The following is a 144179-nucleotide window of genomic DNA, read 5'->3' as shown; positions in this document are numbered from 1 at the left end:
GGTTTCAGCAATAATGGTATATCGAGCAGTTTCATGAATGAAGGTTTTACGTTGGTTATTCGATTGGTTAGGAGGAAGTGTGTGATTGTGGAGATAGGTGTAGAACTCACCATACCATGGGGATTCAGAACCAACAAGGCAAAATATCATCAAGGATTCAGGGATATCATAAGCGGGAATCCAAAGTTGTTCGACCAAGAACTCATAGCGTGTTGATTTTTTTGGAAGATCTAGGAGAGAAGCAATAGTAGCCATAGCGTCAGCCACTCAATTCTGATCTCTTTGTATCTGTTAAAAGGTGATAGTAGTAAATGATTCCTTTAGATTGTCCACCATTTGCTTGTACGGCATGAGTTTGTCATCTTTAGTCTGATATTCATCGGTTGCTTGTCGAATGACCAGTTGGGAGTCTCCATATACTTGCGGTTCTTGTAACTTCCATTGTATGGCTAGCCTGAGTCCTATAATCAAGGCCTCATATTCAGCTATGTTGTTTTTGCATGGAAATGCGAGCCTGTAAGACTTCGGGATACTGTCACCTTGAGGTGTGATAAATAGAATGCCTGCCCCCGAGCCATGCCTAGTGTATGAACCATCAAAGTATAGTTTCCATTGTTGTGTTGTTGTGATCATGAATATCTCTTCATCTAGAAAATTGGAAATGAGAGGATGATCACCTATGAGTGGTGCATCGGCCAACTAATCTACAATAACTTGTCCTTTGATAGCCTTATGGTCTACATACTCGATATCAAATTCACTGAGAACCATCACCCATTTGGCCAAACGACCAGTCAATGCAGCTTTACTGAGTAAGTACTTGAGTGGATCGATCTTTGCAATGAGTTTTACCTTGTGTGTTAACAGATAGTGCCTCAATTTAGTGTCTTCCAAGATTACTGCTAGGCAAGCTCGCTCAATAGGGGTGTAATTGAGTTCATAGCCAACTAGTGTGCGAGAGATGTAGTAAACAACACACTCTTTCCCTTCTGCATTGTGTTGTGCCAATAGTACTCCCAAAGTTGTATTAGTTGCTGATATATAGAGCAATAGAGGCCTACTTGGATCTGGTGGAATCAGCAAAGGTGTATTCATGAGATAATTTTTAAGCATCTGGAATGCTTGTTGGCATCTAGCATCCCACTGAAAGCGGATGTTTTTGTGTAACAGGTGTGTAAATGGATGACACTTATCTGCCAGTTGTGCAATGAATCTTCGGATGGATTGAAGTTGCCCTTGTAGTGTCCTTAGCTGGTTGATGTTCTTGGGAGGTGGCATGTCCATGATTTCCTTGACCTTTGCTGGATCGACCTCAATACCTTTTCTTGAGACAATGTATCCTATAAGTTTCCCTAAGGTTACTCCAAAGACACATTTCTTTGGGTTGAGTCGAACATGATATTGTTCTAGTCTATTAAAGATTTTTTCTAATATGTCCAAATGACCTTCTCTTGTGAGTAATTTTGCTAGTAAGTCATCAACATAATCTTCCATTATGGTATGCATCATATCATGGAAGATAGTGGTCATTGCTCATTGATAGGTCACTCCTGCATTCTTTAGACCAAAAGGCATGTAAAGGTTGTCTTATGTTGATCCTCTAGTGTGATTTTTATCTGATTGTACCCTGAAAAGCCATCCATGAGTGAAAGCATGGCATGTCCTGCTATTAGGTCTACTATGATGTCGATATTTGGTAGGGGGAGGTCATCCTTAGGACATGCCTTGTTCAGATCTCTGAAGTCAGTACAAATACGGATGCCCCCATTTGGTTTGCCGACAAGCACAATGTTGGATATCCAATCTACATAATCAATTGGTCGAATGAAACCAACATCCAGGAGTTTCTTAAGTTCTGCTTTGACTAGTACCGCAATCTGAGGATGCATCTTGTGAAGCTTCTACTTGACAGGCTTAGCTCCTTCTGCTACTGTGAGGTGATGCATGACTAAATCCAGATCAAGACCAGGCATGTCTGCATATGACCATGCAAAGTTAATGTGACGCTTCTGGAAGAATTTGAGAAACTTGGGTTGTTCCTCTGGAGTCAAAAGAGAGGCCAGATGTATATGGTGAGGAGTTTCAGGAGTCCCTATGTTGTATTCTTTTGTTTCCTTGATGAGAATCGTTGATCGTTCCTGCCATGTACTAGAGGGAAGGATGTCAAACCTTTCATCCTTGGGTGCCTCAAAGAGGTTTTCACCATCGAATACGCTCTTTCTTTTTACTTTTGTGGGATCAAACAGTGCCACAGTGTGGTTTTCACTGGAAGAGCCATGTCTTATTGTTATATTTTTGCAGCTGAAAGGTTTGGCATCTGCCCCAAAGTATGTTGCACTATTAAGTTCTATAGTGAATCCAGCTTTGTGATCCCTGCTCGAGATGTTATCCAGTAATTTCAAGAAGTCAATGATCGCCTCATCGTTTTGGAAATGGTCAAGACATGGGGAATTAGGTTGGTTCCATTCAATGAGTTCAAGATGGATAATGGGCATTACCTCATCGATTAGGTTAAGTTCGTTAGATGTGTCATTGAGGGTTAAGACATTGTGGTGAAGGTCATTTATGGTACTCTCCCTATCAGAATCAGGCATAGGATGCAACGTAGGGTCTATGGAAGAAGTTTCCAACTCAGGAACCCAAGAGGTCTTTATCTGTGCTTCTCCGTAAATAGGGATGTCTTTGCGGGGTGGAGGTAGTGATGTGTCTTCCTCATCTGAAGTGTTAAGCTACACTGAATGGAATTCCCACTCATGTGAGTCAGTTTCTGAGTCACTTTCCAGTAGCCGATTACTGTACCATACTGGGATATCTTTTGAGTTAAATACTGCAGGTGTGATCAGTTGATGTACCTTTGTAGATGAAATGATCAATGTTGCAAGAAGAATTATAGGGATTAGTGAATCTGATACGGGGAGTATTGGTAGTGTTGGATCTACTACTAGACCTGTTGATGTTGTCAATACTACTAGGAATTCAGATATAGTTACTACTGCTAAGGGGACTATTGATGTTATCACTACTACTGACGGTGTTGCTGGTTCGATTGATGGGACGATTGGCGTTGCAGATGGTTTTGCTGGGATTTTTAGCCTCAATGGGGCAGTTGCTATGTTGTTGGGTGATGTGTTTATAATCAAAGGGGGCCTCTTTATAGTAGGTTGATATAGCGGTTTGTAGGGTTTCCCTTTGAATCTGGGCTTAGGAAAGATCTCCTTTTGAAATCTTAAGCCTGTGTTGTCTTTGGGTTTTAATTCTGGCTACAGCGGCTCATATCGCCCTTTCTTACAATGCCCTAAAGCACTCTGACCATCATATCCCATTATTTGCATCATGAGAAGACCTTTGTCATATTGATCTATGGGAAGCTTATCTTGCGGAGTGTCGGTGGTGATACGATCCTTATAGATACATTTTGCTACATCTTCATCTCTGGTTTCCTCTTCTTGACTCTTTCCAAGGATGAAAGGTGTTAATGTACATGTTGGTTTGACCAGTGATTTTTGAAGTACTTGTTGAGGTTTTCCATGTGTTTTTGGAGAAGTGGGCATTTGTCCAACACAAAAGAGTTTGCTTAGATTGTATTCTCCAGGACCTTCCTCTGCAATTTTCATCTTGAGCTTCTCTTTCTTGGGTATAATGGTGTTTGAATAGGAAAGAAAGGTTGGACTTACGTATGACATGGAGGAGATGGCATTGCTCCTGAGTATTTCGTCAAAAATTTTGTTAAAGAGAGGGTTGTGTTGTGCCCTTTCTATTGTCGCAGGAGTAGGAGTACTTGGGTTTTCGTCATTTGTGTTTCCTCCAAGGGCTTCTTGGAATTCATTGATATTTTCCTCCTCTTCTTCTTCCTCAATTTCTCGTTGTCTTGACCGTGATCGAGTATGAGCCATTTTGTTTATAAGTTTGTGTTGAAGTTGGTTGAAAATGATAATGAGTTGTTGATGAAATGAGAGATTTTATGGTTAGTGTGGTGTGTTGCATATGGATCTCTAGCACTTAAAGGTAGATGTGACCAAAGCTCTTTCTTGAATTGCTTGTTGTGTTTGATAAGGTTTAGAGAAATCTGAGATGTGTTACAGACTTTACTACCTAGTAATGAGAGGATTCACTCATAGACTAGTTTTAACCTGCGTAGATATGTCTCTTAGGATGAGCTTATCCTAGATGTAGAGACACTCTAAAAAGTGATGTTTTTGTGTTTGATTCAAGCAATGTCGAAATAGAATTTAGGACAAGAACCTCTTAATGTTTTGAGAGTTTGAAATGGAGTGATGATATGTGAATGTGAGAATGGATGAAATGTTAACTTCAATAGAAACTTTGTATTACAAAAGGAACAAACTCTTCTTCTTCTTGTTCAGAGTTGGTGGTTTTTCCCTAGCTATGTTATATGTGATGAAAATGTCGGGAAAGAAGTTAAGATTGATTTTGCCTTTATTGTTTTTGTGATAACTCAAAGCTTGATATTGCATAAAAGCTCTACGGTTCAATGACTCTTGATCAAATTCGTTTGATTTCCCTTGAAGATATAGACGCATGTGATGTAGGAAGGTTCTATGAGACACAAAGATTTGTCTATTAAGATAGAAGAATTTCCTCCTTTTGATTAAAGCCTTGGAGCTTAATGGTCTTTTTTTGAAGTTGATGTGTTGATGAAGATTCTTCTTTCTCAAGATGTGAAGAATGGTCATATATTTTGATACTCTTGCTCTTTGTTTTTGATCTTTTGTTGGTGTTTGAAAATATTTATGTTGGATGAATACTTGTTCTTGGAATTGATTTTTTGATTTTTCTTTAACAAGAAAACAAAGCAAGCACACAAACACAAGAATGTTTCTTTAAAAGGCACAAATAAGTATGGGTCTAGATCAACCCAATCCTTGGACTTTTTATGACCCTTTTCCTTTAAGTGTATTTTTAGGTGTTTTCCAAAGCCTGAAGTCGGTTCAATTTGCACTGGTCTTGACTCAAAAATGAAAACACTTCAAACACTTTTTATCCCTAAGGTCAAATGGCCAATTGCAATAAATTCAGCCCACATCTTGAAATTTCTTCGACTTTGGTACTACATACCTTATGAATCATGTTGTGGCAGGTAAGGATGTGATATCCTAAGTCTTGCATGAGCATAACAAATAGATGATCCCTATGATGGGGGAGTCACCACTTTCATCAAGCCACAAGTGACTTTTCAAAAAGCTATGTTTCTACTCAAGGAAATATATATGGTGAGTATCTTGGGAGCAAAACCATCTATGCTCTTGCACTCAATTGAATCACAAATATCCTCAATCAATAGAATGGGTGGGCTACTACTTAAAGGTGTTTAGTAATGTTTGATGTTTTTGGACATAAGTTCATTCTGCAGTGACTCACTTAAGAGCCTTGTAACTTGTGGTGGGGCCCATTTGACCTTTCGACAAGTTACACTATAGGAGCAGCTATACCCAAGGCTACAGCTTTCGCTCTCACCTAATTTCTATAGCGGCTTGAAGGATTTACTGCACGAGGTTGTTCCCAAGAGTGATGTGTCTCTTGGCAGGCCTCTCTTAAAAAGATAAAACTTGAGTGTTACTAACACTTTTCTCTTGCACCTAGGACCACGAAAGACAAGGGAGAGGATAGTGTGTGTTAGAAGTAGGACCACTCAACCAACTCTTTTGCACAAGTGTGCCAAACACAAAATACACTTGTTCTTTTTAACTTGTCATTGCAATGATTTTCTTATCTATTTGGAGATGTTGCTCCAACAACCATGATGCTCTTTTTAACTTCAAAGGCAATGTGTTTGAGTAAATTAGAATTTGAAATCCTAGTCAACTGAAATAAGAGAACGTATGCATGAAGTAAATTGTTTTAGAAAAATAAGACAAATTGATTGTTCTTTTTAGTTGCACCAAAAATTTGAAGTGTTGATTGTGAGTTTTGCTTAAGTTTGATGCAATAAAATGAAATTTGTCTTGTCTTGTTTTAAGCACCAAAACTAGAGTGTATCCTAACTTGCAATGAAAGCAAATTTGTGTTGTTGAGTTTTAAAGCACCAAAACAAAATGGACCCTAACTTGCAAGAAATGAAATTTGCTTGTAAGTTTTAGAGCACCAAAAAATGAAGTGAGCCTATTTTGCAAGAAATGGAGATTGTTATTTTTTTTGTTTTTTTTTTCTATTTTTTTTTAAAGCACCAAAAAGAAGTGTTTTTGAGTTTTAAGCTAAAAAAAAGTTATTTTAAAACCTGCACATGAAGCAAACAGTTAGAAACAACCGAAAACATGGTGGGCTTCTACAAGCCTAAGAAAATTTATTTTATCGGTTACATGGCATTTTTTACAACATTTTGTTACAATAGCATTGCTCTATGTGCAAACAGAAGCACTACTTAACATAAACGTGCTAAAAGGAAGACAAAGCGCTAAAGCAAGATATTTGTGCAGCAAGACAAAAGTGCTAAAACCTAAACAAAAGCGCTAATTAAAAGACTAAAGCGCTAGAATATATGTGTAGACACCTAAAAGTTGCATAATTAATTAAGTGAATTTTATTCATTTAATTACTCTTAAATTCTTCTAATTAATTAAATTAAGATTTAATTAATATACCCTTCTTCTATCTAAGCCATTTAATTAAATTTACATTTAATTAAAATTTCCCTTCTAGCCCATTTAATTAAATTTACATTTAATTAAATAGTTTCCCCCCAAATTGAATAAATCTAATTTATTCAAATTACCAAGTTGCAACCAAATTAAAATAAAATAATTTATTTTAATTAAATCCTATTATTCCTCACCCACTTGCCTTTTCCTACATCTCCCACTTGCATCCTAAATTCTTCTAGATTCTTCTAAACCTAATCAATCAACCTAAACCCATCCATTTTCCCTTTTCCCTAAATTTGAGGAGGTCACTTCTCAAATTTGGAGGAAAGTCTTCCAAATGCATTAAAACCTTTATCCATTCAACAAGTAACTTGTTGAATGCCCCCAAATTTGGAAGGACTCTTACAAATTTGTCCCCAAAGTCTTCAAACCATTAATGGTTAACTAACCCTTAGTGGCATGATTAGAGACTTTTTGCCTAACTTAACCTCCATCTAACCCAAGGGTCTCATCAAGCATTTATTGCTTTGACCATGGTTATCCCTTTAACCCTTGCACAAGAGTTTACCCCTTGGGTAAAAATATTATCCAATGGATAACTTTAACCTAACCTTAACCCTTACCTCCTAAGGTAACCTTCATGTCTTCTCAAGCATTTAATGCTTCTTTCATCTCCTCTCAAGCAACCTCTTATTGACAATTGTCACCATTTCATTGGTGAGAATTGTAAACATGGATTGATAACTTTCAATCCTGACCCTCGATTGTCTCTTTCAATCTTGACCATCCATTGCCCTATTTTTGCTATAAATAGAGCTCTCCTTCCTCCATTTTAAGGATCTAGAGATTCAAGTTTCATGCATCTAAGCTATAGTCATTTTTATCTAGCATTTTAACCTCTCTTTGAATAGGAATCATCTTAATAAGCATTTTAAGAAGCATTTCTATTATCATAAGAAATACATGTTAGACTAGCATATCATGTTAGGATAGTATTTATGCTAATCTTGTCATCTTATAATCTATTTTATTGCATCTTGTAGAATCAGGCATAGATAGGAATGCATTCTTGCTAAATCAATCAAAAGCATCCCTCGTTCTTGCATTTGTCATCCCTAAACCACTTTGCTCAGTGATCTGAGAGAAAAGGCATTGGTTTGAGGGACCTTGTGAGATAGAGAACCATGGAACCAACCTTGGGAAGTTGAGTCATCTTTCATGACTCCATAACTTGAACTAAGAAGTCATGTGGGTGTGTGAGCAAGCCTCTTTGAGCTCCACTTTTCACGTTTTGATTTTCATTGACCCACTTTTCCCGCATACATTTCTAGCGCCCACCGTGGGGCTCAACCCCATTAATCAAATTGATTTTCAAAAATAACCACTTTTGCAGGCACGCGGGAAACAGAAATCAACGCGTGAGGAACATCCCTTAGCGCATCTTGCTAACATTATAGCGCATCTTGCTAACATTATAGCGCATCTTGTACACTGTTAAGCGCATGGGGTTTATACTCTAGCACGTGAAGTCCTAAGATTAGCGCATCATCTTTACTAATCTTTTCCTGTAGATCTCGGTGCGGAAGAAAAACAGAGCAACACATCCGGAAAACAGAGCAGCGCATCCGGAAAATAGAGTCGCGCATCGGGTATGTCCGATAGCGCATCAAAGTCATCCTATAGCGCATACAGTTCATTCTGTAGCGCATAACGGACAGAAAACAAAAATCAAATTGTAACCAAACTTAAATTTAGACTTGTAGAAGTCCACCAAAACTCGGATTTTTCTAGCTATTTGATTGGAACTTTTGCAGGACTGACAATTTCTTGTAGGTAGAGCTGGATTTTATTTGTAAAATTAAAATAGTTTTAAATTTTACTTAGTTAAGTTAGTTGAAATTTAGAGTCATTTTAATTTTTGTTAGATAAAAATGAAGTCACCTTACTTTGGGTTGTAAAACGAACCACAACAACAATCATTTCTTGCTTTTTTTTAGGAGAAAAATTCTCAATTTGGGTTCTAAAAAAAACAAATCTTTTATTTTTGCAAGAAAAGGGCTAAAAATAATCTCACCATCCTTTGGTGCATAAAAGGATCAATTTTACATTTTGCAAGAAAAAGGAACCACACTTTAATTTTTTGTTCAAAATCAAAGAGGGAAGGTCTTCCCCTTTGGATCGATTTCTTTTGTTGACCAAACATCGATGTTTTGCTTTGTTGACCCAATTCTTTTCCTAGATTAGAAAATCATTGCTTTGAAGGAAATAAAAGGAACACCATGTTTTCATGGAGCAACAGCTCCATATAGATCTTAGAAAATCATTGACTTGCAAGGTAAAAAGAATCTTATTTGCCCTGTCTCAAAAGTAGGAGGTATATGCTCTCCCCTTAACTGGGTGATCAAAAAGCTAGACTACTCTTACACTTCCCATCATACAGTATTTAAATCCTTTAGCAGGTCTGCCTTCCTGAGGGGTTGAAAAAATCTTAAAGTCATTCTTTGGCCTGTGTGAAGGGAACGACCTAAGTGGGAAATGGATTTGACACCAAGTGTTCCAATCCACTATAATCAAATGTGGAAAGAGATGAAAGTCCTTTTCAACAGTTGCACGCAGCGATTAGCCTTTCCCCAGTATCCTTAAGATATGTAAAAGCTTTTGTTCTAAAGGTTGGGAAGCCTCTTGAGAGAGTTTATCACTGACAGCCAAACAGGAAGCTTGATTATGAACTTTAGCATTAGAAACTTTGAGACGAGTCAGTAACCAGACATTTGTAATATCATAGTGCAAGGGTGGGGAAGAATCCACCCCCAAGATCACTCACCATATATCTCCCAAGATAACTACTCAATTATGAAGCAATTCACTTTGGGTTAATTTCCAGCAAAAGGCAAAAAAATGGGCGCCCTCTAGGGGGTGACACGGTTGTTTGAGCTGACAGAGTATCAAGACTAGTGGGCTATGGTATTACTTATGACCCTTGAATAAAGAGTCTTTTTGAAGTGTATTCTTTGTATCCAAACCTATTGAAACATTGGGGATTTGAACACATCCTAGCAGAACATACACTTACTGTTTAGTTTAAATGAAAATGGTTACTTCTTTGATGTTGTGTTTTCATTTGTTACTTCAGAAAATCATCTATCATCACTGAAAACTCAAAACAGAGTTCCAAAATTGCAGAAAACAAACAAATCAGGGTAGTTTAGCACGTGAGAGCAACATCTTAGCGCATCGCAATCATATTTTAGCGCACCAAACCTTATCTTTAGCGCATAATGTCTTAACAAAAGTGCTTTGCCAATAGCTACAAAAAACAAGTACAATTAGCGCGTTCTGAAAACTGTTTAGCACGTGGAATCATTAGTGTAGCGCGTGACAGTCAAAATTTAACGTGTATGGTATAAACAGTAGCGCGTCAGTGGCTCATATTAGCACATAATCTTTTAAAACCAGAGAAACCAATTAGCGCGTAGCAGGGGGCAGAATAGCGCGTGGAGTATTTTCTATAGCACGTATAGAACATTTGGTAGTGCATAGAGTCTTTGTTTCAACGTGTGGTCAAAACAAGAAAAACAGAGGGCAAAACAAAACTCAAATTGGAAATTTTTGAAAACATTTTTAGAAACCTCCTTTCATCGGCCTGCACTTCGTCAAATCAAAATACCAAAAACAGAGTATCTAAAACTGTTTCCAAGGCAAATTTCTCATCAAACAAAAGTTGTTCACAATCTGAAAACTAGTCACACGATAAGCATATCTATCCTATCAAAATCGGGAAACATTATCACAAGTAGCAAATAGGTCCTTCTTACCTCGCGGATTTTATCCCAAAAAAACACACTTGTTTTAAAAATCCAAGTTGTCAAATCGAGTTTCCATATCAGGAAAGCTCTATTCTATATCATTTGACGCACTTTGTCGTGAGGGGGCATCTAAACCTTCACTTTGATAAGGTAAAACTTAAGTTTCCAAAACAAGATAAGTTGAATCCAAAACAACTCAAAAGGAAACCATTGATCGCTTGTGCATGACTAATCCTCATATTCCGATAAGAAAGAATATTTATCGTAGCACTAAGTTGAAGAAACAACAACCAAGTCCTTCGAAATTGGCCAAAAGAAATAAATTTTTATACATCAATCATCAACTCTTCAAATCTCATCGAACATTCCTTCGTCACGTACGACTCTACATTCAGAACAAATCAAACAAATTTGATAGGGAACCTTTGAAGACTAGAGCATTCTGTCAAAAATTCATGTTCAATCAAAAAATCAATCATGGAGGAAAGATCAATCCAACATTCTTTCCTGACGAGTGCATCACTTACAACATACCTCAATTTGAACCACCAACCCCTGAGCAACGTATTGAAGAGGATTTTATCCCCTTTGTCACATAAATTTTCTACTAGATGTCTACTATTACTCGCTCTCAACAAAACAAACAAAGTGAAGCACCACCAGAATCAAGCATGAATCGAAGGTTATCTAATCCCTTTGAAGGTCCACATCTAAAGGACACTGAAATTTTTGAAGAACTTCTTCAAGAATTTCAAGAAAGCGCTTCATTTCAAAAACTTGTGGAAAGACTCATGGAAAATGAAAAAGAAAAATTTTTGCTCATGCTCACAAGCAAAGGAGTTAAACTTCCAGAAGACCTAGACACAGACATTTTTAGAACTGGCTCTCGACAGTATGAATATCAAGAACGACAAAGGGAAGAAGAAGCATGTGACCCTGAGCAAGATATTCCATAACAAAACATCCCAGAGCAAAACATCCCCGAGCAAAACATACTGTTCCATACACCATTTCAACCTAGGATTAATGCCAGGGACGAACACTTTCCTTGGCAAAATAATGCACCTTTGATTGCTCTTACTCAACAAATGCAAGATATGCAACAAGGGACAACAGTATGGTACTCATTAAATGAAATTTGTCCTTATCCCTTTGACAGAAGATTGAACATGGTTCCTTTTCCTCCAAACTCAGACATTCCCAAATTTGACAAGTACGATGGGAAAAGCGATCCCTGTGATCATGTTTGAGAATTCTGCACAATGAGTCTTGAATTTTCTCATGATGACACCTATTTGATGAGGTTATTCCCAAGAAGCTTGGGGGGACAAATAATGGAATGGTTATCCAAAATCACACCTCCTATCAGATCATTTGATGAACTCATCAACAAGTTCATAACTTAATATTCCTATAATATTCAACATGCTATCACCATGCTAGACGTCTATAACACCAAACAGAAAAATAATGAAACATTCATGGTATTCCTTCAACGTTGGTGACGTATGGTTTCAAGATATCCCTATGACATCCCTGAAAAGGAGAAAATGGAAATTTTCATCGACAACTTGAATGGTCAGATGAGTTATAGGCTCAAACTCCAATGCATACCATCTTTTGCTAAATTGATTGAAAATGGTATTCAAGTAGAAGAAGCATGTGTCAAGAAAGGAACACTAAAATTCTTCAAAGAAGGAACAAATTCATCAAACTACAATAATCAAAACAACAATAATTTGGACAAATCTAGATTCTGGACTAGAAACAAAAACAATGGAAACGAAGGAGGCAATGAATCACATGATCCAAAATCTAAGCAGCTCGTGCTTGCATTATCAGGAAATCCTCAAGCTACAAAGAATCCCAAAGGTGCTAACCTAGATACTAACACTTACACACTAAATACCAATCAAAGTCAACCCACCACCAACAGTGCTCAAAACAATAACACAAATCGAGGGCCTAATAACAATTCATGAAGTAACACCAACCATTTTCAAAAACGTATCTACACACCATTGGGACAATCACTAGAGTCAGCATTCAGAGAACTCCTGGCAAACAAAATTATCTCATTACCAACAATCAGCAACTATGAACAACAAATCAAACCACCTTGGTGGAATGACTCACACTTTTGTGATTTTCATCATAACAAAGGTCATCAAACAAACGATTGCATGAGACTGAAAAACATTGTCCAAGACATGATTGATAGAGGTGATCTAACAGTTGATGGTCTCAAAACAAACAGTGACCATGGAGCTTTTAAAAATCCTCTTCCAAACTACAACAAGGATGGAGCTTCGACCTCAAATGATACACGCGGGGCTCGTATCAACCACATCTACAATAACACTATAAATCACATATCAGTTGTAGACAATCAAGTAAACGTCATCACCATCCAAGATCAACACAAACATAAATCTGTCAACGTAACAACCAGAGCTCAAAAATATGTCTTGAAGGGACATATGTCAACCACGAACGTAGTACCCAAAGTTCAATATGATCTAGTCAGCCAACTGCGCAAAACTCCCACTCAAATATCTATTCTGGAGTTGCTAAAACTTTCGCCAAAGCACAAAGACATATTAGAACAAGCACTACTAGAAACAAATGTACCTCAAGATCTAGATGCTGACAAATTCCAAACCATGATGGCTCATATGACAGGACCTCATAACCTCACTTTTTCTAAGCATGATAATATCTCTTTGAGCCATCCACATAATACTCCTCTTCATATTGAGGTCATAGTCCATAAACACCGAGTAAACGAGTATTAATAGATGGAGGAGCTAGACTTAATATTTGTACCTTAAAACTTATCCATGCATTAGGCTTTTCTAAAGAGTCTATTGATCCACGCAAGAAGATCACCATAAAAGCATATGATGATGAAGAAAGATCATCTAAAGGATTCGTGATGTTCCTATTCAGGTAGGCCCGATACAGAAAGATACTATGTGCCAGGTCTTAGACATAGACCTCACATACAATATCTTATTAGGTCGACCCTGGATACATGAAATGCAAGCAGTGCCTTCTACGTATCACCAGTGTGTCAAATTTCCCTATAACGAGTAGGAGGTTTCCATATCAGCTGATCACAATCCATTTCAACATTGTAATGCAATGGGGGAGCCCAAGATAGCCTGGTCCTGCATAATAGAGAAAAGCAAAATTCCTTAGCATCAGATCTTCAATAGGAAAAGTCTAGAGATTTCAAGCAAAAACTGACAAACAAAGAGCAAGGCATTGGGGAATACTCTTTGGAACCCATGTGTTTGGCTAACTTACCAACATCACCTAAATCTCATGGCTTACCTACAGCATCAACACATCAAGCAACTCGGCCCATCACAAAGTTTGATGGTACATTCATCCAACTCGGCACTCTAGCACATGAATCAGAGGAAAGGGACATCCATAGCTAGTTATACAAAGATGAAGAAGAAGACAGAGAAGCTACTATGGAAGTAGCTATACCAACACATTTGTATGGAAAAGGCTACTTAATCATGCAGCAAATGGGATACAAGGGCAAAGGACCTATTGGTAAACGTCAAGAAGGCATCACAGAACCATTAGATCTTCCTTCACAATTCAGTAAAGACAAAAAGGGATTGGACTTTGAACTCACTCTGCTACCAAGAAGGATACCACGCAAATATCAAAAACCTCAATGGAAAGCAAAGCAGAAGTACAAAGAAGACTCCTGGCAGGAAGCACTATTTGAGTCAGCAGAGACAATCCGTAAGGAACGTGAACATCAAGAAAGGAAGCAACATCAAGGGAAGCCCATCATTCACAAGAAGACAACATCTATAGAAGTAGATCATATTCAAGAACCAATATCCAACAAAGAAGAATCATCTCCTAATAACATCATTTCTCCCCAAGGAGGGATAGTATATGAACAAATACAAAAGGTAGAAGCAGGATCCGACACATAATCAGAGAAAACTATCAAACTTGTATCCATCATTAAAAACCTATTTTCACCATACAACATACCAGTTTGAAGCATTAATAGAATCTGGGATGATACCTCTGAGACTGATTCCAATGAATATGAATGGGGCAGCTGCTCTAATGCTACTGAAGATGTTGTTGAAAATAGCAGCCATACACCCATTTCTCAAGAAGCACACAGCACAGAATATAGAAAACTTGAATTTGGTCCACAAAATATCTATGACGCCAAGGAAAACGAGCAGCGTCATTATGAACAAGTCTACACGGAAAATGATACCATCGAAGACCTCGATGAAATTATTGAACTCTTTAAAACCCAGTCCAATCACAATGAAACCTCCATCCTGACACTTACAGTAGTTGAACTTGATCCACCTAATGACTCCTTACCACTCGTCTTTCCTGACCTCATAGACTGGGATGAACCTGAAATTCATGATATACCAATATTCCCAAATGACGAATCCATCATTCATTACTTGTGTACCATTAACCCAGAAATAGACTCTACCAGTAAACAAAGTAAAGACATCTACAATCCAGGGAGTGCCAAGTCTCTCAGTCCCAAAAATGAATTAGATAAAGGATCTATAGCTGAAAACCAGTTAATGGCGGCAATAGATCACAAAAAAGTAAAAATAAAGGATGCATCTGAGGGTAAAAACCTTTTTAAGGCACCTAAAGATGGGAGAATTGACACTCTTCCAGAACATTACCAGGAGCAATCACCCATATTGATTGAGTCAACTCAATCCATTAACATTGGTACTACAGAAGCAGCTAAAAACATACATCTGGCAGAATCCCTAACAAAGGAAGAAAGAGCAGAATTTGTCAATTTTTTTAAAGAAAAGCAAATCAACTTTGCTTGGTAATATGCCGATATGCCTTGAATTGATCCATAGTTGATCATGCATCATTTATCCATTACTCAAGGAGCTAAACCAGTCAAGCAGAAACTGAGAAAGATGAATCCACAGGTAGCACTCATGGTCAAAACTGAACTAAAGAAACTATTAGATGTCGGATTTATTCGACCCATCGACTATGTTGAATGGATCTCCAACATTGTACCAGTATCAAAGCCCAATAGCAGTATCAGAATATGCACAGATTTTTGAGATGTCAATAAAGCTTGTCCAAAGGATGACTTTCCTTTGCCCAGTATCGACATAATTGTAGACCTCACAACAGACCATGCAATACTATCACTAATGGACGGTTTTTCCGGCTATAATCAAATCAAGATAGCCCCAGAAGATCAAGAGAGAACAGCGTTTACCTGTCCATGGGGAACTTACTGTTGGAATGTTATGCCTTTCGGCTTGAAAAATGCAGGCGCCACTTATCAACGAGCAATGACAACAATCTTTCATGACATGATGCATACCTTCATGGAAGACTATGTGGATGATTTACTAGATAAACACTTCACCAGAGTAGATCATCTTAGCATCTTAGCAAAGATATTTGACAGATTAGAAAAATTCCAAGTCCGGCTCAACCCTATGAAGTGTGTCTTCGGGGTTACATCAGTAAAGTTACTAGGCTACATAGTTTCAGCTAAAGGTATTGAAGTGGATCCAGCAAAGGTACAAGCCATTATGGAAATGCCACCACCAAAGAACATCAGTCAACTCAGATCTCTACAAGGATGACTCCAATCAATCAGGCGATTTATCGCTCAACTAGCAGACAAAAGTTTACCATTCAATCATTTGCTACATAAAAATGTACCATTCAGATGGGAAGCCAAATGTGCAGAATTGTTCTATCAAATCAAGCAGTATCAAATGAACCCACCAGTTCTAGTACCATCAATAGTCGGGAAGCCGCTCATTCTCTACATTTCAAAAATAGATATATCACTAGAGGCATTGTTAGCACAAGAAGATCACCAAGGAAAGGAATGAGCTATATACTATATCAGCAGGACATTAAATGGATATGATTTAAACTATTCATTCATTGAGAAGGTCTGTCTAATAGTGGTCTTCACCTCTCAAAAGTTTTGGCATTACATGCTAGCTCACACAATTAAGCTAGTGGCAAAAATTGATCCTCTAAAATATCTACTCAACAAGGCTGCTCTTACAGGAAGATTGGCTAAATAGGTCATGATTCTCAGTGAATTTGATATCCATTACACAAAACAAAGGGCTATCAAAGGACAAGCAATTGCAGATCAACTGGCTGAAGCACCACTACCTGGAAAACAAACTATGGAGATCGAGTTTCCAAACAGGGTGTACTGGCTATTTCTACCACATAATGGACATTATACTTTGATGGGTCTTACACACAACATGGCTCGGGTGCTGGCATTCTATTCATTACTCCTAAAGGACACACTATACCAAGATCATATAGACTTATGTTTCCTTGCACAAATAATGTGGCTAAATATGAGGCATTGGTTATAGGCATCAAAATGGTTGCAAAATGGAAAATCGCAGAGTTAAAGGTCTACGGAGACTCACAACTAGTTGTCAATCAAATCAATAATGACTATCAGACAAAAGACGACAAGCTGCTACCATACAAGTGAATGGCGAATGACTACAAGCAATATTTTATACACATCACCTTTGAACAAATATCAAGGTTAAACAACAAAGCAGTCGATGCAATGGCTATTATCGCTTCACTACTGCAAATTCCAGAGCAATAGAGTCATTACGAGTTTCTGGTAGAGCAACTGTTCTCCCTAGCCTATGACCACTCTGAATCCCATGTTATCTATGCCTTGACCGGTTCGGATTCTCCACTCTATGGACCAATATATGACTATCTTAAGAATAATATCCTACCCATTGACTTATCCCGAAACCAAAAATGCAACTTCATCCGCCAAGTCGCCCGTTATACCCTCACTGTTGATACTTTTTACCATCGAGGTCTAGATGGTACTCTTCTTTGTTGCCTTGATCATAATAAATCTGACTCTGCTTTACATGAGCTTCACGAAGGTATCTGTGGCACACATTCAAGTGGTACTACTCTTGCTAAAAAGCTTCTGAGAATGGGATATTATTGGCCGACAATGGAAAAAGACTCTTATCACTTTGCAAAAAAATGTCCTAAATGTCAGATCCATGGCAACCTGATACATGCACCAGCACAGGAATTGCAACCTTTCACAACATCCTGGCCCTTTTGCCAGTGGGGACTAGAATTGGTTGGCAAAATTCATCCTTCATCTTCAAATGGACACAAGTTCATTATAACCGCAACGGAATACTTTACCAAATGGATTGAAGCAGTTCCTATGACCACAGTGAATGGGAAACAAATTGCCTCTTTTATCCTTAATTATCTAATCTGCAGATATGGTATTCCAAGTTCCATCATCATAGATAATGGACGACCTTTTAAGAACCAAGATGTACAAGAACTATGTGAAAAATTCAAAATCCAACATCATTTCTCTACACCTTACTACCCACAGGGGAATGGTCAAGCAGAAGAATCCAACAAGACAATATTGAAAATCCTAAAGAAAACAGTAAACGATGCAGCCAAAGATTGGCATGTACAGCTTAATCAATCACTTTGGGCTTACAGGAACAAGCATCCGTACACCTATAGGAGCTAAACCATATTCATTGGTATATGGATCAGAAGTTATTTGATGAATACTAAGAGGGGGGGTGAATTAGTATACCAAAAAACACTGTATTTAAACACTTAAACAATCTAGTGATAAACCGGTAGAACAATTTAACAGACAAACCGGTTAACACACATGCAAACCAAAATGCAAATAAGACATTCACCCATAGGAGCAATAACACCATAACACAAGATATTTGATGTGGAAACCCAAATGGGAAAAACCACGGTGAGATGAAACTCACAAGTAACTATCTGCAGAATAGAAACCAGACCGGTTAAGGTCATACAATGTTCTTTATCAGAACAGATCCTGTTAGGAATCTCAATCTCTGTTAGGAGATAAGTCTGGTTAAAGACTACCTTGCTAGAGGATTTTAGATCCACAAATGTGAACCACCTTGTTAGAGGATTTACAAAAGGCTTTTTGGGCCTACCCGGTTAAGGGCTTCAGACTTGTCGAAGATGTGAGTAATCAACAAGTGAGTGATCTAGCAAATAGCACAGATTGCTTGGTTAGATCCTTGATAGCTCGTTTCTAATACATTCCGGCATTACTTCAGTCTTCAACACATTCACTCTCAGCCTCTTCTCACAGACCTGAACTTCTCTTCTACATTCACACTTACAAAAAATATCAACCACCTTAAACCTTTGCACTCACTAAAACCCTAGACATGATGTCCTTATAAAGGAATCTGATTTCATGTCGGTCCAATAGGATTACATTACAATTTCCTAGGTTCAATGAATCTAGACATTCTTGGTAACACGACACAAAAAGCACCGCCAGAGTGTCGGCACCATCAAACAATCAGTGAATGGTAATTCATCACAAAATATCGATTGGTAACTCATCACAGAGTATTACCGATTCATAAAAAATATCGATTTACACAAAATACCAATTGTCGGTTTGACAAAAATGAAGACTGGGAAATATTTGTTTTTCTGCTTTAATCCCTCATATCGCTTGAGATCCTCAAACCGCTTGGGGTCAACATACCTCTTCAGACCAATAAACACATTCTACAAAACACCGATAGTCTAAAGACTATAATACATCATATCAGTAGGAACAAATTCTGGTTGAGCTTTAACTCATACATATAAAAGTGATCTCAATGCAAATGTGTGTCCATCAATGACAATCACAACATAATCATCAAAGATGCCAACACTATTTTACCCTTAGAGGTAGAAATTCCATCTCTTAGAGTCTCTCTGAAAGGCTTAATTTCGGATGAAGAGTACCGAGTTAACCGACTGCGAGAACTTGAACTATTAGATGAAAGACGTCAGCATTCTTACACTCATCTCAAAGCATATCAGCAATGCATGTGCAGAAGCTACAACCATAAGGTCATTCCTTGAATTTTTTAAGTTGGTGACCTAGCATTCAAGGAAAATACTAAAAATCAGCAAGATCGGGAAAAGAAAGCTAAATTTGAGCCCAACTGGTTAGGTCCTTATGTCATCATATCAGCCTATGGATCAGGTGCTTATCAGCTAACAACTTCAGAAGGAGATATGCTTGATGAACCAACTAACAGCATTCATCTGAAGAAATACTACACTTGAAGAACCTAATGCACGGAAAAATCAAAAAAAGCAAAAAAGCAAGAAAAAGCAAATAAAAGGGTACAATAAAAGCAACTGGTGAAAACCTAACAACAGACACTATTGTGAGAGGACAGCTCGTGTATCTCTATCCATATCATTATATCCACAGTAAAGCACTATCGGCCATCGCCCGTCATTTTTATCCCAAAAATCCATTTAGGACATTCTTAGCATAGTCACTATCCTAGTTTATCCACATAAACCTCCACATCTCACCATGGCTTGGTAATCACTATACATATCCACATCGAGAGATACACTTAGCTAGGGGAAATGCTCGTCAAAACTTACAAGCACGTTCAAACCATCAAAAACTAGAAGTAAATTGAGAACATCATGTGCAACATACAACACTCACACAAATCACACAGCAAAACATTGATCACTCAACAAAATTCATAAGGGTTGATGGATGATTTTCTGAAGTATCAAATGTTGCATCTTGCATAAAGTCTTGACTATTTTGCACTTGAAATTTTTACTTATTAGATCCTCTGCATTTTCTCCACCATGCTTCAAAGCTAGAGAACATCAAGGGACTCCAATATTTTCTTAGTTTTCTGTCTGTGAGGCGATCATCTGTACTGTGTAAATACTTGTCTCAAGATGTGATTCAAAGCATATCATTGAAGACATGAATCCACTTTATGCATACAAATGGTTTAATCTTGTCTGTTTATACGCAATCCGCACTCAGGTCGTCCTGGTTCAATTATACCTTGACGCTTGTGCTATCTTGCAAAATCAAACATCCTAAAAAAAATTCTCAGGTCATTATGGTCCAAATATACCATTATGCTTGTATAAATTTTCAACATATTCCAACCAAATCAATGCTCAATGATGATACATACAACGAAAGCAAACAACATGTGGCTATACCAGGATGACAAATGCAGCATGGGGATGCTCAAAAACAATTCATTGCATATCATTTTACAATTAGTTGCATATCATTTTACAATTAGTTGCATATCATCTTACAATTAGCTACACATCATTATCATATTAATCTTGCATTTAGTTGCACAACATATCATATCATACATCTCATTTTCAAAATATATCTCATAGCATATCATATCATACATCTCATTTTCAAGATATATCTCACAGCATATCATATCATACGTCTCATTTTCAAGATACATCTCGCAACATCTCGCAAATATCACATCACATACATTTATCTAAGCATTTGCATCATCATAGAATAATCAAAAGCATATAGAAAGCATAATCCATAACACATCACATGAGGGTCAAAGAAAAAGGTGTCATATATATATATATATATATATATATATATATCAAAAAATGATCAATATACAAAATATGTCATGTCTGTGCCAAATACAATACAATGGTCAAAATACAAAGGAGACAATGTCTCTCAGGTATGACTATCTCCTGAAGGCGACAGTCTCGCTGCCGATGTCCCAGCACCTGGATCTCCAAGTGGATCTTGTCTATGAGGCCCTGTCACGCCTCTACTCTCTGTCCTCGACCCAGTCTCTCGGGATCGAGTAGATCTCGACTGAGTGAAACTCTGCACCCGGCACTCCCTAGGCACCGCATCCTCGTAATGTATCCTGTAATATTCTGCCTCCTTGGCCCTTAAGGCCAACTCTCTCAAGGTGTCTCTCATCGAACCACCTGCAGTCGTTCTCTCCACCGCCTCTACTTGAGCCTCGGCTCGGCCCAACCGCTCCAAAGCAATATCCCGCTCTGTGGTCAGCTGCGTAATCTAACGTCGCTGCACCAACATCTGTGCCTGCAAATGTTGCAATAACAACTGCAACGATATGATCTGTGCATCCTCCACATGCGTAGGAATCCGCATCTGCAAGGGTGCCTATGAAGGGGTACCCCCTGTCCCCCTACCTGTCCTCGGTGCTGGTGGAGGTAACACATCTGACCTCCTCCTCTGGGCCGGTTGTCGCACATCCTCATAACCTCCCACCGCCGCTATCACCTCCCCAACATGCTCCTCTCCTCCAGCTTTGATCGCCAACCCTCCTCTCCCTCTATCTACTGCCACCGGCCGCACAACTCTCTCTCCCCGTATCCCCCTATCTCCTCTCCTCCCCACCTCCAATCTCCCTCACTCCTCGCTGACCTCGGCCACCTCCTCCACCATCATCGCCTCCCTCATCTATCTCCTCGTCATCATCAAAAGCTGGAATCATCTCAGTTGGATCCGATATCCTAGCCACCGCACGTGCTACGAAGAGTGTTGCAAACTCATGAGTCAACCTTGGATCTATGATCTCTGGGGCATAATCTGAAATCTAACCAGCTAAGTGAAAGAACTCCTCCACTGTTGTCGTGTTGTCTATAGTAGGCCCCCAATCTGGGATGTCTTGTCTCAGTCGAGCATAAAAACATGCTCCCTATGGTATCCCTTGTTGACGACCATACTGCCGCAGCACCCGGCCATGCAAAAACCTCTCTATAACAAAGGGTGTCCGCCCTATCAGATACCTCGAACTGAAAATGTGAGGCATATTCATCCCATCCTCAGCCCATACCTCACACCTTGTATACAGTCGCCAAACAACTGTATCAATGTCATCCAGCACTCTCCTCCAGTGCTCTAGTTTGCCCAGCTTATGCTGGACAACTATCCCCCTGTATCCATATGCATACACGCCTCCGACAAGCCTATCTCTATCTACCAGTGGCCTAGCTGCGGAGATATGCTCCCATGCACATACCTGCAGCAGTGTCACTCCAGCTGATAAACTTCTATATCCCAAGTACACTACCTCGTGCAAATCCCTTTATAAATGAGCCGGCATCGTTGACCCCCATGCAAACCGCCGACCCTACGTCACCATGTCCTCCAACACCAATCTCCATCCCACTGATAGTCCCTTCGACCTCCAATCGGGACATAAGAATCCACCTATAAAACTTGCTAGAACGGAAGCCAGAGGCGCGTAATCCAAATCCAAAAACTCCTGCCACGGGATCTCATACCCGCAAATAGTGTCATCCTGAAATATCCGTTGCAGAGCCTCAGTCCCACCCTCCTCTATCTGCTCGTAGGGTAGTAATGCCCCCACTATAGGAATCCGCAGAATACGATAGCAATCCTCTGGGGTCACTGTCATCTCCCTTGTAGCCAAATGAAAGGTGTTCGTATCACTATGCCACCTCTCTGCCAATGTTGCCAGTAAACCCCGGTTTACGATAAACCAAGGCATGTCTAGCAACGAGATCAAACCACATCTGTCAATAATATCTCGGTCTCTCTGTGTCAATCATGGTATCAAGAACCACGGTCTCGAAAATCGCTCACGCGACTGCAATACTCCAAGATGCTCCTGTTAAAAACAAAGCAAGTCCAATATCAGTTCTCTTATCAATACATAAATATCAAACTCAAAATCATCTCAACAACTTGAAAACTTTGAACAAATCTAAATCAAGTTTCACACCATATTAATCCATCACATCATATCAACTTGTAAAACAACTCAAGTTTCAAATCATATCAACTTGTAAAACAACTCAAGTTCCATATTAGCTTGTAACACAATTCAAGCTCCACAATCCATATCAAACACATTCATATCCAAAACTTGACAACTTTCAACAAATTAAAATCAAGTTCCGCATCATAACACATCAAATCTATATCAACTTGAAACATCGTAAATCAAATCAAGTTATATAAAGCAACTCATATTGGACAACCTATCATATCAGTCACAGCAGCCACAACGACTCGCAAAAACTCCACTTATCCTAGCAAACACGAATTCAACCTACAAATTTTTCTCATTCACAAATCCCACTATACCACATTTTCTTCCTATGCGCTAAACTGCTTCTCATCCGCTACCATATTTTCTCTATGTGCTATCAAATTTTCCCTATGCGCTAGTCTAACTCTACGCGCTACACTTTTCTTCTAAAGCGCCCTCTCCACTGCCCTAAGCGCTACAAAAAACCTATGCGCTATTCTATTGCTCCCACGCGCTACGCATTTATCCCTATGCGCTAGGTCACACCTATGCGCTATCACAACCTACCCATGCGACCCTTTAAAAGTCCTATGCGCTGGATATTTTCTGCGTGCTACCCATTTTACCCTACGCGCTATCGTCTACCCCCGGTGCGCTAGCAAAACTTGACGCGCTACCCTAACCTAGCGATTCGCTAGCCTTCAATTTTCGGATGCTACCCTATTCAACCAACTCTATGCGCTACGAAATTTTTTGTATGCACTACTCTTTCAACTAGACACACTAAAACGTAAAAACCCGCCTAAAAATTTCAAAAAATGACTAAAAACGACAAAACCAAAAATCAAACAGGGGTCAAAAAGGTTGACTTACCGGTGGTCCATATGCAGCAGGCCTCCGATACCTCCTAATGCGCTCAAATCGGTGAGAAGAATATGGAATCGGCATGCTGACTTCTCTCCAAATGTCACTATCTCCAAAGTCAACAAGCACAAATGAGACAAAAGGAATTACCTTTTCCCCTTTTATAGGGTAAATCAAAATTAGGGTTACACGAAGGAACACAAAAATCGTTCGTAGGGCCTCCTACCAACCTGCCCAACATTATTATCGAGAGATGAATCAATTTATGCATTCAACATAGACCAAAATTTACAATGCTATCAAAATTTATCATAATTAAATCAAAACGACACATCTTTTTTTTTAATCAACATGTGCACACACGTCACTTCAAAGAGGGGCAAAATGTAGACACCTAAAAGTTGCATAATTAATTAAGTGAATTTTATTCATTTAATTACTCTTAAATTCTTCTAATTAATTAAATTAAGATTTAATTAATATACCCTTCTTTTATCTAAGTCATTTAATTAAAATTCCCCTTCTAGCCCATTTAATTAAATTTACATTTAATTAAATAGTTTCCCTACAAATTGAATAAATCTAATTTATTCAAATTACCAAATTGCAACCAAATTAAAATAAAATAATTTATTTTAATTAAATCCTATTATTCCTCACCCACTTGCATTTTCCTACATCTCCCACTTGCATCCTAAATTCTTCTAGATTCTTCTAAACCTAATCAATCAACCTAAACCCATCCATTTTCCCTTTTTCCTAAATTTGAGGTGGTCACTTCTGAAATTTGGAGGAAAGTCTTCCAAATGCATTAAAACATTTATCCATTCAAATTTGGAAGGACTCTTACAAATTTGTCCCCAAAGTCTTCAAACCATTAATGGTTAACTAACCCTTAGTGGCATGATTAGAGACTTTTTGCCTAACTTAACCTCCATCTAACCCAAGGGTCTCATCAAGCATTTATTGTTTTGACCATGGTTATCCCTTTAACCCTTGCACATGAGTTTACCCCTTAGGTAAAAGCTTTATCCAATGGATAACTTTAACTTAACCTTAACCCTTACCTCCTAAGGTAACCTTCATGTCTTCTCAAGCATTTAATGTTTCTTTCATCTCCTCTCAAGCAACCTCTTATTGACAATTGTCACCATTTCATTGGTGAGAATTGTAAACATGGATTGATAACTTTCAATCTTGACCCTTGATGTCTCTTTCAATCTTGACCATACATTGTCTTATTTTTGCTATAAATAGAGCTCTCCTTCCTCTATTTTAAGGATCCAGAGATTCAAGTTTCATGCATCTAAGCTATAGTCATTTTTATCTAGCATTTTAACCTCTCTTTGAATAGGAATCATCTTAATAATCATTTTAAGAAGCATTTCTATTATCATAAGAAATACACGTTAGACGAGTATATCATGTTAGGATAGTATTTATGCTAATCTTGTCATCTTATAATCTAGTTTATTGCATCTTGTAGAATCGGGCATAGATAGGAAATGCATTCATGCTAAATCAATCAAAAGCATCCCTCGTTCTTGCATTCTTCATCCCTAAACCACTTTGTTCAGTGATCTGAGAGCAAAGGCATTGGTTTGAGGGACCTTGTGAAATAGAGAACCATGGAACCAACCTTGGGAAGTTGAGTCATCCTTCATGACTCCATAACTTGCACCAAGAAGTCATGTGGGTGTGTGAGTAAGCCTCTTTGAGCTCCATTTTTCACATTTTGAGTTTCATTGACCCGTTTTTCCCGCATACAATATGCAAAAGCGCTAAAATTTGGACAATAGCACTATTGTCCAAACAAAAATGTTAAACTACTAAATGACAAAATGGACAAAGGTTAAACTAGAACCTATGGTCGTATAACACACAAAAACACAAAAAACCGTTAGTGTTAATCAACCAAAAACTAATCTAAACAGGCATATCAAAAGAAACACTAAAAACATGAAGAAATATTTAACTATAAAAGTAAATATAACAAGACATCTTCAAATGCCTTCTAACATAGTCTTAGCTCCTTCTCCTTTGGTCCTCTCCTCTCCAAGTTCCAAATTAGTGTAGCTCTCAACAGTTTTTTGCACTATGGATGCTTATGGAGGTTCAAGATTGAAATGTTAATTCTAAAATGCTATGCAAATGTGAATAAAAACTAATATTATATGTTATTATGCTAAAATGGTTTATTTTAAATCAAAATAACAATATATTAGTGATTTATGTTAAATGTTCTCTAAAATTCGCTATAAATTAAATGCATACAAGTTTTCAGGGTCTGGATTTTGAGGAAATGGGCTCTATTTATAAAGAAAATGGAGCAATGGATGGTTGAGATTGAATAATCTCAACAAAGGTTAAGATTGAATGATATTCAATCCATGTAATGACTTTCAACTCAATCCCAAGATGATAAGTGTCAATGTGAGATAGGTTGAGAGGAGAAGGAATAAGCATTAAATGTTTGACATGACCTTAGAGTTAACTTGGGACTTAAAGTCAAGGTTGGGTTGAGTGAATAAAATCTTTGTTCAAAGAATAAAGCTTTTATCCAATGAATAAACTATTGTGCAAAGACAAAAAGGATAACCATGGTCAAAGCAATAAATGTTTGAAGGACACATGGGTGCAAGTTGAATTAACCATAAATGGTTATGTAAGAGCCATTAATGGTCATGTAAGAATCATTAGTGGTTTGGAAAACTTTATAGGTTAAATTGTTGAACACACAAAGCATTAAATGTTTTTCAAAGACTTTGAAGTATTTGAGAAGTGACTCCAAGTTGCTTAAGAATGTGACAATAATTAGGAGATGGATTAGGTTTATTAGGAAGAGTTTAGAAGAATCTGGAAAAAGGTATAGGAGTGCAAGTGGATTTGGTGGGTGAGAAAAAATAAGATTTTAATTAAAATAACATTAATTTCTTTCAACTTGTGGTTGCAACTTGCATTTGTAGAAAAATGCAAGTGAAGAAAGAGGGTGATTTATGATTTAAATAAATGTTTTATTTAATTTGTTTAAAAGATGAAAAAAGATTAAATTGAATAAATAGAATTTATTCATTTAATTGATTAAAGAATTCGGTAAAATCAATTAATTAAAATAAATTTAATAATTTATTTAATTAATAAGAAAATGTTTGAAGATGATTTAATTAAATATTAATTTAATTAACTGATGGCTAATGGATTTTTAATCAAATAAATAGCAAATGTTCATTAGATTAAATTGGACAGATTTATGTGACTACACGTAATAACACGTAAATTTTGAATGTATACTCATTAACTAAACTAAGATTTTGATGTAAAAGCTCTCGAAAAATCCGAAATCTATAATTTCAATTTCTAATCATTTCATTGACAATCTTTAATGAGTATTATTTGAATCCATTCTCATCAATTTTTGTCTTGATCTAGACAATTCAGACAGTTGTCCCCAAGCTGCAAGTTATTAGTTTATTTGCCCTTAATTTGTGACTTCTGTTCAAAAACCCACTTGTGTTTTCATAAGAGTATTTTGCCCACAAATAACATAATATTATCTGGTCTTAGTTAGCTCTTGTTCAACAAGATGTCGAAGGTATGAACCTGTGACACATTTCCATAATATTTGTTTTTTTCCTTGTGCCTTCACTCTCGATATTCTACGCTAGGCTGCTAGCATTTTTTGTTTTGCTTTTGTTTTATTCGTTATTTACTGCAAGGGCTGAAAAACAAGGTTTTTTTTAATTTAGTGCTATGCTCCAACCTAGTTCGACTTTTTCCTTCTTTTTTCAATTTTGCTCTCGTCTATTTTATTTTTCCCGCAAAAAAAAAGTGGCTCATATCGGCGATGATGCAGCTGTACCACCCTCTCTTTTCTTTTAGCTTTAGTCATGAAAGCACATTTATAAACAATAACATTGAAATTATAATTTGTACCTTCTATTTATATTAAAACTTTAATATAATGCATATTCAGGTTGTTTGGACCATGCTGTGTATTGCAATTAATTTTAATATATGTATTAAAGAAATCTGTAAGGCATTAACTAAATTCAGTAATCAGCATGCTTTCAAAGAATATTTTTTTAATTTGTTTTCAATGTTCGAAAATTTACCTGTCCAAGTTTTCAATAAAAATTGGGTCAGCCAAGTTTTTGCCAGAGTCCATGTTTTTCAGCCATGCAATTTATTCATTTAACATTTTCAAATAGCTTTTTATTTAAGATATCTGACCATATTAATCCATCACAATAGACTTACAAATGTCTGTTCACTAGCCATCCATAATCATCATGGACAGGAAAATAAATTTAGTAGTTTTCGATACAATAGAAGAGAACAATTATAGTAGCAATGCTATTTATTTATATAATATAGTTTCAGTTTACAATCTACAAATAATTTGATATTTTCTACCTTGTATTTTCTATTAGATGTGCTTTTAATACAGTTCAGAAGGGAATATGCCTCTAGTTTATTATACTTTCTCATAAGATAATACATGTATAACTAATAACTATAAAACATGGCCGTAATTTAAAAAACTAGACTGCAACTCTCACCTATGAAAAACCTAAATGTGATGTCTCTGTCCTGTCATCGTTTGTTAACTGACCCTAATTGCGAGAGCTGTAAACTTTAATTCCCACCATCATTAATCACTTTCTTTCATTACAATGTTAATCGGTCAGTGTTGTGATGGTTTTAAGGTTGGCGTAGATAGCTGTACAAGAAGAATTTAGTATTAAAACTACTCCGAGACTCCAGTAAGGAAATCTTGTCTCCTCCACTTCTTTGGTAGTCAGATCATCTTAATATGGTACCAATTCCAACTTGCATATCAAGGAACAAAATAAAATAAAGAGCCCACAAGTTAATCTCTTAATCTCTATTATTATGCTTAAAACAATTAATCAAGATCAGTAAAATATCATAGATGGAATATTCAAGAGGGCAATGCAATAAAATAAAAGCATAGGGAAAAAAGAATAAGCAACTATCTTATAGGTTTAAAGCAAAGGAGATTAAGAAGGCACCATTTTACATGGACTCATTGATGATCACTTTTCTCAAAGAGTTATCATCGTTAAACACAAAGAAGTTCCTTTTCTTCAAACTGATATCAAATAAATGAGCATCTCCTCAACAAAGACATGCTCCAAAGAATGTCGCTTGGCAAATAGAGACAGAGCTAAAGGAAGCATCATTAATAAACGTATGCACAAGCATAGTGATACAAATTATACAACAAGCTCATCTTCAAGATATGCATACTCAAATGTGAATTCTGTCTTTATTCTCTGACACCTGCATCATAAAGAAAATAGCGACAATCAATTTGAGCTTTAGAAATCAGAAAATTAAAGTAGCTGCTTCCATTTTAAGTCTCTGAAATTAATGTACATTTTGATGTAAAGATATGTGTGGTCACATATTTATAAATTATAAGTAAAACTGCTACATTATATAAACTAAAGAGTAATTCTATAAATAGAACTGCTATAAGACTACCATGCAGCCTTGGAACCTACAACAAATATGAGGAGAGAAACTCCACAATTTACACGAAATCAAGAACATAGCACTTCGTACAAGTCACTTGGCCATATTAATGTAATCAACACATGGAGGTGGCAAGGATGTGCCATTGTATGGAAGTTTGGTGGCTACTTGTAATTTCAGATGAAAGCAAGATGCAATAATATTGCAAGAACGTAGCAGTGACTGTTTGTACCCAGAAGGTTGTTGACTCTGATGGTGGTTTATAGTGCTGATAAAGAATATGACATTGGCCCTATGTTTGAAGTTTGATATGCCAAAAACCAAAAACCAACAACCAACACACATTTCAGCATTGATCAGTGATGCATTGAATTGTTAGAACTTTAACAATGTTAAACATTGCCCTTGTTTGCGATCTCACCAGCTCATAGCCCCAGATCAAAAGCATTTACTCCTTTAAAAAAACAAAAAGAACCAAAAAATATTTGCAAACAATTTATTGTATACATAAAAAGTAAGGTCCTGTTGTGACGTATTCATACATCGCCCCATTGCAAATGGGGACCCCCACTCTTTGCTTTTTGGGGTTGGCCCTTTTGGTTTTGTTGTTAGTCGTTTTGGTGTCTTAGCCTTTGCATTGAAGGGATTGAGTCAAGTGGATCTCCTCAAGAGTTCAGGTCAATTGAGTGATTAGGGGTTATTTAGATCATTCCTAGGGTGTTTTTTGTGTACTATCCGATCGCACTTCAAGTTGCTAAATCAAACCTTGGTTGAATGCATAATGCCCTCCTAGGTCCCATCCCTTACATCAAGGACAGAGCAAATTCGTCTTAAGGAGTCTGGAATGTCATCCTGGTCCACAAATGTCCTGAAATTTGGTGCTGTCTGGAATGTCATCCTGATCCTCAAATTTGACAAGTCTGGAAAATTGAAGAATCCTCCAAAAACTAGATTTTGCATTATAGCTCTTGGAGGTCCGAAACCACTCTCAAACATCCTAACAATATATATGGAATATAACTTAAAGTATATCTTTCTTCTTTCTTATACTTAAATGTTATATTCCATATATGAATCCTGACAGAGAGACTAACATGTCAAATTTTGCTCTTGACCCTTCCAAAGGGTCCAAAGCGAATTACAATTTCGCTCCTAACCCTTCCAAAGGGTCTAAAGTGAATTTCCTTATATCTCCCTTTTTGGTCCTAATTTGCCTCATAAACCTTATCCCTATGGCGTGGTTGACAGAGTATTGATGTGTGAAACAAAGTGAAGTGATGAAAAGTGAAGGATTTGAGCATAATTGCCAAATTCGCCCCTGACCCTTCCAAAGGGTCTAGAGCGAAATTTTTCTAAGCTCCTGACCCTTCCAAAGGGTCCAAAGCGAAATCCTCCAAATGACTTATTTCTTCACTAAGGACATCAGATGGTGGACATACATGGCAAGGAAGGGATTAAAAAAAGACAAGTCTAAAGCAAGCTAAGTGAAAAGGGATGAGAATTGATCCAAAAAGAGCAATTTCGCTCCTGACCCTTCCAAAGGGTCCAGAGCGAAATCCTTAGGATAGCTTATTTCCTCACCAAAAGCATTGAGTAGACACCACTTTGAGAGCAAGTTGGCTTGAATATAATAAGATAAAGGGGAATGGGTAGGTCCAAGGCAAATTGGATGTGAATTGAGCCTAGAAATGCAAATTTCGCTCCTGACCCTTCCAAAGGGTCCAGAGCGAAATCCTTAGGAAGAGACTCAATTTCACCTAGTGCACTAAATGAACCTTGTTTTGATAGCAAATTGACTTGATGGTGATGGGAGGAGGTGTAGTAGGTTAAATTGAAAACAAAGAAAGGATGAATGGATGAAGAAATTGGGCCTTGGAAGAATTTCGCTCCTGAGTCTTCCAAAGGGTCCAGAGCAAAACACATATTTCCTCCTTGTTCAAATCAAAGCTTTTGTTCCTAGGACATGGTTGAGGGGGGATTGATATATTCTTGTCTTAAGAAGTGAAGTGAGGTGAAGGCAACTTGAGCCAAGAATGCAAATTTCGCTCCTGACCCTTCCAAAGGGTCTAGAGCGAAATTTCCTAAAACCTCTATTTTGCTCATTGTTGAGATTAAGATCTTGGTTCCTATGGCATAGTTGAGGGAAGATTGATGTATTCTTGCCTTAGAAGTGATTTGAGGCAAAGAGATGATGAAATTTGAGATAAAATGCAAATTTTCTTGAGGCTTGTACCTTGCCCAAGGTCCAAAGCGAAATCCTTCTTTTAGGCCATTTTGGGGGTCAAATAAGTGATGTCTTCATGAGAGAGAGATTGAAAGGTGAAAATCAATGCAAATTGAAGTGAAAGGAAGGAAGAATCCAACCTAAAGGAAGAAATTCGCTCCTGACCCTTCCAAAGGGTCCAAAGCGAATTTCATTATAGGGCTTGTCCTTCTAGAGGGTCCTGAGCGAAATTGATCTTAATGCCTTCTTGTTGATGATTTAAGGTAAGAAATGCTATGTTAGAATGAATATATTATGTATACTTAATCATCTTTTCTTTGTTTTGCAGATCAACAAAATCAAGTTCAAGGGAGATTAGGCCAGGACAAGGGCGACCTCTTCAAGTTTCATCATTATCAAGGACACTTCAAATGCGTGAGGGAGGACTCAAAGTGCTTCTAAAGTGTTGAAGACTTCAAGCGTTCAAAGAGTTGCATATAATAGACCAAGATATCCTCAAGATCTTCATTCTACCAAATGAAGAAGCCACAGGATGTCAAAAGAGGGATCTTACAAACACTTCAAGACAAAGAGAGCTACTAGAGTAGGTGACTTGACAAACACTTCCTATCACCATAATGCAAAATCAAGAAGGAGGCTTCATCAAACACATTAGAGTCAAGGAGAGGTACATCATTCATCAAGCGCATCAAAGACAGAGGAGGATCAACCAAGGTCAATGCAAGGGTACGTTGAAGAAGCAGATAGTTTCAAAAGAGTTAATCAAAGTTAGCTTCTCACCATCACCAAATTAAGTATCAAGAGAGATACGAGCAAGTACCTGACAAGGTGGCATCCCAGTCATTGTTCCTCCAGTGAGATAGGTCCACATCAACATGTCCATATTCAATGTACCTGACTCACCAGTAGTGGCACAAACTTTGAGGCACCTACCCCTGTTTCCTATTGGTTCTCAAATTTTCAATGTAATTTTCTCATTGGCTAAAGGAGTTTGTTGTAACAAACCCTAATTAGGGTTTCCATCTTGTAATCCTAGCCATTCATTCTAAATCAATCAGAGCCATTGAAATGTAAAGAGCTCTCTATATAAAGCTCTGGCTTTTCATTTGTAAAGGTTAATAGTTAGCTAATAGAGAATAGTTAATAGTTAGTTCATAAAGGTTAGAATAGCTAATGATCAATAGTGAATAGAATAGAAGTTAGACTAGATTAGGAAGAAAAGGCAAGAAATTGTTGCCTTGATTGTAAATGAACTCCATTATCATTGAAGTTATGGTGAAATGTGTCGTTTCTTTGCAATATGCATGGTCTCTTGTTGAATCTTCATTTTAGAAGATGGTTAAGCAAGTTATTGAATGCACTCGCGTGGAATCCGCCTAGTCCAAACCACTAGCCTCTTGTTGATTGTAAGGGCGCCCTGCGTGGTCAACTGGCATAGAATGAGCTTAATCTCAAGTCGTTACGCATTTATTGTTCACACATTAACTTGAATGGTGATCAGTGTCTAATGATGTACGATTTGAACATATTCAAAACATCCCTTGAAGATCGCACTGAGTTGGTGTCGGATTGTTCAACCTGATGGTGAGACCCACCCCAACAAGACTCCACCTAGTTGTTCATTTATCTTCTCACATTCTAGGTCTTCACCTTTTGCTATTTCTTTATTCTTCCTGGTGATTAGATAGGACTCAAGTTCCAGCAAATCAGACACTCAGGCATTCGAATGTAAGTCCTCTTGTGATTCCAACATAATCACATCATACCACAAGAGCTTATCTGCACGTAGAGACCCTACATACCAAAACCTTGGAGTTGCCTCGATTGATCCTTAGGCGAAATCTTCAGCATTCAGGGAAATTTTGTTCAAGAGAGGATAAGATACCTTGGTATTTTATTTTGCGTTCGCTTGTGCATAAAAAACACATCAACAGATCCCTTGTTTGTGATCTCACCGGCTCATAGCCCCAGATCAAAAAGCATTTACCCCTTTAAAAAAAACAAAAAGAAGAAAAAAAAATCTGCAAAGAATTTACTGTACACAAAGAAAACAAAACCAAAAAAAACCTGAAACAGCAATCTTCTAGAGGCAGCACATTGCCCTGGAACACTGATTTATATTATTTAAATTAAAAGGAAAAAGAAAATTATTTTCATTTCATTGATTTAGATGTTTTCACTCACGCTAACGAGAAACGGGTTTGTACGAATCATTCATTGGTCATGAACTATGGGTCAATGACTTTGACTGAAAGAACTATGCAGTTGAAACCTAATAAAACCATCATGATTTAGCTATTTGTTTTTTTTGCTGTGATAATAGATTGCATTTTCTTGTCCAAGGGGTTTTGGTGTACTAGAAATTGGGAGACACTCATGAGAGTGTAGCCTAAATTCACATCACCCTGGGACTATAAGGTGGCCCTCAACTCTAGAAGATGAAGCAAGATTGCAACGTGATGACAATGCAGTTCTTTCAAGTATGACCTATGTTTATGAATTATAAAAATGACCCAGTTAGAAAGAGCTCTTCACCTTGACCAAAACCAAGCAAAAGTTTTAAAAATCTATGATAAAAATTGTCAGGAATTAAGGTGTCTCAACCTTAGTATTTTCTAGCATTGATTTATTTAATTAAGGTGTTTATTTAAGCCAATGTTTGCATTTTCTTGCACATCCTATTTAATCTTTTAGTTTTACTTGGCATGGTGAGTTGTCATCATGCTGGGAGGCAATATGGGAGATGACAGGTATTTTTGTCCTCACATGAGGAAGTAGGCATCCCACTTTGTACCAGAGATTCTCCACCATGTGTCAGAATTGTCATCATGCTGGGAGCTGATATGGGAGATGACAGGTATTTTTGTCCTCCCATGAGGAAGTAGGCATCCCACTTTGTAGCAGAGATTCTCCACCATGTGTCAGAATCTTGAGCAGCGTGTAAGAGCTTATGACGACTTATGACAAATGACAAGTTGAAGAGAATCAACTATTAATACTTAGTACAACTGTATGTGCTGTCAACTATGACAGAGTCTATAACAGCTGTAAGGTGTGTAAGAGCATCTGTAATAGCTATTTATGGCAAAAAAAAAAAAGTGGCACCCAAGCTTTAAGGTATGTGTGAGGAATCAAAGAAGCTTGTACAAGTGTCATTTGCATACATGGAGGTGGTTGGAAAATGTGCCACATGGATTTGGATGCCCACCTCTTTTAACTTAGCCTAGAAGTTTCCTGCTTTCTTGCTTTCTCTATATATTGGATTTCTTGGAGAGCATTTTAATATGTAATTTTTTTTCCAAGTAATGTCATGTTGCTCATTGTGGAAGACTCCTATTGAAGAAGCCTAGGATTGGCATTGTATTGTAACTGCTCTGTTTACAAATAATACAAAGTACTATGCTTTTGGACTGTGGGATTTTTCTCTTAAAAGGGTCTTCCCCACGTATATCATGTTTATTGTAGTAATCTTTATGCATATCTTTCTTATGTGTTTGGAAACGTTTTCTGCACCATTACTTCCTTTCATTTGGTATAAAAGCCCGGCCAGTTTTGTTTCGTTGTTGTTTAGCAAGTCTTTTAAACTGATCTCAGTTTGTGTGGGAACTTTTGCAAAAAAAATTAAAATCTTGTTGCAGGAAGATGGCAAGCAAATCCGGAAGAACTGAAGTTGAAAAATTTAACGGCACTAACTTTGACCTGTGGAAGATGAAGATGGAAGATATGCTTGTAGACAGAGATCTATGGATTGCAATATCCACATCCAAGCCAACCAATATGCAACAAGCCAACTGGGTAGTACTAGGTGGATCGAAAAGACAAGGATCTCATTAGACTCTATTTGGTGGACTCCATGAAACTGATGTTCCTGAAGAGAAGACTACAAAACTTCTATTGAAGAAGCTTGGAAATGTTTATCAGGCTAAATCCATGATAAACAAGTTATTCTTGAGGAAGAACTTTTCCCTAAGAATGGAAGATGGAGAATCCATAGCTAATCATCTGAATGCGTTTAATAAGCTAGTTTCCCAATTCACCTTTGTTGGTGTGAAGATGGAGGATTGTTGCATGAATTTGTTGTGTTCTTTGCCAGACCTGTGGGACCACCTTGTGATGGCTATTGGGAGTACCACAACCAAGTTCAAGATGGATGAGGTGGTTGCATTGGTACTTTACAAAGAGATATGAAGAAAAACTTCTAAGTTGGTTAAGGAGGCTCTTGCAATTCATGGTAGATACAAAGAGAAACGCAAGGAAGACGAGAAAAGAAAAAGGTAGATCCAAATCTCATGGGAGATCAAAATCCCATGGAAAGTATAGGACAAAGTGTTGGAATTGCGGCAATACTGATCACTTCCATGAAGAATGAGGAGAAAAAAAAGAGAAAGAAAAAGCCCTCCGATGCAGATTCAGAAAAATCCTCTCAAGATGATGGTGAGGAATTTGTCTCAACCTTGGCAATGCATGCATCAAAAGATGTGTGGTTGATTGATTCAGGTGCATCTTTTCACATGACCTCTCGTTGGGGTTATTTTACATAATATATAGAATATGATGGTGGGAAGGTGTATCTCAGTGATGACTCTCATTTGAAAATTGCTGGTCATGGAAGAGTCAAAGTTACACTCCCTAATGGTAGAGTGAAGGGGATAGATCATGTTCTGCATATCCCTAGTTTGGCACGAAACCTACTTTCAATAGGTAAATTGAATGATGTGGGTATGTTGATTGTTTTCTTGCAAGTAGGATGCAAGATGACTAAAGGAGCTATGGTACTTGCTAAGGATGTTTGAATTGGCACCTTGTATAAGTTGGATGCATGCACAACTTAGTGCAAATAGTTCTTTTGTGGAGCCGAAAAAAAGAGCATTAGATTCTTCATCCTCACTATTAGATCAAGCTATGAAGAAGTTTGTAGCTTCTACATTTGATGGACGTTCTTTTTGGGCATACCTAAAGGTGTCAATGCTTTGGAGATGAAGCTTCCCGCAAAAAAGATAATGTTATGGCACCAAGGACTTGGTCACATTAGTGAGAAAGGTCTCAAAACCCTAGAAAATAAATGCCTCTTTGAGGGGCTTGATTATTGTAATCTTGAGTTTGATTTTGGCAAATGCTACATATATGGAAAGCAAAACCATGTCCAGTTTTACTATAGTTCTCACAAATCTTCTAGGTTGTTGGACTTGATACATTATAATGCTTTTGGTCTTGTTAATATTCCTTCGACTTCTAAATCTATGCATTATGTATCATTTATTTATGACTATAGTAGGACATTTGTTTATTTTCTCAAAAGTATAGTTGAAGTATTTAGACGTCTTAGCTCAAGGAGTTTAAGACTCTTGTTGGAAATCAAAATAATAAATAGATTAAGTGTTTGAGGGCTAACAATGGTGGTGAGTTTTGTTTGAAAACTTGACAAGTTTTGTAAGGACCATGGAATTGAGAGGCATAAGACGACTCCATACACCCCTCAGCAAAATGGAGTTGCAGGGAGGATGAACATGACGTTGATGGAGAGAGATAGAGTCTACTTAGTGGTGTTGGCCTCAAACAAAAAATTTGGGCTGAAGTTGTAGCCATTGCTTGTTATCTAGTAAATAGATCTCCAATATCAGCACTTGTTCATAAGACACCCATGGAGGTGTAATTTGGAAAGAAGCCTTCATTTAGACATCTCAAAGTATTTAGTTGCAAAGCATATGCTCATGTGCTGAATGAGAAGAGATCTAAGTTGAAGAACAAGGTTGCTAAGTGTATCTTTATCGGCTATGGTGTCAATGTGAAAGGGTACACACTTTAGGATCCAATGATCCAAAAGGTTTTCTATAGAAAAAGTGTTATTTTCATAGAGATGAAACCTTCCGTTGTTGAGTTGTAGCCTAAGAGAGGGGAAACAGTTCAAGTTCCACCTACTTTGATGAAAGAAATACGAGCACCTAATAGACCTAACGATGAAGAGAGCTCTAGTAGCTCAAAAAGTTCAAAAGAAGAACTTCAACCTCAACATTTGGGGAGGTCTAGGAGATTCAAGGAGCAATCCGATAGGTTGGTTATTCATTGTTAGATTCGAGTTGCATTTTTTCTTTAATTGCTGACTTTGATGAGCCTAGGACTATTAGAGAGGTTATGAGTATGAGTGATGTAGATTCCTAAATGAAGTCATGGACTAAGAGATGGCTTCTTTGAGGAAGAATCATACATGGGATCTAGTACCTTTGCCTTAAGGACGTAACCCTATGGGATGTAAATGGGTATTCAAGAAAAAGTTTGGTCTTGACAGTAGTGTTGAAAAGCATAAAGCACGGTTGGTCGTGAAAGGGTACTCAGGTGGAGGGAATTGATTATGGTGAAATATTCTCTCTCGTTGCAAAGCTGACATCCATTTGGTTCTTGTTAACACTTGCTACAACCTATGACTACGAAATTCAGCAAATGGATGTGAAGACAACATTCCTGCATGGTGATTTGGAGGAAGAAATCTATATGACACAACCAGAGCATTTTGTGGTAAAGGCAAAGAAAATCTAGTTTGCAAGTTGACAAAGTTTTTGTATGGTTTGAAACAATCTCCTAGGATGTGGTACCAAAAGATTGATACCTACAAGTTGTGTTTGGGATTTTTGTGGTCTAAATTTGATCATTTTGTTTATTTCAAATCTGATAATGGTCGCATTCTAATTATTGCATTATATGTGGATGATATATTACTCTTTAGGAATGGATCTTTGATTTGTGACTTGAAGTCTTAGTTGTCAAACAGTTTGAAATGTAAGATTTAGGTGCAGCTAAGTACATTTTGAGAATGGAGATCAAAAGAGAAAGCTAATAGAAAGCTTTGGTTAAGCCAAAGCAAGTATGTGAATTCAATGTTGGAGAGATTCAATATGACAGCTTGTAGATCCACGATAGTTCTTGTTGCACAGTTGCACAAGGAATGAAATCATCTATGGAGGATTGTCCAAAATTCCCTACTAAGGTGAACATGGCCAATGTACCATATACACGTGTTGTTGGCAGTTTTATGTATGCAATGGTTTGTACTAGATCAAAAATTGCCCAAGCAAAGGGAGTCCTGAGTCAATATAGGCCTAATTTTGGATGGGTACATTCGAATGCAATTAAGAGAGTGTTCAGATATTTGAGAGGTACTTCTGAATATTCCTAGGGTTATCTTATTGGACCTCGACATTTTGTGAGTATTAGTAGATATGTGGATTCAAATTGGGCAAGTAATATTGATAGTAGGAGATCCACCAATGGTTATACTTTTACTATGTTTGGTGGTGCTATTAGTTGGATGAATAAGCGGCAAGTTGTAGTCACTTTGTCCACAACAGAAGCAAAGTATATGGTAGCTACTCATGCTTGTATAGAAGCCATTTGGCTTAGATAGTTATCATCTAATATTGAGTTTGATGCGAAAATAATTACTACATGTTGTGATAATCAGAGTGTCATTTGCTTAGCAAAGGATCCTACTTTCCATGCCAAAACAAAGCATGTTGATGTTGAGTTTCATTTTGTTCATGATATAGTGGAGGAAGGGAAGATATAATTGGAAAAGGTTGACACTTGATGAATATTGTAAATACATTGAAAAAACCTGTGAACACGAAAAAGTTTAGATGATGTTCAAAGTCTATGGACCTCATGGCCCCTAGCAATTAAATCTCGTCTATATTTGTTCTTCTAAGGTGTTCGACAAATGGAAGAATGTTGGTAATTAAGGTGTCTCAACCTTAGCATTTCCTAGTATTGATTTATTTAATTAATGTATTTATTTAAGCCTATGTTTGTATTTTCTTGCACATCCTATTTTGTCTTTTAGTGTAACTTGACACAATGAGTTGTCGTCATGCTAGGAGATGACAAAGATATTTTTGTCCTCACAAGAGGGGGTAGGTGCCCCACTTTGTGGTAGAGATTCTCTGCCATGTGTCGGTATCTTCATCAAGAAAAACTTATGACGACTTATGACAATTGACAAGCTGTAACAGAATCAACTATTTATAGTCAGTTATGATGAATTCTCTTATAGTTGTAAGTGTTGTCAGTAATGATAGGTTCTATGATAGTTGTAAGGTGTGCAAGAGTTTTTGCCATACCTCTTTATGAAAAACATTGAGTGCCCAAGTTTGCACATATGTTTAAGTAGTCAAATAAGCTTGTACAAGTGTCATTTGCATGCTTTGAGGTGGTTCGAAAATGTGCCACATGGACTTGGATACCCACCTCTTTTGGCTTGTCCTAGAAGCTTCCTCCTTTCTTGTTTTTTTCTATATAATGGATGTCTTGAAGAGCATTTTAGTCTGTGAAGTTTTCTGCAAGTAATGTTATGCTGCCCGAATTGATTTTCGGTGTTGGATTGATTGTTGAAGACTCCTGTTGAAGAAGCCTAGTGCTGGTACTTGTTGATTTGTCTTTTGTACACTACCAAACACAAAATAAAATACCTAAAGGTACCTTATCCTCTCTTGATTAAAGTTTCGCCGAATGATCAATCGAGGCAACTCCAAGGTTCTTGTATGTAAGTTCTCTACTTGTGGATAAGCTCTTGCGATATGATGTGATTTTGCTGGAATCACAAGGGGACTTACTTTCGACGACTTGAACGTCTGATTTGCTTTGGATATTACTGGAACGAGGAATTTCACCGGTCCTTGATTTTGAAAAAAGGAAAAAGGATAAGGGTTGGAACAGGGTCTATTTCTAACACTAAGAACGTAAGAGCAATGAATGACCTTTGATGAAATTCTAACTAAGTCTTGCACAAGATTAGTGCGATCTTCTAAGGAAAGCTTTATGATGTTTAGATCACCGCTACAAGCATGGACACCGTCAGGTTGATGCATATCAATGAAGAAGCAATAATTGAAGTTAAGCTTAAGATGAATGATTCCAGTTGACTATGCAAGGCAAATCTGCAATCAACAAACCGCTAGTAGTATGGATATACGAATTTCACCTTTGATCATACAAATTTCTTCCATTCACCTAATAACATGAAATCAAATTTGAGAAGTACAGAGACCATGCAAATTGTTGAATCGACCCATAGAATTCACCATTTCCTCAATGAAGTTTACAAGTCTTTACAACAATATCTTGGCAACAATCTTTGCCTTCTCTTTCTACTCTACTCTAACTATTTCCTACTCTCTGACTATTCACTATTAACTATTCTATGTTAACCCTTACAAATGAGGAGCCAAGGCTTTATATAGAGAACCCTTTACAAACAGACGGCCCTAATTTTCTTAGAATCGATGGCTAGGATTACAGGATAGAAACCCTAATTAGGGTTTGTTACAACAAACTTCCTCTAGACAATGAGAAAATTACATTCCAAGAGTGAGGACCAATAGGAAGCATGGGTAGGTACACTGAAGTTTGTGTTGCCTCCGATAGATTAGATACATTGAATCTGGTCCTGTTGAGGTAGACCAATCCGATCGGGCGAATGATGACTGGGATGCCACCTTGCCTAATGCTTGTGACTTGGTTGATCCTCCTCTATCTTTGATATGATGAATGATGTACTTCCTTTGCTTGACCAGGCTTCCTTATTGTCAAGTCTTCCTTCTCCAGTAGCATATTTCGCCCTAAAGTGCTAGCAAAGCCTTTCTTTGTCATCTTGTGGTAGAATGAAGTCAAGGCTAACTTGAACTCCTTGAGCACCCCTAGTCTTCCAACGCTTCAAAGCACCTTGAGTCCTCCCTTTTTGCATGTGGAACATCCTTGATGATGATGGACTAGAAGAGGTCGTCCTTGCCCTGGCCTGGTCTTCTTCCATCTGCAAAACCAACCAAAAGGTGATTAAGGACACATAATGAATTCATTCTAACATAGCATTTCCTTCCTTAAATCATCAACAAGAAGACATTAAAATGAAGTTTGCTCAAGATTCTCCCCAAGGACAGGCTCTATAAGAATTTTGCTCTGGACCCTTTAGAAGGGTCGAGAGCGAAATTTGCATTCCTGGTCTAAATTCTTCTCACTTTGTGACCATGCTTGCTTAGATGCATGCCTAAGGATCCCTTTAATCTCAACTAATACCAAGTTTGAGGTAAAATTGGAGCAAGATGGAGTCTTTAAGGATTTCGCTCTGGACCCTCTGGAAGGGTCAGGAGCAAAATTCTTGTTTAGGCTCAAGTTCTATCACTTCTCCACTCCAAAATGTCTTCCAAGGCAAGCATACACTAGTCTTCTCTCCACCAAGGACTGAGGAATCCATCTCTTGACCTTCATCATGAGAAAATTAGGTGAAATTGAGAATTTCGATCTGGACCCTTTGGAAGGATCAGGAGCAAAATTCTTGACTTGCTTGTTTTCCTTCACCTAAATCTACACTTTTCACTTTTCATACCTGGACTTCCATTTTTGAATCCCTCCTTCAACATGACAAACCTTGCTTGACCCTCAAAATGGCTAGAAAGGAGAATTTCGCTAAGAATCATGGCCAGGGACAGGACCTATTTAGGATTTCGCCCTGGACCCTTTGGAAGGATTAGGAGCGAAATCCTTGTCCTAGCTCAAAATCTTCATTTTTGGTGGCCATAATCCATTCAAGGGCAATCCTAGGGGCATCTCCCAACTTATCTCACCTTGATCAAGGCTTGTTTTGACACAAATTTTGGAAGATAGAATAGGTTTGAGGATTTTCGCTCGAGACCCTTTGGAAGGGTCAGGAGCGAAATCCTTTCTCCTGAGCTCATTTCTTCATTCTTCCACTTCAATTCACCTCAAAGGTCAAGGAAACGTTACTCCATTCCTATCTAGACCATAAAAACCAAAAATTTGACTTGTTTTGAAGGGAAAATAGGTGTTCTTACGAATTTCGCTTTGGACCCTTTGGAAGGGTCAGGAGCTTAGAAAAATTTCGCTCTGGACTCTTTGGAAGGGTCAGGAGCGAAATTTGCAATTATGCTCAAATCCTTCACTTTTCACCACTTCACTTTGTTTCACACATCAATACTCTGTCAACCACGCCATAGGGATAAGGTTTATGAGGCAAATTAGGACCAAGAAAGGAGATATAAGGAAATTCGCTCTGGACCCTTTGGAAGGGTCAGGAGCGAAATTGAAATTTGCTTTGGACCCTTTGGAAGGGTCAGGAGCGAAATTTGACATTTTGGTCTCTTCATCAGGATTCATATATGGAATATAAGATTTAATTATAAGAAAGAAGAAAGATATTCACTATATATACTGTCAGGGTGTTTGAGAGTGGTTTCGGACCTCCAAGAGTTATAATGCAAAATCTAGTTTTTGGAGGATTCTTAAATTTTCCAAACTTAGTCAAATTTCAAGATCAGGATGACATTCCAGACTTAGCCAAATTTTAGGACATTTGAAGATCATGATGACATTCCAGACTTCATCACTCACCAATTTGACCTAACTCAGATCGTCAAAGATGATATTCACTCACCAAACTTCATTGACCTCCTGAAACTCAAACAAGACACTATTAGCAACAAGAGAAAAACTAGGCCTAAGGGAGACTTTCAAAGAAACTCTCACCTGAAGCACTTGCTGACTCCCCCTGGCTCAAGCAGAGCCTGCCATCTTAGTGATCCCCCTAGCAACACTCGGCATGCAAAGGCTAATAGACAAAACCCTAAAAGCCCTAGAAAAACAAACCCCAGAAAGCAAAAAGTAGGGGTCCCCATTTACAATGGGGCAATGTGTGAATACGTCACAACAATACTGTACTCTAATTGCTTTTTTCATAGATAATACAAAATACTGTGCTTTTGGAGTGTGGGATTTTTCTCCTAAAAATGTTCTCCTTGTACATCATGTGTTTATTGTTGTAATATTCATGCATGCCTTTCTGTATGTGTTTCCACTTAAGATTTGTATGTATTGGTTAACAAATTTATCACCTAACTCTATATTCTCACACCCACAAAAGTGACAAATGTAACCACAGTCAAATCAGTCTAAACCGATTGATTCTCTGCTTATTTTACAAGGTAACAGCTACCTTCATATGATATTCAATGAATAGAGAATTAATTGAAATGCTTTTAACCCGAAAGCAAACAAGGAAAGAGATTTTAACCAGAAAGCTTTGCAAAGGCATGCATAAGATACAAAACACTATTTTTAGATTTTTCAGATTTTGAATCAACCAGATTACCACAAAATATCATTCACAAATAATATTCTTGCAGCAATAGGAAATTTAAACGATTCACCATCTCAAATACAAACTCATCCATTGATAACCATTCAAAAGAACAGAAAGCATCCACACACCATAATTCAAAGATTACGAATATCTGAAAGCCACCAGCAATTTGTCTATATTCAAAACAATGGAACAGAAAAATGCTTAAAGAAGTTTTTATGTTCTTAAGAGAAAAACAAAGTTTGCCCAAAAGATCCCCTAAATCTACTAATCAATTTATTTATAACTATCATCCCCAAGACTTTTCCGTTTCAAGAAACGATTTATTTAAAGATAACGATCTTGAAAGTGACCATTCTCAAAACAGAAAGAGATCCACTAAGCAACAAAATCTAAATCACATCACAAAACCGCAAGCTATAAAGTCACCGGACTCAGGCTCCAGCGTCAAGTGTCGAGTGTTGTTCTACAATCCGTTGGTCAATCTCATCCACTATTTCCTCTTCTTCAATCAGTGTCAGGAGGAGATCTATAAACTCTTCCTCATCCAATATTGTAGCTCAGAAAAAGTTAGTCAAGTTCATGAGGATGTCCTCCCCCAATTCCTCAACATCTGGCTGCACCAGAGGGCCTTTCTTAGCTTTAAGCACCATCTTATTGAACTCAATTATCCGGGTTTCTTCTTGTTGCGAACTCGCCCTACAAGCATTGTTCGTGGTTTTCAGCCTGTTCTGCAATCTTTCCTAATATAGCAACGACCTTCCTATATTCACTGAAATCAGTATGTGCTTTCCATGCAAAAGACAGTAACTGTCGGACTATATTCTCCTGCTCTTTCTCTAGCCAATTCAAATCTGGGTTGTGAAATGGCAACTCACGTCAAGAGGCAAAACCATTATGATGCAAGCAAATCATGACAATCTCCCCTTTTAGCTATCTTGAATGTTTTTTGCAAAAATGGCAGCATCAAATGTAGTAACGCATGCCGCCACCTTTTTCATGTCCTTAATTGTTTAATTGCCATTTATGACGATAGTTCGTAAATCTTCCCTTGATTTGTTTCTTGGAAGCTACGCATGACGTGGCAGTTGATGACGACTGAAGAGTAACGACAAGAAGCAATCATTCTTATCGGCCTGACAGGCTCATTTAATTCTGGCTGCGCACGAGCATGATCTATCTTTACCCCCACTCGTGTAGCCACCCGAGCAGGTTACGGAAATAACTTGAAGTTACATCACCAAAATGTCCTTGCTTTGAAATCGGAGATGTCCTTTGAGACTTCAAAGAAGCCTAGACTTCACACAACATAAAAGATATCGAAGGATCGGAAGATCGGGCAAGTTCACAACCATCGAACTCTTTCAAAGACAACCACAAGTCCAACTTTCTTATGGCGCCGACTTCCTACGGATTCCCCTAAGCATGTTGGGTGGTTGGGTAATTCTAAAACTTAGGAACCCCGCAACAGAGGTTAAGAAACTCAGAAAAACCACAACAAGGGGGAAAAGGAGGGAAGTCAATGAAGATTTAAGACTTACCAAAAGTTTAAAAATTTATAGGTAACAGTATGAAAATTGAACTATCTCCCCCACTAGATTAGTGTTTGGAAACATTTTCCACACCATTGCTTCCTTTCAAAAAATTTACCCACTTCAATTTGAAAATATTGTATGTCTATTATATGAAGCCACTTTCCCATGTCACTTTGGCCAGTTTCAAGACATAACTGGAAGTGATTAAAAAGTCATCATAGTCTGGTGCATGTTTTGGAAGCAACACACACTCACTGGTGATAAATAAGGATATCCTTGTGCAATGCTACCAAGAGAATATAGAAGCAAAACAAGACTTTTGCAACAAGCCAGATTTAAACAGAATAACTCCAACATTTTTAGTCGACCAACTAGATTACTACTTAAGAAAATCATGCCTAATGGTCTTTTATCCTGTAAATATAGTCCTGCAAAGAAGCTAACTGAAAATTTTGCACATCAAGAACCTACATATTATACAAAATAATTCATTGAGAAGTTATGCTAAAGCATAAAACTTTAAAAATATCATACCAGCCATGTTGGTAGTCATCATGCAGTATGTTGAAGTCAAAGTACACATACGTGCCCTGTTCATATTCATCTGTTGTAACTTTTGGTTCCTCGTGTCTCTGGAACCATGTATTATATTTCCTATGGTACCTCCATGACTGTTTCTTCAATTCTCTTGCTGCTAAGTATTGCTGATACGTATTCTGCCATGTTTTCAAGCCAGAATGTGTCTTCACTAGAAAAATAATTTTCAATGTAAAGAACTTTTGCTGATTTAGAAGCATTGAGTAACAATCTTATACCCTACCTGCTGGTAGTAAAAAGCAAAAAAGAGAGCATCCGTGTCCAAGTGCTCCCAAAAGGCAGGATTTTCAAATATAGGCAATTGAACTTGAGGATAGCTTGCAGGTGTTACTGCAGCATGTCTCTGCACATTTCATAGATGATTTAACAACATAATTTAATAATAGACCTAAAATATAAGCATTTCCACCTTCAATATCATGCAGATGAATAACATGTTTAAGCTTTCCTTATTTACTGCAGAGAAAATCTTACGTACTGGCACATAACTCCTCAAGCGTTCTGAATCTTTTGTTTGAGGAAGCTTGTGGTATGCCGCATCGAGCATCTGGAGATTGTAAATGTGATCATGTGCTCCTCCAGAATTACCAATTGAACCAACCAAATTATCACCAATAGCACCAAGGTCAGAATTGCTTCTCCGTCCTATAACACCATGACCAAGCGAAGGCTGCACAGGTTGTACTGGAGTCAGATCTGCATCTCTTGAAAGTTGACTAAACTCTGCCAAAGAACCAGGCCCCGCAACCTGCATAAAACACTTAGATTACTTTTTCACACCTTTGAAAAATATATAAAAATCTAATTACATGTGCATTACTCTAAAACTTTGGAAGCACTATATCTTATTATGATTTACTTTCTCTATTTTTACTCTCAATTTGGACACGGAACAGGAATTGTATACAAGGAATTTATATGCCATTTAAATTTGGATGCCATTTCAAAACAGAACATAGATAAGTGGCAGACTTCACAAGAACATGACATATTATTATATAGTATGTTTATGTAGCCTGTAAATATTAGACTGTATTTTTTATGTAAAACAAACTATTTATGGCCATCTTGAAGATCAAAAGCATTTATATTGTATATACCAGCATTGGTCTTAATCCAGCTAGTGTATACAGTTTTAACAAATTTTCTATCCATGAATTATTTGTCACAGTTTGCAGTAGTAAGAAAAACCATAATGCTTACAAATCAATCAATATCTAACGTAGTCAATAAAACAATGGTGCCGCATGCTTCCACCACTGCAGATGGGCTCACTGATCTTTCTCGCTTCTGCAAATACTTCCATTCTCTCACTTGTTTCCTCAAACATTCTGTATCTTATAGAATCAGATGAGCTATCAGAGCTCAACCAACAAGCATCTACCAGACTTCTTCCATAGTTGCAATTTCAACCATGAAAATATTGTTTTTCACCTAGTCACTAGTTCCCTCATTAAAGTATAAATTTCATATATACATGGTTGCTATCTTAAGAAAATGTTCTTTTGCTTAAGCTTCTTCAACTTATCGTGAACTTGGACAACAGAGCTGCTGATGCTTATGTTGTAAGCCTTTCATAGAATATCTCCAGACTGCTATAACTGATCCCTTCCTACCGTCTTGGCTAGATATTGACTTGTTTGGCTGATTATCCTTGACTCTTTTCTTCACACTATTTACCCCAAATTGCTTTGAACATGTGGTACTTGTCCCATGGCTTGGTATCATGAGCAATGAAACCCATGCAGAAGCAGCTCTACTCTTGTCTTAATCCATGATTTAACTTCAATTTCATTCACTCAAAGTATATTATCATCTCCTTCCATACTAATTTATAGATGGACTGCCAGACCTCCTTGTGCGGTTCCTGAATGGTCCCACATCTTTTATCTACTCATAGGGACACTAGTAGGGCTATTGATTCATTGAACAAAACTTTGTGGCTTCATGTTGAGCTTCAACATGTTCTTCACCAATGTTCCATGGGGATGTGCCCCCCCTGAATAATGGCATTTCCAAAGACAAGGAAATCCCCAAGATGACAAGACACTAGGGAAACATCTCTTTGTCATGCCCCCATCGCCGCCATCATGCAAGAGATGTCCCTAGGATGTCTCCATTGATGAGGAAATATTTCCAAGGTGTTCCCCATAATTAGGTTGCTGAGGGGATGTTGGGACATCACCAAGAACCTTTTGAAACTCAACCACGTATTTCAACGTCTTTAAAATGTAACTTTCTAAAAAACAGGCATATTTTTGAACTTTTGCAGCTAAACCTAATCCTACTAGTCTAATGGGCCCCAACCACTCCTTAAACACCCAAAAAAAGCTATTAAAATTGCATAGCCCTCATCATTTACACTAGTCAGATTCTTCAGCTTCACTATTAATTCTCTTAAGAATGAACATTTGATTAGAAATGCTAAAATAATGAGGACTTGGTGTTGGAGAAAACTTAGTGATAAAACAATGAAAATGGAATGTGCCATGAAGGTCCACATGGCCTCAAAGGTGCTACTCCTCAAGTCCATTAGGGGCTCCACCCACATAACCCACCAATCATCATTCCTTGTCATCCACAAATCGAAGTCCTCAATTCCCAGTCCGAAAACTTGTCCCTTGACCCCCACATTTTGAAACTCTGTGTAACTATGGTGTGCACTCACTTATTCTTGCCATCACATACTTATTTAAGAATAACACTTGGGCAAGATTTCAACTTCTTGGTTGCACCACAACATCTACCCTGTTTATGAACCACACAACAACAAGACCTAAACAATTACAAGATAGTAATGATTGGACACATATTTCCGAAGCTAAATTCAATACAGCTGATAATAGGGTAATGATTTCCAGTAGTGGATGTCCTTAGATTAAGTGAATTTCTCCTCATGAAGCTTTCATTAAATTAAATTTCGACATGTAACTCAAGCTGACCTAGGTGTCATGGATGCCAAGCTAGTGATTTGTTAGAAACCTCACATTAAATAATAGGAATATATAATATAATCAATAGTGATCAAACCCTTAAGATAGGGCAAAACCATGCAATAGCCGAATCAAGGGGGCAAACCCCTATCTCACTTTGAGGGGGCAATCCTCTTATAGCGCATAAACTCCAATTACAATATTCTAGAATAATGTTTTACACTTGATAAGCCCTTAAAATGCATCGTATTGCTAAATACAACTACTATTGTATCCCGTGCATGTGAATAGATATTTTTATTCTAATTAACTAGCGGTGTGACTATCAATACCATACACCCCCACAATTATTTATTACAAGCACATTTATTCAATACTACCTAATACACCATGACACTATGTACTAAGGTATATTACATTTCCTCGCCCTAAACATTTTTTACCCATGAAACATGGATTGAAATGCCTAATAGTCAACTACATAGCATATGACAAAATATGAGCTTTATTAAACAATAGCTCACTTACATTACATAGCAAAATATGTTATCCCCAAATTTTGAAGACCAAATTCAAGCTCCCCCATGCATCTTCTTCTTCTTCCACTTCCTTTTTCTTTGCTTGGAGATGACTCTTGTAAATATGTGAACAAATTATCCGTCACTTATTGAGATGAAGAAAAAAACATTTGCGGAACAACATTGATACTCAATGTAAGATCAAAGAAATTATTATCAATTAAAACAAACTCCTCCTGCACATCATTCATGGGTGACCTCAAACAAAAGAGGGGAATTACCAAACCTTGGCTAACAATAATTTTCTTCAATGTGTAAAGAAGATTCTTTCAAGAGAGACACAAATAAATTACATTCATCCAATCGAAACAAGTCATTACACCATTCTATGCAATTATCCTCCAAATTTAGCCATGCATCTAATTTCTTTCTCACATTCCTCTTCCACATATAAATAAAGAATAGTTGTATGATAATCAACCTTAAATTTATAACAAGCATCCTTAAGTGGATTCAATCCTTCCCCATATGTCTTCATTAATTCCACAACTTTATCTAAACCATCAATGGAATTGCAATGTAAATGAGGGTTTCAAAAAAATCAATAGATCTCATTTTCTACCCAAGATTTGAAAAGAAAATAATACTGGAAGGTATATTTCAATTGTTTTTCACTTGCAAAAAATAGAATTTGATATTCTTAGCTAGATTGCAAGATATCATTTTTTTTCCCAAAAATCACATGTCAACAATTTATGCATAACATAAATTGTATGGCCAACTTCAGATTGCCATGTCCCCCTTGATACTGATCCAAATATTTAATGCAACCACTTTTCTGAAAGCTCTCTAATTCCTCTTTCCAACAAATCCAGAATCATTTTCTTTTAAGAATTATGTCAAACACATTACCTTTTACAATCAATTCAGCACTGAATGGGAAAAAAATCAGAAAAAAAAATTATTTTCACTGCCCAAGCAAGAGCTCTAATACCAGATCTTAGAAATCTCACATGAAAAAATCATAGTTCCACGGAGTTTTCTGAGGGGAGGACGGAGGGATGCAGGGACAGGTTTCAAGGACCGAGGGGCCAAGGGTTTAAATTTGGGGATGATGAGTAGGCAGTAGGGGGACGGCAGTGGTGCAGTGGTGGGGGAGCAGTGTTAATATAAAAAGAGAGCTCTAATAATTTTCTTCAATGTGTAAAGAAGATTCTTTCAAGAGAGACACAAATAAATTACATTCATCCAATCGAAACAAGTCATTACACCATTCTATGCAATTATCCTCCAAATTTAGCCATGCATCTAATTTCTTTCTCACATTCCTCTTCCACATATAAATAAAGAATAGTTGTATGATAATCAACCTTAAATTTATAACAAGCATCCTTAAGTGGATTCAATCCTTCCCCATATGTCTTCATTAATTCCACAACTTTATCTAAACCATCAATGGAATTGCAATGTAAATGAGGGTTTCAAAAAAATCAATAGATCTCATTTTCTACCCAAGATTTGAAAAGAAAATAATACTGGAAGGTATATTTCAATTGTTTTTCACTTGCAAAAAATAGAATTTGATATTCTTAGCTAGATTGCAAGATATCATTTTTTTTCCCAAAAATCACATGTCAACAATTTATGCATAACATAAATTGTATGGCCAACTTCAGATTGCCATGTCCCCCTTGATACTGATCCAAATATTTAATGCAACCACTTTTCTGAAAGCTCTCTAATTCCTCTTTCCAACAAATCCAGAATCATTTTCTTTTAAGAATTATGTCAAACACATTACCTTTTACAATCAATTCAGCACTGAATGGGAAAAAAATCAGAAAAAAAAATTATTTTCACTGCCCAAGCAAGAGCTCTAATACCAGATCTTAGAAATCTCACATGAAAAAATCATAGTTCCACGGAGTTTTCTGAGGGGAGGACGGAGGGATGCAGGGACAGGTTTCAAGGACCGAGGGGCCAAGGGTTTAAATTTGGGGATGATGAGTAGGCAGTAGGGGGACGGCAGTGGTGCAGTGGTGGGGGAGCAGTGTTAATATAAAAAGAGAGCTCTAATAATTTTCTTCAATGTGTAAAGAAGATTCTTTCAAGAGAGACACAAATAAATTACATTCATCCAATCGAAACAAGTCATTACACCATTCTATGCAATTATCCTCCAAATTTAGCCATGCATCTAATTTCTTTCTCACATTCCTCTTCCACATATAAATAAAGAATAGTTGTATGATAATCAACCTTAAATTTATAACAAGCATCCTTAAGTGGATTCAATCCTTCCCCATATGTCTTCATTAATTCCACAACTTTATCTAAACCATCAATGGAATTGCAATGTAAATGAGGGTTTCAAAAAAATCAATAGATCTCATTTTCTACCCAAGATTTGAAAAGAAAATAATACTGGAAGGTATATTTCAATTGTTTTTCACTTGCAAAAAACAGAATTTGATATTCTTAGCTAGATTGCAAGATATCATTTTTTTTCCCAAAAATCACATGTCAACAATTTATGCATAACATAAATTGTATGGCCAACTTCAGATTGCCATGTCCCCCTTGATACTGATCCAAATATTTAATGCAACCACTTTTCTGAAAGCTCTCTAATTCCTCTTTCCAACAAATCCAGAATCATTTTCTTTTAAGAATTATGTCAAACACATTACCTTTTACAATCAATTCAGCACTGAATGGGAAAAAAATCAGAAAAAAAAATTATTTTCACTGCCCAAGCAAGAGCTCTAATACCAGATCTTAGAAATCTCACATGAAAAAATCATAGTTCCACGGAGTTTTCTGAGGGGAGGACGGAGGGATGCAGGGACAGGTTTCAAGGACCGAGGGGCCAAGGGTTTAAATTTGGGGATGATGAGTAGGCAGTAGGGGGACGGCAGTGGTGCAGTGGTGGGGGAGCAGTGTTAATATAAAAAGAGAGGTGAATTGAAATCTTCAAGGCAAAATCTGCAACATAACATCTCTGTGAGTGCCCCATGAAACACCAACTAGTTTTCATGAAGTTAAAGGTTACAGCTAGTTTGTAATTGCATGTGCCATATAGCAAGCGACCCGGCGGTGTCCCCGACAAAGATGGCGAAAGTGGTGGCTATGGGGGGACGTTTCCCCCAAGTCCCCAAGCCTCGAAATTGTCCCCCTACAGGGGGACACGAATTTTTTTTTGGTGGGGGGACGTGTCCTCATGGAACACTGGAAAAAATAGAAATATGCCAATATATTCATAAACAATCAAACCCTTAAGGTAGGGAAAAATCATACAGTAGCTGTTTTGAGGGGGGCTCTATTGACATGCGTTTTGTGACTCCGCCTAACACAGAATAAAATTTCCCAATGGTCACTTTACTCTCTTGATCAAAGTTCAATCGTATACTAAGATCGCAGTGAGTTCAAACAATTGAATCCAAGGTTCCGATTATGCAATGGACATGACTCAGTAGGCTTGATGTGATATGTAGATAATCCAAGGGGTCTTACGTAGACTTCAAGAAGAATAAACAATTTTGCGACTTTCAAGGAATTTGATTGCGAATGATTTGTCTATGAGAAGCTCTTTTTTTAAGGACTTTTGACTTGAAAATGCTGAAAGTAAAATGAGAGAGGGTTTAGGAAAACTACTTATAACTAAAGAACTCAACAAACTGCAATACTTCAAATAGATCAACCACACTTCGCTTCGCCACGTTAAGACAACTACATGAAGTGGGTGCAATCTTCAAGGAGTGTGTTTAGAGGATTTCAAATCATCAGCAAACACCATCAGAGAACAATATCGACACAATGATTTGGATTAAGCGCACACATATAATGCCTAGGACCAACCTTACACAATTAATAACAATCAGCTATTAACAAAAGGTATGAGCAACAATCCACCTTAGAACACTGCAATAAACTTTGTTTACTAAAATGCATAAGACAAATCCACTTTAAGTGAGGAAAGCAAGACCATGCAAGCTACAAAACAGGACAAGTATACACCTTCAAAAGAACAATGTATTAAGTTTACTGCTTCAATAGCTATTCGCAACAATCTTAGACAATCTCTCCTCTCTTTACAAATGAGGGGATCACCCCTTTATATAGACCTCGAGCCATGATTACATGTAAAACCCTAATTAGGGTTTTCCCTAAAATATTCCACACACATGATGCAACAAGGTGGGAATATTCATTAAATGGCCATTATACCCACTAACAATAAATTCTTGCATGCCCAAAATGGTGTCCACTTGTGTATTAAATGCACCATTTTCCATCAAATCTGCCCAATACATCATTAATGCAATAAATATTCTTCCATGCAAAATTGCCCATAATGTCATGAATGCACCATCCTCCCATAAATACAACGACTACATGCAAAAAGATGCTCCACTACCTCGGCAAGCATTGCCCCAGCCGCCACTTGGTCAAATATTCCAGCCATGCATGTGCCATTATGTCAAAAGATTCTCGTCTAGGAATGGATGGCCATTATTTTGCTCATTAATGGCATATGCAGTGAACCTGGCAACGACGACGACCTCCAATTCTCCTACGGAAACACTTGGCATGCTTTCCATCTTGAATTCCATCAAGGCAATTTCTTCCTCGCTCTTGGAGAAAAAGTTCTCCCAATCTGTCGCCAACTCCTGTGTCTTCCACATTGTGCTAGAGAACAAAGAAACATTTTCCAAGTGTGTCGTGGAAAACGAATCCACAAAGAAAAATTCATGCAATCTATCCCTAAGGAAGTCCACCGTCAACTCTTCTTTAGTCATCCTTCTAGAAAATAGTGCCTCGAGTGCCTTACGGTTTCTCCTTGTACTTCCCTGCTGAATCTTTCAAAGAAGCAGACTCCCTGCTGAATCTTTCAAAATATTCTTTTCCAATGTAGACATCACAAAACCACTGCGAGAAATCATAAACATCATTCTCCTGGACAACTTTCCCATCAATCAATGTCTGCTTGGGAATCCTCATTAGCTCTCTTAGTCGCAAAATAGTTAAGTCTTGGTAAATGTGCAAATCATCCCAAGAACTATCCGCAACTTGCAACCTATTCAAGATAGAAAGGATTCTGGAGTGAAGGTGAGCCAAATTCTCAAAAAACCCACCTGCTGAAGTGAAAACACCTTCCACCCACTCCTTAGACTACTGAGCTCTCTTCCTTACTTCTTCAGCGGCATCAATGGATTCTTTAGGAAGAGACGAAGGAAGAACAAAGAATGGGTCTTCCTCTCTGAGTGGATGTTTGAAAGTCCACAAATATTCGCACAACACTCGATTTTCAGTCTTCAACCTCTCACAGTTCTCTTTCATTTTCTTCATTTTCTCCTTCATGGCCAAGGAAGAATCTTCCACTACCTGTGTTGTGGATGCACGCCCCAAATTAACTTCTCTAATCACGTATTCATTAGGCGTGATCTCATTTCTGTCTTTATCTACTGCACGGCCAGCCATGTGCAATGTCCTGGATCCAAATTCATCCCTTGTGATCTTTGAAAATTTCTTGGTTGCCTTCTTCTCTACTGGCTTGTCCATCCTTCTTAGAAGTCTTTCTAACTCTTGTGTTGGATTTATCTCTTCTTCTGAATCCTTTCTCATCCTCTCTCTGAGCCAATCAGTAGCAATTGTCGTCTAATCCCCAACTTCCATGTGTATTTGCTCCTGTGAAACTTCCTCCATGTCTTCGAGAATTGTATTAATGAAAGCATTTTGGTCTCACTGTTCTATGTTGGGAGGCATTTATGGCAGAACATGTCTATGCGAAGTGTTGGCGTTAGCAAATCCTATACTGGAACACCGCCAAGAACATTATCATGAGGCTGACTTCATGGAATCTCTGGTGTAAACATTTCTATTTCCTACACACTAGAGGAACTGGCCGGTGATTATGTCTCTTCCACCCTCGACCTTTTTTGCTAAGGTTCTTCCGGCTGAACTTGTGTTGGATTTCCGACTGGGTATCTTTCCTCTTCCTTGTTTTGGACTTCTTAGAAACATCCATTTCTTTACTATGTCCAGCTCTTTCTTGCTGAACTTCTCCTTCTTCAGCCTGAGCTTGTGATGATCCTTCTGTGGCATCACTATGGGAATCCATATTCCCCATCAACTAGTAAGTAAGACACACATTTCCTTCCCTCAACACCTTGAAGTGCCGATCCACCCAATGTCTACTAAATTTCAGAATTGACCTAGCCAAAACTTCTAAATCATCAACTTCAGGTTCTGACCAATCTGGAGCCTTGACAGGTGTATCCTTCACCATTTCAAATTTCAAGTGCATCACATTCTGATCTTCCTTCACCTAATCTAGCACTTGAATAATTTCACCAATTTGGATCATGTCAAGGGGCAATCTAGAAAACATTCTTTTCCTGATCTCAGGATCATCCTTGTCATTTGCCAAAAAATCTTCCAAGTGAAATTTATGCATGAACTTCATTTTGGCGACATCCGAATTTTGTTATATGGATCATAGAAGGATCTAGACATATGGAATGTCAAGTGATAGAATGCCAATTCTTCTAAGGACTTTTCATCTACCTTCAATGAAGGACACAATTCTACATAGTCGCCTAAGACAATAGGTAATTCAATTGATAGCTTCCTTTTCTTTTTTTGAATCATGTCATAAGCAGTTAATTGCCTAGTGAGCTCCAGTAACACCATTTTGTTTGTAGGATACCTTGGAAGTTTATGCGGCTGAAAGGAAAATTCTTGGGCCCGAATATAAGTAAATTTCGGAAACTGAATGTACAAGGCTCCAAATTTTTGTATGAGTGCCCTGACCTCAGGCGACACTCTCATGTGAAGTTCATTCTACAATAGTCTAGTTAAGTACATGGTGAAAGTGTGTTCATCAATTTGAAAGAATTAGTGTTGTACAAATGCAATTGAGGATAGCATTCATGGACCTTCAGTTGTGCTGGCCCACATCCCATGGGCCCTTTTCCTGGTACGCCGTTGAAGCTGCCTATCCTTGCCAACGAATAAATCAAATACGAGCTCATGTAAAAGGATTGGGTATGCTTCTTCTTCAAATTCTTCGATTGTTCATGCACAGTAGTTTCTCAATCTCACCCAATCCACTATCCCATTGGCATTCATAACTATGCCAATAAAGAAGAACATCTGGATTTAAAAACTAAAAGCATGCAGACATCCCATTACCCTGCTCAGCATCATTACAAGGTTCGCGTACTCTTGCCTAAAGTCAAAACTAGTGATCTATTTAGGCATCTTGGAAATATGCGGTCTTGACTTCTGCATCCAGGGTGTATTGATCAGCTCATCACATCTTTCCACACTAGCTTCATACACTGTTGTTGCACTATCCTTAAGTTTGTAAGTCATGGAATGATACGCCAGAATCCAAAAGTTTCTTCAATCCCAGGAGGTTGGCCAGGAGCTTGCCCTCTGATGTCAAAATCACTCTTCTTTCTTCATCATGGTGCTTTGCACATCCCAAAATTAATTTTGGACATTGAATGACTAGAGGAAAGCCAGAAGCTGAGATAAATTCTGCTCTTAACAAATTTAACAACAGAAGGTGATGGATTGCGTACAGTTGTTCCAAAAATCCTGTCCCTGAAACCATCCATTTGGAAAGTTCCCAGGTTGGTATCGCTGATTTCCTTCCATTTGGAAATAATCTTGGACTCTGAAAGGAATCCCTTCATCTCATTCTTGATTTGCCCCTGTCGGGAAGTAGCCACAGCCTTGTTGGATTCTGCCATTCCTACAAAGTAAAGTAGATTAACATTAAAAATCTGCGTAAAGAGAAGAAATTCCAGCCGACATTCCCAATTAGGAATAAAATCAAACCTCCCTGAACAAGAACTTCTTGAAAAGAAATAAATTCTTCGTTTTTGAATCTTTGCCACCACTCTCAAGCTTCAACTTTCTCCAAAATCGCACATGAGAAATGAATCGAATCCTTCATTTAAATAGAATTTCTCACCAAGTTGCCAAGTTGGTAAGAATTTAATCTTAGCAGTTGCATTAAGAATGTGCCATACTTTCCTTAATAACTCACCTTGCAAACGAGTCCCGCAGTTATCATCTAGTTCAAAAATGGATATTTACATTACTCCTTAAGTCATGCGTCATAGATTTGGAATATTCCTTTGCATGTTGCCAATTCACCAATTGTGAGAATCTTTCCATTTTGAATTTTCAAACGAGATTTTGAAAGATTTTTCTTTTCTTAACGAATTTTGATGATTTATCCACTTGGAAAGAAATTGTGACCATCCGGATTTTTGGGAGAGAGAAAACTTCTAGAGAGAAAATTTTATCCTGGAAGAATTTTTGTGCTTTTTGAGTTCATCTTGTTCCAAGGGAGCTTTTTCATCACTTTATCACATTTCCTATTTTTTAGGAATTTTTCAAATTTGAGTTCTTGAGTTTAGGAGAGAGAAAATTCTCACTTAACCAGTTTTGCAATTGCCTTCAAAATTCCTTCAACTTTTGGACGAATTTCCATCCCTGAGGAGGATTTTTTATTTTCTTTCCTAATGGGATTTTCCTTTCCTCACTTATACTTGGGCGTTGGATTCCTATTGTGAAGGAATTTACCTTTGGAAGGAAATTCCTTCCCTTCCTTGGTTTGGTGCTCCTTGCCCAAACATGGGTATTAATTGCTTGCAGTGAAGGAAAATTTGGGTGTGGAGGAAAATTCCTCCACAACCCCATTCTAGCGCTCCTCACCTAAACATAGGCACCAAAACTACCTCATGGAGGATTTTTCACGCCTTAGGAAATTTTCTTCCTCGCCCCACTTTGGCACCATGCACTTGACTTGGGCACTAATTGCCTTTTGTGGAGGATTTTTGTCTTAGCCTTGCTTTCCTTCATTAACCTCATTCAACACTCTATACCCCTAATTGGGCTCCAATTCCATGCCATGGAGGAATTTCACTTTTATCAACTTTGCCTTCCTGCCTCCATTCTAGCCCCCTACAATGGACGTGGGCGCTAAATTGACCCCCTATAGGATTTTTGCTCAAGGAGGAAAATTCCTCCATAGCCTTGTTTTGGCAGTCTGACTTGGACCTGGGCATGGAAATCATATGTTGCAAGAATTTTGGCCATGAAGGAAAATTCCTCCATGACCCCAATCTAGCCCTCTATACCCCTGCATGAGCGCTAATTCCAATGGGTGCAGGATTCCTTGTCTTGGAGGAAAGACCTCATTTGGCGCCCATCCATCTTTGGTATGATTTCATTGCATTAGGAATTTCACTTTCTTGACTTAGCCACTTTTGATCATTTTCCAGATTTGGGAAGCCCATTTTGGATTGAAGTGATTTTGTGCCTTAGGAGAATTTCAACGCCTTTCCACTTTTCAAATGAATCCCACACTTGGCCATTCTTTTGATCAACCGTCTGTTTTTTTTTTCCAAACCTTCTAGATTTGGATAAGTATGTTCAACAATGTTTAATCTTCAGTGTTGAGAACCCTACCTGTAAAGAACCTACCAAAAATAGACTTCGCTCGAGTATTCATATATGAGCTTACACATGGGGAAGGACCAGCAGGGAGAGGACTTCATTTGTTACTACCCTGGATGCTCTCATCGATGAAATCCAAGGGCATAAGGATGCGGTGCGGCAACAGGTTGTGCAGCTGGCTCAGCTGAGAGATGGCACGAAGATTGTCTGGATGGAGGGGTCGTTGGGGTGGACAGCCTGGATGGATGCCTAGGCTCAAGCTTTGATTTGTTGCTCTTTTTTTATGTTGCGCTTTTGGGCTTCGTAGATGGCCTCATTCGATGATTGACATTCTAATTTTTTTTTGGTGTACATGATGTATCATTTTGTATGGCAGATATAGTTATGCAAACTTGTATAGAAGACATATCCGCTTAAAAACTTAGGGTAGTTGGCAAGCTAGTTTAGCTGCCTATCTCCATGGAACTTTCAGCACTATAAGCATTTTGTAGTTTCTCTCTCTATATTTAATATTAAAAAGAAAATCAAAATTAGGGCAAAAATAGTAAGTTCAATTTTTTGCAAAATAAAGACAATTCGGGAGTTCGTGAAATTCCTAAAAATAGGAACTTTCTAGAAATAGAAAGTTGCTCAAAATTTGCTCAAATTTCACTGGTAGCTTCCTTGAAGGGTCCTGATTCCAATGCCATGTTTAGTTTTCTAAACACCCTAAGGAAAAGATCTCAAATCTACATCTTAAGGGTGAAACCCTAAAATGGACCAAACGAGTTTCAGACTTCAAATTCACTCAAATGGCCTACATTCTTGATCAAATTCACCCCAAAACACCTAAAAATTGAGGAGACCGAAGAGACTGCCATGAAAAGACCCAATGAAGCAAAACCAAAAGACCAAGAGGACCTAAAAATTAGGGGGTCCCCATTTGGAATGGGGTGATGTGTGATTAGGTCACAATAGGCTCCTATGCCACTTTGAGTGAGCAATCCTCTTATAGAGCATAAACTCCAATTACAATATTCTAAATTGATATTATACATTGGGTAAGGCCTTCCATATATAGACTCAAGCTAAAGGCAACTACTATTACCCCATGCATTTGAGATAATATTTGTATTCTAATTAACTAATGGGATGACTTACAAAGCATATGAACACACAACTTTATCGATTACTACCACAATTGACTAATACACCATGATACCAACCTATGTACGTTACACGATCCATGTAGGGGTGTTTTGTAAAAGAGTATTCCTTCTTCTTGGATGTTAAAACAAATAACATAACAAAATTTGAGGCAGTTGTGCAAGGTCTTTACTTGATTGTGTAATTGAAATCAATAAACTCTTGGTATGATTTTCTAACATTAGTGCCCTCCAATGTTTCTTGGAATGTAATAGGGCTACTATTTTATTATAGAAACAGGTTGTGGTTCATGACCCCTTTACAACTTTGATTAACAACAATTAGGCTAAGTTACAAGTTCTGCAATTTTCAGCCTTGTTTTCATACCAGATGGAACAGGTTCAGGATAGACACATCCTGGGTTCAATCAAGGTACATCCCTGCCATTGACATACCCATGTACCCATAGGGTACACAAGATGGCAGGGTGCTTAGTCATTTTCAGAGAACCTACACAAAAATTAAAAAATAAAAGCCAGAATATTTGACCAAAATATTTAGCTTGTGGTACAAAATTACCAAGTCTCTTGTTAAACCACCAAGTAAGAAAATTTATTCAATTATAAATATTATGTCCATGAACGGTTTAGATGTGCTCTAAAATCAAGGTTTGGCCCTAGTAATCAACAATGCTCCCTTTGTTTATTTTAAAAACTTATTTCATTTGGTACTACATTATATATTATCGATTATTATGACTTTTTATTAAATTTATATTAATGTGATTTATTTTGGTTTTATTTCTGGTAAAGCTTTTATATATTATATTATTTATGTTATTATTATATTATATATATTGTGTGTATATGTATATTGTATGTATGTATGTATGTAATGCATGCATGCATGTGTGTGTGTGTGTGTGTGTGTGTGTGTGTGTGCGAATATTGAACTGACATTCCCAACCATACTAGTGCCCTCAAACCCATACCTGACCCCATACCTAAACCGGAAACACATATTGCGATGTGTTGCATTTTAATAATAATGCTTTCAATGTGAGTTTCTTACAATGTCTACTATAAATGCTCTAGTACTTCTGTATATTTTTTTTTAGAACAGAATTCTCTTTTCAGCTACTAGATATTTAATATAGAACTTTAGTGAAAAAAAATTAAATGCAAGGCTAAAGAACAGAAAGGGTTTTCACATTGACACAATGGCAGCAAAAGAATAATTCAGTTAAGATATTATTATCATTTCTATATGTTATATATTTTAAGAACATTTTGTGTGTGTCTGTGTATACATGTATATGGTTTAGACATTAAGATATGTGAAATTTTAATAATATTGTTTTACATGTGAAATTATTACAATGTCTACTATAAATGTTCTAGTACTTTCGTATAATTTTTTTCTAGAACAGAATTCTCTTTTCAGCTACTAGATATTTTATATAGAAATTTAGCGAAATAAAATTAAATGCAAGGCTAAAAACAGAAAAAGTTTGCAAATTAACTCATTAACAGCAAGAGAAAGATTCAATTAAAATATCATTATAACTTTTTGGTCAAATTCTAGGGGCACTGTAAGGGGCCCCAACCAAGATGATTAAAAACCCAAATACCAAAGATAGAAAAATAATATACATAAAGACTTCTTCCCTGAGCTCATGCAAATCTAAAAATCCTAACTTGCACTCTTGTCAACATAATGCTTTGGGATGATGTCAATAGAAATGCCCAGTTTGGTGAAATGAGTGCCCTTCACCCCAGGCGATATGTGAAATTCTTTGCAAACTTCAATTAATGGCAATCAACCTGAAATCAATTCTTGTCAAATTAAACCACGAAATTTTCTAATCATGATAAATTGCAAGTTTGAAAGGGAAATTAGTAAGACAAGATCAAGGTTTTTGTCCCAAAATTAAGAGAACTAGCTGTCTAAAGAATTTTTACCAAATTATACCAATTTTTTCAACCACACCCAGCCTCTCATAAATCCATATATACCAACCAAAGATAAGGAATAGGCCCAATTTTCTAGCACCAAATGATGAAATTTAAAATTTGATTTAGTATTTTTATATTTTTATAATAGTAAATATATATGTATAGCTAGTGTTAAAAAGCACAAACTGATTTGGCCTCCAAGCAATTTTAGACTTGGATGCTTGAATATCTCCACTCCTTCCCATGTGGCATCCTTGCATGGAAGATTTTTCCATTTCACTAAGTACTCGAATGACCTTGTTTTGTAGTCTCTTCTCTCTCATGTCAATGATAGTCTCGAGCTCCAAAATCAATTTCCATTCATCATCAAGTGGTGGTAGCTCTAAATGTGTGACCTACTCTCCAAGAGCCCTCTTCAAGGCATGAATCATGAAAAACATAATGAATTATGTTGTTTTCTGGAAGATCCAGCTCATATACAATATCCCCTATGTTTTGTATGATCCTGTAGGGGCCATAAAATTGTGGTTTGAGATTTTCAGCACTTCCCTTGTGGGAAGATTGTCTATCAGGTTGTAAATTCAAGAAAATTGTCTACCCAACCTCAAAAGTCCTTTCCCAATGTGGCAATAAACTTACATGAGCGTTGTAACTTAAAAGTCCTTTTCAAATGGTGGTGACCAACTTACATCTTTTGCTGATTTTGGGCTTTTAGGTTCTCCTTAATATTGTGCACCATGAAGCTCATCAATCAACTCATCAATTTTAGGAATTGGATACCTATTCTTGATGGTCTTCCTGTTCAACAATCTGTAGTCTATGCACATACGCAATGCTCCATCTTTCTTTTTGACTAAAACTACAGACGAAGCAAAAGGTGACTTACTAGGTCGGATATGTCCCATAGCTATCAACTCCTTCATGGTTTTCTCTATCTCATCCTTGAGCCGTTTGGGAAGTTTGTAGGGAGTGATTATCACTTGCTTAGCCCCTTCCTCCAACTCCTTCATGGTTTTCTCTATCTCATCCTTGATCCATGTTGCTTAAGTGGAGCTAGCTCACAGAAGCTTACCTCAAGGTCCTTTACATCAAATCTGTCAAATAGCTTCTCAATGAACTCAGCATATGTGGTGATTAAGTTATGACCAAGGGTTAGTAACCCGTGGTACCACCACTCATGGGCAGCCCCTTCCAAATGCAAGGTGGCAAACTTAATTGCATCTTCCTCCAGCATAGGTCTTAAGGAAAGATAATTATCAAGCTTCTGCACCCAAGACCTTGCTGTACATTTATTGCTGCCATCAAAATAAGGCATAGGTATCTTACCGAGTGTCTGCTGATAATCATTCCTTGGCAAAGAATGACTACTACTTTAGTATACCCAACACGCCATCTATGTGTTAAATGATCCTTTCATATCTCAAGTACAAATTTCCTCAACTGTAAAACAAATACCTAGTTCATGCATGATTGAAATGTGGCAAGTACATTAGTCAACCCGAATGGCATAACCAAGAATTCATAATTCTCATAATGACACCTAAAAGCTATTTTTGTAATGTCCCCGCTAATTTTTCTGATATGAAATCCTAATATGTTTCACCAAGACATTTCAACAAACACTTGGCTGTCATGGTTTATCATGCTGTTCAAAATTTCAGTCAGACTTAAAGGACATTCTGAAGCAATTTTTCATTGAAGGTTGAGCCACAACAATAATAGAATATCATAGGAATGATTTAGAACAACAACCACAAGGTATTAGGGACAAATAGGACTTATTATCAGTCACATCTTGTTGCTGTCATTTTAACAAATAATTGGCATTCAACATCAGAATACTATCCAAAATAAGATGCAGTCCAAAACTAGTTCAATCCTCTTCAATGATTATTACAAAAAGATTATACAAGACTGAGTCTCAGATGTTCTGAGGACTAGGGACTGATTTACACTCACATATAAATACTGAAACAATGGAATGATATGTTAAAGAACCTGATTTGATGTTCCCAGGTGTAGGCGATGATGTAGCTGATAGAAATCTTCAATTATGATGACTCCTATGTGCAAGATCCATGTCCTCTATATGCTAACCCTGCTGCTGTCAATGGAGGTCTGTAATCAAGAGAAATCTGCTGTCTAATGGTCTAATTCTCCTCCAACTGATCAGACCTTCCTCCTAACTGAAGCGCCTTGTCCAACAAGGGATTGCCAAGCTTTAATATGCACTGAAGGCTCAGATCGAAGGTCATAGAGCCACGAACCTGCCTCAGGTCGGATGCATGAAATAAATTATATAGACACTAAATCGCCTTCCAAATTGTCCCAAAATTATCGCCTCTCCCTCCTATGATTTTTAGAATCAATATGTCAAAATCGATGCAAGTATGGAGGGGTATGAGCAAAGTCGTGGGTCCAAGTTCTGCAACTTGTTTGATGACAGCTCCCAATAATTCGATTTGCCTCCAATAAATGATGATAGATATCACCTATATGCCCAAATGGAATCGCTGTCAAAAATGGTTCAAAGAATGCATTCTCCAAGCCGACGTTCTTTCTCCTCAGGGAGCAAGGTTCCTCGGCCGAGCACAAGTGACCCTGCAGGGTAAGGGGGAATAATAGATCGAACCATCTCTCCATTGACAGGGCAAGGCAATCTCAGCAACCTGCAAGTCTGAAACACTATTATAAACTGATATTAAAACTCCTTATGCTCAATGTGGAAAGCTGAATGCTCTCCACTCTCCTCGCAACCCTTCAGAGGGTCTTTCACCTCCTTAGTTATGCTGACCAATAGGGAGGTATCGTTCCCCAAGATCTTTTGCGAACAACCTGTGTCTCCACAACTCTTCAAGAGATGAAATAAACAACTGATGCCCAACATGTGTTTCCCCAATTCTATTTATTCATTACATAACACGTCACAATCACCTTCTAGAAGATAAGGGTAGGTACACTTTATATTATTAATTAAACATGTTATTTTAATGTACCTTTAATTTATTAATTAAATAAAATTCACACATCTCCTGATACGTGTTATCTCCTTATAACATCAAAATATCAAATAATAAAGAGATGTGAAGTCACCGATCACCGCCATTTTGACCCCCCTAAACAAATCCTTGGCCTACGAGGGTCAAATATAGGCCAACCCCGACACAAGTGCACGTGCTAAGGAGAAGGGGAAATTACAATTTTTGTGTGCATCCTCTTCTTTGACCATAATCGCAGAGCTCTATAATCAATGCACATCCTGAGTATGAAGTGAGGCCCAAATGAGTATGAAATTGTACAAGGATACAATTTACAACATTACAGTACAATCCATTTTCTTGACCAATACCACAGAAGAAGCAAATGGGCTAGATCTAATTTGTATGTTTCCCATGTCCAACAAATCCTTAATCGCCTTCTCAATCTCCTCATGCCTCCTAGGATGATGATAAGGTGAACTGATGACTAGTTTCATTTGAAATTTAATTCTTATATTGTTGTGGGTAGCCCAGCTATCAATCAATATTGTCACTTTGTCCCTGTAGAACTCCTCTAACTAGAAAAGAGTGATACCTAGGAGCTCGTGAAAGTGTACCAATTGTGCCCACCAATGATTCTTCTTCTTCTTTCCTATCATTTCTTGTCTCATCAACCTCGCATTCTAGCTCCTCTATCTCTAAATCCTCATTAGAAACCACCTCTATATGGTGTATATGTCCCTTACCCAAGCATTTGTGTCTTGCTCCCCATGGCTCTCTACAAAAACATATTTATTCATTCAAAGTTCATTCTTGGATTCTTCAACCTTGCTTGCTTTTGGGGTTAGTGCCTTAGGTTGGGAAAGATTCTTATGAAGAGGCTTCTTATGCTGAACTGATGTGACATGCTTGGGGTAGAACTTTCTTTTCGTCACTAAATCCTCGATATTCAAATCTCTCTTTATGGCCTCCTGCAAAGAATTCAGATCAAATGCAATTACCAAACCCTCAAGTGGTTCAGTCAAACCTTCTACAAATAGAACTATGAGCCTCCTCTGTCACATTTTGAACCATCATTGAAAGGCTCTCAAATTCTACGACATTATGCTCAATTGTACCTTCTCACTTCAACTATATCTTCTAGAGTACTAATCAAACCATGTCCTTGAGTCACCAAACCAATGTACCACCACTCATGAGCCACACCCCCTAGCTGAAGGGTTGCGAACTTGATTGCTTCCTCCTCATACATAGCGCTTAATCAGAAGTAGGTCCAACTTTTCCTATAATGCTCTAGCTGTACAACCATTTGATCCATCATAAGTAGGTAATAAGGTATAGTGTTCTTTCCCAACCATTGTTGTATGTCTCTCCATGGCTGATCCCGATATCTGCTACCCCTCCTATGCTCATTCCTTGTTTTTATTGCATTATACTCCATGAAGTACATGTCATGACGGATTGATAGGTTTAGAAATATATTCTATGTGATATTTTGCCATCTCATCTTCCAATCTTGTTGGTACTTGTTGCTCTTCTTCAAATGGATCCTCTTTTTCTCTTTGTAAAAATTTAGCTTGGAATGTCTTGGTTGGTGGATTGATGGAGACTATTCCTAGCTGAGTGACTTCCTTTCACAACATTTGGATCAAATCTCCCACCTGTCCATTATTGATTCATTCCTCTCAAAGTAAATACTAATTCTGCCATAGACTCTCATGGTAAATTGAAATTACTTAGCCAGCTCCATGATTTCATTCCCAATTACCTCCTAGATGTTAACTTGTACATTTCTATCACTTATGGCTCTTTTTCCTGTTTCCATTCACTGATATTTGCTTTCCCAATCACTATTTTGCATGAATTTGGATCACATAATCCCACAGGCTAGCAAAAAAGGTGGCTCTAATACCACTATAAGATTCAACAATATAATTGCAAAAGAAAATTTGTGTTTGTGTATTTCTAAGTTCAATCATAAATCATGCAAACTATGTTGAATGCTGAACAACACCTAAACCCTCCTTGTACTGGAAAATATCTACTGTATTGACTAATAACATTCAGTTCAATTTGACCTAGTTGATCAACATGCAACTGGAACTGTAACTAGATCCAAAAGTAATATCGTTATACATTTAAACCTTGAACATAGCAACATGCAACTAACCTAGGCCTTCACCTTGCTACAGATCTGAGACTGCACTTACATGATAAGTACTTCGATCTATAGTGCCAAGTGAGTTGTAATCAAGCAAAAGTCCTTTGCTATCCAGGTGGATGTGGTTAGGGTTTGTTAGGATCTGGGTCTAGCACCCTTGCTGATACTGTTGTATGGAAATAGGCATTCCAATGTTGATCACCTCCAACAAACAAATGTCACCAACTATAGCCCTCTATATACCTTGATTATTTGTATGAAATCCGATGCAAATCTGAATATGGAACCACTGAATTTGTCCTTGGAATGGCAAGTTTCAGACCCTAAGGTCTCCAATCTTGCTGGTTACTCAATCATTGATTTAACCTTGGTTATTTTTTGGGTCAGCTTCTTCCCAGAGCTCACACAAATTCAAAAATCCTGTCATGCACTCATATCAAATGCCTATTAACATATTGCTTAGAGATGATGCCAATAGAAGTGCCCAGTTTAGCGAAATGAGTGCCCTGCTACCTGGGCAATATGTGAAATTCTCTGCAATGTTCAATTAATGGCAATCAGCTTGAAAACAGTTCTTGTTATATTAAACCACAGAATTTTCCAATTAGAATAAATTGCAAGTTTGAAAGGAAGATTGGTAGGACAAGGTCAAGGTTTTCATCCCAACCTTAGAGAGCAGCTAGGGTTTACATCCCAACCAGCTTTCTTATGGATTTATTCCAAATCATACCAATCATTTTTAGCTACATTCCTAACCCCCTATAGATCCATAATTATCTACCAAAGATAGGGCACATGAGCCCAATTTTCCAACGCCAGAATTTGATTTAATATTCAACAACAGAAAAAGTCTAAACAAAAACACTTGCAAATTTTACACATTGTGGTGCACATCCAAAATGTTCTTTGAGAACCAATAACAATCATCTAGAGAATTCAAGCAAGCAACACCAATAGCCTCCGTTTCTGGTTTAAGCTCCTCATACCACTCCAACTAATTCAAGCGCTTCCACTGACAAATTAAACCAAAACAAGCACCACCTATTGACATACTTCCACAAAAGGGATAGCTCACTCCAACTAAAGTCCTTCATGGTGGATTACCACAACCTTAGCAAACTGTTATCCTCCACAACCTCCAGATCAAGCTATTAACTGAGTTAAGAGAGATAACATCAAGGCCGTGCAAGATTTTCACCAACAATTTCTACATGCCTCATTCCTTGGGCATCTGAGATAGGTTTATTCACATATATTCTCTACATCATCTCATTTACCCAAATGTCTTCTAAGATAGGTTTAGTGACACACTTTCTCTACTTCACCGTTTCATTTAGCCAAGAGGATACTCCAAATGTAGATGAATCCATCTTAGAAAGAAGAATGAGATACTTGCTCTAGAGGTGGACCTTGAAGAGAGAGTGATTAGTATGTTGTTGAAAACACATTCTCAATAAACGAGGCAGACCTTTGAAGAGATAGAGGATGAGAAGTAGACTTTTGAGCAAAAGGGCACTTCTACGAATAAGGAGTTTGCACAAATTTCTAATGGGATGTAAGAGGAAAAGATGGAGATGAAAGAGATGGCGTAGAAGAGACTGGTGAAGCAAAATAAATGACTACTAGGGAGACAAGACATTGATCATCTTCTGCCCCTTGAGATTTTTGTATAACATTAAACTTGCACTTATTTTTTCTCCTTATTAGCTAGCTTATCTATATCTTCTGCTTCTGATGGTTCAATCTAGGAGATTGAATATTAACTCATTGATTAGGGACATCCAACATGCGAGGAACTTTTGGGCAAGATACATGAGAAGAAGAGAAAATTGTGTTCTTACCTTAGGGTAACCCTTTGATGATTTTGATTTCTTGGAGGTTTGCCCTTTGTTTCTTGCATTCTCTATTTTTTCTTTCCACACATGATTGGCTTCTCTGAATGATTTTCTTGCTTTCTCGTCAATTCAATTGAAGGTGCTTAGCTACTGACCATTCTATCCTCAAAATAGATTGCAAGAAAAGTTGGCTTTCATTGTATTCTAGAACAAACACATCACCATCATCTAATACCTCCTTTGCCAGTTTCTTCAAACCAAATGCATAAATCTAGAATGCTGTCATTCTATAATAATTTTTACAATGAACATGTCCATCATCACAATCAGCTAGAAAACCTCTGGTTGGCACATGTCTGTATGTAATACCTAATGTTTTCTCGATGAAGCCCCTTGGATTAAATGCAAGTCTCCTCTCTGAAGAACAGATTGTTACCCTTGATGTCTACATCAACATGCTTTTGCATTTGCAAAGGTTGCACAAGCATATGTGCCAATTGAATGAGGGAAATGAATTCCCAACATGTGCTTGCTTCACACAAACTTTTAAACTTCAAATAGTTAGCTTAAAAGCTCCAACAAGACCCATTTATCACTGACATATTTGAGGAGCATGTATGGGACCCTGTTTGCCGCACTCTGATTTATGTGAAGGTTAGTAAATTAGATGAACTACTTACCCCATTGAACCAGTATTGTCGTTGCTTCTATTAAAAGTTGTTCATTAAAATCATTCTTCAACATCTTTGTGATCTAAAGTATGAAGGTAATGTTGGCATGCCTGAAATGTCTTTGACTTACCTTAAACTCCAATTGTAAGCACAATTAATAAACCTTTTGTTACGCCCATGAATCTCACACTTTCCAAACCCAGGAAAACTACTCCTTTTCGAGTGTAAAAGATATGATATCATATAGAAATGTTTTGTTTGACTCACTTCATAAAGCTGGTTGCACAAATGGTTGCTGATTAATGTACCCCGTTCAATGTGCTACTTATTCTCAATTTTTATTGAGATGAAATGTTACATCCATAGTTGCAATTCTGTTGCAGTTGGGTTCCCCTAAATTCTATTCAATAGGGCAATCATACCACCAACTTTTTCAACAAAATCACTCCTTTTAAGTGTCTTTGGCATTCATTTTACAAGTGTTCAAGGATTTTTCAGCCAATGTTTGTTGAGTACTCTCATACAGCTATCTGGGTCTTTTTCAAAATATTCCTTGGCTGTTTGATAGTTATTTCCACATATAATAATCAAAGATCTCAAGCATGTCGTAATGCATTGTGGCATTATTTGTAACACTGATTCATTTGGTGATTTCAGGATTTGCTTTGTCTCAAGGTTATAATCTTGTACACAAGTCATAATGTTGAAGCAGTTTGAGTAGCCATGCCTACAAGGAATTTGGTTCAAAACAAGAATTTTATATATAGAAGCAAAGAAACAAAATAGGGTGTGAATTGGTGAGTTCAAATAAAGGTTTTGCTAGAGGAAAAATGCAAAAATGGGATTAGCAACAAAAAATAGGGGTTGCAGGGATATAGATTGGTTTTAGCATGCTTGGTAACTAATGAAAGGCTTTTTAGCCTACTCTAGTGGAGATGCGAGGTTAATGAAGTTTTATTAAAAACTACAAATATGCATTAAAGTGCCAAAAGCCAAGTGTAGTTGATGATGAAATCTCCTGTCCAGATATATCTTGATGATGAAATCTCCTGTCCAGATATATAATGCATTGCACAGCAATATCTATACAAATTATAATGACACGAAATATATGGACAGTGACTTCTCTTGCTTTCATTAGGGTATATAATTGTCACAAAAGAGCATACAAGGGCTTGTAGCCAGAAGAGCATTCACATTCCCGTCAAATATCAAGAAATAAAATAAAAACTATCAAAATTAAAAACCATCTTCATCTGAAAGAAACAATCAAACCTCCTTTAGGGTATCTGATTGAAACTATAAATTTAAAAACATTGAGTGTTTTATTATGTTCTTACAGGCACATCAAATGTATAAGAATTCTTTAGGTCGTCTTCGCTTGTAAAACTCCTCCCATATCCACCAGCATTGACTGTTGGTGCTTCATGTGAATCTTCCACTGATTTCTGCTGCTGCTGTGGCGGTGGCTGAAGTTGTTGACTCTCCACCTTGGTAGATGAAACATCTATTTTGAAAAGTATTCAGAAAATCTCAGAAACCAGAATGACGAGGTGAACAACACAAACTTTTATGCTCTTTTCCAACTTGTTCGAATGGAAAAATAATTAACTGCAAATAAGAAAAGAAAAGGGATGACTACCATTTTCTTTTGATGTCAAAGTTGCTGTTAGAACTTGTGCAGCAGACGATTGCACTTGCTGGTGTTGAGATACAGTGTTTGCAGCTGAAATGGATTGTGACTGCAACCCAAGACCTAATCCAACTTGTTGCTGCTGAAGGGAAGGGCTTTGAGAATTTTGAAGTAACGGGCCTTGTTGTTGATGTTGTTGCTGTAATAACTGCAACTGTGCCTGCACATTATGCCCAAAAATAAACACACCATTTAAGATAGCATTTGAGAACAAGGTAAAAATACCTAACAACTTTCATAAGTTGGCATTCAATGAATAGAACATTTACTTTATCCTAGTCCAGCATTGTTTTAAAGACAGATTTTCTAGTTAAGAATATTAGTATAGTTGATTTCGAGGGCACAAGTCTATAATCAGTACAAATTCAGAAACTATTTATCCAAAGACACAGATTTTCTAATTAAGAATATTAGTATAGTTGATTTTAAGGGTGCAAATGTATAATTAGTACAAATTCAGAAACTCTTTAATTGGAAAATAAAGATGCCCAACAAGTTATACAAATATAGATTACAGTCAATTGCATCTACCCTAGATATAAAAGACAATATGCGTGAATCATTGAAAAGAGAAAATATGCAATCAAACCTAATGCTAGTTTTTGCCAAATCAAATAACATAGTAGTCAACCAATAGTTTTGGACGCATAGAAGCTGCTTTGTCTTCTTCACAAATAGTATTCAATTTTGTACATTACACCTAGGTACCCTGGGAACGCATCCCCTGCATATTTTGACTCTTCCCCTATTGGAGATGTTTTGGGAATGCACAGGAAATGTCCACCCCATAACCAATTTCTAAAAAAAACAGAAAACATTTACAGAATGGCAGATTTACAGGAGGAAATGGCAGGCAATGGTTAGTCATCCCCAAGACAATCAAGGGACATGTCCAAGACTATTCCAAGCTGTTTAAAAAGCATTTAAAAAAAAAATCACACGAAATTAAAAAAAGGGGAGGGAAGAGGGGACTACAAACCCCTTCATACTAACCGTAAACCTAAAACAGCCCCAATAACAACAAAAATTAATTAAAAAAAATTCATTTTGCCATTTTCTAATTTGTAAAGAAGATTGTAGAGGCAAAGGTATAGGATGGTTTATTCTCATCTTTTTTCCTTAAGTGGGCAAAGGTTATTTAAAAGGTTGTGAAAAAATATCTCCAGCTGAGAAGGCCAAGGTTGTGTACAAAGAGGGGGAGGCAAGAAATAAGGAAACGCCACTAGAGACTATGCAGCCAAGTTATATGTCTAAGCAAGGATGTTGAGACTGAGAATCAAAGGGGAGAGGGTTCTACCAAACATTCTTCCTACTTCAAACAAATGTTCAAAGATGCAATTGTTGTTAGTCCCTCATTTGCAACCCCAAAGAACATAAACTGCGCACCACCCTCCTTGATAGAGAGTATTCTAAATTAAATGTAGTGATGTAGGAAATTGGACAAGCTTGGCTAAGGGATGTGTACACCAATATTAAACATCACACATTCATCAATATCATTGGCTATGGTATCCTTCTCAAACCCATTAATACTAGAAATGCCAACTATTTACTTTGTTAGAAAAGATGCTTGAGGTAAAGGAGTCTCTACAATTAATGATGGTAAATCTAAAGTGCGGTAGATGGCCAAAGGCAAGCACAACTGAATGAAAATGTTACATCCCTTTTTCCTGACTCTAGAATTATGCTTATTATGATATTATGATTGGATAATCAAGGTTTAATATATTTATTCCTCAAATGGATGAAAACTCTTAATGAGTAGGAATTGATTAAAGAAGTAATTTTGATAATTGATATATTCATCTTTAAAAGTTATTATTGGTTAAGATTTGACTAATCAATTTCCTTTCATCCAACAAGTGGATACAGGATGCGCACTACCCTCAGGAGGGCGGGAGAGTATCATCAAGGAGAGGGTCAAAGATATTAGAAATGAGCATTGCCAGTGAGACCTAGGTCCGATTAATCAAACATACACTCTGAGCACCTCGGCCTTGGTAGAGTAAGGTCCATATCACCTACTAATGTTGACCTTGAGTCAGTTTGTCACCCTTGTACCGTCAGGTAGTCGGATACCTTAGTCTAAGTTTATTCTCTTGATGTGGTGATTATTTTATTAATGTCTCTCTCTTTTGATTATGGCTAAGTGAGGATATATATATATATATATATACACACACACACACACACACATGTATATGTATATATTTCGTACACACACACATATATATAGTTCTAGTTTCCTTTGGGTCTTCAAAGTTCAAAGGCATTATTTGGATTCATAAACTTATGAATATGTTAATACCCACACATGTACGTAGATATTGTACGTGTATGGATATTAATATATCCATTATTGTTGTTTCTATACATAATTGCAAGTGTCGCATTATTCTTTCTTGCATCATATTTAAGACCACCAACCGTGATCATGGTGGCCACCATCTTGGTGGCGGGGTATTCTTGTAACTATTGGACGTCATGATTGAAGAAGTCAGTACTCCCATTAGATTTGATTGCATATTTGCTCACCGAGCTAGCCCGTCATTAGCAAGTTCTATGTTTATTTATTGGGCATTCGAATATGATTTGGGGATCGTTGTCGCATTAATCTTTTGTGATATGGTTATTGTGCTCCGCTATAATCTGCAAGCTCTCTTTATCGAGACTGTTGGGAATTTCGAAGGCATTTGGGGGCGGATCATTGTGTTATTGTTGTGAACGTAGTTTTCTTGGATAGTTTCCTGTTTGTGTGGGATCGAGCCGACTGTATTGAGCTCGTAGGAAGTCCCGTATTATTCTCTTCTCTGTCGTTTCTCAGGCAAGGAAACGCTATTCTGCCTCTGTTAATTTTGAACTGAAGCTTTCTTTTCATTATTTAATGAATAAATCCTTTGAAATGGTAGCTTGCACGATAAGGCGTAAATAGGAACGAATTGATTAGACTTTTCTTCTGATATGCATTATGTTATGAAAGCCATTGCATAGTGATTGAATGGCAGAGTGCTTATCGAGCATACTAATTGATAGTATGATTGATAAGTAAATCTACAGCTCCATTTTAGCCATGATAAAGTTGATTCAGTCTGTCTTTTAATGTTTAATCTGAAGGTGAACTGTAGAGCCCGAATGTTATATCCGTTATTGAGTAATCTGAATTTTGCATTCGTATCTACTTGCTGTGCTGCTTTCTTTCTTTTGAGTAATATTGGACTGCGACAGTCAGTGTTCTTGGATTAAGCTGTTCTGAATGTCAATATGTATATGGGCTAGTCAACCGTAAACTTTGGTCAATCTGTTTTGTACCATTATTGGGTTTGGTAGTAAGCCCAACTTAGATCAGTGTTTAATAACCTTGAGTAATTGTATAATTGGACAGTTAATCATACCTGGCATATTATTGACAGCACCCTTGCTTTAAGAGTATAGGATACTCTCTCCATGTTCGGAGTTAATCAATACCCTTTGGGTTTAAGTCTTTTGAAGGTCAGTTGGATTCTTGAGTTAGTTGCAAGTACGCAACCTTTTCTAAGTAAGCCGACTAAGTGTGGTGAACATGGAGAGCACTCATCATGCTAATTATCAAAACCTTGGCCAAGGTAGCGCAGCAGTTTGCATGCGTCTGTCGGTTCATGAGTCAGATGCACTACTAGCCAGAGTGTCGTACAAGTTAGGAGGCACATTCAGTGTATGAATAAGTGTAGATTCTAAACACCAGGCTCAAAGGCTCATTAGCATTTGTTCCATCTTTAATCTGCTTCGAGCCCTTCCAGTAGGAAGTGGCACAGGGGACTTTGGTCCATGGTTGGGCGTAAAAGCCCTTGATAATGCTCACCCTCTCTCTTATGTTCTATGATAAGTTTCTGGCAACAGAAAGATTAAACTCTGTAATCTCTTAACTCTCCCTCTATTTACTTTAATTTATGAAAATTGAAAGATGTTAGTTATTGTTTCCTTTCTGTCTATATGGTTAAATAATTACAGTTATGTTAGATTGAACGGTTTCAATTTCAGCTAAACATGTATTTATATAAATTTAATTTCTTTGTATAGAAAAGTTAATTCTTTTTCTATTTTAAAAATTTTGTTGTTACAGAAAACGTATGAAACAAAGATCCTTAATGATAATTGGTAATCCATAGTGAGGTGTGGAGTCGCTTGATTATATTATTAAATTATAAAAAGAATTAATTTATTAATGTTTGTCACTCGTTAACTAATTTCATTCTTTGTAAAATCATTCACTCATTAATTTGAGTCTTAATTCTTTTCTTTCTTTTTTGAAAGTTTAATTTTTGTAGCTTGTTAGCAAATATGTTTACTCCTTCATTTCACTTCTTCTGCAGGTCATAAAATATGTCAATACAAAATCTCCTAGCCTTGGAGACATTTGTGAAACATTTGATAACATAATTGGGTAAATGAAGGTAGCCATTCATACAAAGGTCCCTAATTTAGGATTTTATGAGGGGCATATTAGGCAGCTACGAAATCCGTATTCAATATAATAGAGAAAAAGGATATACAAATAATAACTAGCCCCAATGAAAGAGCGGAATAAAGTATATTAGCAAGTAATACTACTCCTATACCGCCAAATATAAGAGTTAGCGTTAGAGGAGCCAAAAGAAGATCATATATCGATTCAGGTCAATTCATTATGTGTACAATAAATTTGAATATTATTTTCTCCCATTCACTAAATAAAAAGTTACCCCATTTACCTATATGCTATACTGGATTTATAATTTCATTTGATATGGGCACTGATTAATTAATCTATAGATCAATAATAGATTCCGATCAATCACACATGTGACATTATTAATGGAATATTATTAATTCCCGATTTGTCAAAAAAAAAATATTTTATTTATCAGATACTCTTTGATCAGACCTCAATCTGAATAATCGTAGAAGTGATTAAAACATAAAATTTGTCCATAGTTTCTTCAGACATACTAAGTTAAGGCCCATTGTGATGCGATGGTGGAACACAATGAACACCCCACTTCATACAGATGCTCTAAATCGAAAATGGTATGTACCTTGGACTAAGAGAGTGTCTTCATCTCTTGAAGAAGTTGAAGAAGGGCACATGAAGGCCCTTCAAAACAAGTATACTAATGAGAAGTTTTCTTTACTTTGCACATGGTGGTTAGCCTTTAGCAATCTCTACGCTCCAACATTCAATGAACCAAAGATATAGAAGAAAATAATTTTAGTAATCTCACTAACAGACTTGATATTTACTGTGTTGCTTTTGGTTCCAAGATTGCCTTTCATAAATCCTACCTAAGTAAGGGGGTAGCCCTATTTGAGCCATGAAAAATACCTCCTCTTGTTATGGAGATCGCCATACTAGATCATCTTAATAAAATTGACTTGAAACTATTCTAAGGCACACAACAGCTACTAGTTGTGGATGGTGTACATGTCCTCATCTCCACAACAAGCAAGTGCTATAAAACAAGCAAGTAGGCATATCTATGTGGGAATCCCTTATGTTCATGATCTCATTTTTTCTTTTGTTCCAGCCAAGTCATCCAGATTTATGCAAATTGTGTTAATGTGGTGCAAATTGATTATTATGAAAAGAAATCCAATCACAAAGGAAAGCAATCGACCCCAACTGTAGCTGCAAGGGGCTCTATTAAATTAGATGGGGAGGCTTTGGAGTGAGTCATCAAAGAACTCACTATTGAAACTCTAGCAGGTGAAACAAAAAGGAGTTGGTAGCTTACTATAAACATATTGGAATCTGTCCAATCTATGAATGGTTGGTAGCTTGCTAAAAACAGAGAACATCCATTAATCATTACTCACTCATACAACCTTAGTACTCAAAGGGGTAGTATGATCAGTAGGAAACATCCTTTTTCCCACAACCCCCTACGAAACTAACTACACTTTTGGAAATATCTATTGAATCATTCTAGGAACAAGGGTTACCCACCAGCCCTAGGAGAATAATATGATTTGGGAATTGCCCTATCCACCTATCCATGAGTAGATAAAGGCCCCTATCCAAATTGTCTATAAATGGTGGCATACAAAACCTATCAAAATAGATCGTATCAATGAAAGTGCCTCCATTGAGCACCAACTCATAATATTATCTCAAATCAAGAGGTTTGTTTAGAAATGAGACTGTGAGTAACAATGATATAGAGTTACACTTACAGTGAACCATAAGAAAGCTTGGCAAGCACAACTAAGTGAGTTATTCCTATCTAGGGCAGAATGAAGACAAATAACAAATGGTAGAAGACAAAATAAAGGTTCCCAACACTCTTATTTTGGTTGGCTCAATTGTATCTCCTTTTAAGAGCTTAACATCTAGCTGCAAATGGTAAGGGAATATATATGAAATAGGAGTCACCACATCTTGCTTCAACCAAAGAAAAAACAAAGAGTGGAGGGGAGACATCACCCCAACAAATCATTATAATTGTCCATTTATCCTCTCGTAATAAACGACCATCCTATGATCACTACTAGGAATGAAGAAACAAGATTCCTAATTGATCATCTCATCAATCCCAATAATCATCCCGAATACAAGAATTAGAATCAATTGGAATCTTCCCACAATGAAACCTATTGTGAGAAACAATAAATAAATGTTGACCCAACTAAAAGCTAACCAAAAAGTGAGGGGTCAAAGCAAGAAGTGTTAAGATGTCTTGTTTCTTTATATCCCACCCAACTCCAAGGAAGGCCCTTGCATTGACTTCTCTATTAAAATGCTAAGGGGTAGTGGCGAATATAGGAAGAAAATCGTCAAGAATATTCCCAATATCCATGGACAGCATTCATTAGGACTAACTTCTACAAGATCAAAGAGCTCAAAATGATTCTACCACCAATTCCACCCCAAATCAATCCAATTTGGTTCGTTTTGCTCGATTGATCAACATCCACCCACAAACTACTTGAAAATGGGGGGAAACTAAACAAATAGCCCCAACTATTGACAACTACTACAACAATTTTAAGGGGATGGGGATAGGGGTGAGGTGCTTAACAAAACCTATTTATACTCTAGGCACTTGACCTATTCATTAATTAATTGATGCTTGACAGCCAATATTTGAAGAGGTAGGGGGTGTTTATCTCAATGAGATCAACTTATTTGATGGGGGATGGAGTGAAATTCCCTTGACGAACACCCTAAGTTAGAAATATTTTACAGTCTAACCAGAGGGAGGCTATTGGTTGTAAAGTGGGTGACAAAGATATGGGCTTGTGGGAAAACAATGTAATAAGCCTAACTATATGAGAAATTCACTTGCATTATATTAAGGGGTTACAAAGGAACAATTTACTCCAACTTGATTTCAACAAGAATTTTCAATTTTTGCGTGGGACCATATTCATTTTAGAAGTATTTTTCCTTCCCAATTTTTCCATTGGAATTCTCCTTATTCCTTTAATCAAACATAATGATGTGAATCATGCTTTAAAGGGTTCTAATATGCCGTTCAAATTCAATTGGAGGGTAAAGTAGCTCCATATTTAGTAACTGTGGCTATAGCCAAGCAAGAAAGAAGAATACAATATATTGATGCCAAAAAAATTGTTATCACTTAATAAGTTGTTTGAGACAATATAGGGAAAAAACTAATTTTGTGTCAACCTTCTAACAGTAATAATTGAATGCATCAAAAAACTTGAGTTTGCTGGGACTATGTAAAGAGGGTGCAAATTTTAGCAAACAGTTTAGCTCCAATAGGGGGAGAACTTTATTTGCAAAAAAGTATCATAGTGACCTATATGCCATGGGAAGGATACAATTTTGAAGATGCAATACTTATTAGTAAGCTTCTATTATATTGAGACATTTTTACCACTTTCCAAATTGCAAGATGTGAAGCTGAAGTTTACTTTTACCCCAAAGGTAATATGAAAAGAGGGGGAAAACTATAGCAAACATTAAGCTACAATAAGGGAATAATTTTCTTTGCGAAAAAAAATCTTAGTGATATATATGCCATGGGAAGAATATCATTTTGAAGATGCAATACTTATTAGTAAACATATAATATATGAAGACATTTTTACCACTTTCCAATTTGTACGATACAAAACTGGAGTTTATTTGACAAACCAAGGCCCTGAAGTAATCAGTAGAGAAATACCTCATTTGGATGCTCACTCACTCCATTATTTCAACAAAAATTGCCTTGTAATGTTGGAATCTTGAATAGAAACAATTGATGTATTAGTGGCCAAATTAATACTAGAAGTAGAAGAGGAATCACTATTGAGTACACGAACAGGAGATTATTATAAACTTTATCAAGGCACCTAAAAACATGACATCTTGAAGACATTCTAATTTTTTTAGTGAATCGGAGACACTAGGAAACATGTCCAAGCCACCCATGTGCCCCTTGAACATTTTTGATAGGGAAAATAGTCTGAAAATGCAAAAGACGTATCTCCAAGTTACTTTAAGTTTCAAATTATGATGTTAAACAAATTGACAATGTATAAAAACATCATAATGACATATTATTTTCATGGCAACAATCACAATATGTTCATCCATTCTTGTGATATCAAAGATCGTGTTGAATCATGAGAGTTCCATCTTTAGGGCCTCCTACACTCAATTAACTCCTCTATCTAGTAGTCTTTATCTCAATTGTAGTCTTTATCATTTGTATTATTTTCCCAAAAAATATGAAATTTAAAAGGCTGTTCTTATCTCTTTATTTATCAACATGTTGTTTCTGTGTTTCTATGTGTTCCAAGAAATCCTTTCTTCCTATTTCCACCTTTGTGGACCAAACCAACATTAAGGAAAATTCCGTAGGGTAGCTGACCAGAATGTCATCACACATAAGTGTATACAACAAAGGTTTATAAAGGTATGCCATGAAAGAACGTAAAGAATGGTATACAAGAAAGCACAATGAATGAATAAAAATTAGATCATCAACGGTTTAACCAACTTTTGTAAACTAACACCAACTATGTGATAGTAATAGTATTTCTAACAATTCAACACCTTTACTAAGAGGATTCAAATTCACAAAAGAATCTGCAATATATTTCCTTAGGAAAAGGTAGATACCTGCTGCAAAAGTGCAGATTGTTGCTGAGACGAAAATTGCTTTTGGTTGGCCACTGCTAAATGAGATAATTGAGCTCCCAAGAGACCTGGATTGTGTCCTTGCTGCTGAACCTGCTGAAGGCGCTGAAGATAATTCTCCCTTTGATCTGGTGCAATCTCAGCCCTTCCACGAAACTGACCCTGAAAACATACAAACCAATTTGTCAAACTCAAAAGTGGTTTTGGCATCCACATATGACAATAAAACCTGAATGCTTATTACAAAAATAAATCTATTCTTTTCATTGATACGTCACAATATGTGCAGTCTACATTCATAATCTTGTTGGGTGTTACCCCGAGTTTCCAGGACGGGGACGGCTGGGGACAGCGGGACGAGTTTCCAAGACAGCAAATTTTTTTGCCAATTTTGAGGACGGCGGGGGGACAGCAAAGGGGACGGCTATATAAAATGTAAGGATAATTTAAAATATATAGTGGAATTTTAAATGATCATATGAAAAATAGATAAAGCATGTATATACATTATATTCATATGAAAACATGGATAAAGCAAGTATATGTACATCATAGAACCTTAACATAACACATTTGTGGTCAGAATTCATTGTCAATACTCAATATGCACTCATAATTGAAAATACATTGTCAATATGCCAACACTTGTTTGCATGTAGTTCATTGTTTATTTCTGGTTCAAGGATATTTTGATAGTCTTCCATTTCTATTATGACCTACACCTGCTTCTTTATGCACTACAAAGTTTTGGATGTTTGTGAAATTCTATACCAAGCTGTTATTCATATTTCTGAGTGCTTTTGGCTATGATTCAGACCTGTTTACCTTTCATAATTGTAAAAAGTCTAAGATTGCAGACCTACAACCTCTTTTTTACGGACTACCACGTTCTAAGTGTTTGTGAAATTTATTACCAGGCTGCTGCTCATTATTTCTAAGTGCTTTTGGAAGTGATTCGGACATGTTTACCCATCATATTAAAGAAAATCCAATTTTATAGACCTATAATAAAATAAAATAAAAAAATTTTGAGCATTTGAGTCTTTTTTTGTTTTTTAAATGTGCTGGGAAAAGGGGGACGGCTGGCCGTCCTTGGGACGGTTAGGGGACGAGGGGATGTCCTCTTTGAGAGTCACTATCGTCCCCGAGTTTCCGGGACGTTTCCCACAAATTTTGCAATTTTGGGGACGGCAGGGGGACGTCCCCTAGCCGTCCCCAAGTCCCTGAAATGTCCGCGGTACAGGGACGGGGGATTTTAACCCAGGGACGCGTCCCCAGGTTACGTAGTTACTAAGTAGACCTACACAAAAATTGGTTTTAAAGCAATTGTAAAATAAACAAAATAAAAATTGTCAAAATGGTATAGAGATCCTGAAAATTGAATTTTTAGTTTCACATTTTGACAATCAATGAGCCATAAAAGGATTATATTTATGTAATGTGTAGAGAAATGGTTTGTCTAGTTTTTAAATCGGTTGCTAATTCATCTGAAACATTGATCAAATAACCACACATCAGGCTCTGGAAAACAAACCCCACCATGAAGGAGAAAAATAACATCAATCCTCAAAAATAAATTATCTACAGGAGAAACAAGAAAAGACAATCGGCCCAGAAATGAAATGCAGATGAAAGATTGACAAGATGAACTGGACAGGAAAACAACAAAATATTCAATGAAACGCAAACCATTTATTCATTCATCAAAATGTGATACAATGCACATATTTATCAATATTAATGATTGTTCAGTTCATCTTCTAGATGCCTACTCAGCTTTTAGTGTATCAAGGATATATTAAATGTTAAATATTTATCCTACTAAACCTAGGGATTATGTACAGTAGTTTTGCATTCCCCCTTAATCCCTAGAGGCAGTGGTAAAACCATTGTTTTTGTGCATTGACAAACTTGTTTATGGCACCTCATTTGCTTCATACTAAGCTCTAATCTTTCACAAAAGGTTTTGCTTGAGTGATAGCTTGTTCGTTTCTGCAGTTATAGAATTTTTGTTAACCAAAATATTGACTTGGTAAAGACTTAACTTGGGTTTTAAATTTCATCATCAGCATGATATAGAGATACTTAAATATAGATACCATCCAGAAAAAGCCATGTCATGAGGGCATCAACAACCACTTGGTGACTAGTTGCCAAGTTGAAATTTCAGGACTGAATATTACATTCTTAATTAAAGAATAGCATCTTCCCGAATACATTAAATGCGGTCTTTATAAGATCTGGTACCAAGATGCCCAATAATGACCAGTGACCTTAATATATTACAGATGATATGCACATAAAGTATTAAGAGTTGACAACTTCAAACAGATAAGACAACCTCCAAGTAAACCAAAAACAACAAAATGTAACAAAAGAAAAAAGTTGGCTGTTACAGTTTCCATACAATATATGTTCATGTAAACAAAAAAGCGATCTCATTGTTTTATAGTAAAGTGATATTACAATTGCGATTACATGCAGTGTTAGCTATTATGCCTTTATGATTAAAGCAATGCAGTCTTGCAGATGATTAAAGCATCAACATATGTAAGAGTAGTGACTTCCAACAAGCATAAGACTATAACCAGTAAACTAATACCGACAGAATTAAGCAGCATAAATAATTCAGTTACATCCCCCGCTGATGAAAGGAAACCAAACTTCTTTCTTCATTAATAAAAGAAATTGGGCACACAAGAAAGTAGTAAAATACTGACCAATATGCTGTTGCATGCAATGTACACAACAAAGCTTCTTTATATGCAATTTTAAACTACAGCATATGAACCTAATTTAAAATGCCACAAACTAGAAAGTTTCTATAAAAACCCCAAAATTTGATAGTTGAGCACAATACTATGAAAATAATATTTGCAATAATCAGAAAATCTTACCATTTCTGTCTGACTAGGGGGCCTCCACTGACCACCAGAAGAAGGACTAAATATTCGTGTACCTATTAGGCCACCCTCTGAAACACTGTTTGCATCGTTTGCCATGGTGCCATCAGGAATCTTGGCAACTTGTTGTAGATATACTCTACTCTGTCCTGTCAAGGGGGACACAAGCTGTTGTGCAAGGCCACTGCTTCCAACCCTATCATCTCCTGTCAGACCTGTTCTCTTTGCCACATCAGGAACAATTCCACTTCCTGAATGAGCAGTTCCACTTAAATTGAGTGGCACTAAAGTTGTTGTAGCAGTTCCAACTCCACTCACAACAGAACCCCGGCCCACTCCCCTTGTTAATCCTACCTCCGATGTTATTCTACGGCTAGAGAAGGTACTGCCATCATCTTCTTTTGCTGAAGTAACTAGACCAATAGGGGATGATGGAATAGCAGTAGTTGTTTCTGCAGCACTTCTATTTGACCCTGTTCCTGTAAGTAACGCAGAAGCACTTGCACTACCCAAACTACGAGTAAGTGTAGTGCTTCCAACACCCAACACTGGATTCAATCCAACATTTGGTCCCAATGCAGTTACAGAAGAAGCTGCTGATGAGACCGATCCTCCTGCATTAGCAACTGTTGAGGATGGTGGCGTTCGAGGCCTTACATCAGAAATACTTTCTTGGGAAGTTGTATCATCAGCTTGTTCATGACTAGTATTTCCTTGCTGAGTCACAGGACTGGACAAACTCTGCAACAGGATGATTATCATTTAGCCATCAATTCAAAAAAAAATCCCCACTTATAATTCAATGAGGGATAAAAAAAAATATTGACCAATAACCTGTCAAAAGCTTCGGTTCTACAAGTGTCCTATATTTCATCACAATCTTCTTTTTCAAGTTTAATTTTTCGAAGGCTTTGGAGGGCTTAGGCCCCATTACAATTTCAGTATCTTCACAACTAATAAGCAGAAAAAACAAGCTGAAACATGCATGCATTTTGATTTAAGCAATAATGGAATACAGAGCTACCCAAAACAAAATGTAAATACATACAAGCATTTGCATGTATAGGTAAGAACCATTAGACATGCGTACAGAATTATTCAATTACACATATGAGCACAAATGGATTAATTACAGACAGTAACAAAATAAATAAAATGTTTGAAACCAAAAAAAATGGTAAAAATCATGTATAGAAATCATGATGAAAAGCATCACATTTTGGCGAAAGTAGAACATTTATTATATAAAAGATTATGTAGAATATCTTTGGTTGTTTTAATAAAAGCTAAAGTAGGTGGACAACTCAGTTAACTTAATACTTCAAAATAATACCCAGCATATATTAGAGGCAAATAATATTTTCAATATAATGCCCATTCCTAAGATGAAAACATTAAAACTCTTACAAAATTTGTAGAAAACAATGGGCAACTAAGAAGGCATTTTCCAAGTTTCAAATGTATACAAGCTATCCATTGGCAAAAAGTAAGTTTCTGGTAACATAAGGAGAAGTTGATAATTTTTTTGCAATAACAGAAAACAAAACTACCCCTGCAACATTTTTATTAAAGTTTCCATTATTAAAAAAGAGATTTCATGCTAAATCCATACGGTGGCCAAAGTACAAAATCTGTACAGACAAAAATCATAAGCAGTTCCTATGTCTTCTCGTAAGATCTTAATGTAGCTAATCTTGTAGTTTTGTAAGCTAACAGGCTATCTACACCTGGCACATTACTATAACTTACAGTTCCTTGAGGTGCAGATGTGGCAAGAGAAACCTTCAAAGATGTACCATTCACTGATGGAACAACTGTAGGAGGAGTAATGACAGCCTGCCAGAAATATAAAAGAAAATGCACCCCTATCAGAAGCATGGATATTATCATTATGCCAACTAAATTATGTTTTGACTAAATTGATGTTGGAAGAAATATATAAATCCTTATATGCACAGTGAAATGTCTACTATCACCAAACAAATACCAATGACATTGTTTGAGAGCAACATAATAAATTCAAGCATATAGCATTTAAGTCAAATATTCAATTAATGTCATAGCTTTTCATTAAAATTAGAATCCCAATTCAACAACTTAAGCACACATGACCATTGTAGATTCATTGTAAAACTTAACACATGGAAAGGAAAGCAGCACAAGCAAATTAATGTGTACAAAAGTACAAAATCATAACAACAAGTGCTAAACGTTAATTTAAAACACAGACATATAACAGCATTATAAAAGATCCGATCTAAGGAAAGGCTGGAGGAATTTTCAGCCAAAAAATTTATGTCAATGAGCGAAAAGAACAAAAACAACATGACCATACCTGGGAGTATTCCTAGGAACATCTTGAGGACTATGACTACACAATAAAGGCAATTTTACTTATACTACGGATTTCAAGCAGTCACAAGCACCCACTCTTAAGACACTAAGAAATTAAGTGTCTTACAGAACAGAAATTATGATATTCAGATATTATTACCTGCTGCTTAATTAGTGCAAAATTTCAAATGTACAGTTAAATTGGCATTTCTGTATCAGAATTAAAAGGTTTAATCTGGAAAGGGATATTTCGATGTATTCACATCAATGTACATGTTTACATATATTTCAAAAATACCAAATATTTATATTCCATTTAGTAATATTCAGACATCAAAATTATGCTACAAACCAACAACAGACACCACATGATACAATATGGCATGCATAATTAGATACAAATGTGACTTCTGTCAAAATTCTGCAAGAGCTATTATGATATTATATACTGCTGTGTTTAATTTAGGTAACATCTTGGAAGTACTCCTACATTGGAATTCAGCCATCAGAAATAGATGTTCTCCTTTGTGAATGGATATTTTCATGTGTTTAAAACATTGACATCCACTATAAATCCTTAAATATCGACATCCATGAGAAATTTATCAATATTGGAGTCCATTTCCTCATATTTTTTATTTTTACACTATTGGCATTTATATTTTACAATATTGACATTCATATTTTTATATATTTTACAATATTGTCATTTAATGTTGTCAACATATATTCCATTCATGGGGCATTAGTAGCTAATCCTTCTTCAAGGAGGACTAAGGCTCCCATTCATCTGGTTTCTTTTTCAAACTCAACTATGATGAAGCCTCTTGACGCAACCCAGGGGTTTCCAGGGACAGGTGCGTAATTAATGATACTTATAGAAACCTTGTTAAATCAACCCCTAAAAGGCTCAGAAGGAACAAACAACAAAACTAAAGCTTCAGCTTTGGTTCTTGTTCTTCAGATTCTTTGCAAAGTGGCATTAGGTCAATGATCATAGAAAGAGAGTTAGTGGTTACCTTTGACTCTCTCAGAAACTAGATATCTTACAATTGAAAATTAGATAATAATCTCTAGGAAGCTTGCCCATCTTACACTGTATGAGAGAGGCAAATGGCATTGCCAGCTACCTAGCAAACCAAGGAATAGACACTAATAAGAATCTACTTATAGGTGACTCATTGTGTAGTTGGCAAAGCTTAGCTTTTGTTTGGGATATGTGATTTACCCTTCATGTCATAATTACCTTTTCTAATAGTTTTGTGCCCACCGCTCAAATAAGTAATTCTCTTCACACGTGGCTCAAGTAGAGAGGTAGCAGATAATCACTTTTCGTTCTCCATTTCGCAGTGGTTTCCTGAGGCCACCATGAAGACCAAATTTCATCCGTATGGAGAAAATTGACCGATTTCCTCTGTGATGTCCTCTACAGAGGAAATCGCTAATACAAGGTGGGAGAAGATATTTCTGACAGTGTGGTGGCATTGAGATGGCTATAAAGGAAGTATTGGGGGGCAGCTTTCTTGAATCTTCAGAGAGAACTGAGTAAATTCAAAATCCATTCTCTGCTTGTCTCTAATCCACTTGATTTATTAAAGATAAAAGAAATGGTGACGTGTAGAAACATAGAGGCAGCTTCAACCATGCACTTAAGGCTGCAGATTACTTTTCTGGATGGGACCTTCTTGAAGCAGGCAAAGAATTCAAAGGGCTGGTTTTCAGGATGTCTTTCAGGCATTTGGACGAATATGCAGAGTCATATATTGAAGAAAGTAGGTATTTACTCACCAGACCTGGGCATTGAAAAGATAAAAGGCACAGTTTAGAGCACCACAGTATCAAGAAATCAACAAAGAAGAACAGGCCAACAAGTTGTCAAATACCTCATCAAGATGGCTGGATTGATAAAGAAAAAAGATGCAACGGGCACTTCTATAGCTGTCACAAGTAAAGTGGTTGAAAATTACTAGCATCTTGATAGCTTTGCTTTTTATATACTTTAGTATAATTAGGTTCCTACAAGTTTTCTCAGTTTCCAAGCTGGAAACTCTTTTGTATGCCCTGCTAAGGAACTATTGGAAAAACCTTCAGGTCTTTATACACATACACACAAAGGGCCCCAAGTCCCTCAATTCAGAAATTGAAAACAAAAAATTACTATCTGCATATAAACATGTATATGATGTAAACCAACAAAGTCTCTCATACATAACACAAGCATCAGCTAATGATCTACATAATATAAATCTGTAATCATGATATACTAAATATCACAAAGACTTTTTACCTTTTCCTTGAGAACAACTGAAGGAGGAACATTTAAAACTAAATCTTCCAATCCCTCAACCTTATCTAATGGCAATGAGCTGTAAAGTTCATCTACATCTGCAAAGTCTTCAAAATCATCCTTCACATACAAAAAAAGAAATGCAAATATTACTAGAGAGTAGATGCAGTAACAAATAATGCAAATCACTTCCAGCTTGGAAAAGGCATATCAATCACATGGCAATCACCTCAGAAAATAACTGACAAAGTTTAAATGATATACTAGTAAAACTTGGCATATAAAGATGCCAATACCTGATTACGCTCCACATAGTCTTCCACAAAGTCTCTCACATCATTTACTTGTTCAGGGCTCAATTCATCATTATCCAAAAGTCTCAAAATAAGTTCTAGCTTCATAATATGAGCCTTATGCCGTGTAATAGACTCTTCTAAATGTGTCTGCAGAAACAAGTAACAAGAGAATGTGTCCATCACCATACTATTTATTATATAAATTACAACTTCAAAAATGTATTGATGTATACTTGGCAAATCAGAGAACAGAACAACATATGCCCACATGAATTATGCAGGATATAAAATAAGGCATTGATCCATGATTGCTCATATTTAAAGACTCAACCTGGATGACGTTATTTTTATTTTTTCCATCAAAAGATTAAGAAATTAGAAGCAAAGTGAAAAACTCATTTGCAAGCTAATGTGCTAATGCATTCCATCATTCTCAAACAGTTGTGAGAGCCCATTTTGAGAATAAAAATGAATCAATTGTTGAAATCCATAGCTTTCTGAAACTTCATATTGGCAAATATACTTTTTCCCCAAGTCTAGGAAGCTCCTAGTTAAGAATATGGCTTAATCTTAGAACAATAGCACCATCCAATACATCAGCAGTAAAACTAATAAATTACTCAGACAGACAGACAGACGGAGAGATTAGTACCAATCTTGGAGGTCGAGCCTTTCCCTTTCTCACTGAGAGACCCTCAATGTCAGCTTCAAAAACATCAATTTGTGATTCTAAGTCACCAACCTGTTATAAACCAAAAACATGGTTAATTCAAAGCATTAGCAACAATTAATGCAGTAAGGAAGAATATCCAATGAAACTGACAAACAAAAAAGTTAATTATACCATAAAATATATTTTTTTTAATAGATGGAATATCTTAGGTATAAATTTCAATTTGAGCCTATCATATATACCAAAGGGATACTAAACAGGCATACTGACACTGTCTACAAATTATTTCTCAGATTGACTCTCTGCAGCTGGCAGAAAAAATCTCATTTCCTTCAAAAAAATACTGTTATTACATATTTGATATTTGTAATGTACTTAATGGAAATTAACCCTTTAGTTTAGTATACAAGCTAAAATCTGGAAACATTATTATTAATTTCTATATTTCCTCAAAAGCAGTGAGCCAAATCAAATATTTTTACCTTTCTCACTAACCTCTTAATTAGAGAAAGCCCTGGAAAAATATAAATGCAGGCATTCACAAGGGTAATCGGCACAAATAAAATGAACAAAAATACAAAATCCTAGCCACTATTTACTTGACATATGATCTCGTATTTAGATGAAGAACACGTTTGAGTATAGAAAGTGGTTTGAATGTAAACCTTCCATTAATTTCAAATTCCTAATTTATATACTACTGCATTATACAAACCTTTAAGTAACAATTTCACTTGTAAATAAGACTTCTAAACAAAAAGAGATCTTCAACAATTACAAGATAAAGCTTTTACAACTCACGATTGCTATAAAACAAAATTCCTTATATCAGTATAAGTAGCAAATACATTCATGTCTCCCACATTAACAATTCAGTATACTTTTCTCAGTGCAGATTGCCAGTGTAACATGGAATACTTGTCCTGGTAAATGGTAAACCCATCGAAGCAATAAACACAAAAAAATGCAACTAATCATAATACCACAGACCACCACATTTTCTGTGCCATTTCCTGAGTTTTTCTAAGTGGTTCTAACATTTTATTTATATCTATCCTTTCTTTTGGTGCGTTTTCACTTAAAGGTAGAAGATACAAGGCATGCGTACACTGAAAATTTTTAGTTTAGGATTAAGGTCAGGGTATTTTAAGTTTTACTTACAATAGAGTTATATAAGAATAAAAATTGAAGATTTTTTCTTTTATTGTCTACCCTACTAAGGTAAAAAATATAGGACTGCCTCCAAAATAGTTGGCCTTACTCTACTATAGCATAGCTTAATTTAGGACCAGCCCTTTATTTTTTACACACAATCTCTAAGGTAAACAGTAACACACTTTTTATTTTAAAACTGTGCTCAATTTTTTTTATGATGGGGATTTTTAATGTACGATGTTTAGGTTTTATCTCTATTCACTACATTTGACATGAAATCAGATTCATTTCACTTTTTTTACAAATATTATATTGTTTAAGTTAACCGATTTTTTGTCAAGTTTGTCCTGTATGTAAATCGAATCCTACTATGACTAAAAATCTCTTCAGTAGCATCTATGTTTGTGTACTATCCAAGGATTATAACATATTATCATAATTCTCTCCCTTCTTTTCACTACATACAAAGAAAAGCTGTTAATATTTATTTATGGTCAATTGAATGCATATCTGCAAGAAAGAAAAACTACATTTGCACTTTCACTTTAATAAGAAATGATAGTTGTACACACTATAATTGAAGCAGATTGCTTTAAAGACTAATCAATTTGGAATAGTATAAGATTTTGTGCAGTTAAAATTTAAATATTCCCCCTAAGTACCTTGTAACATGTCTTAGTATCCATCCATCTATTAGTTATTTTCTGTATGCATATGATGCTACTGCCAATATGCACCTTGCATATCTGATTTTCGTTTCTGATAAGTTAAATATTTCACTGTGCAAATAAATTTGTGAAAGCCAATTATTTCTGATGTAATTTATTAAAAATTGTATATTATTCTCATGCCAAGTAATCCCAAAGCTTCTGAAAACTCAGAAGCTTGGCACAAACCTAAGAATATATCAAACAACCATGCTCATTACCTTGAAGTAGACAGTCCTTTGTTCTCTCCTAAGAATAGGGGAGCCAAAGCCAAGGGCAAGAAGGTAAATTCCATTAGTACCAACAAGAAATTTGTGCTTCATTGTGACCATTGTGGTAAGAATGATGATGAAGAGTCCTCTTGTTACAAGTTGCATCTAGAAAATAACCCTCACAAGCAATATAAGAATGGTAAAAATAACTCTAAAATTTCTGCTCACATGGGTAATGAAACTAAGATAATTGATTACAGTTCACAAGTTGATTCTAAGCTTTCTTGCACTACTAGGAAAGTTGTTTTGTTGTTAACACAGGAATTGTTTAACATCAAAATTCATGGAAATGGTGTTAAGGTTGATGCATTATTTGATTCACGTTCTCAAACTAGCCTAATTGCTCAAGATTTGGTCAATAAAATTGGCCTTAAAATTGTTCAACACCCCAAGCCTTATAGGATGGGTTGAGTAAAAGAAGGTGCTATTATACTAGTTAGTAGGCAATGTAGAGTAAGATTTACAGCTGGATCTAAATTCATTGATGAAATAGTGGTAGATTTGCTCCTTTTGATGTGTGTCATGTTATTCTCAACAGTCCATACATGTATAAACGAAAGGCAGTGTTCCATAGGAAATCGAATAAGAACTACCTCATCAAAGGTGGAAAATCTTTCGTGTTGCATGCTTACTATGTTAAAGACCAACCTAAAATGGTCTTGAATCTTCGTGGGAAGATGACTTGCAACACAAGAGTTCTTTTGGGAAAACCCAATGTTGAACGAGTTTCTCCATGTTCAAGCAATTTTGCAATTGGAGACAGGGATGTACCACGTTTTGGCTTATGTTTAAATTGTGGTGCAAGGCAAGATGGCATACATGTTGTCAATTGGGAGTCACAGTTCCTCCCTTCCGTTCAATCTTGTTGGTAAACAGACTTGTCACTACGATTTTTTCTCTGAAACTGACCCTGTTTGCCCGAAGACCAATGACAACCACGCCAAAAGTTGGAGAGATTGTACCAAAACCTCAATCTTCCTCTGCGTTTGATAGGAACAGCTCCCTCATATGATGGGGCTATTTGTAATTTTTTTGTACTTTTAACCAGAAAGTACATACAGGTGAAAACATAAAACTAAATAAAGGCTAATAATAGAAACCCCAACAATAGACGTACGAATACCAACTGAGATTTCACAAGTGATGACAGATTACAAAGGGGGGTTTAGCACAAAATGCCATGACAAAAGAAGGATAACGAATCTCAACATATGAGTTAACAAGTTATCTTATCACATTCAAACCAAGATACTAGGGTATGATTATGTTTCGTCATATGCAGATATCATTTGAATTGGGAGTCAATAAATCACACCAATACATAAAGGGATTATCAATTTAAGATACGAAAAAATTGATAATAATAACTGAGAAACATTCAAGATATACGAATCAAGTGCATTCTTTATTACCATTGTAAAAATATACAAGTTCAAAAAATCTTAAGTACAAAATGTGAACTCAAAAGCCTTCCAAAATTTTCTCTAAAAAATTCTCCAAAGTTTCCCCTCTTGTACTGCATCTTGTACAAAGTAATTGATACTTTCTCTCATAAGGGTGAATTCACTAAAGCAAGCTTGCACACACACTGTCTATGATAAACATCATGATAAATTTCTAAATCCCTACAAAATTTTCAACATTCTTTAGTGAGAACTATGGAATGTATCCCAATGTATTGTCAAATGTGTCACAGACTCGCAAGGTTCATTTTTTCCATTCAGATCTCTATCCATTTACAACGCAAAGTTGGCATATGTTTTCCAAGTATAATGTTTTCTTTGATATACTTTCATATTAGCTATAAAGAACACACACCTTTCACATAGATCCTTTGCAACATCTTGAAGATGAAAACCTTTGAATATGAAGTAGACGCTACCTGTTGATGTGTTTTCTAGCACAATCAAACATAGAATAAAATACCAAGGTATCTTATCCTCTCTTGAATAAAGTCTCCTAAATGTTATGCTTTGTGATCAAATGAGATAACACCAAGGTTTCTACTATCAGGTCTTGACTCATGGATAAGCTCAATTGGTTGATGTGATTGTTGGTAATCCAAGAGGTCTTACATAGAATACTTGAATGTTGAACGTTTTAGCTGTACTTGGAACTTAGATTCTAACTACTTTCTTGAAAAATAAAAGAGAAAAAGACATAAGGTTCAAGAAATATAATCTAATCCTAAGAATGCAAGAGCAATGGACAACCTTTGGTGAAACTCCACTAAGCCTTGCTTTGACATGCAAAGCAACAACTCCACCAAGCTTAGTGCGGTCTTCTAAGGAGAGCAAAATGATGTTCAAATCACTATCAACAACAAGGATACCATCATGGCAATGCATATCAAAGGGTGAATAGCAATTGAAGTTAAGCTCATATAAGGATTCTAGTTGACCACACAAGGCAAACTTACAATCAGCAAATTGCTAGTGGTATGAATATATGATTTTCACCATTGATCACGCACAAAGTTCTTTCATTCATCTAATTATCATTATCTAACATGAAGAACCAACAAGAAACCATGCAATTGTAGAAGAAACAACACATTTCATCATAAGTTCAATGAAAAGAAAGTTTATTTACAACTTTGGCAACAATTTTTGCCTTCTTTTCCTATTCTACTCTAGCTACTACCTGCTATTACTAAATTATCAACTTGCTTACTGATCTATTATCTATTAACCTGCTATTAACCTTTACAAATGAGAAGATTTGAGCCTTTTATAGATAGCTCTTTACAATGAGTGGCTCGGATTGATTCACAATCAATGGCCGAGATTACAAGATGAAAACCCTAATTAGGGTTTGTTACAACAACTCCCTTTGGCCAATGAGAAAAATATATTTAGATTCAATATTAAATCTATACCAATAGACTATGAGGTTAGGTATCTCGAAGTTTGTCTCTCCATGGATTAGTCATGTACATTGCATCTAGACATGCTGATGTAGAATCCTTTGATTGGTTAGTGATGACAAGGATGCCACCTCAACTTGCTTGGTAGACTTCATACCTCATCACAAGCAAGTGTTGATGCCTCTAGCAATATCTCTTGATACTCAACATCTCAAGCTTGCTCAATATGGTGATAATGATGAGAAGCATCGATATGGTCAAGTCAATCCTCTATCTTTGCTTGCTTATCTAGCCTTGAGATGATTTGCCTTTGCTTTGTTGAAGTGTTCCTTATCTTGGGGTGATTGATTTCCCATTGTCCCTTATGTCTGGAATGTCTTGGAGCTACTTCGATCTTCATTTGAACACCTTTGTGTTGTAAGCTCCACATATTAGAGACCAATAACTTGTGGAGTAGCCCCTTGTGTTGCCTTTCATCTTGATGTAATCTTGAATGTGCATCCTCATTCCTTGCTATGATTCTCCCATCAAACCTGAAAAAGAAAACATATTGAATCATTTGATGAAATAATATAATGAACATAATCCAACACACCCTTATCACATCAAAGTCTCATCAATTGAGTGTGAAAACCCCCTTTCAAATCTAAAAATGCGTATTGCTGTCTGGAAACATCTGATTCTGAGTCTGATTTTAGGTGAATTTTCACAAATTCTGCCCAGATTGCCTTCAAAAGTGGACTGGAAATGAGTTCAAAATCCTTCTAATCAGAATCACCTTCTCTGAAAGTGTGTTTTGATCCATGAAATGATCAAAATAGTTGCAAAAAATCGCTGCCTTGTGATGAAATTCGCTTGGTCCTTAAATGCAGATCAGAATTCTGATTGCTTTGAATGATGTTTTAAAATAAAAATGAAACACTTCCTTTTATAGGCGTTCAATGCTGAGGGTTGCATCTTTTCACCTTGACCTCATTAGGCCGACATGATTGCACCTTCAATGTCTTTTTGAAAATTTAAAATCGAACCTCCTTCATTTTGGCGCCAATACTTCCTTATCCTTATCATGGATTTGTGTGAGCAAAGGAAAACTTTTGAGGATTTTGATGGGCAAAGGAAGAATTTCGGGATTTGGAGAGGGCAAAGGAAGTTTTTCGGACCTTTGGATAGGCAAAGGAAGTTTTTCGGACTTTTGGAGAGGCAAAGGAAATTTTTCGGACTTTTTGGAGGGCAAAGGAAGTTTTTTGGACTTTTTGGAGGGCAAAGGAAATGCCCTATACTTAGTCAAATTTCATCCAACTAACTTACCTTTTCAAACCTCCTTGCCTACCATGCTCAGATTGACACCTCATCTCATACTTCTTGCCATCCAAAGATGATGATCAAACAAAGTGATCATCATAATCCATTGCAAGGATTAGATAGCTGCAAAAACATCAAATGCTCATCCTTGATCAAAAGGTTTTCTACATCGAGCAGGGCTTCTATGAAGTCAAAGGAAGTGTGAGTCAATGCCATGGAAGAGAAAAGGAAGTGACTGTCAATGCCATGGAGGAGCAAAGGAAGTGACTAGCAATGCCATGGAAGCTGATCTAGGCAATCAAAGCAAATTTTCAATCCTTCGCCAAATTTAGCATTGCATCCCTAGTTTTGCAAGCAAAAGATGATGATCAAAGAAAATGATCATCATATAATCATTCAAATTTCATTTCATAAGCCTTGACAACTGACTGACTTCACTTCATCCTAAAGAGAGAGACTTAACCTAATTTCTTCCTAGCCACTTGAGAAACTACACCTCATCAACACAAAAGTTAGCAAAAGACTCTACTACTATCCTAGAGAGCAAAAAAGTGGGGATCCCCATTTGCAATGGGGCGATGTGTGAATACATCGACCTAGGTTCTCCCATCTTTCTTTTGCATTGAAGTTTGAATCCATCAAGCTAGAAAGTGACACATTATACATTTCTGTCTTTCTCACCAATAATTTAAATTTAGAGGAGATGCATTTCAGCTCTTCCAAATGGTATGAGTTATGTTTTTCCAAAGTCCAATGTTTGTTCTTCTACTGCAACATTTCCACCAAAAATGCTTTGTAGTCATTACGTCACATGAAATTACATGTCTTTGAGGCATTCTGTGAAGCAGGTTTTGTGCCATTTTGTGCATGTACTGCAATCATGAATTTCATTAAGTGATGTTTCCGAGACATTTGTCAAACATTTCTGTTGATTTGTCTATGATTCTGTATTTTGTGTGCGTGTCTACCAGAGACGTTACAACTTCAACATTTGATATTAAAGCAGACTTCAAACATGTTTTGATGGTTGCTTATGTACGTTCCAAACTTACCACATTTGGCACAGACATAGAAGTATATTGGCAAAGGTCACAGAATTTGGCACTATATGTGCCATCACATTTGTTTGAAATTTTGTAAAGCCAAGCCTTCACAATGAATTCATCTTGCGCATATCCTGCAAATATTTCATTTGATGAGCTGACATTTAATTGAGGCTATCGGTCAAAATAGCTTAGTGCCTATCGATACATCCATATTCTGTATGTATGTCCATGGCAATAGTCACGATTACAAAAAGATTCCTCCTTATTATAATGTTTTGATGCAGATGCTTAACCCATTTCAAGACTTCCATTTTCATACACACGGCCTTGGCTGATAGACTCAAAAGTTTTTAGAATTTTGGCTTTGATCATCCAATTGCATTTGCTTGAAATTTTCTAAAGCCAATCCGACAAATACATTTTGTGCATATCTTGCCATCGTTGAATTCCATCTTTATTGCATTTTGAGTTAGTAATAATAACTAACTTTTCTTTCGGCTTCTTACTTTGGAATACAAACTTACCCACTAGATATCTTGATGACATTCAAAGCTCGGCAAGTTTCACATGTTCCACAACTTTTGAATACACACATACTTACCAGTGAGCTTCAACTACCAATAGCCTTTTTAACAAATCGCATTTATGAATATTCTTCAATCAATGTGTTTTATGAGGTGATATCTCTTTGAGGTGCTATTGTTAATTAGGTTTCAGGTTAATTATGTTGGCCTTACACCTGTCATTTCCACTTGTTTGAAAGTTTCTAAAGCCTTTTCAACAAATACATTTATGCAGCCTGCAGTCATATCGTGCCATCATTACATCGCATGAGATCACATTTGTTTGAGAATTATGTGCTAAGCTTCAGTGCCTTGTCGATGTTTCCAAATTTTGCACAGGCAGGGAGGACATTGGCAAAGGTGGTTGAGTAGGCTACTATATGAATTTGCTTAATAGTTTTTAAAGAAACACCCTGTCACCTTCATTTGCTGAGAAAACATATCTCGTTTCTTCAATACTTGCATAATTTTCCCAAGTCTATAAATAAAATCTGTTTCCTACACAAAGCGTGTACCATTTTAAGGCCTCCAATCCAACTACATCCAAGTATCTTTTTAATTCCTTTATCTTTCATCGACCCCTCTACTATTTGAAACACATCATACCTGCCCACTTCCATATTCATATATGACCTACATGCAGCAAGAGAATACATCCACACAACTACCACAGGCTTAATTCGCATCTTAATAATATGGTTTAGGTCGTCATCAAGATAGCCACAAGGGGCATGAAGGTCAACCATGCAGTATGTACAGCCCTCATCCATGAACTATAACACAAACAAAGCTAACAATATCAAGATGTGTTTGATCTGAGTCGATTCAAAGATTTTGAGAGCTTCCTTGTGAAATCCATTTTATGTACATATTCTGTAATCATATCATCTCATATCCTGTGACGACGATGTCTTTTTGAAGTACTTTGTCAAACATTTCAGGTTCTTTATCTACACTCCCACCTTTGCATGCATATCTGTCAAATAGTCCACATGTTTTACCTATGATTCCATATTCAATAGGCATATTAACTTTGATATCTATCAAAATCCTCCTTATCTCTATGCATTGATGAATGTCAATACGTTGCTTCAAGGCTCCCATTGTTGCACTATTAAAATAATAATTATATCTACTCTTTAATGGTCATCTTAGTTGTCAACTTATTTAGCTTTTTAGTTCGTTTAGTCTTTTAAGTGCAACTATTGCTTCTTTTATAAGAACACATGGTTAGCTTTTTAGTTTTTAGCGTTATTTAGTGTTTTAAGCTTTTTAGCTTCATGTTGAAGCTTTGGTTTAATGGTTTGTTCTTTTAGAACATCGTCTTGTAATCCTCTTTATACACACATATTCGTAAATACATCATTCGATTAATGTCGATGGGATTTGTCAAAATTTGGCAAATGTTTTGATTCGATTAATGTCGATGGGATTTGTCAAAATTTGGCAAATGTTTTGATAAATAATTTGTAAGCCTTCTACCTAGAATATTTTTCCAGAAATTTTTTCGACTTTCAAGTTTTCTTTTGGCTTCCCCGTTTGGAAAATCAAAGGGTTTTTTTGTCTACAAGTTCAAGGGCTTTTTTGCGTTTTGTGCTTGCTTGTCTAGGGCACATTGATGTTTTCTACAAGGTTGCGTGAAGAATTTTGGATCGGAGTTCTATTCTTGGTCACGAGGGTTTGTGAAGAAGATTTTTTTTTCGGTGGCATTTTGGGCTTTCAGAATGTGACCGAGTCTAGAAGTGATTTTTCACGGGCTATATTTTCTTCAAGCTCGCAGGTTTGTGTAAGGATCTTTTTGCAATTTTCTTTAACCGCGACCAGCGCACGAGTTTGTGCTGTGTTTTTTTTCACACGCTATTTCCGCATTTTTTGTGTGCGTGTTCTTTTTGGCTCCTGTTTTTTTACCAATGGCTGCACGGCAGGTTTTTTGTCATTTTTCGTCACGGGATTCATCCCGATTTTTTTTGCAACTCCTTTTTCAGCGCTCGTGTTTTGGTTCCGTCTAGGGTTTTGCTGATGTTTTGGGCGCAATTTTTTGGAATCGGTTTTCGCGAGAGGAAGTTCGCATCTCCTATTTTTGGTTCACGGTTTTTAAGCGTTGTTTTATGCGCGATTTTTTGTGTTTGCCTGCAACTTGCGCTTTTTTCTTTCGACCAGTATTTTTTATCCTACGCAACTGTTTTGGGTACCTTTTTTGGGCAGGTTGTGGGCATGGGTGTGTTTTCTTCGTGACCTCTTATTTTCAAGCTAGTGCGACAAGGTTTTTTTGGCGCTCTCTTTTCTGTCTTTTCCGTCAGCTCTATTCTGAAAAATAATTGAATCAATAATCGAATGATATTGAATTAACTTGAATGAATTAATAAAGAATATACAAGCATATATAAAGGAATTACAAGATAGCCTTCTAAAAAGAACAAACCATTAATCTAAAGCTGAAAGCTAAACACTTAAAGTGCTAAATAAAGCTAAAAGCTAAAAACTAAAAAGAAAACTATGCGTTCTTATAAAAGAAGTAATAGTTACACTTAACGAACTAAAAAGCAAAAAGCTAAATAAGTCAACAACTAAGATGACAAACTAAAAAGCTAAATGACTAACTAAATGACCATTAATAGAACCACTAAAAAGGTAACTGACTAAAGAATTAATTATTCTAATATATTCATGGGTTCTCTATGCCCTGCCTCATGTTAGTGCGTTTTGTCTTTGTTCGGGCCTTTGGCATTTTTTTTTTTGGAAATAGACGACCTACGAATGTCGGGTTTTATAATTTTTGCCCCCAAAAAAAAATATTTATAGGTTTTTAATATTTTTTGCCTTAAAAAATTATTTTAGTTTTTATAATTTAAATTATTTTGGGTTTTGTTAATTTTTTCCACAAAAATTGTCTTTCTAGGTTTTCTGATTTTTAGCCATAAAAAATCATGGTAGGGTTTTAATAATTTTTTCCTTATAAATTCTTTTTGAGGTTTATAATTTTTTCCCTTTGAAAATTATTTTGGGTTTTCACAATTTTTTCCTTAAAAATTGTTTGTGGGTTTTCACGAGATTTTTTCCTCAAAAATAGTTTGTAGGGTTTATAATTTTTCCTTAAAAAATATCATCTATAATTTGCTAAATTTGCATGGGATTTTGGTTATCTAGGTTTTACGGTTTTTTCCACAAAAATGATAATTTGTAAATCCAATTTTCAAGGTTTGACGGTTTTTTCCACAAAAATCGTGCGTTGTTGCAATCTATTCCAGGTCGCACATGGAGTTGCTAGGACGAACATCTACAATTGTGGTATCTTACAGTCTGTTTTGGAGTTGCTGGAGCAAACAGTGCTCAATACTCTTATGCAAAAGTTTTTGCGTTTTTTGCTAAAATCGTGTTTGCTGCTCTTTGGAGGGTTTGCCGATTTTTCCTCGAAATTATGGTTTCAGGCTCAGTAATTTGCGTGTGACAGTTCTATAATTCACGTGTGAGAATTACATCAAGTTGGATGGCTTTTTGTACTCTTGGTTATTAACACTTTGTAGATCCTGGGAGGGTCTTCATAGCAACAGAGTGTTCTTTGCACTTGTGCATTTGTGATCAAAAGAACTGCAATGTCCTCTGTAGGGTATTGAGTACAATGACCATTAGGGAGGGTGTTAAAATAATTATTATATCTATTCTTTAATGGTCATCTTAGTTGTCAACTTATTTAGCTTTTTAGTTCGTTTAGTCTTTAAAGTGCAACTATCACTTCTTTTATAAGAACGCATAGTTAGCTTTTCAATTTTTAGCTTTTTAGCTTTATTTAGCATTTTAAGCTTTTTAGCTTCATGTTGAAGCTTTAGTTTAATGGTTTGTTCTTTTTAGAACATCGTCTTGTAATTCTCTTTATATACATTGTATATTCATAAATTAATCATTCAATTATTTTTCATGCATGAGTAGGTAGAATGGTGGCAAAGCTTGTGAAATCGGCTTTACTTCTACCAATTGCATTCGACTTGATGTTTCTTAATCCATTCACCAAATTCATTTTGTGTATATTGTGCAGTCTTTGTGACATGAATCTTTGCATCTTTTTGAGGCATTAAGGTGAATAGTTCTTGTGCTAGTGCATGTTGCATATATGTAAAAAAAGAACATTCCCAAACGTAATACCTAACAAAACACCTCGAAAAAGCTTCCATAGACGTCCAAATACATTTTAAAGGATCCCCAAACGTCAGTTGCTTCTATATATTATGGATTATATTTTGTGTACCATATGCATTTTCCTTAAATCTCTCATATACGTCTAGCAATAACTACAGTTCATGCGATGCTACGTCTAGGGAAAGAAACGATTATATAACTGATTCTCAATTTGTTGCATTCGTAACATGGCATGGCTTCTTTATGTCATTGGCCTCTTTGTAAACTGAGGCAACTTGCCGATGATGTCAATGAATTGAGCATTCAGTAACTTTGGAAACTTGAGAAATTCGCAGACGGATAAGTGAAACTTGGAAAGCATGCTGCATACAAACATATTGAACTCTTTGGAAAACCAACCAACTCACCAATAATAACTTTGTTGCTGAAGACTTTAATAATCTTTTACCTTCTTGTTTTTAACTTCATCTGCATTTTCAGTTGCTTCAGCAACATAACTAAAAGACTGATATCAAAACATATTTACCAGTATTTTAATAATGTTTACCAAACCACTTATAAGCCAACGGCCTTTAAGTTGTGTATGTAAAACATTTGAAGTTGCGGAGAACTGTAACAATCCAATAACAAATTAAATCGACACTTTGAAAGAAATTGCCAACTTCTAATTCGGTAACTTAGATGGCTTTGGCAACAAAGCCAAAACACTAATGCACTGCACTTTGACATTGTTTTGAGCAAGCTGGCTAACTTAGGCTGCTTGTTAAAATTGTTAATGAAGGTATAAAACATAACATTTGCCCCCTTTCAATAAGTTGTGAGCCTTGGGAAAAACACCGACTTGTATTGACTTGAAACTATTTCACTCATTATTCTCTTTTTCTGCATTTTGAACAACTTAAACAACTTGGCCAAATAGTCGATGCACTATGTATTGTCATCAAGAAGACTGATGCAATTGATTTTGTTGGCATAAAAATCTTCATCCACAACTTTATCGTTGTTTGAGTCACTTTGGAGACTTACTTAAAAGACCGATTTAGCCGTACCAAAATTATAGAGAAGATCATCAACCATCTTCAAAGTTTCCAACTTTATAGAACTTGTTGATTGATTTTTCCTTGGCTATGGATCAGTATTTGAAAATGATTCACCAACCTTTACATCGATATTGTACTAGGAGTTGCCAAGTTATGCGAATCAACCCACCAAGATAAAAACCCTTAAAGGTCCTGACAATTGCACATGTCCTTGACTAGACAATGGATAGATATAATATAAAAGCTAAAATTTTGGGTGATTCAAAAGCGGGGCTAACAAGTCTCTAGACTTCAGGACAGCAAACACCTCCGTATGTGTGACATTAAGAATCCAGTTTTTTTAACTTCAAAAATGGTTTTGGAATCCTTTGAATGATAGAAATATGTCAGATGGAATGGGACATCAAAAAGAAAGATTTGGCAGGGGAGAGAGGAGATCGTAAACTTTATTTCTGCTCACCCTGGTGAAATCACCAGTTGCAACAGGGGGCAATAACATAATATTTTGAAATTACTGAACTATAAACAAAATCACCAATCTGTGCAAAATGGCAAATTCATTACATTCCAAAATGTGTGTACAATGGCATTCCAGTTCACTTCTTCCTCTTCTTGGCATGTTTTCTCAGTCCCTTTGGCTCCCAGATGCATTATAAATCTTTAGTCCCTATGAGATGTGTAAATCATTCTTTGCTGTCAGTATACATTACTGACGACTGTAGTGAAAATATTACAATATAATTAGTCTAAAATAAAAAGTAGAGGCATAGGAGGTGAATCGAGAGTGTTTGAGAGGTTGTTTGAGCTACTTTAAGTAATGATGAAGCTCTGTTTTGCAGGCCTATTAACGGCCACCTGTTGTATTGCCATTTTAGAGTGTACTTAACCGAGTGTTTGCTCTCTTATTTTCATTGTTATTCCTTGTTTACAATGCTAGCACTAACAGTTCTTAATTCTCTCTGAGAACTAAGTTTTAAATCCATTGTTGACAAACTATTAGGGAAACATCCACCTTAGTTTACAGATCATATCAATACTGCGAAAAGCTGGATGTACTCAATACTAACAGATTGCTTTAGCGTTTTTGTATCTTTAAACTTGAAATATGGAAGGCAACCAAAAAAATTGCCTAAGTCTGACAAACCTAAACCATTGAAGCATAACTTCAATAAAACTGAAACCAAACCAAGCAAAAAGCACCAAGATGAAGATCCCAAACTACAAAGTAAAGTGCAACTATTTAAGAAACATTCTTGCCTAGGCAAAGTGCATCTTTGCCCCTTAAAAGAGAACTCCTAGAGGAAAGAATACTGTAAGGCATTAAGAGGAAGAGTCTTTCAAGTTAAAAAGATAAATTAAGCCCATTTTTGTCTATTTTTCTCTTGTTTTTTACCCCTCACCCACTATCCATTGAAAGGGTAAAATCTATGCTAGCAACTAAAAGCATTATTACAGAAGAAGACCAATTTTCAATTGGAAGACATCAAACCAGAAAACTAAAATGTCAACCCTACAAAACCCTACTGTAACAAAAGAAAAGGAATGGTGCTGATTCTGAGCATTGCAGCTGTACTATTTGTCAACACATGTCCACCCTATACACGAAAGCAGAACTTTACACACTTCAAATGGGAGAATAAACTTAAGATATCTTTCTTCTCCACTCAACAAAATGGCCCCCATCATATTAAAGTCCTCTCAAACTCCAACTGATTATTACAGTCCATTGCGAGATAGCTAGACTAGAGATGAAGGATGAAATGTAAAAGTAAAGATGATGCTTCTAGTGAAGCCTACACACCTAAAAAGGACTCCTGGAGCATCTAAAAGATGCATTTGCAAAGCACAACTTCAAGAAGAAGCTAACAGTTCCCTTAAAATTTATAGACCTGCAAACACATATCAAAGCTATACTGGACAGGCACTATAGTTGTTTTGTTTGAATATCCTTCGGAAAATAATTTGCTCGAACAAACTCAAAACACATCAAATCATTTACAGTGAATATAACTTAGTTGTCAAATACATAATCACGATACATTCACAGGAACAATGTATTCTGAACCTAAGAGTTAGAACCTTATCCTCCAAACGTAAGATAAAAGGTTAATATCCTTCTTGTAACCAATATTCAATTTGCAATTATAACAGAAACTATATTACACCACCCTTAAAGAAAGAAACCAATGCACAAAAATGTCATACCATGGTGTTCAGCCAATCTCTTGTCTCTGACTTTGCTTTTTCTCTTGGGTCCTATTACATACAGATAACAAGTCAGAATTCTATCAAATTTGCACATATGACAAGCTAATTAAGATTAAGAATAAAAATGAGGACACCTTTCACAGCACTCATTTACACCTTAATCTCATTTATTCCACTCATTGTGGATGCAATTTAGCTTACCACACAAATAGAGTACACAGTAATATGATACTATAATTTAATTTTGTTTGGGTCACCAAAACCAGTGAAATAATTAAAATTTACACTAAAAGTAAAAATGAATCATAGATGCTATAGACAAATAATTATCATAACCAAGAGAAAAAATTTCATTAAAATCCAAAAAAATCCTATATAAGTGTTTCAATTGCCAAGAGTAGAGCTGAAATCCAAAAAGTAATGCAAAATAAGAACAATGGCACTTACAGTTTTTGGTTGTTGACCTAAGCCTTCTTTTGAGAATGCCTTTGTTTTTGTTTCTTTTTCACAAATCTTAAACCGTTCCATTTCACGCTCAATAAGTTTGCGTGCGTCTAGCAGAGCCTGCTCATAAGACGCACTAACCTATGTCAACATGTGTCACAAAAATATCTTGTTAACTTTTGAACCTTGAACTCTATCCTGTTAAAGAATACCAAAAAAAGAGTATTTTGTTTGAATAAAGTGGAAGAAAATGAGATTATATCCCAGGACATAACGTGTGAAAAATATAACCGCTTCCTGCAAACCAGAGTTGCCAGGAACCAAAATATAAATGCCAAAGAAACATGTGTCTCACACCAGAAAAATGAAACAGTAGTCAATATAATATATAATAAACTACGTATATCAGGAAAAAAACATATTTGGGCCACTAAATAGCATAACACCTTGAAACACTCTTCAAAGAAATTGTGCTTTTACAGAAATCCCAAGAACAAGAAAATGACATATCAATATTGAAACCACAAACAAACCATCCATAGTTTGCTGGTTGAGAAAGATTTCTGTCAGTGCCACCATTAATAAAAAAACACAGAATTTAATATGCAGGAACTAGATCTTAGATAAGTTAAAGGACTACAGAAGTTAATTAAGATCATAGAGGATCAAATTGGCTTGCATATCTAGATTAATGCTGGACTCTCCAGTTGTTACATTTACAAGTTGTAAACAGAATGGATTGCATGTTTTCAAAGTTTTGTAAGCCCACAACATACGCGGACGTACAAATCAATGTTTCTTTAGATGCCCACATTTTAGACTACACTAACAAGAGCAATGGCGATAACATACTGTTGACGTGTATTTTGTACACTATCAAACACAGAATAAAAATACCCAAGGGTACCTTATCCTCTCTTGAGTAAAGCCTCTGAATGCTGAAGATATCGCGAGAAAGGATCAATCAGGGTGACTTCAAGGTTCTTCGTTGTAGGATCTCTACGTGTGGATAAGCACCAGTGGTCGTTGTAAATGTTGTTTCTTCAAGGGGTCTTACGTTTTCGAGTTGCAAGAACAGAATTTTTCTAAAGCTAACAGGTTCTCAAAAAGATCAAAAGATAGGGTTTGCAAGAGATGAATTCTAATCTAATCCTAAGAATGACTCAATGTGGGCTAGACTTGGTAAGATTTTACCAATTTCAATATTGCCAAGGAATTACAACTCTACTGGAATTAATGCGATCTTCTAAGGTGATTAGTGATTTTTCAAATCATCAAGAATTATAGATACTACCATAAAGATACATATCAATAGTTCAATAATGATTGAAGGTTCAAGCAATCTAGATATCTCTAGTTGACCACACAAGGCGTCCTTACAATCAGTAAGAAGCTAGTGGTATGGATACGAATCTCACCAAAGATCAAGCCCAACACTTAGTCCTTCAAACTTAAATACTACTTCGACTGAGAATGATTCAAGAAGATAAACAACCATGAAGATAGCCACAAGAATTGCAATAAAACACCATAACTTCAATATTTTATTGATCTCAAAGCCAAAATAGACAACAATTGTTTGAAATCCTTTCTTCAATACTCAATCTTGCTACAAAATAACTTTCTTCTCTCCAAAAGCTTTAATCTTTAATCTGCTATTTCTAATTTCTAATTTCTAATTGCTAATGACAAAATGAAAATGAGTGAGGGTATATATAGCATCCTCAATTACAATGAATGGCCCAGATCAAAAGAAGATCAACGGCTGAGATTTTGACACCTAAACCCTAATTAGGGTTTGTTACAAAAGTTCCCCTTTTAGTTGAACATTATTAAATGCATAGCCAAATATTTAATTGGCACAAAAATCGAGGGAACATAGACCAATGATAATTAAGATGCCACATCATTTATAACAAACTCTCTTCTAGAACCTTATTCCCCTTCCAATGTTCTTTCTTAGCATATGCAATGAATCTGGACACAATTCCTTCAATCTCAGCAATAGGAATCTCGGGAAGATTCCTCATTCACTCCTCCAAGTGGATAACCTGATCAAAGGCCTTGAGAAGAGCAGCTTCCCATCCAAGTTGGAGTTCTTTGATTTTCTCAATCAGGAGCATAGTAGTGAACATTAGATCTCGTTGCCCATCTGTGATGACATTCTCATCTTGGACATCTTCGTGGCCTTCCTCTTCTCCGTTGCCTCTTGAGAATTTCCTATAAGGCTCTCTAAGTCAATTACATTATCTTCATCCTCAATCACAATCACCCTTGTCAGTCTCTCCTTCAACCAATCTGGAATGGCGGATCTCGTCTCTCTAACTTGTATTTCTTTAGGCAATGGTTCGTCTTACCGGAGAGGAGATGTCACTTCATCATCATTCTTCTCTTCATGTAGCTCATCAACCTAGGGAGATTGACTTGATGAAAGCTGAGGTGTCTGCCACTTTTCAGGTTTATCATTTTGTACCATCGACTCCATAGACTCATCAACCTCAGGCACCATCTTCTCTTGTCCTTCAACTTGACTTGTCCTTTTTTCATGTCGAGAAGACGTGCCTGATGAGCGATCTCGATTGGCTTCTTGCTTCTTCTTGGAGGGCTCTCTTTTCTCAGGTCTTTCTTTCCTCTTCGCGCCTCTAGGATGAGAATTGCCTTCACTTGCGCTTGCTCCTTCTTCTGGTCTTTCCTCCAAAGTAAAAGTCATTGGTATGTTCTATTCTCTTAACTTTTGATGTTGTACATCCACCCATCTGCGAGTACATGACAAAACTGGAGCCATCAAAGCTCTCAAGTCCAAAATCTCAGGCTCGTTCCAATCTATCTTTACTGCTTTGTCCTCTCTGTCCTAGGATGATTGGAGATGTCTGCCACTGTCCTAAGCTTGATCGGCCACTCTGTAAACTTTGCATTTCCTGATGAAATCTAAAGGTAATCTGGAATGCATCTTTCTTTTCACTTCTAAATCACTTGAGAGATTCATCCAAAAGTCCTCTACCTGGAATTCGTGTTTGTACTTCCTATCAGCTGTCTCTTCCATATAACCATGAGGATCGAAATTCTCCCTCAAGGCAAAGAATGTGAATGAATATAAGGCCAATTCCCTCTCTGCATCATCCAAGGCTTGAGTATTAGGACATACCTCAACAGAATTCCCCAATATGATGGGCACGGGAATTCCATTTCCATGCCTGTGTCTGAATGTCTTGGCATAGGCTGCCAACTGTCTGGTCACCTCAAGTAGTACTATCTTGTCTATCGGATACCTTGGCAACATGTTGGGAGGTGAAGGACACCCATGAACTCTGATATATGTAAACTTTTGAAATTGGATGAATCAAGCACCATACCTCTTTACAAGCTCTTGTGCATCCAGAGATAGTCGATTGTGAATCCCGCCTTGCAATATCCTAGTGATGTTCATCGTGAAGGTATCATTGACTAACTTGTAGTTACTTCCTGGTGGATGATGCAAATGAACATAAGAGTCACAAACTCTCACCTCTCCGGGTCCTCTTCCGATCACTCCTCTGTGAGGTAGTCCTGCATATTCGAAACTCCTGATCAAGGCATATATGACGTATGAGCTCATGTGGAATGATTTGGTAGGCTTTAGTCTTCTTAACTGCACATCCAGGCAATGGCTAATAATTCTAGCCCAATGAATCATTCCTTTCCCTTGAACTATCACTTGGATGAAGTAGAACATCCACTTCTCAAAGTAGAAAGCTTGAGGAGCCCCTGTAACTCCATTGAGCAAAGTTATCAAATCTCTGTACTCCTCCCGGAAGTTGATCCTATGTGGTGTGTTGGGAATCTTGCTCAGGCGAGGACGACTTTTGAGTAACCAATTCTTATTGATGATGCTCAAGCAAGTGTCTGGATCATCTTCATACATTGACCTGGCTCCTTCTAGGCTTTTGTAAATCATATCTTTATGCTCTGGAAGATGGAGAGCCTCACTTATAGCCTCCTCTGAAAGGTAAGCCAAAGTGTTCCCTTCCTTGGATACGATCGATCTTGATTGTAAGTCATAATGGCGGGCACACTCGATCATCAGCTCATGACACTGGACTGCTGGAGGGAAACCGGCCGCCTTGATGATGCCGCTTTCAATTATTCTCTTTGCAACAGGTGATGGCTTGCCAATGTAAGGAACCTCTCGAAACTTCTTCACACTGAAGTTTCCCAAGTTGGTATCTCCAATATTGCTCCACTTGGACACGATCCTGGTCTCCAATTCTTCATTCCTCTGATCTTCCTTCATGAGAGTCGGACGACTAGTAGATGCTCCTGCCTTTGGAGTCGCCATCTTGACACCTACACAACATTTCATAATGAGTAATATACCTTAAAGCGTAGAAATATAAAGTAGAAAGGAAGATTTAAGATTTTAATTAGGAAACTTCATGATAAATCTTGAGTTATCATTTCCTAATTAACTACATCAAACTTAGAATTTTCAAAACAAAGCTCCAAATTCAAATTTTCAATAATGGTGTCAAGCTGATTTCGGCATACCTCCTCTTGAGAATTAGCTCTAAGAAATGATGCAAAAAAAGGAGAATTCGCTAGGCAAAAATGTAGATCAAAGCTCTCCCTTTAGCAAAATGCGCCTCCTTTAGTCTTCACAAGCATAAACTCCACCACCTCTAGTCTTCAATACTTAAGATAAATTCGCTCCAAATAGACCAGCTTTCGCACTTCCTCTTGCTCTCAAAATTCGCACTTGAAGTAATGAGTGAATGATTTGAACGATGAAAGAACACACCCCCAATATATAGAGCGCTCACCACCCTACTCCCCCTAGGCCGACTTGGCAAAATAGGCCAAAAAAATAAATAAATTTGCAAAAAGGAGAGGCCGACTTGATAAAAGAAATGAAAATAAGCCCCCAAGCGCTCCATTTTAATTTTAATTTAATAAAAAATTAATTTTAAATGCCCTTATAATAAAAAATTCGATTTTTTGAGGCTCAAAATTAATTTATTAAATGTCAATGTGTCTTTTATTAAATGCCAATTTAATTTAATTTTTCCAAATATTTCGAAGTTAGCAATTTTGGCATCCAATGCATTTTTAGAGGATATCAACGTTGAAATAAGGTAAAAATAAAGAATGCCAGTAACTTCGCCAGTAATTTGGAGAGGGCCAGGAGCGAACTTGCAATTTAAGCCTTGCATTCTTCATTTTTAATTGCCAAAACTTCATCTAGGCATCTAAAATGGCATTTTTTGATTGGAGTTTTGAGTTTAATTTCACTTGATCCCTAGAAGGGAAGTGCATTTAGGACTTTTCGCCCTGGACCCTTGGAGAGGGACAGGAGCGATTTTTCACTTTTGCTCTTAATCCTTCATCCTTTAATTGCCAACTTTCGTTGTGGGGTAAGCAATGATCCCCTTCATCCGTTCTATGCATGCTCCATTTGCTTTCGCAAGGCAAAATAGGTGTTGTTAAAGATTTTCGCCCTGGTCCTCCAGTGAAGGATAGGAGCACTTTTTGCATTTTAGGCTAGGATTATTAAATTTTGAAGTCAAATCTTTGTTCACCATGCCTTAGAAGACCTTTCCCATCTTGCACAACCTTGCCTAAGCGTAGTCTTGGAGGGAAGTTGTTGATTTTGTAAAAATCGCCCTGGTCCTTCAGTAAGGGACAGGAGCGCTTTTGAGTCCTTTGTACAAACTCTTGATTGCTTCAATCTTCAAATTACTCTAAGGCGTAGAATACCATTCTCCACCCCCTTTTTGAGTGTTGTAAACAAAAAGGTTATCTCGGAATGCAAGGTAAATGGGCATATTTGGAAATTTTGCCCTGGACCCTTGGAGAGGGACAGGAGCGAACTTGTAAATTGTCATCAAAATCTGTAAATCCTGCATCTCAATTCCACCCCAAGGCATTTTAAACATCCTTTCAAACTTGCGCCTTGGCTTAGATTTGTCCAAATTTGGAGAGAAAGGCTAGATATTAGGTTTTTCGCCCTGGTCCCTCAGAGAAGGACAGGAGCGATTTTTCACTTTCAAGCTTATCCGCCCTTTGCTAGCCTTCCAAATTATCTTCAACGGGCCAAACATGCCTTCATTCGTTTCAATCACAAAACTTGCCTTGTCCTTGCAAGGAAATTGCACTTTTTAGAAAATCGCTCTGGACCCTTGGAGAGGGACAAGAGCGCCTTTCGTCATTTGGGTTGATTTCCTCCTTTGTGGACCACTCAAATTATATTCAACGGATAGATCATGCTTTCCTTGATCTCTTCAAATCATAAAATCACTTTGATCCTGCAAGAATAGTGCAAATTTGAAAATCAAGCTCCAAACCTTCAGTGAGGGACAGGAGCAAACTTTGTCTTCTAGGCCAAAATGCTTCGTCCTTCATGATGAAATGTCTTTGCTAGGGAAGATTTTATCTTGTTATACGCCATGAATAAGAGTTCCAATCCAAAGAAGGTCTAAAAAATGCGCATATAAAGAATTTCGCCCTGGACCCTTGGAGAGGGACAGGAGCGCTTTTCTTATTGTCATCAAAATTCACCATTTTCATGCCTTAAAAATCTTCAAAAGCATCAAGTCACGTCCGATCATCTCTCCTGGAGACCCTGCACAAAACAAAATAGAAAAGTCAATGACAAATATGCATTAAATAACATTTTCACCCTGGACCCTGAGAGAGGTACAGGAGCGATTTCGTCCTTTCTGGCTAATATACCCAAAATTTAGGTCTCCAATTACTTCACAAGGCAAAGTTAGGTCATTTTCAAGGCCAGGAACCAATTAGCAAGCCTATCAAAAACCACGAATTGCACTTAGAAAGAATTTCGCCCTGGGCCTTCAGAGAGGGTCAGGAGCGAACTTTGTGTTTCAGGCATCATCTTACCGCCAAAATTTGATCAAAACTTACCTAGGCAAGAACACATTCAAAATGCTAACACCTAGCCAAAACTTTGGATTTTTCCCAAAAAAACCCCAATTAGACCTAACCTGAGACCTATCTGACTCTCCTGACAGGCACACCTTACTTCAACAATCTCAATCTTAGGGAGGACACTTAACAACTTTCAAAATTTGACTGGACTCAGCTTGAATAATGTCAGAAGGAACCCCTAAGGTTTAGCCCTAGCCCAGACAGGCCACTCACTCACTCAAAACCCTAAAAGCAGAGAGAAGAACAGGCAAAACAAAAGCGAAAAAGAGGGGGTCCCCATCCCAATGGGGTGATGTGTGAAATGGTCACAACACATACCCACACGAAGTTTTTCATATAATCACAAACTATTAGAATAATGTATTCTTATTCTATTAGGTTAATCGTCATCTTAGTGTAATTAGTTAGTTTCTAATTTCGTCTTTAGTTATCGTTTGTTTCTTTAAGAAACATCGATCTTGTAATCTCTATTTAAGGAGCTTTCACTCCTTTGTTTAATTACAATCGAATATTAAATTATTAGAACATGGTATCAGAGCAGATCTGAGCCCGTCTCCCTCACAGGAGGGCTCAAGATTTTGGGAGGGTTCGGAATAAATTTCTTTGAAATTTTAGTGATCGAAAAATTTTGCAAGTGCAAGTTCTTTCAGGAGTTTGTGGTCTTCTCTGTGGATTGTGAAGGATCATGTTTGATTCTTTTTTAAGGCCTTTACGACCTTTATTTGTCCTCCTCTTGCATCTATTATTCTTGGACTATTTTGTGCCCTCACGTGTTCGTTTGTGACTCTTTGTGCCATCACGTCGGCCCTCATGTGTTTGTGCGCCCTTGCGTGTTTATGTTTTTGGTCTGGTTCGCCTTCTTTATGCTTCTGGTCACGATTTCCTAGGCGACGGCGATCTCTGAGGCTTCTGTCCACTCACGATCTGTTTTTGACCTCCACAGGCAACCCTTTTCTTGGATTTTTCGTGGGTTGCTTTCTGTTTGCAGTTCTTCTTAAGTGTTCTTTTGCAAACACAAAAGTTTTTTCTCCTGTGCGACGTTTTTTTGGTGTGGCGCACACGAAAATATTTTTTTCCGTGTCTTGTTTCTGCGCTTATACGGGTTCTTCTACGCCTGCGTCGTATTTTCGGGCCTGCGCAATTATCTGGGCACCATTTCTCTTTGCTCACATGTTTTTATTTTTGGGCCATGTTTTCACGCCTCTATCCATTTTTTCACGACGCTTCTACAGATCGTGATCCACGTTGTCTTCTTTTTAGGGCCACGACTGGTATTTTTGCTGCATAGCAATTTTCTTTTGCAACCTCTCTGCCCGCGATTTTTCCCGCCTCAGCTTCTGCTGAAATATTGCGATTTTTGGTGCCCTTTTTCTGCAACGGCAAGGCATTCTAATCTGCACGATTTTACAACAAAATCGCGACTTGTTTTTCCGCGATTTATTTTTCCTCCATCGAGAGTGGTTTTCTGCACCCAACCTCAGTGTGCCGCATTTTTTCTGTTTGTGGTTTGACCTGCACATTCAGCGTGATCTCTGTGTTGCCAGTTCTGTTCACGGGATTTTCCAAAATTTGCAACCCGCAATCTGGATTTGTGGCCTCTGTGCTTCCCTGCTGCCACCTGCACATTCGGCGCGATCTCTGTGTCGCCAGTTCTGTTCACAGGATTTTCCAAAATTTGCAACCCGCGACCTGGATTTGTGGCCTCTGTGCTTCCCTGCTGCCGCCTAGGGTTTATACCCTCAGTATATTTTGACAGCCAGTCATAAATTTTTGGGTTTGGTGATTTTTTTCCTCAAAAGTCATGGCTTCTTGTAGTCTGTTTTGCGGCGTCATGCTCATCTGCAAAAGTTTGTAGAGGGTTAGCCGATTTTTCCTCAAAATCGTGGTTTTAATTTCATCTTCATCTCGGTGTCTCTAGCTACAGAGAGTGATACCTTTGTTACCCAACATCAAGTTGGATGATTTGTGATGATTTGTGGTGATATCCAGAAGTTTTGTAGATTTTGGGAGGGTCAGTGGCAGGCTCTTGCTGCAGAACATTCTGAGAAGAAGGGGGCAGCCTTCTCTGTTTTTATCTGGGTAAGGGAGGGTATTAGAGTAATATCTTCTTATTCTATTAGTTAATGGGCATCTTAGTGTAATTAGTTAGTTTCTAATTTCGTCTTTAGTTATCGTTTATTTCTTTAAGAAACATCGATCTTGTAATCTCTATTTAAGGAGCTTTCGCTCCTTTGTTTAATTACAATCGAATATTAAATTATCAGAACACAAACTCTATCTTGGTCTGCTACTCAGCATCCCGAGGACAACAAAATTTCTCAAGCAAGCCTCTTTATGTACCTTTTCACATACTTGGCACTGCTTAAACACATGTTAATTGCGGCGGTAAAGTATGAGTAAGTTGATATTTGAGTTGAATCACATGGATCACCTGTCATCCACTAAATGGGCCACCAAGCTACACCTTTTAGATATTGTCTTAATCCCTTCATTAATGAAAGATTGATATTGTCTTACTTAGCCCAGTCTAAATGTAAGGCATTTGACAGTGTATGGGAACACAAAACCATAATAATAACTGAATGGTGTGTTCAATCAATCTCTACAGAAAAAAGGCTTTCTTGTATCAATAAACACAAACATTTGTTTCGCAGCAATGAGTAAGGCCTCTTTTCACCATTCCTTGGAATAAAATACACTTGCAATGACCGAATATATAGGCCTCCAAATAGCAGTATACCCAAAAGTACCAAGGGTGAAATGCATTTATAATGTTGAAAGAGTCACTTTTCCACCATTTCTTGAAATAAATTGTGCTCGTGTGCCTAGAGTTTCCAGGTTTTCAACTATCTGATCAAAAGTACAAACATCTAAAATACATTTATATTTTTCAATACAAGCTACAGATGTTAGTGCCAATGGTTATGTTCCATCCTACTCACAGATAATAAAGGCATGTCCATCAGTGATTACAACAGCTTAACTGTGGAAATTCCCACCCAACTCCCAAAGATGTGTAATTACAAAAACTACATAGTTCCAACTAGATTAAATCAAAATCTGTTTCATCTGGTGAGAGGTGACTGAATGATAAAGACTGAGCATTACCAAAATGAAAGCCCAAGTTCAACCCTTGGTAACTGCCAGGCCTGTTCCTAAATTGTTAATGTGTCAGAGAGGAAAAGAGGATGACCAGGGCCCTGTTTGTGTCCCATGAGATGACAGACTGTTAAGCCCTCATTCACCAATCAATAAAAATTTATGTTCCATGGGGAAGGACATGTCCCCTGGAAATTTCCACACTTTCCTGTGCTGCAAGACCTGGGGACAGATAGTAAGCATCCCCAGGGCCAACCCCTTCCAAAAAACAGGAAATATTTCCTGTCAGCTGAAAAAAATCAGAGCGATCCATAGGACAGCCAAATAATACCTAGACGTCCCCCAACCATCAAGTTCCAATTTTTTTTATTTAAAAAAGTACAGAATGGAAATAAAAAGAGCTGGGAAGGCCACAAGGACCCCCACAGCCCTTTACAACAACCCTAAACCTAAAAGAGGACATCAACACCTAAAAACAAAAAACTTTCATTTTGCCATTTTGCATTTTGTGAGAAAAAGACAAAGAAAGATAACAGCAGTCAGAAGAAGACAAAAGAATGTCAAAATTACATCATTTGCGGTAAATTTACCATCTATTGTTCATTTACACATACTTTTGAATTTGTTTTGTTTTGTTTTGTTTCTTTTGAAATTTCATTTACATAATTACATATATTCTTTGGTTTTTGGTTTTATGTTTGCACATGCAGATGTGTTTTAAAAAAATACAATATCAACAGTAGTGAAGGTAGTGAAGATGAAGAGGTTACAATTCAAGAGAGACCATAGAGCTACTGGGTGTTCTGCTAAGTGTGAAAGTGTTGCAGGTACTGTGGGTTCAAAAAACCTATTTGAATGCTCTTCCACTCCCATAATAATTTATCCAAACAGCCCATTCAATCCTTAAAAACCCTTTCCCAACTTCCAACATCCATAGACAAAAACAAAAAAGAACAAGAAAAAAAATCATCAGGTGTAGAGTTTGGTTATGTCATCTGTGCAACAAAGATTACAGGTGCAGCTACACAAGGATTTACAATCTTCTTTAGTGCATAAGTGGATAGGTGGCAAAAGGGGGTGAACTAATAACCTTAGCTAAGAAGGTCGAGGTGACTAGGTCGCTCATGTAAGGTGGGACAAGAAATAAGGGAATGCTAGTAGAGACCAAACAATCTAGTATGCCATTGCCTACCCAAACCATGGATGTTGAGACTCAAATGGAAGAGGGTTCTACTGAGGGAAAGAGAAGGGCTGCTAGTGTTGCAAGGATGTTCAACATGCAATCACAGGAAGTGGCAGATAGTCCAATTGCCAAATTTTTATTTACTGATGCCATCTCATTTCATGTGGCAGATTCTCCCTACTTCAAATAAATGTTGAAAGCTAGGAGTGTTGTTGGTCCCTAATATGCCCCATAGAGAATGTAAACTATGCAACAATCTCCTTGATAGAGAATATTTTAAGACAAGTTTGGTGGTGGAGAACATGATGCAAACTTGGTATTGGATGGGCTACTTTTTATCACAGAAGTGTGAAACGATTTTAGACTTTGGCCACTCATCAATATTATTATCACATATGCAGTTGACTCTTATTTCTTTAGAACAACTGATTACCTAGGAAAGCAGAAGGATGCACACTTCCAATTTCAGATTTTGAAGGACAACATAAATGAGTTTGGGGCCTCAGATTTTGTACAAGTGGTCATCAATTCAACACGTGTAAGTTAGCTAATATGATGGTACAAGCTACTTACAAGCACATTTTTTGGACCTCATGTTGATGCAAGAGCATCCCGCTGAAGACCGAGTGGAGCCCACATGCCAACCTAACCATTTGAATTTCAATGGAGGTTCCATATCACGTTAGAATCTAGACAAATTTGTCAATTCCTAAATTGTCTGAATTTTCTGCTAGTCGTAAGGGCAAATAAAAGTTGATTTAATTCCTAATTGTGTATTGTTGGGACCCACACCTTCCCAACACTGCCTTGTCCCATTTGATTCTCAAATCAAAGATAATTTCTCTTTGAGATCTATGTGGCTTAATGGAGGAAGCACCTCATTTTTCTCTTGTGATTTAAAATTTAAAACCTTGTTCTTCTTGCTAGGACCCAATTAATTCCTTCTGCTCGCTGTTACAATTTCCTACTTTGCCTAATACTTTGCCTAATGGTTATTTAATTTTCCATGCCACCTCCTTTCCTTCCTAGCTGATACAAATGAGGGGCCCACAAAATAAGTCCATTTTAGGCATAAGGTTGCTTCACAGCCTTTTATTTTTGTCTCCTATGGCATCAATAACTTCAAATTTATTTAGCAGCAATCATTACTATTCCCACGACTCCTACATTAAACCATATTCAAGTTGGTGCTAGCAGTTATAATGTATCTAAGAAACATTAATGCAAATATTTTCGGACAGAATTAAATATATTTAATAGGGCCTTCATAAAAGCCTAATATTAAGGCAAACATTTTTGGCTATTTCTATTTTGAAGTTTAAATATTTTAAACTCAAAACCTTAAAAATCCTAGATGGTGGTAATGTTTACGATAGCAGCATTATCAACCCTGTATTATACTAAGAAATTCATTAATTTGCCACGAAAAGACTAACCCTGATCTATTTTACCCGAACATAGAAAGCCCAGAAAATTCCCCTTTTATAGTTACACAGTCACATTAAATACCCAATATTACATTGTCAAGTTTACAAACAAAAGATAATAAAATAATAGATTTAAAGGAGAAGTTTCATTCACAAAATACCCAAATTTACAAATCTATTACAAACTGTGACTAGGCAGCAACCACAACAAGAAATACAACAATATACCCTAATAGTTGAAACATAAGCTGCACAATCACAATACAAACTGAAAATACAATGGATCACCCCCAAGACAAACTGCAAATCAAACCAGCTTGATATCACTAAAAGTTTTGCCACCAATAAAGCTCAGATGCAACCTCTGTGTGCAACCACACTTTCAACCGAAGGGGTTTCATCATCCAATGTGAGATATTTGGTGATTTCATCCCTTGACCTCCATAGATCCATGGGTTTTCGTCCTCAAATCTAGATGCTTGAACAAGTGCTCACAACAATTGTTGCTTAGGGTTCCTATAGTTTTCATCATGATAATCTTCCATCCAATCTTTTGGCTCATTATAGCCCTCTTTCCCTGACCTCCATAACCACTTCAAGTATCAAAATTAGTTTGCCTTTCTTGTCCAATGGGGGCAGCTCTAATTAAGGTACAATATATTAACTTCAAGCAACAATTATAACATTGACAGGTAATTGGCAGCATTCATGTTTACCATATTTTATTACAAGCTAGATTATGTGGGTGCACGATGGCAAAAAATAAAAAAAATATGCTGAGTGTCTTGGAGGATGGGAAAAAGAACTGTTTTGCTAGGTCAAGTGCCTTCGACAATGAAAAAAGAACTATTTTGCTAGGCCGAGTGCCTTGAAGGATGTGAAAGAACTATTTTGTTGGGTTGAGTGCCTTGCAGGATATAAAAGACCTACTTGGTAGGTCAAATGCCTTGGAAGGATACAAAAGACCTACTTGTTGGGCCAAGTGCCTTGGAGAAGGTGAAAGACCTCTTTTGTTGAGCCAAGTGCCTTGGAGGATATAAAAAACCTACTTGTTGAGTCAAGTGTCTTGGAGGATGTCAAGTAGAAATGTTGAAGGATATTCCTTCTTGTGTTTGTGTATATATTTTTCAATATGTTTTTATAAAAGCTTGTACTATTATTAATTTTGGGCTGCCCGAACAAGCTACTTGTTGAATGTACTTGGTTCCGGTTTGCATCATGTGTTGTTTTCATGCTTTGAACAGCACATTAAAAGACATTAAAGAAATAAGTTAGGTAATAGTAGTGGCAAAATCAAAAGATATACAAATGTTCATTTGCAACCACCACACCTCACTTGCTCTCTTTAGGACTTTTTCAAGGAAAACATTCTTGAAACCCACATGGAAACAAGATATACCAACTACTTTATTTTGTTCAAAGGACTCTTGATATGTAGAAGCCTCTACAATCAACAATGGTTAATGGTTAATGCAAAGTGGGGTGGACAGCCTAAGGCAAACACAACTAAACGAAAAAATATAAAGCAAAAGATCCTTGATGATGATTGTTGGCACACAATGAGGTAAGAAATTTTTGATGTTATTATCAAATAATTAAACTATTTATTTATTAATACTTGTAACCTGTACTTTTATTTTTTTGTATTGACACACTTGGTATGCAACAGTTGCCAACTTTTTGCACAACAAATGAAAACTATAATGCAGTAACCAAAGATTTTGGGCATTACACTTTGTCATTTGAGTCTTATTCTTATTTGAAATTTTGGTTTCCAAATGCATTTGCCCCTTCATCTTACCTATCACATAGGTCACTAGATATGTTGATATAGACTCCTCTACTAGGCTTCAGGAGATTTACCAAACGTTTCACTATATGCTTAGACCGATGAAGAAAGCAATTCATAGCAAGGCATTCAATTTGGAATAATATTAGGAGGATATCAAGCCCACTGTGATACAATGTTGGAAAACTATGGACACTTCACTTCATATGGCTCTAAATCAATGATATGCACTAAGGCCTAGGTAAGTGCCTCCTAATGATAATGAAATGAAAGAAAGGCTCATGAATGTCTTCCAAAAAATATATAGCAATGACACAACTATACTTTGAATGTCATCTTCCTATGTCAATCTTCAACGTCAAACATTTAGCAAACCAAAGCCAACAATAAATAGGGCTAGAATACCTTAACCCTATCTTTGGATGATGACCATGGTATGGCACGGATGCACTAATGTTGAGGTTTCTTGCCACTCAACTCCTTTTACAGATTGCTAGTTCCTCTACTATAGAGAGGAATGGGTGCACATACAATTTATTCAAGCAATCAAAAGGAATAAGTTTATCCCTCAACAAGTTGAGAAATTTGTGGCTGTGAATAGTGGTTTCCCAACTTCAAATTAACAAACTCCAAATGCAAGATGGGATGTTGAACCTAAAGATACCGCACAAATTGATGACGAGGCACATGAGAGATTGGTTGAGACAGTCCCATATATTGACAATGACTCGGATACAAACTCAAACTTTAATTTACGTGAAGATGAGGCAAAAGGATAGCAGTTGCAGATCTAATTGTCTACATTTTATCCTTTCATAGTTCTAATGTTTCAGCCTTTTTGTTTTGTTGTATATGCAAATTAATAATGACAACTCAAATGATTAGATAGTGAAATGTTGTCAATTTGTATGTCAACTCATGTGAATTCTCAATTCAGTCCTCGTTTATATGATGAATATGGTGAATACCTAAGTTGTCGGTTCCAGTTTAGGCTCAGGTTAGGGTTTGAGATTTGGGTTTGCAGGCTCGGCCAAGAATTTTTGGGGGGGTTTGGGTTTGTTAGTAGAAAAACATATAAAAATAAAAAATATATACATATATGCAATAGTAGTTAAGTTCAAAATACACCACTATGCTAATAGTCAAATAACATAGCAAATACACCACCCTATTAATAGTCAAAACTCGATTGTCATGATGTATATACCAAACTGATGGGTGCTGATGTGTGAACATGGTAGCCTAGTTGCTGCCTCTTGGGGATGTTATTCACTTAATCTTGTGGAGCCTTGACCTAGAGGTGGAGAATTGATGGGTTTTGCATGGGGAAACTCAATTCCAGGCATGTTGTTTCACCAGCAAATCACAAGCAGACCCATAGGTGGTTTTTAGTGCAACAAACTGAATGCTTTCAATTCTTCAACGAGTCTTGGTATGAGTTGGAGCTAATATTCAAGTTGCTGGTAAAGGTTGAGTCTTTGGAAATTAGCTGGGTGAGCTTATTTGCTTTCCTACCTCATACAGAGTGTTCCCTATCCTTTATTGGTGTACAGCTGTCCATTCCTCAATTTGGAAGGGTCTATTCAATGATCGGTGTGTTCAAAAACTTATTGCAGACTTGTAACTCACTATTTGCTGCATATTGGAGACTTTGGGAGGTGTACCTTGAAGCATGAATGCCCTGACGGGGTTTCATACAATTCATAGCATCAACTGAATTTAACATATCAGACATTTTTGGCAAAAAAACACTTTAAAAAAGTTTTAAAAATTGACTTCAATGCCAAATTCCTCCCTGGTTCCTTGAAATTCTCCAAAATTTTGCCGGGGTTCTTTCTAGGTTCGCAGGGCAAAACCTGCAGGCTATGGGCAGGACCCTGTCCGAACCTAGGAGGAACTAGACCAAGACCGGGACCCAAGGGGAACCAAGGGGAACCAAGGGGAACCAAACCAAGACCCAAGGGGTCCCCCCCTGCAAAACCCGGTAACTTAGGTGAATGCCTTATCATATGAATATTCGAATTTCCTATCTTTCTAAAATTTCAAAATTTTAATTGTTACCCCCTATTGTATCCTTAAGAAGTCGTCCCAAGAACATGTCACCCTACACCCTATTGTCTCTACCCTGGGAACACAGTAGAACATAGAAAAAATAATTGCAATATATTCAATCTATATATTATTTGATGATATTTTCATTCAGCTTTGTCAATAACATGGCCTCCTTAAAAAGTCGTCCCATAAACCTGTCACCCTATACCCTATTGTCTCTATCTTGGAAACACGATAGAACATAGAAAAAAAGATTGCAATATATTTAATCTATATATTATTTGGTGATATTTTCATTTAGCATTGTCAATCGATCATGTACCCCACATCCATGTTGAGCCAACAAAGGCATCACAATGATGGATGAGAGATTACATTAGTTTGCATGGTAAAAGATTGTTGCAAAAAGAGATGAGCTGATCTAGATGTTTCTCAAAAACAACAATCAAAGCCTAGGACAATCAACTATAACAACCATTCAGAAAAGTCTTTTTGTATGGTGTATATAAAGAATGAAATTTTCACTTGGATTAGACTGTAGACTACAAGAAAATTCACTTGTACGGAACTTAAAGATGTGTGCTCACTTTGTTCCTCTTATTGTATTGGCTATTGATCATGGGGTTCCTTCCTTTTTGGTGCAAACCATGTAGCTCAAATGAATAAAAGACAGCTCTATTTATACTAAGATGCTCATCATACAATGACATAATACATGCTTATTCAAAGATTTGCAATCATAACTCAAATAGTGAACTTGTATATCACGACAACCGGACAAAGCTTGGTAATTTTATTTTGAATCTTAAAAACCATCAAATCAACTGTCTCCACGAGTAAACAAGGTTTAGCAGTACAATTTTTCTTTTGAAAAAGTAGAATGTTATTAAAAAAAATCTTCAGCAAACTTTCCTTATTTCATGTTTTGTATTCAATTATTTACAAATTTGCACAAATACAAAAACAGATACGTAAATGGATACGGTATCCGATACAAATACGGTCATTTTTCAAGACCTCTCATATGTATACAGCAAGATACATCATTCATAAAAAACACATACACATATATTTAACACAATTTTCTAAGTTATTAAAGAAGATAGACACATAATTGTTACATATTACAAAATACTATATTCAAATATAATTTTATTATTCAAGCAAAATTCAAATACATTAATAGTTTCGTATAACCACATGCTATCAAAAATATCATCATGGTTCTCCTAAAATTAGAGTTCTGATTCATCAAGATTCTCTGCTGAGTTAGGATAGTTGGATTGAATTCGACGACCAACCAGAATCTCAGAACCAAATGAAGGTCATCAAAATTCTCAACAATGGGATTGAGATGTGTCAATGCATTTATGGATGCAACAATGTCCCTCATTTCAAGTTGTACATCCCAAAGTCTACTAGGTCCTTTCATGGAGTATGTGGAGGAATGTGACAAGAGACAAAATTGGAATGCGCATATACAAGATCCTTTGCTTTTCTGGCTACAAAACTATTTTGTTTCACAAAAACGATAAAGCCATATGTACTCCAATTCCTCTCAAATGCAAAAGAACTTGAAACCTATGAAAAAAGTTGAATTTATAAATTACAAAGACAAACAATCAAATAAAAATTTAAATAAGAATATAATTCATATAAAGTTAAACTTGTGGTAGAAGTCTGATAGCCAACTTTTGCAAATGTTAGGTGGTGACACCATGGAAGTTTCACCACTTTAGAAGTAACATTTCTTTTTTATCTATAATTGCATCAACATCTGCATTAAGTTCCATCAAAGGATGCAAAAGTCCCAAACTAATCTCGAATCTCCGCAGCAACTCTAGGATTTGTAAACATTTTTTTGAAATATTTTTTATATCCATAAACAAACCTCAACATCTATATTTGGTGTTGTCCTATTTAGCAATGCTAACACGTCAGCATGATTGTACTTGGGATTCAAAACATATGCCAAAAGTTGCAAAGGAGTTGTCATAATAATATCTCTAACTTCTCCACCGTTGTATCCGTGCAATCATAGATGTCACCCAATATTGACATATAAGTATCACAACAACGAAGGGGGGTGTATATTGGCTTGGTGAAAAATAATAATCTATTTGAGCCCACCAATCATCATCAATAATTAATGTTCTGATATTATTTGTTGTCATGTCCCCTCTTTGAGATTAAGAACTTGATCCAACGACCCACAGGACTTAATAATTTACACAAGAGATATGAATCACACTTAACAAAAAAGACAAAGGTTGTTCGAGTCAAAAAGACTGTAGGCGTCAAAGATTGTTCACCCAAAATTAGCCTGTGGAGATAATAATTAAGGAGAAAAGTGACACTAAATCCATACCAGCGATTAGGAATAAAGGAAGATTAAATTAAAATTAAACTATAAGCTATTAAAGGGCAACGATTTGGATGAAGGGTTGTGACCCTTTCCTCATAAAAATATAAATAGGAGATAGAAGTCATTTGTTGAGGGCATAGAAGAAAATGGAAAATAAAAACAAGAAATGGAATAAACAAAATAAGAGATCAAGGAATAAAGGAACTAATCAGAATAAAGGAGAAATGTATAAATAAATACCATACATATGCATACAGGTGGTGGATGGAGCAAAAGTAAAGATATATCAATAAAATTAATGGAATGGAGTAAGCATTTAATCTGAAATTAAGTATCAAGTCAAAGAGAAGACCCTAATTTTATATGTATAAGCAGCCTAAAATTAGTGATAGAGCAAGACATAAATAAGTGTTTGGATCAGCAACCAAGCAAGTGGATCCAATGAGAAAGGGAAGTCAACCAATCAAGGAAGAGATAATCAATATTAGAATTAATAAGAGTAGTCAGCAAACTTGGATATTTACAAGTACTAGGTATGATGCATAACACATAATACTTGTCTTGTTGATCCGTCTTGTTGATCCACTTAGCATGCCTGCAATTTAATAATATTTGGGATTGTTAAGTAATTAATATAATGCCTCTAATGTATATTATCATTCTTGCTATTATTCTTAATATATGCATAATTAATTATATTAATTTAAGATCCCTTTAATACTCTAATGCAACCAACCATCCCATTATGGGATGAAAGAAGAAATACATAAGAAATACATGATAATGAGGCAGCAACATTGACACCCCCGTCAAGTACACCAACCCCTAGGGTGGGGCCAAGAAGCCGAATGACTAGATATTCATTCCATGCTTTTGGGCTTGATTGGAAAGGACAGGCTCCTGACTCCTTATATGATTCTCCGAGGTATTTCATAGTGTGGATTGGTTGGTAGGGAAATCCTTTCAGTGAAACCCATCATGCTCTCAAAAGGATGAATAGGGAAATGATGCAATACAAGGAGGATTGTCGAATTTGGTTTAGTTACCCTAACTAACCAGGCAACCCTCGTGAAGAAATCTGCAAAGATCTTTCCCCCTTTTGTCGGTTAAGAATTTCCATCATCGACAACAAGAAGAAACACACTATTCTATATCCACTTGTGCTTACCCAAACAGTTTGAATCAAATCAGTACAAAAAACAGGGTAAATTGCAGAAAAGAATGAGCTTCCAAATTAGTTACCAATGTTCAGACTTCAAAAATTCAATTTTTGTATACACTTTATACCAAATTTGTGCATCCACGCGGTCACAACAGACTCTTGGGTTCCCTGACTGTTCGACTTCCACATTTGAAAAATCACTGTCGGACACAAATATTGGAATAACAATACCGATCTGCTAAATCAACGTTGGGTACCAATGTCAGAATAGCAACTCCGATCATGACTTCTTAATCACTCATCGGAATAGCTACTATCGATGGGATTACCTTTTCGTGCAACTCCAATAGAAGAAACTTATCCCGATGTCACTTATTTCGGTATAGCTATACCGATCGAGACAGTTGGAGACCTATCGGGATAGCCCAACAAAGTCAGTTGAGCAGGATTTTCCAATCCCAATAGTGTAACCTATCCCGATGATACTTGTCGGGTTAACTATTCCAATGGCAAACTTTGACAACTTTCTACAACAGAGACCCTTTATTGAGATAACTATCCCGATGACAGTATTGATGACTTTTTTTTACAGCAATGAGACTTCATCGGTATAACTTATCCCGATGACAACAGAAATGACAACTTTTGAACAACATTACAGATTTGCAAATTATGACTCCAAATTTGACATACCCATCTAAAAACATGAAATTACATTACAAATGGTCTCAATAGACCTTATTGAATCACAGTAGACCTAACCCTAACTCCTACGATTCAAAACCTATTTACTAGATTCCAGGTGCTCGTGCACCAGGAAACATGGATATGGTGTGCAAATACAAACATTCCATTGGGTAGACCACCCCATGTTGGATGTCCAAGTTGACTACCGTGTTGGCCAAAAGGATGAGCATCTGCTCTTGGGCTTGCTAATGTGTTTTTTATGCACTTTGAATGCAAAATAAACAAAGTATTCTATCCTCTCTTGAACAAGGAAACCTTATATGCTAAACAATGTGATCAAAAAAGATAACCCCAAGGTTTCTTTAGTCAAGTCTTGACAATGCAAATTGGATAGACTCGGTGAATGATGTGATCTTGCTCATATCACAAAGGTACTTACGTTTATGAATCGCAGCTGGAACTTCCTCCTACACTTACTCAAATTCAAACAAAGATCAAAAGGGAAAGGGTTTAGAGAAACTAATCTAACACCTAAAGACAATGATGACAATGGATGATGCTCAGATAGACAAACTCCTTCAAACCAAGCTTTGCTTTGCCATGATAACAACTACACAAATTGATGCGATCTCCTAAGGTAGTGAATGATTTTCATTATTGCAAATATTCATACAAATACACAATACTAGCACAACTTAAACAAATATCCACAGCGAACTTAGCAACAATAATTAGGCTCGGGCTAACTTTACACAATTGCCTACAATCAGCAAATGACAAAAAGCATGAACCAAGAAATTCATCAAATATTTCCACATTTCTCCATTAAGATGAATGAGCTTTATCTAAACTTAAATAAGTAGAAACCATGCATCATGTTCAAATAACACAAAATCCGCCATATCTTCAATGAAAGTAGTATGTTTATTCCATCAAGCCTTGGCAACAATCTTTGTCTTCCCTCCTACTCTACTTATTCTTCTACTACTCAACTAGAAACCTTTACAAATGAGAACGCAAGGCCTTTTACAGAGGTCTCAATTACATATGAATGGCTAGAATTAATTTGAAATCAATGGTCAAGATAATTCAAGACAAACCTGTTCATGTGTTTTTTTATGCACAATCAAACACAGAAAAAAATACCAAGGTGTCTTATCCTCGCTTGAACAAAGTCTCTCAAATGTTGAAGATTTGCATAAGGATCACTTGAGATAACTCCAAGGTTCTATGTTGGGTCACGGCGTATGGATAAGCTCAATGGTTTGATGTGATAATGTTGGAATCACAAGGGGCCTTACGTTGTACATGAATGCTTGAATTGTTGGAACTTAGATTCTATCTACTTGCTCAAAGAATAAAAAAAGGCAAACGATGTAGGGTTTAAGAAGTCTAAGAATGTAGGAACGATGGATAATCTTTGGTGCAACTCGACTAAGCCCTGCTTTGACATGCAAAGCAACAACTCCACAAAGCTTAGTGCGATCTTCTAAGGAAATTAGATGATTTTCAAATCATTATCAAGCATAGACACCGTTCACTGAATGCATATAAATGATTGAATAACAATTGAATTTAAGCTCATTCAAGTATTCCAGTTGATCACACAAGGCGAATTTGCAATCAACAAACTACTAGTGGTATGGATTAGGAGTTTCACCATGAAACATACACAATTCCTTTCATTCATCTAATTATTTATCATCTAACATGAAGATCCAACAAGAAACCATGGGCTTGTAAAGAAACAACACATTCCACCATAACTTCAATGAAAGGAAGTTTATTTACAACTTTGGCAACAATTTTTGCCTTCTCCTCCTATTCTACTCTAACTGCTATCTACTATTCGCTATTAACCTCTATTCACTATTAACTATCCACTATCTATTGACCTTTACAAATGAGAAGTTTGAGCCTTATATAGAGAGCTCATTACAATTCAAAGGCTCGAATTGATTTGAGATTAATGGTCGAGATTACAAGATGAAAACCCTAATTAGGGTTTGCTACAACAAACTCCTCTGACCAATGAGAAAATTACATTTGGGTTCAATATTGAATGTGAACCAATAGAAAATGATGGTAGGTAGCTCGAAGTTTGTGTCTCCATAAGCTGAGTTGGGTGCATTGCATCTAGACATGTTGATGTGGAACTCTTCTGATTGGTGGGATGATGACTAGGATGCCACCTTAACTTGCTTGTAGACTTGATTCATCATCATGAATGAGTATTGAGTAATATCTCTTGATACTCAACATTATCCAATTTGCTCAATGTGATAATGATGAGAAGCGAACTTTGATTGACTCTTCTGAAACTATCTGCTTCCTTGATCATGTTTGATGTAGACTGTGTGATGACCTTGATTGATCTTCCCTGATACACTTGATGAATGGTGCACCTGGTTAGATTAGATTTCCTCGATGTATTGTCTTTGATTCTTGGATTCCCGAAGGGAATTCAAGATTGTAAAACTTTCTTTCATCATTATGTAAGTTATCTTTCTTTCACGTTCCAATGCCCTGACTTCCTTGTTTTGCGATGATTGGTATGGTTGAAGTCCTTTCATCTTTGCAATGTCTTGAATCTTCTTCCATGCTTTTGAATTGTTCTTGATGTTGTTTGTGTTAGTTTTAGTAATCAGATTTAAGTAAACTCGGAAATTAACTTAAATGTAAACACACAAGAGAGACAAAACACAATATACCCTGGGAAAACCTCCCTCTTGGAGGAAAAACCAAGCATCAAAGATCCAGATCAGAACCTTTTATTATGAGCGGATTACAATTAAGAATAGATCAAATTACTTATCCAATTTAGTTCCTAAGCTAGGGCAGAACTTTGCCCAATCAAACCTCTGATGTGCAGGCCCTAATTCACCTAATCATGTGCAGAACTTTGGCATCATAAAGGAAGATAATTACTGCTCAATCTCACCCAGCAAAGCTCTCAACAAGTTTGCACAGGTCTGCCCTCAATAATGTCCAGGTTCGGATCTGAATGAAGACAGTTTACAGCTCGGATAGCATGCAAGTTCGCACAGCCTCCATAATCGAATTTGCACTATTTAGGAAGTCAAATGTTCGCACATGTTGCACAGCAATAGATTCAGATTCGGATCTGATGGAGTGACCAGTAAGTGCAAGATGAGTTCGATGTTCAGATTGAACACAATTTCGCTCAGCCATGAAATACAGATTCACTTCAATCAGACTGATTAATTCGCTAGGTATAATGCAGATCATAATATTCACTTGACCATGCTTGATCATATGTGCTTGATGTGTGTATTAAAATGGTTGATAGGATTGAGTCTTGTTATATACAAGACTCAATCACCTTTTTCCTTATATCGGCTGGGTCTAAGTAGGCCGACTTGATTTATATTTCCCTTCTTACATATTGGCGCCCATCTTGGGATAATAAATTAATTACAAATTACATAAGAATGGGGCCACACTTTACATTGCATTTGACTTTGGACCTATTTAACATTAGAAGACATATTCGCTCAATATCAATTAAATTTTAATTGCCAAAGGCAACATTTAATTATAGTAGAATCCGAAACTAGCTAGATAATTTCAATAATTTGCAGTTTGTATCTTCATCTTTTGTCACCTGCAAAATAAACAAGGATGGTATTAAACACACATGGATAGATTTCTCAAACCTATAGTTTGGTATATCTTTAAAAGGATGATGAAATGGTGATTCTATCTTCAATCCCATATCTGATTTTGAAGTGCTCCAAGGTCCGAGTCACATGTTTGGAGATCTCATTCCACTTTTTGAGGTCTAACTTTATGCCTTAGATCTGATTTTACGCTTGTGAGGTCTGGTGCAATGTATGGCAAATTCACTTAGCTTTGAACTAGCTTTGGCAGGATTTTTGAGGTTGCTTTGCACTTCTTGACTTGGCTGGCATTTGATAACACCTTTACAAAATTTATACTGAGGCGGATTTTTTGAGCACTTTTGTAACTTATCTCCTAGGTGGCATTTTGAAGGAGAACTTTGCAAATTATTCACCAAGGCGGATTTATAGGAGACCTTTGCAACTTTGATCTCAAAGCGGATTTTGAGAGCAGCTTTGCATCTTGACATCATGGCGGCTTTTAGAGGCACCTTCACAATTTCATGATTGGGGCGGCATTTTGAAGGAGCGTTGCAAGTCATATACTTGGCCGTACCTTTGCCACTTCATGATTGGGGCAGCATTTTGAAAGAGCATTGCAAGTGTGAGTGGTGGAGGCTTTTTGGAGTACCATTGCAAGTCTTCATCAAGGCAGATTTGAAACTTACCTTTGCAACTTGTCATCAAGGTAGATTTTTACATCACCTTTGCAAGTTTTGATGTGGTCGGTATTTGATAGCACATTTGCAGGATGTTGGTCTAGGTGGCTTTTGGAGAGACCTTTGCAGCTCAAACTCAAGGCAGAATTTTGGAGGACCTTTGCAAGTTTTGATGTGGTCGGTATTTGATAGCACCTTTGCAAGATGTTGGTCTAAGCGGCTTTTGGAGAGACCTTTGCAACTCAAATTCAAGGTGGAATTTTGGAGGACCTTTGCAACTCAAACTCAAGGCGGATTTTGGAGACCCCTTTGGAAGATTTGCTTTAAGGCAGAAATTCAAGGCACCTTTGCAACTTCATTCCTTAGTCGGCCAAATCAAAGACCTTTGTCACTTGGTGGTTGGATCGGCCAATTTTGCTAGCTTTGCAATCCATTTGCATTCTATAGTTTTGTCAAGATTTTGAGACTAAGTTTACCAAATTTTCATCTCTAAGGCAAATCATGATTCAAAACTTCATCCTTTGTCAAAGTGCGAACTAAGTATTGACATTTCAATGCAAATGAGACAAACCTTCATTCACATTCCTCATGCTCTCTTCAAACCCTAATTGACCTAAGCCAAGAGATTTTGATAACTTCAATCTTTCCTACATATCTCTCAACTTATGTATTTCATCCTTAGTCATGGTGATTAGAATTGCTCTAAGACAAACGGAATCTTCTCCTTGGAGTCTAATCGCTAAAAGCTTTGGAGGGCAAAGATAGTGATGTACCTCACTTCATCCCAAAGGGAGAGACTTCATCAACCCTCGAGCAACAACAAATAAGAGGCTAATACCAAAAACATGACAACCAACAACCAACAACCAGCTAAGACAACCAACCTAGAAAGCGAAAAAGTGGGGGTCCTCATTTGCAATGGGGCGATGTGCGAAAATGTCACAACAAAACCCTAATTAGGGTTAATTACAACTAACACCTCATCAACCAAAGAGAAAATTACATTAATTTGAATACACATCCTTTTTGAATGTGGACCAATAAGAAATAAGGCTAGGCACATTGAATTTAGTGCCCTCCACATGTGTAGTTGTTGATGAGTCGGGTACATTGAACTTGGACATGCCCAACGTGGCCTCTTCTGATTAGTTGATGATGAATAGGTGCCACCCATGCATATCTCTTGATACTCACATCATCAAGCCTTTCGACTGAATGTGATGGTTCATATTCCCAAATTGCATCGTCTTCTACCTGTGATTAACTCTTATGGAATTATATTCCTTGCAATGCACCCCTTTGATTTCAATGTGCATTCTATTTTCACATTTGGGATTCATCCAAGTTGAGCATTTCTTGATCTTGTTATTCCTTGGTGTAGTTCCTGACTTCATGTTGTGGAATCCTTTGTGTTCACCATCCTTGAATTTGATTTTCTAATCCTTGTCACGTTTTGAACTTGTCTTTCTTCATTTGTTCGCCATCATTGTGAAGTCTTTTTCATGTCTTGAGCTTTGTCCTTAGTTGATCAATCCATCGTATTGTTGAGTTCCTTCCTTTGATCTTTGAACACCCTTGCTTTTGATGTTGCCCTCTTTGCATGACTTGATCTCCTTTTCAGATTGTAAAGTTTTTCTCCCTCTCCCTATTGTTGAGATCTCTCTTCATGTATCATTTCTTGCATCCAACGTTCCTAACAAAAGAAAGACAAAATACCTTAGATTGTAATTATAAATAAAATCCTATGAAATTACAAGGCAAAAGGTTTATGATGAATGAAAGTTCGAGCCTTGTATTACCAATTCATGTTATGTGAAACAATATCAAAAACAATATTACTAATTCACACAAGATTGCTCCACAAACACTTCCCTTCATCCCTCAATGTCAATCATTTCACTTTGTCACTCAACATTGTCAAAATTTACTCCTTGGTGGATTTTCATGTGGATCATGTATTGATGGGCGGAGATAAGAAGGGGTCATGTATAAACCAAGGCAGAAATTCACATTGTGCATGCATAAAAGGGCTTATACATGGCAGAAATTCACCTTCTGCATGAATAAAAGGGCTTATACATGGCGGAAATTCACCTTGTACATGCAAAAAAGGGATTATACATGGCAGAAATTCACCTTGTGGATGCATAAAACAAGAGATGCAAGACGGAATTACACGTGATGCATGTATAAAATAGCTAATGCATAGACAAAACGTTCAATGTAAGGCAGAGATTCAAGATACTCATGCATTAAAATGTTCAATGCATGGCGGGGATTCACAAAGTTCATGTATAAAATGACTAATGCAAAGCAGAAATTGTTAATGATTATAGCTGCAGGAGACACCATTTTATTCGCTTGGTTGTTTTTTTTTATTCGTTATTATTGTTTCTATCGGTTTCTTACAGCTATTCCTTGTTTGCTGTCACCGTCTTGAATGCTAGCTGGAGAATGTTATTTTCCTCTCTCTTCGTATCCTATCTGTCAAGAGTTTCAGTTTTTTTGCCTTTGTGGCTCGATCAATATTGGTGTATGAATCCTGTTTCTTGGTAACTATCATTTTTGAGAATTATTTATGTGCAGTGTTGAATATTCATCTTCCTTTGGATGATTGATATGTTGGTTCGCTCTTTATCATTGAAACTGCGATTTTGAGGAGACGGTTGAAGTTCAAAAAAAGATTTCATCGGCAGGTGTGGTGACTTTTATTCACTTCTTCATCAGAAATTCGATTTGTTAGCTGATTTGTAATCACCTTCAGTTAGCTGTGATATTGACAGCTTCTGCTCTTGTTTGTTAAGTGCTATCAATCATGATTAGATGATTGATTGCTAAGCTTGAGAGCTCTGTATTTAAATTTGTGTCTTCAATAAAACTTGATTTTTGGTGTGGCTGGGTTTTTCACCCTCAGGTGGAGGGTTTTCCTAGGATAAATAGTTGTGCATCTTGTTCTCTTTAGTTTTTCTAGTTGCAGTTATCTGAGTTTCTTTAGCTTTCTGGCATAAAAATGTTCAATGCATGGCGGTGTTCAATGCATGGCGGGGATTCACAAAGTTCATGTATAAAATGACTAATGCAAAGCAGAAATTAGGTGGTCTCGCACATTAAATGACTAGAACAAGGTGGAATTTCACAAAATTAACACATAAACTACCCAATGCAGGGCGGAAATTCAAGGTGCTCACACATTGCTAAGGCGAGAAATTCAAGGTGCTCACGCATTGCAACGGGGAAATTTACCTCCCTTGCATTTCAAAGTGGAGATTCACCTCATGCATGTATTTTTAATCAAATTTCAATCCTTAGCCTCACAATTTCACTTCTCAACTCATATTTTAGATTTGACAAAACAGAATTCCTCTTCTCATTCTAAGATTTAAAACTGCGAATCTGTTGCCAAAATAAAACTAAACAAAGCGAAAAACACTAAAGGGAGGTCCCCATTTGCAATGGTGCAATGTGTGAAAACGTCACAACGGGACTTAGTGTGAAGATTGCTTCAAGCCGATCCTATCATGCTCCTTCATTCAAACTCTCTTGTGATTAGACCTGTGTAATGAATTATGATAATTATATGTATTTGTACTTATATGTGTGATTACTAACCCTAATGGAAATAATTGAGATTTAAGAATTATAAATATATATGTCAAATATTGTTTAATATGGTTGCAAGACTTAAATCAAGGCATATCTTGTTAAAAGACATTTTAAATGGTGAAATTATACCTCTAATGATCTTTCATTATTTAATTTGTGATTTTAAGGTAACATTTAGGGCAAAGCCAAAAGGGGACATTACATTTGCTCTATCTATTTGAGAGTGCCTCCAAACATTCCAAACATCACCAATCGCCATACTTTTCAAGGCTTGTTTGACATCCACAAATCTTTTGAGAACAATGTAGTGTGTGGCAAAGCGTGTGTCAATCACCTTCAACTAAAAAATAATAATTTTTAAAAAAATATATAAATCTTACATATATTTCAAAAACAACATTTAATGAAAATTATATATTTGAATATTTCTAATACAAATGAAAACTCAACTTTAACAACTCTAGCCTGGTAAATAGTTTGTAATGGTCTGTGACGTGATGATTACAAATAAACATCTAAATTTTATTTGCTTCTTCATAAATCTTTTGTCTCCATTGAATTTTGCCAATTTTTTGTAACATTAAGTTCAAAGAATGAACTTAATAAGGGATCCACCTAATATTTGGATATTTTGCTTCCATGACCAACCATGTTGCTCTACATACTTTTGCATTATCTATGATCACCTAAACAACACTTTCTAACCCCACTGACTCAATTGCTTCAATTATAATGTTGGCAATAAATTGGGTTATCTTTCCTTGGAGAGTTGGCCTAGTGGCAAATGTGGATGAAGAAATGTGGATCCCCAACTCGCAGGACTACTTTGTGGTCAAACTCCAAGGAAGAGAAGTGCCCAAATTTCCTATTCTATACTTTCTTGACCCAGAGGTCTTTGAAAGCCCAAAGCCCATCATGGCAAGGAACATTACCTTCCTGAAGAAGCGACTTGGGTTGATGTTGAACGAGGGTGGAGACTAGATTAAAGAGTATAAGCGTGTTGAGGGCATGATCAACAACAATGAGGACGAAGATGATGCATTTGAGCCGACCATCAATGAAGAAGCACTCAACATGACCTCTACTGAATTGCTTGGCCCGGGTCGTGGAGGTGGTGGGTCATTTCAGGGTCATGGGGGTCGAATGTATGTTGACAAATCATTGCTAAGAGACAAATGAAAATTGCCAACCACAAAGTAGCTTCTCAAGTTATCTTTATTTTTTTTCAAATCACACTGTTTATAAGGTTGATATTATAGATAGATGCTTAGTGATGACGTGTGCACCCTTTTGTTGCTCAATGCCTCTATCTGGTCTTTCCAATTTCAATGTGTTTAGGGCCGATTGGTTTTATCACAAACAATGTAAATTTGCTTTGCTAAAATGACGAGAGCTACACCATGTGAAGCATTTAGCTTACCCAAAAAAAAAAATGGGTATCTTTTTTCTTCAGCCTTGTATTCCACTACTTTCAAAAACATTGCCCCATTTGGGTTCATTGCAATCACATTGATTAATGGCTTATTTCCAGCATCCTTCCATCCATCACAAATGATAGAAACCCCTGAGGTTTTCTATGAAACTCGAATCACCTACAATTGTCTATTAGTAATATATTTTTGGTGCTTTATTAATTGACCTAGCCATCTCTTGCCAATATGGAGAGCGAATCACATTAAATGAAATTCCATTCACATACAAACAACATGTGATATTATGATTTGTATCCTCTCGACTTTGCAAATTAAATGCTTTTTTAAGAGGTCCTAAATTTCATCTTTTGACTAGTAGATGTTTTTGAAATTGGATACAAAGGAGGTTTATTTAGAGTTAGAGTTGACCTTTGATTTGATGTTTGAACCCGATTACAGCTTCACCCTATTCTTTTTGATATTTTGCAATCTTCTCAGCTAACAATCCTTCACATCCGATACCATTTATGCAGCAAAGGTGCCCACGAACCCTAATATAGGAACCTTTATAATCAACTAAACACTCATGAAACCTCCATTTATAACCTCCACCACCTTGATATTTTTCAAGGATGATGACATATTTTTACAATGGAAACTTAGCATTTGATTTGATCCACTTGTCGTTTTTTAATGCTCTGACATTGGATGATGATGATAATGATGATGCCTACAAAAAAATAATGTAATAAAATTATAAAATATGAATAATTATACATTGAGTTTATATAACACAAATTATAATTTCTAAATTCATTTAAGACTGTAAGTTAAATAATTTATAATATATGTTTAATTTACTACTTCAAAATTAATTTTACAAAATATACAATCTAAAAATCTATAATTATATGCACAACTTTGAAATTTAAATCTAAATTATTTATTAATTTAAAATAAATAAAATATATTATTAAAAAAATATATTATATATAACTATTATTTTATTTCATTAAAATTATAAGAAATTATAATATATTTAAATTTACTATAAAGAAATAAAACTAAATATAAATAAAATAAAATAAAATCTATTGAATAATTTAAAGATATGCTTAGCATATAACATATTTAAAATATTTATTAAAATACCTTTAATTTTCTTTAAGTTGTAACATTTTCAATATCTTAATTTATTTTTTAAAATTTCTCATTCCTACATTACAAACACTACGTAAAGATTAGTGTAGGCATATATTATAGATTTAGAAATTATAATTTATTTTAAATTTAAAGATTCTTACATTACAAACATTATAAAATATAAACACTAAACATTATAAACCTAAAACTAATGCAAATGAACAACTGCATGGCTCTAAAAATGAAAATGAAGAACCGTACCTGCACAATGAGATGAACAACTCGCAGATGAAGGAATTCCATAAATCGCAAATGATGAAGACCTCGTAAATGAAATCGAAAGTCTCCAGCACTCGCAATGAAATTGCAGATTAAGGAATCTCTTAAATTGCAACAAACAATATGGATCGATTTGTCATCGATCTTTGTCAATCTTTATCAAATCAACTCTTTTGTCAATCTTTGATCGATTTGTCATCGATCTCAATTAGTCATCAAATCCTTGTCGATTTGGATAGATTAGTCATTGATCCTTTATCAATTTAATCTTTTTGTCATTATTAATCGATTCGTCATCAATCTTGGTCAATCAATATCAGGTTTTTGTTAATTATCTCTTTGATCACGATCGTCATCATTTGTCTATTGCTTTAATTGCGTCATGACCTAATTATGACCTAATTCCTCTCTTTTCTATCTCCTAAGGTTTTATGATTTAATCCTTTACTAACATCCTCTTAGGATAAATAAATTTATTTATTTACCCTATGCCACAATTAAATTATATGTTTAATTAGCTAATTTCTTTTGTGAGAGAAATTATAAATGAAAAATTATTAATTTCTCCCACTTTTTTCTCTCCTAACATTTCCCCCTAATTTCTCCACTAACTTTGCTCCTCTTTTTGTGCTCGAGTTGTCATAATCATGAACTATTTTTTAGGCTAATTTGTCATAGTTGAGAAGCTTAATTTTCTCTCAATTTGTCATAACTTGGCATAGTAAATTGTCATGAAATTGGACATAGCAACTTTTCACATGTTGGCATAGCAACTTGTCATTAATCTGACATAGCATTTGTCATATTTTGTCTCCTAATCATGTCTTTTTGAATGAAATTGCCTCTTACACATTGTCCATTCCAATTTGATATCCTCATCAATTTTCCTATAAATTGAGCTTTCTTCTTTGTCATTTTCAACTATGCTTCTAGTATCCTTACGCTATCGATTTCACTCTATCTTGTCATCCAACTTGCTTTCAAATCATTTGCATTTGTAGGTGACATCCACACAATTTGAAGGAGAAAGAAGAACAATGAAGGAGACATTTGCATATTGTTTGTGTTTCTTTTGAATGTCTTGTCTTTATTGAATGTGTTAGGGGTTGATTTCATAGCATTTTAGTTTTGTGGTAGGCTAAATTTATGTTATGATGCCTTTGCCTAATTCCTACCTCACAAAACTTATGGCAATGCAAGACACAAACCCACCTCGTTGTGTTTCCATAATGTGACTTTGAAGAATGAGATACCCTTTAGTAGTAGCATCTAACATCAATATTTATGCCTACCTTTAAACATGCTTACATATGAGATGTGCTTCTTTGCATAAACTAGAAAGTCAATCTTGGCCAAATGATCTAAGGAAACATTAACCATTAGTTTCACATCAAAGGGCCAAGTTCCATTCCCATGGGTTCTTGGGCACTTTGGAGTAGCCTTGGGGGCAACTAAGTTTCAAGGTAAAACTTATGGCAATGCATAGACCTAGCCCACCTCTACATGTTTCCATGAGACCACTTTGATGAAAAATAGATCATTTGGTCTTAGGATTTGATGTCAACACTTTTGCTACCCATTATTCATCATTATGTAAGAGATGTGCCTTCTTGGACAAACTAAAGTGTCAATCTTCCCAAAAAGTTTGGAAAAATGGAAGGGAACAATTAATTTCAAACTGCAAGAACAAGTTCCATTCGCATGGACTCTTCAGCACTTTTAAGTATCCCTGGGGTAACTGCATTTAGGCGTATAACTTATATCAATGCTTATACCTAGGTCCAACCCTATGTGTTTCCAAATGTTCACCTAAAGATAGGAGTCAAGTGTAACCCTGCAACAAACCCAAGCTTGCCCCCATGTCATCTATAGCTTCCATGTTTAAAGCCCTAACATTTGTTGAATGCAATAAGATTACTGGTACCATTGGGGCTATTATACCAAAACCCCAGGTTCAAATCCCTTGGGGGCTTATTATGTGTTGAAAATGGGCAATACACTGAACACAAGATTATGGTTATTGCAAAAGTGACTTAGTGCAATAGACACCAGCCAGCTATATATTTTTTGAATAATTTGAGATAAAATACTACTTTAATTTATGGAGTTGCAAGCAAAGTAACCAAGCTTGGACTTCAAATGGACTGAACAGGGAGGGCTGTGCTAAGCCGGCAGAGAACCAAGGCAAAAGACCAGTAAAATTCATGGCTACTGCACATAAGGCATTTTTCATTTGCATTTAGGACTTCTTTTCTCAGTTATTAGGATCATGATCGGACTAGGAAAGACTCACACAAACTTGGGGGGTCTCAAGAGTCAATACATTTTGACTGATTTCAAATCACATGCAACTCAGAGTTGGGAATTTTATGACTGACTAAAAGAGTCACACAACAACAATGGCTGCAAAGCTACCCACAAAGGTCCCATTTTTGGTAAGGTCCAACCAAACAAAAAGGATAAAAAAAATAAACGTATGAAATCAGGTCCAACAAACAGATAGATTTTAACATAATGAATACTGGTCAATATTCCTTGCTCATATTTTTTAGTTTGATTTTGATTTTGACACCTGGTTGGTTAGCCTAAGTATGCCAATTCATTCATGGGAAGCCCCTCAAGAACATGTTCCAAGCTCATTGGAGATGGATTATTGTGAACCACTACTCATGAAAGCCAATTCAGAAAAACTGACACAATATAAAATAAAACTAAGTGGGTGCTCTTGCCTTGTGTTTATTAAATTATTACCTAAAAAATACATGGAAAATAAGGACATTCAAATTGGTAATCATAAAAATGACTTCAATAAACTGACCATGAAAACTCAAGCTACTAAGCGAAAAAAAAAAAAATTAAACATTGGGAAAATCAACCAGCCAGTATCTATCCAGCTACTGGATGAGCTTTTTACCAAAATTATTATCAATAAAAATTTCATATCATTTTGTATTGCATTTAAAAAATTATAATTTTGGTAAGAAGTCTATCCAGAATGCACGATAGACATTGCCGGTCAACCACAGTAAATCTCAGTTTAAGCGGGAGGTATTGTTTGAATTTTTAACCTACCTTTTTGTCCTTAATTTCACTTGACTGTATCCATGTCTTAATCTGGTCTCTATATCTTTGCAACTTCTTAATTTCCTTCTTCAGATCTGCCTCAAATTTCTCCTTCTGATTTGCATTTTCCGTATCATACACCTGCAAAACACATTAAATGAGAAAATGAGCCTAAAATAATCATTTCAGCCACAAAGAGAGAGTGAGAGGGAGAGAGATTAACTAGAAGGTTAAAAAAAAAGAAACAGTATATAAATGCATACCTTATTCCAAATACTGTCAAAAACGTCGACGCCTTCCTGCACTTTTTTCAATACTCTATCGATCTCGCCCTGGAGTTTTCGGCTGGCACCCATTTCGACTTACAGCGGCTCCCGCAGTCCCTCAGGGTATCAAACATCAAAAAATTCTTAACAACCCTCGTTAATTCAAAATGAAAAAGAAAGAGGAAAAAAAACTCCTTCCCCCTAGGGTTTCCGATCAGGGTTTTCAGCACAAACTTCCTCTAGGGCTTCAAATCTAACCCCTCAAAAACGAAAACAAGAATCATTCTTTTTCACTGCATTCTCAGACAATAATAACAGCAACTGCTGCCGCTAATTGAAAAAAAAAAAACGCAAAAACAAAAACTGTCGATGCGTTGAACTATTTAATGCGGTTTGGTGACTGGCTCTTCTTTCATTATATTTGCAGATGCTTCGACTCGAGCTTGCGAACGTTCTAAACGATTTACTTTCAGTCGTTATAGTGGCAATAATTGGTTTTGAAGAAATTGTGGAGGAGAGTCTCCCGTTTTTTCAGAAATTTGAGGTTTCGGGGAGAGAAGTTATAGTTGCAATAAATTATATTTAGCAAAGCATAGTTTGTACGGCCCATCGTTTTTTGGACCTACATTCAGAAATTAGTTTAAATTTATACTCGTGTTTTTTAACAAATTTTAATATTCTTAGTTCAATTTTCTTTCTATTGATCATTATTGTCAATTGATTTGAATATGAAATGTGTGTTTGGCATGTGAAGGTTTTGTTTAAAAAGACAATTTCTAACTCGTTTATAATATCTAAGATTCTTTAAGCATCCATAGGTCTTTTGTCACATTACCACATTAAGAGTGTCACGGATATTCATTACATTATTAGTTAGTATTAGCATCATAATGCTGGACCAGGGATCCTTAAGGTTGCTTGCATGACGTCAATCTTTATTCATCCATTAAATCGATTCAAGACATTTGATTGAGGAGAATAACCTTTATATAGCAAACTTCAATCATATATGTAGTTACTACTAAGCCTTTAATTGTATGTTTGCATGTCCAAAGCAAACAATTTTCTAAAGAGCAATAATGTGTAATTCATTTCTACAAAAGAAAGATTGGTTGGTCAATGGATCTAGGATTAAATTTGTAGGCACAAAAAATATCCTTGCAATTATAAAAAAGAATCAACATAGAGAATAGACCATCTTATACTCTATTACTGTGATATAGTCTCAAATTCGATCATAACACATAGAATTAGATCTATAAGCTAGTCTTGAGCAAAGTACTTCATCATCACTTCTAAAAATTATTTATTCACTCCTTTTCATTTTGAAAGGAGTGTGTTTTAGTGTTGCTATCTCACTCATATATCTACGGTACACATTTTTATCATTGTTTGGTATATTGATTTATTCCTAGACATTTATATATGGTGTGTTTTACTTTCATGGTCTCTCATCCAAACTTACACCCCCTCAAGTATTGGTCTTTAGGTGTTATGTATGATATTATCTTTCATATTTGAGCATTTTCTAATATTTGCAATTTTATATCAAAACCTAGGATTATTTGATCCTTACTACCTTTTAGGGTTTGTAGTTTTATATTTATGCCTAGGTTTGATTGTCATCTTCATCTCACCTTGACAAAAAAATCTTTGATTGAATTTGAATTCAATAGCCATGAGTTAAGCTGAAATGGTATGATTAAAAATATGAATGATAGCATAATATTAATGAAAAGGAAACATTTAATCACAATTCCCATGTTGATTTGGTTAATAAGCAACATATCACATTGATTAAACATATGTTAGCTTTTGATCTTGCATATTTGGATAATCATACAATTCCTAGACACTTGGTTGAGACTATTGATTCTTTAAGTTCTTTAAATGATGTGTCACTCCCACTCCCACTCCCACTCTCACCCAAACCTACTTTTTTGTTATGTATTTCCTAATTTTGTTCCTCAAATATTTGGTACATCATTTGTTTCTCCTCCCATTTTATTCCAGCAAAATGAGGGGAATTCATAGCTTAGGAAACTCTACTTCAGGTACCCAAGTGGCTTCAGATTCTGGAAGATGCTGCCACTTGACCAAATATTCCATATAGGCGGTGTGCCTAGTCTTCTTGAGAATCCTTGAGTCCAACACCTTCTCGGCTTGTAGCAAGGATGCAGGTGGTAAGGACAGGTCTGAAAGTGATTGGGAGACCTCTAAGACTCTACCACGTTCCTCCGGAAGTGTGCCTTTATACTGCACCAAGTCTACAACATTAAATATAGGAGATAAAGCCATGTCGTCGGGTAGATCAAGTTTGTAGGCATTTTGCCCATACTTAGCCAATGTTGGCATATGGACACTCTAATGAGACATTGTGTGTGATTGAAGGTTTTGTCATTGATGGAAACCTTGCAATCCTATGGCACCGACAAGACATTATATCGGCAAAGCATCACACAAGCAACCTTGCAATCCTGTGGCATCGGCAAGACATTATATCGGCAAAGCATCACACAGGCAACCTTGCAATCCTATGGCACCGGCAAGACATTATACCGGCAAAGCATTACTCAAACAGAATAATGCACCGGCATCAACAAAATCAATCTACACCGGCACCGGCATAGAAGATGTACACCGACACAAAAGGAAATATGTATACCAGCATAGAGGCCGACAGGATTTTTGATATGTAATATTTTGTTTATCATTGTAAGCCGACTTGGCAAATTGTAAAATGACTCTCATATATAAAAGAGATCATTGTAGGCATTTGTAAAAAAATGAGAGAATGAAAAAAATAAATTATAAGGCAGACATAATGTGCGAATTGTAGGTCAAGGGTATATGTAAAGAACAGAGCAAGAACCGGTACTGAATCTAGCATTGAAGATGCTATTATAAACCAGTACAGAATATTGGATTTGTGTAAATCCTCATTGTAAGTCAGTGTGACTTCTTGTTGAGCAGTGAGCTCTAGGCAGTTGGCCTTCCTGCATGTGCAGGCCCCTATTGTAAGTAATATTCTCTTATTGGCCAGTAAGTGAATATTGTGGGTCACAAATCCCACTGAGGTTTTTCCCACATCGGGTTTCCTCGTTAAACATCTTGTGTTATGGTGTTCTTTTCATGTGGATGCTTTTGATTTTGTTATTTGCATTAATTCTTGCATACCGGTATACTGTTACTTTATATTCTGCATATTCAGTTTTAAGAAAATTTCATTACCGGTCAGATACTGATTCACCCCCCCCTCTTAGTATCTATGGGAACCCTAATAGCCAAGACCTTACAAGGCCCAATCCTCCTCATCTGAAGCTTGCTAGGGACACCTTTCTGAAGCCTTGCTTTGTTTGAATGAACCATGACCAAGTCCCCAACAACAAATTGAATATCCCTCCTCTTTTCATCCACTTTATCTTTGATTCTTTGAGAGGTGTCTAGTAAGGCCTGCCTAACCTGCTCATGAATCTCTTTCATGGACTGAGCCATGTCTACAACGTGTCCACTCTTTTGTTCCATCTTCCCAATATCTTTGAGCTCCAACACACCTCTAGGATGAAGGCCATAAACTACCTCAAAAGGACTCTTATCGATTGATATATTCACACTATCATTGTAGGCAAATTCAGCTTGATGGATCTGATCCCAAGCTTGTCCATACTCCTTAGTCAAACACCTAAGAAGTTTCCCAAGTGTTTTATTCATCGCCTTGGTTTGGCCATCTGTTTGGGGATGGTAGGCTAAGTTGAAAGACAAGTTAGTGTCCAATCTCTACCATAAAGTCTTCCAAAAATGACCAATGAATTTTGCATCTCTATTTGATGCTATATTGATAGGTAAGTCATGAATCCTAATGACTTCCTTGAAAAACAAGTGAGCAGTATGACTAGCATCATGAGTCACCTTACATGAATAAAATGGGTCATTTTGCTAAATCTATCTACCACAACATATATGCTATCAAATCTTGTTTTAGTCTTGGGCAAACCAACAACAAAGTCCATACTTACACACTCCCATGGCCGGTTTGGGATAGGTAAAGGTTGATAGAGACTAGCATTAGAAGAAGTGCCTTTGGCTCTTTGACAAACCACATATTGTTCCACACACTTTTTGATATCCCTTTGCATCTTTAGCCAATATTAGAATCTTTGGACAAGTTCCAAAGTCTTGTTCAATCCAAAATGTCCACTTAAACAACCATTGTGCTTCTCTTGCACCAAATTTTCTCTCATGGACCCTCTAGGTACACAAAGTTGTCCACCTTTGAACAAAAGACCATCTTGTAAGGTAAAATCTGCATATTCACCATGAAAATGATTTGTAAACTCTTGACAAACCTTGCAGATGGCGGTCAAGTCTTCATCGTCTTGGTATAACCCCTTGAAACTATCCAATCCAATGCTCTTGAGCTGCGCTTCTCAAACTGTTAGCAACCTTCTACTTAATGCATCAACAACTTTATTGCATTGACCTTTCTTATGTTTAATGGTGAAAGTATACGACTACAAATACTCTACCCATTTGATATGCCTATGATTCAACTTTTATTGTGAGTTGAGAAAACTAAGAGCTTGGTTATTAGTATAAACCACAAATTATTTAGGCATCGAATAATTCCTCCATTTCCTAAGTGATTAAACAAGTGCATGTAACTCTAGATCATAGGAAGAGTACCTTTTCTTGGCATCATTGAGCTTTTCACTGAAAAATACAACCGGTCTATTGTCTTGACTTAGAACCACTCCAACTGTTATGTTGTCTGCATCACATTCTATGGTG

The 144179-nt window shown here is 36.6% G+C and overlaps 1 protein-coding gene across 4 annotated transcripts; it reads right to left on the bottom strand.

Moving 5' to 3' along the window:
- Window positions 1-28940: 28940 nt before the first annotated feature.
- Window positions 28941-139984, bottom strand: LOC131035519 (uncharacterized). 4 transcript variants are annotated; one of them, XM_057967229.2, is made up of 16 exons: window positions 139389-139984; window positions 139135-139266; window positions 104644-104781; window positions 104194-104244; window positions 88883-88972; window positions 88231-88377; window positions 87935-88054; window positions 85063-85149; window positions 83308-84054; window positions 80393-80572; window positions 71257-71467; window positions 70955-71121; window positions 46440-46709; window positions 46185-46304; window positions 45899-46107; window positions 28941-29268 (listed from the first exon to the last, which is right to left on the bottom strand). In XM_057967229.2, exons 1-16 carry the CDS (start codon window positions 139479-139481, stop codon window positions 29202-29204), a joined length of 2829 nt encoding a protein of 942 aa, XP_057823212.2. In that variant the 5' UTR covers window positions 139482-139984; the 3' UTR covers window positions 28941-29201. The 4 variants fall into 4 exon arrangements, with proteins under 4 accessions (XP_057823212.2, XP_057823213.2, XP_057823214.2 ...); XM_057967230.2 differs by having other exon boundaries at window positions 104644-104760; XM_057967231.2 differs by having other exon boundaries at window positions 45899-46080; window positions 139389-139982.
- Between the last annotated feature and the right edge of the window lie 4195 nt (window positions 139985-144179).

The sequence above is a fragment of the Cryptomeria japonica genome, chromosome 3 (genome assembly GCF_030272615.1).
Source record: "Cryptomeria japonica chromosome 3, Sugi_1.0, whole genome shotgun sequence".
NCBI lineage: Eukaryota > Viridiplantae > Streptophyta > Pinopsida > Cupressales > Cupressaceae > Cryptomeria > Cryptomeria japonica.
Note: the sequence above shows the minus strand (reverse complement) of the source record. Positions and strands in the feature narration are given on the sequence as shown.

Excerpts from the sequence above, each read along its gene's own strand:
- LOC131035519 (XM_057967229.2), bottom strand. The coding sequence starts at position 139,481 with ATGGGTGCCAGCCGAAAACTCCAGGGCGAGATCGATAGAGTATTGAAA. Across the intron at positions 88,378-88,882 it reads AGGCTCGACCTCCAAGATTG|ACACATTTAGAAGAGTCTAT; the intron begins GTACTAATCTCT and ends TTGTTTCTGCAG. Across the intron at positions 46,108-46,184 it reads TTGCTTTTTACTACCAGCAG|ACACATTCTGGCTTGAAAAC; the intron begins GTAGGGTATAAG and ends TTTCTAGTGAAG.